Source organism: Suncus etruscus, chromosome 2 (assembly GCF_024139225.1).
Source record: "Suncus etruscus isolate mSunEtr1 chromosome 2, mSunEtr1.pri.cur, whole genome shotgun sequence".
NCBI classification, from domain to species: domain Eukaryota; kingdom Metazoa; phylum Chordata; class Mammalia; order Eulipotyphla; family Soricidae; genus Suncus; species Suncus etruscus.
The window spans coordinates 161149799-161293977 of NC_064849.1; positions in this window are offsets into that span (position 1 = coordinate 161149799).

The window sequence follows — 144179 nt, forward strand, 5'->3', positions numbered from 1 at the left end:
GCTCATCCTCACTCTCATCCATAATTAGATCTGGCTCAACAAAAAATACAAGTCGCACAACTTAGGGATAGGGAAGTAAACAAGAGGAAGTAAGAGATTCTGAAAAACAAAAGTTATGAGGAATATGATGGTATCTTTAATGACACTTTGTTTTTATTTTATATTGTAAATTGACTTCAATAGTCAACTCAACTTTTCTATGTTCCTTTAAAATATAACATAAATGTTAATAATTTAGGTTTATTTACATTATGCTATACTTTATTTTTATTTTATAGTTACAATAGAATTTTTAATAATTTTATTTAAAACATCGTGATCCAGAAAGTTATAGTTTGGCTTTAGACATATAATTTTTTAGGAGAAGTACCATCACCACCCTCAACATTTCTCCACCTATATTCCCAGAAGTGAGCCCATGCCATCACCCCTGTCGCATCCTGACATAATGAGGCACCATTTTTAAGACTTTTGTTTAAGGATGCATCTCATGATTTAATTATTCTTAACTCTGGCCTGAATTAAAATGGGAGTTTGAGTGAGGGAGGACTAAATTAAATCTGAAAAATCAGGAGACTGAGGCTACAGTGTTATTTGGTGGTGCTTAGAATTTTTTCCTTCCTTCCTTCCTTCCTTCCTTCCTTCCTTCCTTCCTTCCTTCCTTCCTTCCTTCCTTCCTTCTTTCCTCCCTCCCTCCCTTCCTTCCTTCCATTTCTTCTCTTTCTCTTTCTTGCTTTCTTTCTCTTTCTTGCTTCTTTCTTTCTCTTTTTCTTTTTTCTTTCTTTCTTTCCTTTCTCTTTCTTTCTTTCTTTCTTTCTTTCTTTCTTTCTTTCTTTCTTTCTCTCTTTCTTTCTTTCTTTCTTTCTTTCTTTCTTTCTTTCTTTCTTCCTTCCTTCCTTCCTTTCTTTCTTTCTCTCTTTTAATTTTCTTTACCTCCCTCCCTCCCTTTCTCCCTCATTCCCTCCCTCCCTTCCCTCCTTCCCTCCCACCCTCCCCCTCCCCTCCTCCTTTCCCTTCCTCCCTTTCTTCCTTCCTTTGTTCTACTTTCCTTCCTTCCTTCATTTCTTCTCTTTCTCTCTTTCTTCTTTCTTTCTCTTACTTTCTTTTTCTTTCTTCTGTCTTGCTTTATTTCAATTTTTCTTTTCCTCCCTCCCTCTTTTCTCCCTCCCTCCCTTCTTCTTACCTCCCTCCCTCCCTTTTTCCCTCTCTTCCACCCTCCCCCTCCCTCCTTCCCACTTCCCCTCCCCTCCCTCCCTCCCTCCCTCCCTCCCTTCCTCCCTTCCTCCCTTCCTCCCTTCCTCCCTTCCTCCCTTCCTCCCTTCCTCCCTTCCTCCCTTCCTCCCTTCCTTCCTTCCTCCCTTCCTTCCTTCCTTCCTTCCTTCCTTCCTTCCTTCCTTCCTTCCTTCCTTCCTTCCAGCAAACCTGGTGATGCTGAGGGGTTACTCCTGGCTATACACTCAGAATTGCTCCTGGCTTGGGGAATGCTGGGGGATTGAACTGTAGTCTGTCCTAGGCTAGCACAGAAAGGATGCCTTACTGCTTGTCCAACCGTTTCAACACCTTTTTTTTTTTAGTTTTTTTACTGTATCTTTGATCTATTCATTTTTATTTTAAAGTGATTTTTTCATTTAAGCACCATGGTTAGGAACATATTTGTAATTGCTTTTTTTCCATAAAATTCACACCCACATCAACTTTTCCACCACCAATGTCCTCCATTTCCCTCCTCTGCTATTTCAGTACAGACATTGTATCTCTCTCTCTTTTATTGCCATGGTAGTTGCTAGTGTATTTATTTCACTAACTGCACTTTCCACTATGAGTATAGGAGTGCAGAGGTACATCTACTCAATTGATTACTACACAACTATTAATAAAATAACATTGGTGGTATAATTGCTGTTGCACCTTACATAATTTGAACTCTACTATAGAAAACTTGGAAAACCATGGTGCCTTAAAACTTTTAAAATAATTAAACTTTGGGCAATATCATTATAATATGCTAAAATGCATAGTGTTTATTTGTGGTAATAAATTCGATAGTAATGTACAAAACCTAAGTCCTCATGACATATTGTTTTTCTTATGTCAAATCTGGTCCAGTATGGAAATGCAATGCAAAGGGTTGCCATTGATAGCTATAGAATAGATAAATAGATACATAGATATAGAAAATATAACTATTTCTTTATTTTGGTTCTCTCTATGTAACAGAGAGATAAATGTTGGTATCAGATTATATACTTCTGATTAATACACCAATAAGACCCTAAATATATTCACATGAAATTTTAAAAAATGATAAAACAGTACAGAAAATTAATGCATTGAGGGGCCAGAAGGATAGCACAGCAGTAAGGCATTTGCCTTACATGCAGCCAACACAGTAGACCCCAGTTCGAATCCCAGCATCTGATATGGTCCCCCCAAGCCTGTCAGGAGCGATTTCTGAGCACAGAGCCAGGAGTAACCCCTGAGCGCCGCTGAGTATGACCCAAAAACCAAAACAAAAAAAATGAAAATTATTGTATTGTAAAAATCAACAGACAAATTCATGTTGCATTGTAGACTAAGGTAGGTACTACCAGAATTAAAGCATTTATGTTTCACGCTGCTCACTCTTGTTTGATACAAACACTATATATGACCCCCTGAGCACTATCAAAAATGATCCCTGAACATAAATGTAGAAGTAATCTCTAAACAAAGTCAAGTGTAACCCTCCAAATCAAAACAAAAACAACAAGAAACTGTTGCATTTCAATAATAGATAAAGACATAGGAGTGAAATAAACAAGAGACTACCTCATTTAAAATAATGTCCAAGAATATCAAATACATAGAAATCAATTTAACAATGGATATAATATACATATATTGAGATTAAAGATTTTTCAGATTTTATTTTTAATCAAAAACTCAATGGCATTATTCAAGGATTTAATATAGTCTACCAAATTTATAATGAATCACAAAATTGTTCGATATACAAAAAGACTGAAAAATAAATTATAAGTGGTATTAATATCATGATGTTAAACTCTATATTAAAACTATAGTCACAAAAACAGTATTTTACTGAGATATATATAATCTAGAGATATCCAAATATCTAATGGATCACTAAGCTATGACAATGTTGCTGAGATATATGGGGAGAAAGAAAAGTCTCTTCAAAAAATGGTGCTGAAAGAAAAAACAGATAAATACATGTAAAATGAACAAACAATAACAAAACTAAAGAAACAAAAATAGAAATAATACTGCATATGTATCATATGTCATCACAAAAGTAATTAAAAGTTGAAAAATGACCTAGAATTGATCAAAATATTGAAAAAAAAGATACAAAATACAAATCAGTGGTGATTTGACACCAATGAAGAAGAAATGCACAACTTAGACAAATCTATGAGCATCTTTAGTAATTTAGTTTTCTTGTTTATTTTGTTCACATCTGACTGAATGCTTTACTCTATTTTTCAATTACCTAATCTTTTATTATATTACATTGTTCTGCAGTTAAAATGATGTCGTTTACTTTGAGTTAAGATAATTTTCTTTGTGACTATTTTTTTTTGTGGGAAAAAGAAATTATCACTTTATTGGGAATTTATTCAAAGGCCCAAATTTCAGCCATAATCCACTTTTTTTTTCTTCTTCTTTTTTTTAATCTTTATTTAAACACCGTGATTACAAACATGATTATAGTTGTATGATTACAGTCATGTAAAGAACACCACCCTTCACTGATGCCTTGTGATAAAATCTCCATCATTTTTTCTTTTTGTTTTTTTCAAGCCTTAATGATATTTTTATTGATATTGATATGATATTGTAGTGATATAATTTGTAGTTGCATTGATAACTTATTTGGGTTTATTTGGGTTTCCCCTCATTCTGTTATCTCTATTATAGTAATATTTCAAGATCATCAACCTTTTCTCTCTTTACGCATTTGTTTTACACTTTAATTCTTAATTTTATGAAAACTTGTGGAGATAAGTTTGGTATTATTTTCCACGAGGGAAGTTTTATATCTGAATGAGAAAATAATTACAAAGGAGAATAAAGTTAAGAAAATAACTGCTTATACTTCTTGGAAACAAATCTATTGTGATCAACATGTCGCTATATGATGCATTTTCTTTAAATAAATTTTATATTTTTAAATAAGAGGTTAAATAAAATTTAAAAAATTATAGATTTCTGCATAGTACAGTGAGATTTAGCATTGTATACTCATTTGGCAAAAATGGTTTTGGGAAATAATTATAAATATTTTGATTTATACTGTACAATATAAAGATTGAATAAAAATGCATATGCATAAAGTCAGGTTTTCAAAAATGTTAAATAGAAAATAACTTATCAAATATAATTGTCAGTACACAAAGTATTTTAATTATCAATATTCAGCCCTTAACCTACTACTAGATCTTTATCATGTTCAATCGAGTTAAATAAACTAGCATCAATTACTTAAAATATGGGACAACAGGGGAACCCAGCCCCAGCCCTACCTCTGGGACAGACACTTGAACACTCACTTAGTCAGCCGGTGACACCCTCTGCTCCAACAATGGTTATTGCCTTTATGAGGTAAGATATATATAATAGCCTCTATCTCTTAAAATTAATGAAAATTAAGTAAGATTAAATTAGAACAATATTTTTGTTAAAAATAGAGTCTATGTATTATTTTTGTTTTTTGTTGTGATCACAAGGTTTACATTATTAAAGTTTTAGGCACATCATGTTACTATATCACATTTTTGCAAGAATATCAATTTTCCTTGACCATCCTCAAGTTCTTTCTCATCTTTCCTCCTCTGTCCTATTACCCCTGTTGGCAGATTCAATTCAGCATCCGTCTGTATTAATCATTCCTATCCTTATTTTCTTATACCGCAGAAATAACTGAAAACATAGGATATTTATCCTTCTAACTCCCTTCACTTAGCATGATAAGTTTCTCCAAGTTTCAGTGAACTACAGAATTTCATATTATGTTTTCACCAAGTAGTATTCAAAATCTCTTTATATACCACACCTATTCATCTGCAGGTGGCTACTAGTATTTTCCCTAGAATCTGGCTATTTTTAAGTAACACTGTAATGAGTGTTGGTGTGCAATTCTTTTTTGAATTGATATTCTTGGGCTATATACAGGGGAAATTTGGTGGAAGTTCTATTTTTGGAAAATATGAGATTTTTCATTATGAGAATTCTATTTTCCAGAGAGACTGAATCAAAGACATCCACTTACAATGAATTAGACCTTCTTTATCACTACTTAAAAGCTAGCATTGGTTGTCTTTGAACTTTTTTAGGTAGATTATTCTAACTAGTATGAATTAACTCACTGTCTTTTTGTATCACATTTCCTTGATAATTGGGGACATTCAATGCACTTTCTCATGTGTCCTCTCAGAGAAAATGTCTGGCTATCATCTTCTTTTGTCATTCTGGATAGGTATTGTTGTTTTTGTTGTTGTTAAACTTTCTGTGTACTTTATAAATAGTGGAGTTTCTTTTTTTATGAGATAGTGTGTAATAAGCATTTTCTCCAGTTCAAGCAGATGAATTGATGTTATTTGTGTGCTATCACTGCAAAGCATTTTAATTTAATTCCAAAATACAAAAAGATCTACAAATGGTAAATTGGACTCTGCAAATGATTTCATATTTTGTAAAAGATTTCTAAGAAAATTTTATCTATCCAGATGGTCACAGTTTTCTATTTTATAAGTATTAGTAATTGATAACAAGACAAACTTTGACAAAAAATATATTCACTGGCAGTTTTAGATTTCATAATTAATAAATGGCTCATGTTAAGTGGTTAGTTGTTAAATATATCTGAATTTTTGCAAATTGAAAAAAAATTATTAATATTAGATGTCTGGTATACACAGAGAAAAATAATTTAACTTATTTTCCAAACTAGGTTCCCCCTAAATATGCCTAATTATTATGCAAAAAATTCCAGTATCATATTAATGAAAATGGTAAGAGTGGGGAAGACTATATTGTGCCTCATCTTCACAGGTATATTTTCATTTCTTTAAGGATGAGTACAGTGTTCACTGTGGAATTATAGGAAGTAGCTTTAACTATATTGGAGAAAGCTTCGTTATCACAATGTTATTGATATTTTTATAATAGGTGGGTCAATTACCTATTATATGCCCTTAATAATTAATGTGATTTTTATTCTCCTTGTCTTGCATCTATTATACCATCATTGCATACCTGTATAAATCTGACTTGGTGACACTATATGATTATTATGATGTATTTCTGAATTAATGTTGCTAACTTTTTGTTATAAGGAATGCATCACCTGTGTCACTTATCATCAATAAAATACAAATTAAAACAGCAATAAGATGTCACCACATCCTATTGAATTTTGGGAAAAGGGAATCTTCATTTACTGCTGATGGGAATATCAACTGACTCAACTTTGGTGAAAAGAGTATGAACACTTCTCAGAATACTAAGAATTTAGCTTCTATAATAGCAAAGTCATAAAAGCAGATAAAAGAGGCTGGAAAGATAATACAGCAAGTAAGATTTTTACCTTGCAAGCAGATGACAAGGATCCCATTCTTTGTCCTTTCTATATTCTTTTCACATAGCACCTGGAGTGATCCTTGAGCATAGAGTTAAGGTGAGCCCTGAGAATTTCTCGTTTTGTTCAAACATTTTATCCAAAAAATTGCAAAAACAAATGTTGCTGAACATATGGGGAATATGGAGATATGAAAGACATGGAGGATTTAGAGAAAGGCAAACATATTTAGAATTTGGGGGATGTAGGTTCTTGTGGTCATTACTGAATACATAGAACATTTTTGGACTACAAACAGTGACACTTAGTGGTTACTCCTGGCTATGCACTCAGAAATCGCTCCTGGCTTTGGGGACCATATGGGAGCTGGGAAATCGAACCACGATCCTTCTTAGGTTAGTGCATGCAAGAAAAATGCCCCGCCACTTGCAACACCACTCCAACCACAGAACATATTTTTCTTAAATTAGGGATATGTATGATTTCACATCCAGGTATTTATTTGAGAGCTAAAAAAGAAAAAACAAAATCTAAATATAAGTTGACCCATATGTTCATTGTTGTATCATGATTCAACAATGATCTACATGCCCAGCAACAGATGATAAAATAAAGACTGTGTCTATAACCATCTACATCTATACAGATGATGAAATAATACTCAGCTATTGTGACATGTATATATTAAAGGTTTTATTATTTATATACTAACATGACTGTCCTTGATATCAGACCTAAAACCATAAGGTATATAGAACAATATGTAGGTAAAACACTTCATGACAATGAGTCTAACGGCACCTTAAAGAAGGAAACTGTACTCTCCAAACAAGTGGAAGCAGAGATAAAGAGATGGGCATATATTACCTCAAAGTAAATAGTGCCCAGAATACAAGAGCCACCCACTGAGTGGGAGAAACTATTTACCCACTACCCATAAGATAAGAGGTTAATATCTAAAATATGCAAGGCACTGACAGAACTTTACAAAAAATGTCTAAAAATTCCACTTAAAAAATAGGGAGAAGTGGCCGAAGAGATAGCATTTGCCTTGCATGTAGAAGGATGGTGTTTCAAATCCCAGCATCCCATATGGTCCCCTGAGCCTAACAGGAGTGATTTCTGAGCATAGAACTATGAGTAACTTCTGAGCGCTGTTGGGTGTGACCCAAAAACCAAACCAAACCGAAACAAAACAAAACAATGGGAGAAGTAATGAAGAAATACAAATGACCAAAAGACACATAAAAAATGTTCCACATCACTAATAATCAGGGAGATGCAAATCAAAACAACTATGAGATACCATCTCATGCCATAGAGAATGGCACACATAACAAAGAACAAGAACAAGCAGTGCTGACAGGGATGAAGAGAGAAAGGAAATCTCATTCAGTGCTGGTGGTAATGCTATCTAGTCCAGTCTCTATGGAAAACGATATAGAGATCCCTCAAAAAACTGGAAATTCAGCTCCCATATAATTTAGGTATACTCCTAAGGGTATATCCTAGAAACACAAAAATACAATTCAAAAATCCCATCCTCACACCTGTATTCATTGCAACGCTATAATAGCCAGACTCTGGAAACAACCAAGATGCCCTTCAACAGAGGAAAGGCTAAATAAACTGGTACATATATACAATGGAGTAATGTGCAGTCATCAGGAGAGATGAAGTCATGTAATATTCTTATACATGGATGTACAAGGAATCTACTATGCTGAGTGAAATAAGTCAGAGGGAGAGAGATAGACACAGGATAGTCTCACTCATCTATTATTTTAAAGTAAAGGCATTATTTTAATAATCCCAGAAACCATAGTATTGAATTCGTAAAGGATGGCTCACAATATGAAGCTCACCACCAAGAGTGGTGAATGCTGTTAGGGAAATAACTACACTAACAACTAGCATGATAATGTTAATGAATTAGAGAAGTAGAATGCCCTTCTGGAATACAGTCAGGGGTGGGGGAGGTTGGAGTGGGGCATTGGTGGTGGGACTGTTGCACTGGTGGGAGTGAAGGGGGGTATTCTGTTTATGAATGAAACACAACTACAATAATGCTTGTAATTTTGGTGCTTAAATAAAGATTTTATTAATAAAAAGAATTAAAGATGTCAATGATGTGAAGTTGGTGAATGGTGGATAGAAACTAATTGATAAAACTTGCAGTAAATACAGATATACTTAAATTTTAATCTTGTACAGTGACAAATTACATTTTACAAGACAAATATGCCTCTGTAAAATTATAGAAATAATCACATTTTCTTATTATATAAAATTAAATAATCCCATTCTAAAGAAATAACACATTGAAAAGTCCAATTTTTAGTTTTCTTCTTTCTCACATTTCCTTGTATCCTGGTTTAAATCAAGACCGCCTTCCCTTTTTTACTGCTTTTCTTTTCTTTCTCCTCTTCTCTTAGCTTTCTTATCCACTGGCCTCATACGATGTAAAGTCATACACTTTCTTATGGAAATTAAGGATATGAATTTTATTAATTTTAACCTATCAAGCGTGTGAATTATCTTTCTTTGTGCTTCAATTTGAACGTGAATTAGTATGTTCAATTAGAAATAATAATTAGACTATAAATATTATTTGTAAAATAAACAGCTCCAATTTATTGACTCTTTCTTTATTGGTGTCATACATAATTTTCTCATATTCAAATTTCTGTTGTGGTCAGTTATCCATTCTTTCTCTAAGTGTTAAATACTAGCCAATGGACAATATATGAAATCGTTTTCGAAGCACATGTCTAAATGGTTCTTGATGTAGGGAATCCTATTTTTAATTCTTTGAACATCAGAATATACAATATTTTGCACACATACACAAAAGATAAATGAAACTTTTTTGAAACTTAATACTATATATTTGCATAGAACTTTGCAATCAGTTTTGGATGTTAGTTTTTCAAAGATAGCCTCTATTGCAAAAATAGTCTGGGAAGAATTAGCATAGCAAGGAGTTATGCTTGATTCTCATATTTGCATGCTAATGCCCAGGATACTCTTCAAATTTAGTCAGGGTAGCTACTTTATAGCAGTAATGCCTTCTGAAAAAATAAAATAGACTGGAGGATCTGTGAGCCCACTGAATTTATTTTTATAAATGTAAGTGATCATAAAAAGCTCAGAATCTCCAAGGAAAGAAAAAAACAGATCCCCTTTTAATATGCAAATACAGGAACTTAATATCAAAATTGTGTTAACTCCTAAGTTTTTCTTCACAAATCTTTAATTTTGTGATCCCAATTCTCTGCCAGAATGCATTAGATTCACTGTTCATAGAACAGCCTTAGTTCTCCAAGGCAAAAACACCAGGCATTGAGTTTAATATGGGCTTATTTCTTCTGTCTTGAATATCTGTTATTTTATAGAAGGGTGAGGGAAAAGTCAAACTCTAGTGTGTGGTTAATAATATGGGAATGATAAAAAAATTTGGAGGACAAATTGCTCTTTTATTTTCTTGGTTTGTTCAGGTGGCTTTGACATAAGCAGCTCAATTGTGGAGGAAAAATGATCCATTTTGAAAAGAAAAAAAGGCAAATAGAAAAGTATGTATTGTATCTTGAGATATTCAAAACCTTTAAAGTTCCAGGACCTTCCAGCCAACCATCATGTTTTTCATCAGTTAATAACTTGTTCCAAGTACAATCATCATGGTTGACTGCACCCTATCACACCTTTGGATTAAGAAAGTGGAACTTAGAAGTTTTTGAAGTATTACTTGATTATTCACTAGCTGACTTTTGATTGAAATACACCACAGCAAGCTCAGGTCACCTCAGCAAGTTCAAGCCACCTCAGCATACAGTCACAACACTGAACTTGGTTCAAAAAACTGACTTTAAGATAACTTTCTGACCTTCAAATTGTCACTAAGATCAGTGATGCATTATTGTTCTTGTTTTTTATCATAAATCTTGGAAGTATAAAATATAATAAGTTTGTATAATTTCTGAAAATATAGTGAGACATTATAATTTTAGATATCCTAGTAAAAATTTTATTCCATGCCAATGCTAATTTTTATTTAAAAAACATATGGTTGAATTTTTTATGGTTGAATTTTTAATACAAAATTTAACTGGAAAGATTAGCTCACTGCTATGTTAAACAAAAGTATAATATTATTTTGGAAATCATTCTATATGTGGAACATTTTATGATAGCTTAATATGCAATAACTTTAAATTTTTGTATCACACATTAGGCAATATTGACTTCTGAAAAATTTAAACACCTTATAGTACAAACAACGATTTTGTCACTAAACACTGGTACTAAACTCACATTCTTCAGATTTACACTTGAACGTGAAATCTAGTTGCAAAGAATGACAATCATAGCCAAAATTTCTTGCATTTTTCTCTAATAAAAGAGACAAGTGGCCAGTTTTGACACTTCAGGTTGTTCGACACACAAACAAAATATTTAGGGGTCTGAAGAAGGAGGATATTTGCCTTGCAAGTGATTTGATCCCCTATATCCCACATGCCCCTGAGCCTGCCAAGAGTATAATTTCTTAGTGCAAATCTAGGAATAAACCCTGATCCCCTCCACAACAAGCAAAAATAAATAAATAAATAAATAAATAAATAAATAAATACCATGTCTATTCTAACATTTAAGTGCATATTTAGATGGAATATAGTTAAATGTGAAACAAATAAATGAAGACTGGGTGATAGTAATTATTTAAATAAATGGATATGCTTTTGATAGTGGTGTTGTGATAGGGTATCCAAAGGCGACATAATCTGAGAGAAGTACCAGTCCCCAGAAGAGAATCTGCCATCTTCTCTTTTCCTACCTCCACCACCCTGAAAAGGCTGGAGAGATCTAAGACTATGGACCTTTCTTTGTCAAGGAAAGCAAAATCAGTCTTATATCTTGTCCAGGTGTTTGAGGTTCCTCAACTTCCCTCACAGAAAAGATTTTTAGGAGGAAGCAGAAAAATGAAATAAAAAAAGGCTTTATTTAGAAGTACTGATGAAGTGGAAGAAGAGGAAAAGAAAGATAAAAAGTTCAGGTGAATTGTCCCAGAGAAAAGTTTTAAATTCCATGCTTCAAGAGGGGAGATGTGGGCAACATGTGAGAGCTGACATTACTCACATGTGTGCACTGGCAGTACACATGTGTGCTGCTCATTTAGTTCAAGTCAATTTTTGTTTTGTTTTGTTTTGGGGCCACACCCGGCGTGCTCAGGGGTTACTCCTGGCTGTCTGCTCAGAAATAGCTCCTGGCAGGCACGGGGGACCATATGGGACACCGGGATTCACACCAACCACCTTTGGTCCTGGATCGGCTGCTTGCAAGGCAAACACCGCTGTGCTATCTCTCTGGGCCCTCAAGTCAATTTTTAAAGGGTTATGCCTAACTTTCCCCTCTGGGGATTTCTACCTAGGCAAGAATCTGTTGTTAGGGGAGTTGATGGTCTTCTTTGAAATTACTTTCCTGGCTTTGTTCTTACAGGGCATAACACAATTATATGTGCATAAATATACATAAATAAAATTTACTTAGGAAAACCTAAAGCCTTATAAGACTTCAAGCTACATATACTTATTAAAGTCTGACCAAACCACTAATAAAAAATCAAAATAAAGCAATGCATAAATCTAACTTTCCATTTTGAAACTACTAATACTTCAGACAAATCAATAAAACTTTATATATATAAATTCTTAGCCATGGTTACCTAATAGTGAAGTTATTCCAGCTGCAATAACCCCAAACTCCTTTGTATTGGCATGCAACTGAAATTGGAATACTGCCTTTAGATAGGCATATTCTCAGATCTTATATCTTATATATTTAGAAAGATACATTTTAGCTGAACAAATAAAAATTAAATCTGTTCAAATTTCTAAAATTTGTAGATGAAAATATTTTGCCTAATTGGCTCATATATTTTACACTAATATATTTGCTTCATAGAATTTTTATGAAAAAGATAGCACTAGTTTTTGTCTGCTGGTGTGGTTTAATAATTAAAGCAAGGCACTAAAGATGTCTAGATGAATTTACTCATTTAATAAACATCTAGGTTTAGTCACAGCCTTTCATTATTTTTTAATAAAATTATACATACACGTATCTAGATCCCAGTGAGAACATCCTTTAAATCATTAATGATTAAAAGAAACCACCATTCACTCATTCTTAAGTGGTTGATAACACCTATATAAGGATATTCCTAAAGGAAGTTGAAGTGATAAAAATCAAGCTATTAAAAAAAGTTTGACTAAGTTGTATAAATTCTTTAGATCTGAGAAGTTTGTGCTATACACATGGCTCTGAGATTAATCTAAAATAATAAAATTACAGGGTAAATTATACCAAATATATTTTATAATAAAGCTAAATTTGAATAGACTGTAAAGCAGAAGTTAAATTAAATTAATACTGAAGTGATTATTATATCTTATTACTAAATGGAAATATTCCGCCAAGTTTTGCTCTAAACATATATATTTATGTAAGCTTATATATAAATAAATATATATATATATATATATACTCACAGACCACAAAAACACTCAGATTTATAGTAGAAATAAGCAAACTACAAGGTGTTATCAGTGCTTTAGAAGGAACACTAGATTTTGACTTTTTTCTCACTGTCCTCTTATCAAATGAAAGATATTCCTGATAAAAAATAAATTTTATTATATATTTTATAAATAAATAATTCATTAAATTTTATATAAATTCTGTGTTATTTAATATCAGTGAATATTTTTTATTTATTTAAGTTGACTCTAATGAAGTGTTCTCTATAATCCTTATGTTTTGACAAAATTCAAAGTACTTTCTAATCTAACCTTAATTGTGTATAATATTTTTATGCCTAAGACACTGGGCCTAGAGGAAAGAGATTGTATAATACACACAGGGCTCAGGAGCAAAAGGCAGACATTAAAGGTAAGGTGCTTGCCCTTGTACACATGGGCACAGGAAAGACAATCATTTCCTTAGAGTCAAACAAGAGTAACTCATAAGCACAGCTTTGAGAAAAGTGCTTGATCACTGCTGAATGTACACACACACACACACACATACACACAAAACACACACATACTCAATACCTCCAATCTCTTTCCTACCCCAAATGAGAAGCAAACTGAGAAGACAAAAATAAATATAAATAAAGGAAATAACCTGAAAAAATACATTGTAGTAAGAAAAAATTGAGCAGGATAGCTTTTTAGTTCTTATGTATCACAGCCAGTGATGTTCAAGGCTTACTCCTGGCTCTGCAATCAAGGATCAAACCTGACAGGGTCTGTCTGGGGTAACATATGGAGTACTGCATATTGAACTCAGTTGAATCATATGCAAGACAAGTATCCTCGCTGCTGTATTATCTCTACAGCAATAAGTGTAAGATATCTTAAAAATAGAAAATAAAAAAACACCTAATGTCTATCATAGGAGGCAGTGGGGGCACATACCAGGAGGATAAACACTACTTGTATAGAGAGCACGCAAAAGAATTTCAGTAATAAACCAAATGGAGTAAATAGGACATGAATGGAGGCATGGAGAATTTTGGAAAAGGAGATTCTACTTTCCAAAACCCGTAAGAGATGGCTCTGAAAGTTGATCCTGAGCTCGTTGTGTCCCTAAAACTATGCATGTAAATATCTTCATTAGATAGAGTGGAATCAGCAGCTCAGTGTCTGCAGACTGGGATTCCGAATCCATGCCATTACAAATTACACTATTCATAAAAGAACCCAGTGGTTCCTGCTTCTGAGAAATTCAATGCGGAAGCTTTAGTTTAGAAAGAAAAGCCATAATAAAAATTTGTTTTCATGCATATGGATAAGTTTTGGTTATGATACATATTTTAAAAAGCTCATAGTGGAAGCTAATAGAAATGTTCACACGATATTGTTTTCACATGCATAATTCATAAAAAGAAATTAGCAGGAAGCAGGCAGACATCAGACACTTCCTTGAATTTTTGTTTTAGTTGTTTTTTTCTGACTTTTTTATCTTTGGGAAGGGGAGAACTTCTCATGCTCTACTATATTGCTTTCAAATAAGATTCAACCTGTCACGTAGGTTTTTGTGCTAAATCTAAAATCATATTTTACATGTAAATTTTACCCTTTATTGTTTGTTATATGATTTGTTTTTAATCATCATATTTTAGAGAATTTCATTTAGGACACAAGAACTATTATCCTTCTGTGATTCTACAGTATAATGAAGCATTTTTTGCAGCACAATATTTTGTTAAATCCATGAATATTATCATCATATGCATTTTCAAACTCTCCTAGAAGAGTTCATTTAATTAAATTAAAGAGTTTAATTAAATTAAAAATTCAATTACTCATTACTAGTAATATCTTTAAGCTTTAAAATGCATTTGAATTGAAATAGAATTTGAATACCTGGATTAACTGCTCTACTTGGTGTGAAATTAATTTACATTACACATATCTTACCTCTTTTCAATAAAGCATAAATGGAAGACAATGAAAAAGATAAGACGGAGAAAACCACTTTTAGAATTTATTAATTAAAAATGCATTTTCCATGAAAGCAGCTGAATGGAAACATGGTTACTCATTGAAGAAAAGATGTTCACTTATAAAATAGCATTAGGAAATGCACCATGAAATACATCTAAAAACATTTTCATATTAGTTAAATTTTTCTTAAAACCTAATAAAAGCAATTGACCATTGTTGCTAATTCTAATAAATTAATTTTGAGAGCATATTGATTAACAGGAGAAAGGGAATGACATGTAATAAAGTAAAAACATATAGCTTCAATGTTGATCCATTTCACCAGCAAATATTTTATACTGTGAAGTTTTTTTTCTGTTTTAAACACTATCATTTTCATTTTTTTTACTTAAGCACAATGCTTTACAAAATTATTCATCATTGAGTTTCAGGCATACAGCTTTCAAGCTCCTACAAGTTACCAGTAGCAGTTTCCTTCCATCAAGACACTCCTTTTCTCTCTTACCTCCCAGCCTGACTCGACAAGAACATTTTGTTTGGTTGTTGTAGCTTAGATCTCTTGCTTTCAGTTTTATTGTTCTATGGTTCAGTTATATTGTGACATAACACATGTTTTCCAGCAGTGTGTTTGTGATCACTGCCCCTGTCCTTATTATCCTCAACTAGGGTGTATGGGACCTCTACCCTCTCCTTATTACTCTACTGCTTCTTAGTTTACCCACTTTAGTTTCTTTACTTCTCTATTCTTAGTTTTATAGTCCAGGTTTCAAGTTAATCTATGTATCTCCATTTTGTTTTCTTTATTTTTCTTGTTTTGATATTCTACCACAGAGAAGTGAGCTCATCCCATACGTCTTTTTCCTTCTGATTCATTTCAGTCAATATAATATTGTTCCATAAAGGTTGTGGCAAATTACATAATGTTATCATCTTGTGACTGCATAATATTCCTCCATGTATATATACATACATGTACATACAGATATGTATATAAATACAGTAAATTTAATTACCCACTCATTTGTTGCAAAACACCTGGGTTGATTTTTTCTAACTATAGTGCTGAGTACTACAGTAAATGTGCATGTGAATAATATTGTGCATATTGAACAAATGCACATATTGAGTATTAAGCATATTTCATTTACTTTGAACTTTTTTGTTTCTCAACAATATATATACATATGAATGTATGTATATATATGTGTGTGTATGTGTATATATATATATATATATATATATATATATATATATTTACATATCACCACGCTGTGTCTCACAGGGAATGAACCAGACAATATATTCACCAGCTGTGACTAAGAGTTCCTGTTTCTTCATAAACCCACACAGATTTTTTGGGGGGTTCACACCCATTTCATTCTCAGGGTTTACTCCATGCTAAGCACTAAGAAATTACTCCTGGCTTGGGGGGACCATATGGGATGTCGGGGAATCTAACCACAGTCCTTCCTTGGCTAGTGCTTGCAAGGCAGACACCTTACCTCTAGTGCCAACTCGCTGGCCCCAAAAACACACAGATTTTCTTTAAGATTTTTTGATATGACATTCTCACCATTGTAAAATTATATTGTACGGCATCTTCAGTTGAATTTCCCTGATAATAAGTGATGATGAGCAAATTTTCTTGTGTCTATTTGCCATTTACTATTTTCTTCAGAAAAGTGTCTATTCATTTATTCTCTTCATTTTTGGAGAGGGTTTTGGGGATTTATATGGTTCATATTGTGAGTATTTTACATATCTTGAATATTAAACTTATATCTCATAAATGATAATAATTTGTCCTATTCAGATAGGTGTCTTAATTGTAGCCAATTTTGTTTTACCATGCGGAAGCTATTACATTTGATATATTCTCATTTGCTTATTTTTGGTTTTGTTTACTTTGTCAATAATACTGTGCCATTCTGTGATCCAAATTTTAGAGTGTTCTTCCAATGATTTTCTCAATGTATTTTATGTATTGTGGTTTGATGATCCCAAGATCTTTGATCCTTTTTAAAGTGATTTTTGTATGTTGTGTGAGACATGGTTCCAGCTTCATTCTACATGTAATTATTCAGTTTTCCAAACACTAGTGAATTTCATACACCAATATTTCTTTTTAGTTTATAGATAAGGCAATGGAATTGGCCCAGAAATTATTAAGAAAAGTTATAATTCTTTCTAGAATATATCTAAGATATGTAAATTACATGGAAAGAATCTTGATTTAAATAATATTGGTATTATTATAATTGTATAATATGGTAGTGGTAATGTAGAAATTTTCTCTCTATTGCTTGGAAACATAATTTCTAAATATGGAATCTAAGTAAGTCGATGTGGCTTAGAAAAAATTTAATGCTAATTGATCAGTTCAAAACATCAGTAAATTATGTCTATAAACTGAAAAAATTAATGAATAAAAAGATAATGACTAATCATGATGCTTACAGAAATTATTTCAGGAAAAAGTTATTTAAAAGGCTCTGGGATAGAATATGGTAATGTGATTAATAAAGAGACAAATTGAAACTTCTTAATAAAAGAAGGAAAGAATCAAAACTCATATGCATCCACACAATTTCCAAATATAAATTAAATTGAAAAGAAAAAAAACATATAAAAAAAGGATCTGGTTGCTTAACATATTTTAAAAGAAATGTTTCCCAATATCAGTACATGAGAAAACATTGAATATTGAAATTGAATATTGAAAACTGTTTCTCCTAAACTAAGAAACACTAAATCACTAAGACACACTAAATTAATTTATGAGATTACCCCTTAGAGGTGTTATTTCATTATTAAATATGATTTAGGTATAAAAATGCAAATTTGAAATATGTTATATCTCTGATAAATTTTCCATATAGTTTCTGTCACAAAATGTTTGAGGAAGTGATTTTTTTCTTTTTATTTTATTTTTTTTTTTTTTTTGTGGTTTTTGGGTCACACCCGGCAGTGCTCAGGGGAAACTCCTGGCTCCATGCTCAGAAGTTGCTCCTGGCAGGCATGGGGGACCATATGGGACGCTGGGATTCGAACTGATGACCTTCTGCATGAAAGGCAAATGCCTTACCTCCATGCTATCTCTCCAGCCCCGTGATTTTATTTAACTTTCATCTTACTTTCTGATAGAAATCTTAATTTCTGATAGAAATTTCTGATTGGTTTTATTTTGTTTTTTATTTTGATGTTGGGGAAGACATTGGGCCCCACATGTAGTATTAAGTGTTACTCCTGGTTTTGTGCTCAAGAATTACTTCTGGTAGTTCTTGGAGCATCATTTAGGTCACAGGGTACAAACATGGATTGTCCACATGCAAAGCACACAAGCATATCTTATCTATCCAGTTCCTTATTCTTATTTCTTAGTTGAAGTAAAATTGTATACATTTGATACTGGTGTGGTCCTAAAGTGATATGAAATAAAAAGGAGAGAGATAGCAGTCCTATGAAGGTAATTTGCTTCATTCTCATTACCTTCCAGAAGTGGCTAGGACATCTAGAACTGTGACTAGATAGAATTCTTAGTTGAATTCTGCTCAGTAGAGACACCAAGTTAACAAATGCCACAGGCAGCAGTCAAGCCACACCTTACTAATCCCCACCAACCAAAATTCTCTTGGGGAGACATGGATTCAGGCTAAATGGAGCAATTTGCTCTGTGCAGGAAAAGGAAAGATAGTCCTACGCCTTACCACAGTCTTTCAGGTATGTCACCTTCCCTTGTAGAAAATTTATTTAAGGAGGAGATAAGTAGTAAAGTAAAAATAGGTTTATTTGGAGGGAAGGAAGAAGAGGAGAGAGAAGATAAGGAGACACAGTAATGCGCTCAAGGAAGAATGCAGACTTCTTCAAAAGCAGAGAGAGGCCTGGTAAGTCCCAGGGTTAAAGCATGAAAGTAACATTTCAGGAGTGGAAATGCAGGCAATATATGGGTGCAGATACTCTGTGATGTGCTACCAATACCTGATGTGCCCTTACTTTTTTCTGCATCGATTTTCATAGAGTTTCTCACAACATGTTCCTTGTGGGTCTTTCTACTCAGGTAAAAATCTTATTATTGATGATGGAGTGGGAGCACAGTGGTAGGACGATTGCCTAGCTCATGGTTGACCCAGGACATCTCATATGGTCCTCTGAGCCTGCCAAGAACTATTTCTGAGTGCAGAGCCAGGACTAACCCCTGAGAACCAACCAAAGTGGCCCAAAATAAATAAATAAAATAAAGAACTTAAATAAAAATAGATTTGTATTGTTAGGGTGATTGCCAAGGGTAATTTGATGGTCTCTTTGATATTCCTTTTTCTCCTGTTCCACAGAACTCAGTAATTAGTGGATACATGAGGGTGTCCCAGCCTAAAAAATGAGAGAGAAACAGGACCCAAGACAAAGAGTGTTCTGATCAAGGGCCAAATTTATTGAAGCAGACGACTGGCTTATATACTCCGGCAGAGCAGGGGGAAGAGAGGGGAAATACAAGAACAGCCTTTGTATTACAGATGACTTCATGTATATAATTTTACAAGGTACAATTTGATATTTTCTCAAGAACGTTTTGAGGTCAACTTAGACAGGTCAAACCTGGAACATTTCTGTACATCCTATTCATACATTCTGTAGCCAACATCTGTTTCTCATAACTTTTGACAGGACAATGGGCTGTTTCCATACTTAATTTCTATGATGCATTCAACTGTCACAAGTTCTCAGAACATAATCTACAACAGGATCTGTGCTGTTTCCTGTGACTTTGGGACTGGGCAAGTGCCTATGCGAAAGGTTAGGCACATATGCATGCCACACAAAAGAAAAGTTTATGCTGTGGTGAACAAAAGCAAGCCATAGAGACTCCATCTTGAGTCTGCCCCTGGAAGGTCCCCCTTTTGTATATAGAAAGGAAAGGTGGGTGGAGTGCCTGTCTTAGGCTACCTGATGGGCTCCCAGGGTTGGCATTGTAAGATAGGGTCCGAATTTTTCTGGCCAGAAAACAATTTAGCAGACAGTGTGCTTCCAACACCTGGCATTAGGCTAATCCTGTCCTGAGCACTTCCACAGTTAACAGATAGCAATCTCTTAGCAATCTTTCTAAATTCCTCAAAGTGCAACATTTCTACTTGATTCTCCTTCAGAGTCTCTTTATCTGGAGGATTGGAGAAGTCAGGGTTGGCGAGCTCTAGACGCTGGTAATGTACAGCAATGGTTTTCTTGGTGGAGCATCGACCTGACACTTAACAAAATCTGTTAATTTCTGAAAAGCCCAAGGGCCAAAGGAAATCAGGCACAGAAACCCTAAAAATGGGCCTAATATACTAGGCAATAGAGTGGACAGACACGGTGAAGTTGAGAACCAATTTTGATACCAAGATTCACTTTTCTCTCTCTCCTTCTGTCGTTCCTCTAAGTTGTCTCCCAGTCTCCTAATACTATCTCTAACCAAGCCCAATTTGTCTTTAAAGAAACAACATTCTTCCTTTAGGGCAGCACAAACTCCTCCCTCTTTTTTAAGAAGGCTAAATCTAAACCACTACGATTTTGTTGAACCATCTCCACGAGGGAGCCAAGGGATTCCTGTAAGTAATCTAAGCTTTGTTTAATTTCTCTAATAACTCTGTCAATGGTGCAGGAAAGCTGATTATAATGACTCTGGGAGGTAATAAGAGAAGCAATTCCAGTGCCGGTGCCAGCAGCCCCGAGGCCTAGGATAACAGCCAAGGAAAGGGCAGTGATGGGCTCACGTTTGGGACGGGAAAGGGAACTCTGTTTATGCCAAAGGAGATTCTTGGGGGGGGGGCTAATAGTAAGCCTGGCATTAAAATCACAAGTACACAATAGTCTTTGGTTTTCAGGAACAATTCCGTAACAACATGAGGGGTTAGTAGAGCAGGCAAAATAAAAGGAGGTGGGGGCAAGGAGAATAGCAGCAACATCGGTAACCACCAGGGACTGATTGCAAATATCCATAAGGGGTGGAGGGGTTAGCATATCAGGGCCCAGAAGACAAAGTCCAACACCTACAACTTGGCCCACAGTAATACTGTGGTGAAGGTCGATTTTCCAGGAGAGAAGATCAGAATTATTGGTGAATACAGGATTTCCAAAGGCTGCAATGCTTTCATAGAAAGGGGGTTTGGCAGAATAACAAATCCAACATTGTTCATAGGCCTGGTTGACAAGGGCTGCAGCGGAGGCATTAACCATGTCCAAAATCAACTGGGCAAAAGAAACAGGTCCGGGAAGAATTGTAGGCTGGAAAAGGGTTGGGGATGGAGGATGGTCAGGCGGCAGTGGGTAAGCAGGAGCAGGTTTGGCCAGCGGGGTGATTAGTAAGGCATCCAAGATTGTTGCTGACGAGGAATCTGTCAAGGGCATGGCTTGAGGATTGGGTCAGGGGAGGTACTAGGGCAAAGGTGGGGTTCGGTCAGAGTCGGGGAGGAGGTGGCCGAGGAGGTGCCACTGGGGGACGCAGTCTGTTATCTGCAGGATGAAGCATACGATTTAGACCAACAGTGACAGGGTGAGAACTGGGGGGCTCGCAAAGCAGTTTGATGGTAAAGAGAAGATTTAGATCCATGCTTAAAATATACAAACAGAGTCCCCAAGTAAGCCCACTTAAAAATTTCTGCCAATTAGGTGTTTTTTGTCCTGGACCAGTAAAAGAAATAATGGGGGGATTGCAGCAAGTGCGTGCACATTGTTCCATGGGCTGGGATCCCAAAAATTTCTTCTTTACTGTTATATAATCCCATGAGGAAGTTGGATCTCAATATCCATCACCCGTGGTTTCACAGCCCCAAGAAGCACAAAAATATTTAGAAGCATCATCACAATTGTAGTTCCATGCATGATCATGATGGAGACCAGAGCAAACATAAAGGGCAGTTTTGCTAATATCTTGTGGCCCTTAGCATTGCCGCAACCCGTGGCGTGGTGAAAAAGGGTAAACTGGGGATAACCTCATATGTATTCACAGGTCAGGATTGGGGCCAAAAGTGCACAGGCACACCCCACCAAGAGTCAGCACCTAAGGCTAGGGCACAGAGATCCACTTCAAGAATGGGAAAAAAGGGAGCAACACCCATGTGGGATGTGGAATTAACAGTATAACCAGCTTCATTAATCATAAGCCAAGTATAATTAGTCTTGATACCTAGCTGGGTTGAGTTGAAATCCCTCAGTCCAGAGAATCCTCAGCAGCAGGACTAGTGCAAGAAGCATCATTTTCAGAAGGAGGACTCTCTGAAATAGAACAAAGAGAAGGGTCCTCAGGTAGATTTTCCCTGGGGGGATTAAAAAATTTTACCAGCCTTTTGGGCAGCCATCGGGCATTACCCATGGAATTATCATAAACACAAGCATGGGTCTGATCCTTGCCATAGTTTAGTTAAGGGGTCTTGCCAGAGGACCTTTTTATAGTCATCTCTGGTAGAAGGGTGCCAGAACCTGCAGTGTAGCCCCACTGGTCACAAGTAAAAAAATTTAGCACAAAGAGCACATTGTTGAGCAGCAGCCTGTGCTTTCCTTTTCAGGTGTACAAGGTTTAATTTTCAGTGGACAGCTTAAAGAGCATATTTTTAAGAGTCTGATGTGCTCTTTCCACAATACCTTGTCCTTGGGGATTCAGGGGAATTCCGGTTAAATGCTTGATAGACATTTTACAGCAAAAATATGCAAACTTAGAGCTGGTATAGCCAGGGCCATTATCAGTTTTAATTATTTTAGGTACAGGGAGGATAGTTAAGCAATGCATCACATGAGATATAACATCTTTAATGGCTTCACAGGTTTGCAGTGAGGCACAGAAAAATCCACTAAAGGTATCAAGAGTAACATGAATATATTTAAGGCGCACAAAGGCAGCATAATGAGTAACATCCATTTGCCAAAGCTCTCTGGGTATAAGTCCCTGGGGATTGACTCCGATATGCAGTTCAGGCAAGAGAGAAAGGCAGGCTTTACAGGATTTGACGATATGCCTTGCCTGTTCTTTGGTGATTTTAAACTTGCACCGAAGCATTTGGGCATTCAGATAATGCAAATCATGGGCCTGCTGAGCAGCAGACAAAGGGGAAAGATTTACTAAGGTGGGGAAAAGCCGAGTGGCCTTATCTACAAGGCTATTGCCTTCAACTAACAGGCAGGGAGCACCGTATGGCCACGAATATGAGTAATGTAAAAAGGGGAGGATCTTTGTAAAATTAGAGCTTGAAGCTTGTAAAACAGGAAAGAAGCATTAGAATCAGGTTTAATAAAAGAAACAGTCTTCAATAATGGCACCGCCGTGGCAAGATACAGACTGTCTGTATAGATGTTAACAGGATCTTAAACTGTATTAAAAACTTCTATAAGAGTGGAAAGTTCCACCAGTTGTGCAGATGTATATTCAGTGACAATCTTGACAATAACCCCATCAATATTATAAGCAGCATGCCATTAGAGGAACCATCAGTAAAGACCAATCTTGCATCAGTAATGGAGGATTAACATGTGATCTTGGGAAAGACCACGGGTTTTTTTTTTTTTTGAAAAAAATTGTATAAGTTTATCAGGTAGATAGTGATTATCTATCTGTCCATCAAAGATGCAGCAAAAAATAACCCAATCATCCTGATTTTAAATAAGCCATTTCAATTGGGAGATATTATAGGGACAACTACTTTATCTAGATGTTTTCCAAAAAGTTTAAGGGCTTGTTCACATCCTGGCTGTAACAAAGAAACTATTATAAAGGGATAAGTGGAAAGTACCTTGGGTGGTCTTGCAGGTAAATGAATCGAAAATAAAGGGCCTTGTTGCCAAAGAAGGCCAGTGGGTGCAAAAAAAGTGGAGAAAATCAACAGGCAAAGTTCTTGATCAGGGGTATAATAAGTCACAAATTGTTGGGCGATCTCCTGATGGACCAGTCTGAGGGCTTGTTGAGCTTCAGTTGTCAAGCTGTGAGGAGAATTGGGATGAGGATCCCCTTTTAAGAAACAAAGGTTTCAAATCCCCCGTAGACAATTTCAAATAGAGATGAAGCCAATTGATGTCTCCTAAAAGTTTCTGAAAATCATTGAGTTTTTAGGGAATGTACACAACTGCACCTTTTGAGTCACAACTTTATTAGAAAAGAGCTCAAAACCCAAAAACAATTGTGGCAGATGCATCTGAACTTTGTCTGGGGAGATCTGAAATCCCCTTTTTGTCAAGGCAGCTATTAACAGACAACATGCCAGGTGGAGTAGATTCTCTTGTGGCCCTGCAATCAAAATTTTATCCATATAGTGAATGATATATGTTGCAAGTCAGCCCCTGAAGAGGTTGACTGATGGAGGGGTGGAGGATGAGGTCAGCCGGTGGTTCTGAGGTGATGCGACCGGTAAATAGCTCACAGACATTCAGGCTTGTGGAAATATTAGCTTTATTCGGTGGACAAGACTGAAGTTCAAAGCCTCAGCATCAGTTCCAGCCAAAAAGCCCCTTGCCTTCCACAAACCCTTGCTTTTATCCCCCAGAATCAGGTACCACCCATTGGTGGGATCAGATACCACCCAATGGTGGAAGCAGAATCAGTTACCACCCTAGGGTGGAGACAGAATGCCATGTCACACCCTAGAGTAGGGCACAATCACAGATCAGGGTAGGGTCAGTAACATAAGAATCCCATAAAATGTTTACATACACAACAATTTCCCCATTTGTTTTTAGTAAACAAACAATATTGTCTATAATTATTAAAGGAAAAACTAGTCAATAATAATAAAGCTGCTGTTTGCATAATTGCATCACAGGAAAATGTAAAGAAAAACTTGTAACCTAAAAACCGGGTTTCTAAAACCAGAGACATGTATCAAGGAATCAACTACAAACTCCTGAGAAGATAAACCTAAGACATACATAGATCCTTCGAAGAGACACCAGAAAGGTTGTGTAACAGGCGAGAAGAAGCACCTTTTCTTTATTTGTTGTTGTTGTTGTTGGTTTTTGGTATTAGGTTTTTGGGTCACACCTGGCAGTGCTCAGGAGTTACTCCTGACTCTATGCTCAGAAATCACTACTGGCAGAAACCGAGATTCGAACCAATGATCTTCTGCATGAAAGGCAAACGCCTTATCTTCATGCTATCTCTCCAGACACATTTTCATTTATCCAGGTAGACCAGAAAGCCCATATTTGAGGGCATTGAATTAGGCCCTTATTTTGGAGGAAGAAGCATATACCCCCTGCACAGTGGGGGGGTCACTGCAATGACGATCAATAGGTTTCTGAACTTAATCCAAGTTCTTAATCCAGGCTGAAGTCCATATGATGTCTGAAATTGATGTACCAATATGGTCGATTATTTAGAGATGGGAGCTTAAGTCTCAAACCAAAACAAAATGTTTAAGGCAGAAACCCTCCCTGTGTAAATAAACAATTTGAGGATCCATCCAAAATGGGTGGAACCTTCTATAAACCTAGTATTTTGCCTATGATGCGCCCATGCAAAAAACTCTGAGAACAGACAAAAATATCATTTAGGAAATTATAGACAACAATATCTAACCCACTAACATAAAGTTAACAAAGCAAAACCCTAATGTAATACAACATCAATTCCTAAGATTAAAAACTAAAATAGAAAAACACTAATTACAATAGTCAAAAGAAGTGTAGTACCAAATATAAATTCAAAGGATTACAATTATAAGAAAAATACAAAAGGTGAAATTTCTACAGAGTCCAATACCAATCTGTAAAGATGAGGGGTCTGGAACTCTGAAAAGACTGGCAAAAGACACTTGATGGGTCTGGAAAAGCGGGTTGAAGCCTGGTACAGAAGATAATATCAAGCTGAATGAAGAAGGAAGGCCAGTACAGTCATCTATGTGTTGGGGCATCCCCAAGCATTACATCATTACCATCATGAGTTGGTTGGGCTTCTGCATTTCCTTTGGGATCACTGCAATCTTGGGGTAGCCATTGTAGAAATGGTCAACAATAGCACTGTGTATGTGGATGAAAAACCAGAAATTTAGATAGCACAGTTTAACTGGGATCCAGAGACTATGAGTCTTATCCATGGATCGTTTCTCTGGGGTTATATTGTGACACAAATTTCAGGTGGCTTTATTTCCAACAAGTTTGCAGCAAACATGGTACAAAACTCCAACAGCATGGATTTCTTCCTAAGGCCTAGATCAGGAGGCTTATAATTGTGGGTGAAGGAGATGAGTTGCACATGTAAAGAGAATCCAGAAAATTAAATGTTAAGGACTAAGAAGAGAGAAAGAAGGATAAGGAAGACTAAAATGGGGAAGATAAAGTTAGGAAAAAGGGAACTATATAAAATATGCAAAACAGACAAACACTGAACAAGACATACACATACAGACTTTACAAAAAATATGGCCATAACACCCACTCATACCAAAAAATATTTGTTGGAAAGGATCCATATCCTTTCCATATCCAACATAGAGCAACATATCCAAAATAGAGCAAAATAAAAAAGAATTCAGCTGAATCAACTAAAAGCGCTTTAAAATGTAATAGCCAGCAACTGTTTAGATGAATCATTTCAAATTAAAAAAAAATCAATGGCAGAGCAGATCAGATCTAAAAGAGAATTTTATGCATAATACAAACATGGAAAACTCCACTATAAGTGTATACCAGTATATATACAAAGTTATTGTATAACAGTAACTCTATGATAGTCAATCAATAGGCAAGAAGTATTGTGAAGAAAGTCCACCTAAAAAATTATCATTATGTCAGCGTCTTAAAACCTAAATTGAGGAAAATAAAGCAATGATGTTAAAATAAAAAGAGAGAAAGTCGTTAAATGAGTATATCTAGGAAAAAAAACCAACATTAATATGATGATAAGTTTTCTTCAGGTGAACCCTTGACAAAAATTAAATTGTAAGATTTCATGACTAGCTGAGACCTAGAGCAATAATAAAATTAAGACATAAATCCACCATACAAGTAAACACATTGGGGGTCCATGATTTTTAATCCTATTCATTGATCATGCTTGTGGAAAGAATCATAGTGCATTAATAGCAACCAATAAGGAAGTGAAATGATTATTTGGTGTTCATTGTAGATCTTTAAGAAGTATAAAACAGGATGTATGCTGCTGTGGATTTCACCCATGTATTAGGGACTTTTTTGATCTTCTTGTTATCAAAATGGATCCAGTGTTGTTTTGCAGCAATTTTACAGTATGAAGTAGTGTCCATAGTGAACTTTACCATAATGTATTGACATTGATGATAAGTTGTATTTCTTAATCTTGCCTTTTTTCTCTGAAGTAAATTCTACTAAATTGAGGTCTTCTGAAGGAAAATCCACATGAGTGTGTAATTTTTTTTTATTTGTTTGCCATCAAAAGGAAAAGTTAAAGTGTATTATAAGTACTGGTAGCAGTTTCCATAAGTATGCTTTCTTTGAAAAATTTCTTCTAATTTTGCAGCTGTTGCACTGAACTTTGTTGTCATCCCTTAACTCTTCTTCTTTAAAAAATTCAGAGAGGCATTCCTGTAATGTACATTTATCTGTAGATGTAACAGCCAGAGACAAATGAACAAATGTATCATAAACCTCAGACTTTTGGTGGCATGTGAGACACTGTAGTATAGATTTGAATTGTCCTTGAAAGAGATCATAAATAATAGATTTATGAGTCTTTTGGTGTTCTGGACTAATTTGTTCATAATTTTCATTTTCCATAAGATGTGTAGTTTTGTTTGTCATTAGATATACAGTAAGCAAGTCCTGATGTTGTTCCTCTATTAGAAACATCAGTAATTCGTGTGGATCCTGCTGATTGTGTCCAGCAAACTGGTCAGTAAGTAAACCAATTGTTACTTTGAAGCTTTCAGGGTTAATATATGTATGAAATCCATTTACCATGGTTTTGATGAGCCAACCAAATTCTTCGGATAATTTACCTTCATGCCCCATTGAATTTTTCTTGTCAATATCCTTTTTATAATGATCTTGATAAAAAATACTGAGTCAAATCTCAAATATTATACAAGCATTGCAATATTGAGTTCATGTAGCAAGAGTTTCTTATATTTTGTAGCCCAGTTAGAGACAGGTTCCTGCCTTTCCTTTTGCATCTCAGAGTGTAAGGGTTTATCACTATCGTCAGTCTCACTCAATGTATGGTGTGTGACAGCTAAATCCTTGTTCCCTGCCCCAGAGACCTCAGCAATATTACTGCTGTTAGTGTCTGGAGTATTCTGTTTTTGCTCTGAAGGGGAGTTTATAGTCTGAACCTGATCAATTGTTCTAGCCCAATTTCTAACAAGGTGTAATGAAACCCAAAATTTCTTGGAAGGGTTGTCATTTGTAGAAACATAGGCATAACACCTTCCTCTCAGGAGAAGATATCCAGCTATCCATTTTTCATCCTCCTTGATTCAAATAGGTTTATGGTTGTTTCTTGTCTCTGAATATCTTCTTTAAAATGTCTTTTTGCTGCAGTGTAACTTTCCCCTTGGGGTAAGTTTAAGTAATTTAGTGTGATAAGAGTCAAAGATAGCAAATCCTTTGGTGGTAAACCTCTTTTTCTATTTTTTTGTAATTGAGTTTTTAAGGTTCTATGAGTCCTTTCTACAATGGTCTGTCCCATAAAAGTGTAAGAAATTTTTTTCAGATGTCTTATCTGCCATTCTTTACAAAAAATTCAAAAGTTTTGCTAACATAGGCTGGCCCATTATCAGTTTTTATAGAATATGGTATACCCATCACAGAAAAACATTGTAAAAGAAAACCACAAACAACTTTAGATTTTTGAGAAGACATAGAAATTGCCCACATAAACCGAGAATAAGTGTCCACCACAATATGAAGATAAGGTTTCCTTGGAAATAAATCTGTTTGAGTTATATCTATTTGCCAAAGTTCGTTAGACTGTAATTCTCTTGGGTTTGCTCCTGCTATGTGAGTCTTTTTTGTTTTGTTATGTTGCAGTTTTCTAAAATTTCTCTAGCTTGCCTCCATGAAATTTGGTAATTCACATGTAAACAGCAAGCATTCATGTGTAGGGCTGAATGTTCCTCTACAGGTGATTTAAATATAGGCATTGCTAGCAAGTCAGCATTTTTATTTCCTTGAGACATCGGTCCTGGAAGACCTGAGTGGGCACTAATATGCTTGATGAATATGGGCTCAGTTCATTTTTAAAGAAGCTGCTGTAATTGTTTAAGTAAGTTCTGTATGATCGGGTTATTATCATTAAGGGAAGCAGTGGCTATCACATGACATAAATTAACACCATACAAAGAATCAGAAACTATATTCATGGCTTCAGATACATTTTAATATGTAAATTAATGTTGCTAATTCAACTTTCTGTGCAGATTTATATATATGGTATCTATGGTCATATTAATGTTGTCTCCAGTTATTCCTCCTTTTCCATTTTGGCATCCCCTCATGTAAAAACCTTAGCGTTGGGAATAGGGGAATCCTGAACAATTGAGAGAAGTAAGAAACTGAGTTTTCTTTAAAAAGTCCCAAAATTTTTCACTGCTGAATAATAGGAGGATATTTCTCCTGTGAAATCTGAGAGGACCCTTTGTAGAGATTCATTAAGAGGCAATATTGACTCAATTTCCTTTTTTGGTATTGGCAAAACTATTACATCTCGGTCAAAGTCTAGTAAAGATATAGATCTGAGTCTTGCCTTGATAATAATTTCTGAAATCAGTTCCAAGTAGGGGACAACTGAACAAGGCTGTTTGTTATGTAAATACACCCATTCCAAAGGTCCTGACTGTTGCATCAAGGCCTCGGTGGGGGTTTCCATAGTAGAGAAGATTAACAGAAATACCTTTTTCCCTGGGATGAATCTTAAGAGAAGCGATTTTTGTAATCTGGCAGATAGCTGCTCAGTTATACTCAGGCTGTCACTGGCAATTTCATACCAGTCTACATGTTGCAAACCACACGAACATATACTCCTCTCAACCATCAGTACCCCAGATTTACCCTTCTTTACTTCAGTAACACACAGTTCTAATCTCAGACCAAAGACATACAGTGGATCTAACAATCCCAGAACTATTTAGAAGGACATAAATTGAACACATATTGAACACATATATCTTTTGAATATTTTATGTGTATTTTCTTTTCTATACACTTTTCATCTTGTCTTTTCTTTGTAAGCTGTTCAGTAAGGATTGTTGGTGGAACTGTCCCTCAGTTTGATGCCTATGTTTGAACTATGTCATGGAAATTGCTGGTCTTGTTCCTATTGCCTCCAGATGCACCAATAACGCTTCATGGCATTGATCCTTGTTTGCATAGACACATTAAAATGGGAAAACACTATACCTACAGATAAGTTCTTATCTAATAAATCTCAGTACAATGTACCTTACACCCTGAACATTGATATAATGACCTGGCACAGGCCTCAGAAGAATGGGCATCCTCCATTCACGCTGGAACCAGGCAAGCTATCTACGAAACATCCAAGGTCTTTTATAGCAACAGCTGGAAGCAGTCCTCTACCAGGAAAGACACTACCAAGGGTCTGACATCGACCTCCTAAAAAGAGACTTCCGTTTACACTGAGAAGACTTGAAAACAACAATGACCTGATCTACAGGACATGGTTCTCTCTAGTGCCCCTTAAGTGTGAGGTGAAACGAGAGGATGCTCTGCACCGTCCTGACTGCATATGGGATATGCAGACTCCAGGATCTTTAATATAGAAGCATGATACCAACAACAGAGACTATGTGAGGAATGGAGGTGTATTGCCACTACAGACGATGACTTGGAATGGACAAACTAGTTTGCCTGGAGCCTAGAGTCAGTCCTGTGCCAGGAAACTTCAGGGGTAGGGTTTCCTTGTATTTAGACCATAATTTTTCTTTCCATGTCCCTTATATTTTGGTGGGCCTATGCAAACAAATGCCACTCTAACACCATTTTTTACTATGTTCCCTTGACTCCAATCCTTAAGAAAAACAACCCACTAGAACTTTTGAGGTTAACTTAAACTAGTAAGCATGTGCATGGAACTAGATAAATGTACTTTGCCCTCAATGTTTAAGGAGTTACATAAGTCTAATGTCTTTAGATTATATTGTGTGCTGCTAAGAAATAGTATGTACTACAACTGGGGATTTGAGGGACAAAGTAATTGTATTGTACATGGGTTCAGTTTTGTTTTTCTTAATGTTCTTTGGCTGAAAGTTCAAGGCTGGAATATCATCGAAGGGACTACCGAGAATTCTGTTTATGGGTGATTGTGCTTCCACTGTAACTTTACCCTGTCCTCTTTCTTTGCATCTTTGTTGTCATAATTAAAATTAAAAAAAACTAAACCAAAAATATATATAATGGTTGTTATATATTTTCTTATGTAAATATTACAATTATCTGATTTATGATATATGTCACTATATATTATAATGTTATAGCAATAAAACATAAAAATATTATTTTTATGCTAAATTTCTAAATTTGTTCTTGGAATTATATTAGGTAACTCTAATAATTTTTTAAAAAATTTTAAAAACATGTCTTCCAAAATTTTTTTATTCAAGGTCAATTCACCTGTTCCTTAGATACATAACTTTCATATAATTTGTTCAAATAATCATTGGCTTTTTTCTGTAAATGAGTAAAATTTTGTCAATTTTAGGTATTCTTTAAATCTAGAATGTTAATTATATAGGAGTTAGTTTCAAATTATTAGAGTATATAAGTGCATAAGAAAATCTATCTCTAACATGAAAAAAAGCTGATTCTCTGTGGGGGAAGCCTAGTAACAGTCTTGATTCTGGAGAATTCTGTTTTCTGTACCCCCTTTTCCAAAGTTATATTACCTCTCCCTAATATGTCTGTGTCTTACACACTTTTTAGGCCCTAGCCCACATGTTCCCATCTTTAGCTGAAAAAGATGACTCCGACATAAATTTAATCCTAATAGACTCTAATAGACACAGTCTTCCTGGGCCCAAGCCAATGCTGAATAAGTTGGGTTTTTCTCTTATTCTTCCAAGTGTATTTTGGGGGTGAGTACACTCGGAGACTCTCAGGGGTACATCTGGATATGCGCTCAGAAATTGTTTCTGGCTTGGGAATCATATGGGACACTGGGGGATCGAACCACTGTCTGTCCTAGGTTATCAAGTGCAAGCCAGACACCCTACTGCTTGCTCCACTGCTCCTACCCCTACCAAGTGTATTTTTGTCTCATACTTTAGCTGGGCTCTTCCACTACATTATAATCAGCATTTTAAATTATATGTGTAAATATATCATATAGGCTTTATGATCATATACTGTCTTTCAAGTATTATAACATATATTATAGAATTATATAATGTCATAACTAATTTGTGTGATATATATCATTCACATAATTCATAAATTACACTTCAGCATTTTAAGGCATATTTATAATATATTTGAATAAATATGTTTACTTTAGAGTTTTAAACATATATAAATATATAAAACTCAGAAACCACTTCAGTTATTTAATTTGCACATACTTTCATGTAGATCCCAAAGGTGTACTATATAAATATTACTATTAAATCATCTAAGCAATAAACAACTTTATATTTGTTATTGCCTCTTGGTTTTGAAATAATTCATTCAGCTTAAATTATTTATTTCCAAAGCATGTAATAATGTTGGAAATTAAAGTCAACACAGCCCATTGTAACAAGTAGATATCCTGAGGCATCTAGATTCTTGGTGGAAACAATAGGAGAAGACAGATATCAGCATTCGTAACCCAAAATAAATGAAGCAATGACTGATCCTATCTATTTCTGAAGAATAATTGTGTACAATATTGTTTTCTGGACAGCAGCAGAAGCCCAGAGAAAATGAACTGAAAATAGGGAGAGTAAAGTGGCCTCTAAAAAATGATACTATGCTTCATCAAATAAGCTTATGAACAGAAAAAAAACAGGATTTTTATATTAAATTAAATTTTATAGAAAGTAGACGTAGCTAACAAATATTTTAGTTGAAATAATGGTATAGCTATAAAGGACATTGGGGGAAAAAACATAGAAACACAGTCACCAGGTCTGCTCCTGGCCAGCTCTATAGACTCACCGTGTTCTCAAAAGAGACATAAACCAAGCTGTAAAAAATCAAGGGTACCCTGGCCTTTCAGCTAAAAGCTGGCTATCAGGATGAGAGGGCAGGAAGCTTCCTCATTGCCAAAGCCACAACTGTTGAATTTATCATCCCTAACCATCACTTAGTCTAAGGATTTGATCCAATACACCTCAAGAATTATCTGCAGAAATACCAATCAGACCAAATTCCAAGTGTGTCAGTGTTTAGGCTTATAGCAAAAGAACATTTTAAAAATTAGTATGAACACCCTACCCCCACCTTCATGTACATGCTGTTGACCTGAGAGCTGAAAACACAACCCACAAAAGCACAAAATCAATAATAGCATTTTGAATTCCTGGGACACATGGACCTGTTCATTGCTGCTGTACAACTTCAATGTTTTTCAGATATAATCCCCATAGAAACACACCAATTTAGATATCAATGAGTAGCTGAAGTTACCAAATGCTCAGAAACAAATGAAAGAATAGAATTACTAGCTGTAAACCAGAGCTTATGAAACCTTCTGCAATGACTTATTGACTTAATTGGAGATAAAATGTTTTTCACAGATTTACATGTTTTGCTATACTTACTTTATTTCTTTCTTATCTTTCTTTTTCCTTCCAGTCTTTTTTTGTATGACTCTTACTCTCATTTAGCTGGAAACAAATGTATTACAATCAGCTATGATTATTATTATTACATGATACATGTAAATTAAAATAATAAACCCATAGTTTAAGAAAGGCAGCTTTGTGACAAAATAACTATGTTATCATTGCGTTTTAATAAATTTTGATTAATTAACTCTTTTAACTAATGTATTAACTTTGGATTGTTTGAATTTTTTGTTTGTTTTTCTTTGTGCCACACCCAGCGGTGCTCAGGGGTTACTCCTGGCTATCTGCTCAGAAGTAGCTCCTGGCAGGCACGGGAACCATATGGGATGCCAGGATTCGAATCAACCATCTTAGGTCTTGGGTAGGCTGCTTGCAAGGCAAAAGCTGCTGTGCTAAATCTCTGGCCCTGGATTGTTTGAATTTTTAAATGAGACATGAATATGCTAGTTAGAGTATACATAACAATCATAACTGTTAGACTTGTATTATTTAATACATTTTATTCCTGTATTATTTTATTCAAAGTATTATTGAATATTATTAAAGTATATTAAATACTACAGTGATGAAAGGTGAGAATCTTATCAATGACAAGTAACTCCTCCAAATCCTATATTTTGTTAACGTTTTTTTAATCTCAAGAATTAGCTGACTTGCCCCTTTATCAAAGATTAATTGATTATATATCTGGGGCACATTCTCAGAATACTCAAGCTTATTCCACTGATCTGAGGGCTTGTCTTTATTTCAGTACCATGCTACTTTAATAACTATAGTTTTGTAATACAATTTGAATTGGGAAAGTGATGCCCCCCATATTCCTCTTCCCAAGGGTTTTTTCTAGCTATTTGTGGGTGTCTAATATGTCAAATGAATTTCAAGAGTGTTTGATCCACTTCTTTGATGAATGGCATGGGTATCTTTAGAAAGATTGCATTAAATATGTACAATGCTTTGGGGAGTATTGTCATTTTAATGGTGTTAATCCTGCCAGTCCATGAGTAGGGTATGTGTCTCCATTTCCTTTTATCCTCTTTTATTTCTTGAAGCAGGTTTTTGTAGTTTTCTTTGTATAGGTCCTTCACATCTTTAGTTAAGTTGATTCCAAGACATTTGAGTTTGTTTGACACCAATGTGAATAGTGTTGTTTTTTAAGGTCAATTCCTTCTTTATCATTATTAGTATATTATAAGACCATTTATTTTTGTGTGTTAATTGCCTGCCACCTTGCTATGTGAATCTATTGTTTCTGGAAGCTTTTTGGTAGATTTTTTAGGGTTGTCTAAATATAGTATTATGTTATCTGCAAACAGTGAGAGCTTCATTTCTTCCTTTCATATCTGGTGTCCTTGATATCTTTTTCTTGCTTAATCACTATGGCAAGAACTTCAAGCACTATATTGAATATCAGTGGTGGATTTTAAGAGAAAGTCGTTTGATTTATCACCATTGAGAATAATATTTGCCATTGGCTTGTGGTATATGGCCTTGACCATATAGAGAAAAGTTCCTTCCATTTCCATCTTGAAGAGAGTTTTTTCAAGAATGGGTATTGGACCTTATCAAATGCTTTCTCTTCATCTATTGATAGAACCATATGGTTTTTATTTTTATTGATATGGTGTGTTATGCTGATTGAGTTATGTATGTTAAAACAACCTTGCATTCTTGGAATGAATCCTACTTGGTCATAGTGTATGATCTTCTTGATGAGGTATCAGATCCTATTTGCCAAAATTTTGTTGAGGATCTTTGCATCTGTGTTCATCAATGATATTTGTTTGTAGTTTTATTTTCTTGCAACATCTCTAATCTTGTTATCAGTGTGAGTTTGGCTTCATAAAAACTATTTGGGAGTGTTCCTGATTTTTTGATTTCATGAAAGAGCCTGAAAAGGGTGAGATACCTAGGGGCTAATATCAAAGGTATACCAGTTACTGACAGACTTAACAAGAAAAAGAACATGTATCCCCATCAAAAAATGGGCCGAAGAAATGAACAATTTCTCAAAGAACAAATACAAATGGCCAAAAGGCACATGACAAAATGCTTACATCACTAATCATCGGGGAGATGAAAATCAAAACAACAATGAGGAATCATCTCACACCATAGACACTGGCACATATCACAAAGAACAAGAACAATTGGTGCTGGAAGAGATGTAGAGAGAAAGGAACTCTCATTCAATGCTGATGAGAATGCCATTTAGTCCAATCTTTATGAAAAACAATATGGAGATTCCTCAAAAAAAATGGAAATTGAGCTCTCATATGATCCAACTATACCACTCCTAAGAATATACCATAGGGAAATTTCATGACTTCATCTCTTCTGATGGCTGCGTAATATTCCATTGTGTATATGTACCACAGTTTTTTAACCATTCATCTAGTGGGGGGCATCTAGGCTGTTTCCAGAGTCTGGCTATTGTAAACAATGCTGCAATGAATATAAGTGAGAAAGGAAATTTTGTATTGTATTTTTGTGTTCCTAGGATATATCCCTAGGAGTGGGATAGCTGAATCGTAAAGGAGCTTAACTTCCAGCTTTTGGAGAAATCTCTATATTGCTTTCCACAAAGGTTGGACCAGACAGTATTCCCACCAGCAGTGAATAAGAGTTTCTTTCTCTCCACATCCTCGCCAGCACTGCTTGTTCTCATTCTTTCTGATGTGTGCCAATCTCTGTGGCGTGAGATGGTACCTCATAGTTGTTTTGATTTGCCTCTCCCTGATGATTAGTGATATGGAGCATTTTTTCATGTGCCTTTTAACCATTTGTTGTCAAAGTGTCTGTTCATTTCTTCTCCCCATTTTTTGATGGGATTAGATGTTTTTTTCTTGTAAAGTTCTGCCTTGTATATTTTGGATATTAACCTCTTATCTGATGGGTATTCGGTGAATAGTTTCTCCCACTCAGTGGGTGGCTCTTGTATTCTGGGCAGAAGCTTCTCAGCTTAATATAGTTCCATCTATTTATTTCTGCTTTCATTTGTTTGGAGAGTACTGGAGTGTTTTTCCTACAAATTGTTCTATATACCTTACGGTATCAGGTCTGATATCAAGGTCTTTAATCCACTTTGATTTTACCTTTTTACATGCTATGGCAACCCCTGCCTCCATCTCAACATCACACTGCTAAAGTCAATTTATAACTTTTGTTTTTTTTGTTTGTTTGTTTTGGGTCCATCCTTGGAGGCATTCAGAGGTTAGGGCTAGCAATACTCTACATGAGGCTTTGGAGATCCCAAAGAACACATGGGTGTAAGCATGGTATCTTTGAATTATAGCACTTATTTATGGTTCTCTTTGCCCCTCTGGACTATGTAGGAACCCCAATTGAAAATTTCTGATTGGATGACTTCCCCAGTGAATGCTATCACTCTGAGGAAAAAAAAAACAACAGCAACAACAACAACAACAAAACCAGAATTTCTTCTCTAGATAATGCAAATAACTGGAAAAAAAGAAAGCTTCAAAAAATTTATAAAGCAAATACTATCTTGAGTTTTATATTCAATAAGGCAATAAGGATGGAGAAAATTAAGTTAGAGGCCATTATGCTTGATTCATATTGCTATAAATATCCTCAATAAAATGCTAACAAGCTGATTATCCCAAAAGATTAAAACAATCATACACCAAAATGAGGAATTTATCCCAGACATTCCAAGCATAGTTCAAAACAAACAAGTCAATAAATATTATGTATACTACATAAACAAAAAAATATAGTTTCCATATGAAAATCTATGTCTATGCAAAAACCCCCACAATTGACAAGATTTTTCTATCTACTTATTATAAATACCTCAGCAAAATAAATATAAAATGAATCTTAATTCAAGATAATTAAAACCAATTGGAAAAAAACAGAAAATATTCATTACTCATCACGATTATTAAATATAATTTTGACTGGCTAGTTAAAATGAACAGACTATAAAAAGATGTAGTAAAAAATTGAAGGGAATAAAGGCCGAAGTGAAATCACAGAGGTAGGAGGCTTGCCTTGCATATGGCTGACCCAGGATGGAAATAGACTCGATTCCCCAGGTTTCATATAGACGCCCAAGCCAGGAGCAATTTCTGAGCACATAGCCAGGAGTAACTACTGAAGGTCCCTGAGTGAGGCCCAAAAACCACACAAAAAAGTGAAGGGAAGAAGTAAAATTATTTATAAATAACATAAATGCATAAAATACATTTTTCATAAAAAGCTATTAGAAATTACATTATAATTATTGTAGCTTTACATTTCTATAAAAATTTTTATAAAATTTTAGAAAAATTAATCTGCAATTCAATTTTCAATAACTGAAGAATAAATTAGCCAAAGATTATATATATATATATATATATATATTGGTTTTTAGGTCACACCCGGAATTGTTCAGGGGTTACTCCTGGCTGTCTGCTCAGAAATAGCTCCTGGCAGGCACGGGGGACCATATGGGATTTGAACCAACCACCTTTGGTCCTGGATCGGCCGTTTGCAAGGGAAACGCCACTGTGCTATCTCTCCAGGCCCAAAATATATTTATGCTCATGGATTAGAACCCTAAATATCTACCATTAAAATGATTATTTGGATTAATTGTGATGCCCCAAATCATAATGTTAAATAAGAAAAATAGTCCTAAAGTCAATCAGGGTGAATTAGGAGCCAAGAAATAAAGCCACTCAAACTATGTTTTTTTGGGGGGGAGGGTGGAGGAGGGTTACACCCGTTTGACGCTTACCCGTTTGACGCTTAGCGGTTACTCCTCTATATGTACTCAGAAATTGGTCCTGTATTGTGGGACCATATGGGACATCATTGGATTGGACCTCAGTTCTTCCTAGGCTAGAGCTTGCAAGGCAGATGCTTTACCTCTGGTGCCACCGCTCTGGCCCCTCAAACTATGTTTTGACCAACTCAAAGCAATTCAAAAACTTAACCACATGCAATGAAATAAGTCGTCAACACACTTTCTTAAAAAATGCAATAATGTGGTCTCATCTTCTGTCTCCTGAAGCTCTCCATGGAGGGCCAGCAAGGGCATAGCAAAAGCTCTCTACTGGAAGTGCACAGGCCAAAAGGCTAAGAAAGAATGAGTGGGTGAGTGAAAACCAGCTACCAGAGCACCCAGCTGAACAGTGGCTCCTTTGTCTGTGAAAGCTCAAGAAGTCTGCCCTGCTGGGAGATTGGTGACTGGGAGAGATTGAGGGGACCTGTTGGCTTTGTGTGTTTCTCATGTCTCATCTTCTGTCTCCTGAAGTTCTCCTGAGAAGGCCAGCAAGAGCCCAGCAAAAACTCTCTTCTAGAGGCTCCAGAAGAGCGTGGCTGACCGCTTTGCTCAGCGGCCTTGCACTCTTTCTAACTAATAAACCCCATCAGAACACGCAGAATAAATCAAACTACAAGTGTGACAATGGGGAAACCTCGCAGGCAAACACCATACACAGAAAATGATGATAATAGCTCTGATGAACCAAAAATTACCAACCATCAATTAATCTCTCAGATAAGGAGTTTAGAATAGAAATATGGAGGATCCTCATGGAAATCAAAAAAACACAGCTCTAGCTGAACAGAACATAAAGCTAGAAATAAGAAAACTCCAAGCTGAAATATCAGAACTGAAAAACATGGTACCTGAACTGAAAATCTCAATGACTGAACCCAAATACAATCATATTTGAAATCAAGATGTTTAAATAAATATATTAATAAAAAACAACAGAAACAAAAACAACAACAAAGAGGGGGAAAAAAGGAAAACTCAGTGGAAAACCTCTCCAACAGGGAAACAGCAGCTAAGGACAGAATCAGTGAACTGGAAGATGAAATAAAGAGCAACTTTATACAGCAGAAGAGATTGGAAAAGAATCAAGGCAAATGACCAGACAATGGAAAAAGTAATCAAGGAATGTGAAGAAATGAAAATAGAAGTCCTTCAAATAAACTCAACAGAAAAAAACATAAGAATTATTGGAGTCCCAAAGACCCAGGAAGGAGATCCCCAGGAAGAAACAACAGTCAAAGACATCATTACAGGGAAACTCTCAGAGGTAAAGACTGCATGCAATAAAATTTTACATGCCCGAAGAGTACCAGCTAAAAGACACCCAAAGGAAAAAAAATCCCCCAAGACACATCCTAGTCACAATGACGAAACCCACAGATGGATATTGAATACTGAATTCAACAAGATCAAAAAGGGAAATTACATTCAAAGGAGCAACCATAAGATTTACAGAACATGTCACAAGAAACTCTCAAGTCCAGAAGACAGTGCTGGAATATTGAGACAAGACTGAATGAGATGGAGGCTTTACCTAAAATACTGGACCCAGCTCAACTCATGTTCAGGTTTGAAGGATGGATATATAGTTTCACGGATAAGCAACAGCTCAGAAACTTCACAGATGCAAAACCAGCCTTAAAGGAAAAACTGAAATGTCTATTATAAGACAAGACAGACAAACAGACATGCCAAATTTATATACAAAGATAACATTAAATCCCATGACAATCATCTCCTTCAATGTCAATGAACTAAATGCACCTGTTAAGAGACACAGAGTGGCTAAATGGATCAAAAAGATGACTCCAACCTTCTGCTGCCTACAAGAAATACACCTGAATAGTCAGAACAAACATAGACTCAAAATCAAAGGTTGGAAGAAAATCATCCAATAATACAATTATTGAAAAATTTGAAAGTGGACATCAATGATACCACAATAATTGTGGGAGACTTCAACACAGCCCTGTCAACACTTGATAGGTCAACCAGACTGAAACCTAACAAGTATAGACTAGCCCTGAAAAGAGAAATGGAAGAAAGAGGCCTAGTGTATATATATAGGATATGCTATCCCCAGAAACCTGGATACATATTCTTTTCTAATGTACATGGTCATTCTCCAGAATAGACCACAAGCTGGCACATAAAACATACTGCCATAAAATCAAGAGTATAGAAATTTTGCATGCTACATTCACTGACCACAAGGCTCTGAATTTAGATTGAATTACAAAGGGACACAAAAGAAAAACTTCGACACCTGTAAATTAAACTGCCTACTACTGAACAACCAGTGGGTCTGAGATGAAACTAAAGAGGAAATCAAAACTCTCCTGTAAACAAATGACAATGAATACATAAGCTATCAGAATTTATGGGACACAGCAAAAGCGATACTGAGAGGAACCACTTTGCAAGCACACATCAGGAAGGAAGAAGGGGCATACCTCAATACCTTATTGACACAGATTATAAAATTAGAAAATGATCAATATAAGGAACCAAAAATAGGGAGACAGAAGGAAATAGCAAAGCTTAGAGCAGAAATCAATGAAGTAGAAACCCAAATGATACGATCAGAAAGATCAATGAAAGCAGAAGTTGATTCTTTGAAAAAATAAACAAGATTGATATACCATTGGCAAAATTAACAAAGAAAGAGAGAGAAACTTGATAACCCATATTAGAAATGAAAAGGGGAGATTACTACAGATACTACAGAAATTCATAGGGTAATCAGAGACTACTTTGAGAAACTCTGTGCCACTAAACATAAGAATCTGAAGAAATGGATATATTTCTAGACTCATAACCTTCCACCATTGAATAAGGAGGATGTAGCAAACCTAAACATCCCCATCACTATTGAGGAAATTAAAACGGTAAAAAAAATGTCTGCCCCAAAACAAAACCCAGTTCCAGATGGACTCACTAATGAATTCTCTCAAACCTTTCAAGAGGAACTACTATCAATCCTGGCCAGGCTCTTCCATGAAATTGAAAAAACAGGAATACTTACAAATGGCTTTTATGAAGTCAACATCACCCCGATACCAAAACCAGAGAGAGATGCTGACAAAAAAGAAAATTACAGACCAATATCCCTGATAAACACAGATGCAAAGATCCTCGACAAAATCCTGGCAAATAGGATCCAATGCCTCATCAATAAGTTTATTCATACGATCTTGTAAGTTTCATCCCTGGAATGCAAGATTTGTTTAACATCCTTAAATCTACCAACATTATACACAACATCAACAACAAGAACAATAAAAATCACATGATTATATCAATAGACACAGAGAAAACATTTGAAAACGTCCAACACCCATTCTTGATAAAAAAAAAAAAAACTCTCAGCAAGATGGTATTGAAAGGAACCTTTCTGAATAGAGGTAAGTCCATCTACCACATGCCAATAGAAAATATTATCCTCAATGAAGAAAAACTAAAATCCTTCCCTTTAAATTCTGGTACAAGACAGGCTGTCCTCTCTCACCACAATAGCCAGACTCTGGAAACAACAAAGATGCCTGTCAATAGATGAATGGCTAAAGAAACTGTGGTACTTATACACAGTGGAATATTATGCAGCCGTCAGGAGAGATGAAGTCATGAAATTTTCCTATACATGGAATCTATCATGTTGAGTGAAATAAGTTAGAGAGTGAGAGATAGACGCAGAATAGTCTCACTCATATATGGGTTTTAAGAAAAATGAAAGACATTTTTGCAATAATTCTTAGAGACAAAGAGAAGAGGGCTGGAATGTCCAGCTCATGACATGAAGTTCACCACAAAGAGTGATGAGTGCAGTTAGAGAAATAAGTATACTGAGAACTATTATAACAATGCAAATGAATGAGGGAAGTAGAAAGCCTGTCTTGAATACAGGCAGGGGGGTGGGGTGGGGAGGAGAGAAATTTGGGACATTGGTGATGGGAATGTTGCATTGGTGAATGGGGGTATTCTCTATAGGACTGAATCCCAACTACAATCATATTTGTAATCAAGGTGTTTAAATAAAATATTAATTAAAAATGCAATAACATAAAAAATTAGACCCTTTGTATAATTAACAGTAATTCTCCTACCATATCAATAAAATTAATATAAAATGTAATGACTACCATGCAATTACTAAAATCATAGTATATGTAGAAACAAATTAGTGATACTGCCCTAACATAAATTTTATATTAATTATTAGGTTTAAAAGCAAGAGGAATAAAAGCAAATTCTAACATACCAAAAATCATTTGTAATTGATAAAATATATGCATATAAAACAATATTACATTGAGCTTCAAAATATATATGTACATCATATTTCCTAAGGAATTCATATTAAAATATGCAAAGGACATATAAAATCTTTCCTGTCTTCCTTCTCTTTTTTTCTTTCTCTTTCACTTTTCTTTCTTCCTTTCTTGCTTCCTTCCTGTCTTTCTTTTTCTTTCTATTTTCTCCTTCCTTCCTTCCTTCCTTCCTTCCTTCCTTCTCTTTCTTTCTTCCTTCCTTCCTTCTCTTTCTTTCTTTCTTTCTTTCTTTCTTTCTTTCTTTCTTCTCTTTCTTCTCTTTCTTTCTTCTCTTTCTTTCTTTCTTTCTTTCTTTCTTTCTTCTTTATTTTGTTTCTCTCTCGCTTTCATTCTTTCTCTCTTCCTTTCTTTTCCCCTTTCCCTTTCTTTAATTCAAATGATTACACATTCATGTGGATAGTTACTGTAATACTGAAGACAAAGTTACATTTAGAATTTGTATATTAATATTTTTGAGATTTGATTTTTTGTAGTAGTTTTAAATAATTATTCAGTTCTTTCATCCTTATGCTTATCAGTTCTTGAAGCAATTTTGTCTTGATTTATTTATGAATGGAAATGGAAAATAATTAGTAATCATTTAAGCTCAAAATTCTATTACAGTTATATTTTTATTCAATAAATGCAAAAGCGATTTCTGAGCGTAGAGCTAGGAGTAACCTCTAAGTGCTTCCAGTGTGACCAAATGTAACGGGTCCAAATATATTTACATATTTTAAATTTAGGGGCTGGAGAGATAGCATGGAGCTGAGGCATTTGCCTTGCATGTAGAAGAATTGAGGTCCAAATCTCGGCATTTCATATGGTCCCTGAGCCTGCCAGGAGCGATTTCTGAGCGTAGAGCTAGGAGTAACCTCTGAGTGCTGCCAGTGTGACCCAAAAACCAAAAAAAAAAAAAAAAAAAAAAAATTATTTTCCGTGTAAGCTAATTTTAATTCAGTTCTAGTACTGCTTCTCTGAAACTTTCACTAAGTCCTCAGTTTTACTCAAATAGAAAATATATTTTTGTATATTAAATATTATTGATATTCTTAATTAATTGTTTAAGGAACGAAGGATAAAATATAGGATTATCAATATATGACATGCTCTTAATTTTAAATAATGACTAAAGGAAATATTAATAAAATTAGGAGTTACTATAACTATGATTTTTAATTTAAAAACTGTGGTTACAGGTAGTTCATAATATAGTTTTATTTTGTACAGGTAATGTTCTTGATAGAGATTAGTAATACAATATACAACCTTCACCTGAGTGCATTTCTTGCCACTGATGCCTCCATTTTCTCTCTCAACGACCCTAATGCCCCCTTCCCCAAACTATTTACCCAATACATAGATTTTTTCCATATATCATTATAATATAATTCATTACTATATATTCAATACTATATATAACTTAGTAAATTATTTCTATATTTCTTAAATATTTAATTGTATAGTAAAGGTAATTTAATTACCTTTATAAATAATTCATTAAAGAACTTTAGATATTTATTTCTGTTATATATACTTTTATAGTAATAAAGAGCATCCTTGCAATGTTCCTCAGAAATAAGAGTTGCTGTGTGTGGGGCTGGAGAGATAGCATGGAGATAATGCATGTGCCTTGCCTACAGAAGGACAGTGGTTTGAGTCCCAGAATCCCATATGGTCCCCCGAGCCTGCCAGGAGCGATTTCTGACCATAGAGCCAGGAGTCACCCCTGAGTGCTGGCTGTGACACAAAAACAAAAACAAAAGAGTTGCTGTGAGCATTTTTTATTTTCATTTAAATTATACAGTATATTACTTACAGAAAGATTACTTGAATAAAAGTGAGTTAAGATCACAGGTAGTTTGAGCACACGAGTTCAATTTGAAATAAAAGTTAGAAATTCTATTTTTTATTCCATAACCCTTTATGTAAAATGTTACAAGTCCTTGGATTATCTTCCTTCACTTTTTTCCAAATTTGTTTTATTTTTACTATTACTTCTCTAACATAAAAATAGGATATATAGGGAATGCCATCTAGTCCAACCTTTATGGGGAACAACATGGCGATTCCTCAAAAAACTGGAAATTGAGCTCCCATGTGATTCAGCTATACCACTCCCATTATGCTATGTGAAATAAGTAAGAGGGAGAGAGATAGACACAGAATAGTCTCACTACCTATGGGTTTTGAGAAAAATTAAAGACATTATTGTAATAATGCTGAGAGACAATAGAGTTGAGGGCTTGAAGGACCGGCTCACAATATGAAGATCACCATAAAGAGTAGTGAGTGTAGTTAGGAAAATAACTACACTAACAATTATCATGACTACCTTAAGGAATGAGAGAAGTAAAATGCCTGTCTCAAATACAGGAAGGGATCAAGAAGGAGGGAGGAAAGGTATTGGGTGGTGTTAACATTGCACCGGTGAAGGGGGTATTCTGTTTATGATTGAAATCCAACTACAATCATATTTGTAATTATGGTGCTTAAAGATTTTATATAAAAATAGAAAATATAAAATAGATGATAATAATTGATTTATTTCTTTGATCTTTGGATCTGGCAAAATAATTTCTAGCAGAGATTTTGTTGAAAATCCTATCAATTTCTAGTTATTTTTAATAATATGTATGCAATACATTACACACATTACTTTCTTCTCCAAAACAGATGACAGAAAGAGAAAAAAGAGAAAATGAAAAAGTGATTTGTTCAGGCTACCTGGCTATGTCCTCATTCTCTAAGATATACATCTGTGGTGTCATTAACTGAGTCTATCCCACACTATACACTCATGTTAAACCAAGCCTTTTTAAGCATAGCATTTTTATTAGAAGTTTAGAGTCATTTGCAAACATTTACTCAATAAAATATAAATCCTATACATGGCTTTTAATATTTATTTTTCACATTTTACTGCCAACCTTTTTCCATTTCCATTTTAAATAATTCCCTAATACCCCTCAGAATGTCAGGCTAGAATGTCTTTGCTGTCTTACAAACAAAACACATGACTGCCAATTTCTCATCTTGTTTTATCTCCTCCACACCACACAGTTTTACTTTCTGTGTCTCCCATAGTCGAATTGTGTGTTCGATCACTCAAATTGTAAATAGAGGTCTCTATCTTCCATTGGGCTATTGGAAACCAGATTCTCAGACTGATTTGTGAGCTAGAATTGTACTGATATTTACTCTGAACTAAACAAAATAAGGGAAGCATTCTAAGAGAATGAAGATATTAATAATGACTATTTAAAATACAGTGAACAACTCTTTACTGGGAATCATTTAGAGATGCTTGTAGTTGAGTCAAAGCTGATAAAAGTTTATACTCACAAGACTTCCAGATGTAAATTTGAAAACAACACATCAGTTTGCAGGTTTTTATGAATAATAATTTCAGGAGAGGAATTTAATGGGCTTTTGCTAAAAACATCCCTGCAACTGGATGAAACAATACACAGTATTGTAGTAAAGCATACAATGAATTCACCGGAAGTTTAGAATACAGATTTTCAGCAGGATTGGAAAATTGTAGAAGGTGAATTGTTCATACACACCTCTATATAAATTTTCTTCCTTTTCTAGTTCTTGAAAATTATGTTGTAATATTTATTTTATTATGCATTTTAATTTATTTAGTTACCTCATGCATAGAAGCTCAAATTGCTCAAGAAAAGTCTCTAGTCTCTAGAGCTAGCCTGCATCCTAATGGATATTTTAAGGACTGGAATTAGTACTAGATATGTTTTGCCTAAATCTGCAACAGCTATATGTAATAATTCAATAAAGTACACTTATCAAAAATAAATGTATATTTAAAGACTATCACAACTAGTTAATAATAACACATTTACTCACTATTATATATTTATATCCAGGTAACACATTATTAAATGTATTGTTAAATATATTAAAGTATTGGCATAGGATGCCAGCAGGTCTGGAATATTAATAGTTATTAACAAATTATATTTTGTTGTGAAGTAAAAATGCTAAAATGTTTATTTTTCACCAGAAAATTGCAGTTGCCTGGGTAGGGTGAGGCCTTTTGTAATCAGGTCAAGGAGTTTTTCTCCATTCTCCCATTTTTCTGGACCTATGCAAACAATGGAGATTCCCACTATCACACCTTTACTATATATTTTTACTCTTATCCTTTAAGGAAAAAAAATACAACTTACTGAACTTAAAAACAAATAACTGTAGTAGAATGCCTGTCTCGAATACAGGCAGGGGATGGGAAGGGGGAGGGGGTAATGTTACACTGGTGAAGGGGGGTATTCTGGTTATGACTATAACCCAAATATGATCATGTTACTTAAATAAAAATATATTTAAAAAAAGAAAAAAGAAAATTGCAGTTGCAAGAGAAAAATAAAAAAACTGGCTTGGTATTATTTCTCCACCACTAGCTTGGTTCATCAGACAAGTCCGACTAAGGGGTTAGAAACACAGAGTGTGGAGTGAAATCACAACTTGTGGATTTTTAGTTTACACTAAATTTTAGTTTGTCAGAAAAAATGAAGTGATGATATTAAGTGGTATCAATGTCAACGTCTGCTACAAATTTCTTATATATACTTATTTTTCTGTGATAAATTTTCAATACTCATTTTGGCTATTATTTAGATAATCATTTTACATTTAATTTTTAGACAAGTGTATCAAAATGGCAGTACTATTGCGATGTAAGTAAGAATAAAGGCATTAAATGAGACTAACAGAAAAATAAATTTAAAAATGCCAGGTTGCATTACAAAATTGTTTCGATAAAATTCTTTAACATACCCTTTATCTCTAGATTATACCTTCTTTTAGGACCTGAAGCATGTGACCAGCCAGACTTCTGAAGCAGCAACTGTGACCTACAGACTTATACTACGGGGCATACTCAAATCGAACATATTCAAGCAAAATAACATGCCCGCACTCTTCTCTCCTCTCTTCTCACTACTACTTTTTTTTCTTTTTCTTTTTCTATTTAATCTTATTTTCTCCTTTCTTCCTTTCTGCCCCTTCCATATACTTTCCCCTTTCCCCCTTCTAGGAATCCGACTATCCCTTCACCCCTCAATCCCATCCAGATTTTCCACCTTATTAAAACTCTTCACCCTCAGTTCTTAATCTATTAGGCATCAAGACTGACCTCCTACCCCAACGAACCAGTACCCAGCACTCAAGCGAAGGGACATTTACTCAAACCCACACCTTGTCCTGGGCAGGAAAAGACAACCAACACCCCTGCTGACTCATGCTGTGTGACCTTCCCTACCAACTCTTCCTAACATGGACTGTTGCTGGATACCGGACTTAGCCCTGAAAGGACTCCCAATGCAAGAACTCTACCCAAGACCCCCCCTGCCTTAAATATTTTACCAATTTCAAGAAGGGCAGGGTGTGCAATGAAAAGGCGCCTGGGAACCCACACCCTACAATAAAATTTCTAAAGACAATGGGGTAACCTATACTTCCATCATAAGTATAAGACCTGTATAACACTACCTCTTTATTTCATTTTACTTAAAATCATTTTTCACTATACATATGTGAGCAAATATATTTTTTATTTCCATTTTTTTCTTTTCTGGGTGTGTGACTTGTTTCTCTGTTCTTCTCTTTTCACCCCCAAATGCACCAGCAATATAATGAAACACCATTTCTTCCTGCAAAGGCACACTAAAAAGGGGGAAATCTCACACATATAAACAAGCTCTTATCTACTAGGGATAAGAACTAATACTTATTTACAATACAGGGGAATCTCCCACCTTGAAAATATGTCACGTGGACCCATCTTAGACTCCAGGAGATTAGACACCAACCTCCACACTTGAACCCTGAACCCCAGACATAGAAATGACACAGTTCTTCACAACAGCTACAGGAACCAAATCCCATCTGGGACATCCTGAATACTGCTCGAACACCAACATGTGCCAGTTCTAATATGATATCCTGACAACGAGGAAATTGGGAGCAAATGGACATAAGAACAGGTTATCCTACCTCACCAACTAATGATAAAACAAAATCAGAAGACTTGTCACACTGTGGGCTGTGCAAAAGCCAAGAATGTGATCTACAGATGACTGGTTGATAGATCCATGACCAGGCAGTATGTATTCTGGAACCAACAAGAAAGCCCTAGTCTAGGGTTTGTCCTACGACCTCCACAACAACCATGACCGCTAATTCCAGAGACCTGAATGAGGCAGTTGCAACTGAATGGGTCTTCTGGAAACATAACGAAAGACCATATCCCAGGCTCCATCCGAGGTTCACGCAAGGGCCAACACCACCAACCACAGAAGACAGATTAAAATGACACTGAGGAAACAAAACTTCTATAATCACAAAGAAAGACTTCAAAAGACTTTCAAAAGAAGTCAAAAGACTTCATCAAAAGACCTGTGCACAGACTGAGATTTCCAGATATAGAGGTCTGTTTTTATCACCCAGTTCGTAGCAGAAGTCTTCCACACACCACAAAAGCACCAAGGGGAGAGTGAATGAACTTGAAAGGAGTCTATAGATAATCCCATGACAATATATTCCAAGGGTGGAGAATTCCTGTATCTCTTAGGCCAAGGGGATTCCCGTTTTCCCGTTTCGAATGACCCCAATATTTACTCTGCCTATGCAGGAGGGGGAAAAAAAGACAAAAAGCACAAAATAATCTTTTTTTTTTCCTCTTATCTAGTTTTTTTTCGATTTCTTTGTTTTGGAGTGAATAATGTAGGAGTTGTCCATTTTTTTATTTATATATTTACTTTTTCTTTCTTCTCTTCTCTTCTTCCTTTTTGCACTCTGCATGTTTTCTATCCCATGACCATGGCAATTATGTGGTGAATATCTTTATTGCTGCAGTGCTTACTGGATATCTTATTTGATACTTCTTTTTGAACTGTTGTGGTGTTTCACCTTTTTTTTCTCCTTCGTCTCTCAGACCAAGGAGAGAGCCTCTAGAATGATTCTGCTCATAGTCGGCGTAGTTGATTTTTACCCCATTTTATTACTTTTTTCTTCCTCAAACAAAACCACATAACTTGAACTATCTAGTCCCACCTTCCAATTAGAGGGGGCAGTAATGGAGGTACAAAGACCAAACAGTTATAAGACCACTAAGTAATAAACTAGACACAGAGAGGACCACTCATTCCAGCAGCCCCTGGGGTGAGAGTGGAGGATATGGGAGGAAGGATGGGAGTGGAAGTGGGGGGAGGACAATTCGGTGGTTGGAATTCCCATGATTCAATGTTAATATGTAATGATATGTAAACCACTATGATTAAAATTAAAATTATATTATGTAATAAAATGTTTTATCACGATTAAATTTGTCAATTTATTTTAAATTATTCAAAAATAATTTCAAATTTAATAACAATAAATTTTATTTTACTTTGACATGAAATAGCAAGCCTATATACACTGTACTTTGTAAAATTTATAATTAGGTACATTGAACATAAGTACAAAGTTGTATCTGTGTATTTTTACCTCTATCTGCATCTATTTTTCCATTTGCAACACAGGACATTAACAAGGTTAAAACAAAATTTATCAAATATAGTTTTAAATTATTAAGTTATTCAGGTTAGTTGAAAAGAAACAAAATTGATGTTTTTCTCATTTCTTAATAGTAAAAATAATCTGCTTTGAATTTGAAAAGACTATGAATATTCTTATGAAAATTATATTTTTTCAATATGCTTTTATTCTGACCTTTCCATGCCATTCTTTTACAATAATATATTTCATAACCTTGTTTTTTTCTAATGTGAAATTCTGACATTTTCTATGATTTTGTTATTCATTAAAATGTTCAGCTTTTAGATAGTCACTCAAAGCAATGTCACAAATGTCTGAGTTATTTTCATGAAGACTCAATTATATGCCTTAGTTTTCTTTCACTTTGATATATTCAACCATCAAAGACAAAAATAATATTATCATGGACAAAAATATCTTATTGGCTCTTGGATTTTCCAGAAAACAGAATATGGTGAAAAATTTAAAAATAAATAATAACTGTAATGTTTTGCGATATTGAAATCTATCCTTAAAAATCTGTAACTGAATTCCATTTCTGAATTATACCATAAAATAGCATGTCTAATACTTCAATAAAAAGATAACTTCTCTTTTTATAATGTTTTATCAAGGATATTTTTAAAATGCCAGGCAGACCAGAAGTCTGTTTTTCTTAAGCATTTCAGTGTTTGCAGGATAATAAGCTAGTGATCCTCTTTCTGAACATTGATATGTTAGGAATGTTTAGCATTCCCTCAAAAAAAATCTCAAAAAAAGATACTTTTGAGAGTTCAAATTTAGGACTTTTCATTTGCCTTTACTTTTTCCATTTTCATTTTCTTCCCATTTCTGTTATCTTTTTTTCAGTTTCTTCTCATTTAGATTTCCTTTTACCTTCTTTCTCTTCCTCTTTATTCCCCATTTTTAAAAGGTCTGCCTCATTTAGTATTGCTATAATTTCTTTCTAGTAACAGTCTTAACTTGTTTGAAGTCTTTGTTAATTAAAATATTTAAGTAAACAATAAGTTCAAAAAAAAAAAAAAGAGAGAAGAAATGAGGAAGATAGTCCCCAAACTAGGCCTCTTCTGCAGTAACTAAATGGCTATTTTTTGGCATTTTCAACAGTGCGCAATTTTTTCTACAAATTTTATTAACAAATCATTGATTGCTCATTTTTCAGCTCTCAAAAACAATTTAACATAGTCTCTTTCATTCTGAGGATAACGTATTCATATTATTTGATTTTTGATGAAACCAAATGACCCTTTAAATTTGCAATAGAGTTCTTTAATTTTGTATGAGTTTCTTTACTGCTGTTCATTTAATTTTCTGTTTCCATTAACCATCTGCAAGCATTTGACTCTATGACAATTATTCAGCTGTGCTACATCATGACTGTCATATTTTATAAATGAAAAAAAAAGAAAATGAAGGGGGGTTAGAGATCAGAAGAGAAAGGAGGAGAAAGCAATCGAACACAAATGTCATGGTTTAGAATCATGTATTTTCCATTCAGCTGAAACATCTGAGTGATAATTACTGGTCCAACTGTACATCTAGCCTAATTGCATTTTGTCTTCATTTTTGATAAGTACTTCACGATGATGATGATTACTCCTGTTAAATTCATTTGTTCCATGAATGTTTTCCCACACTGATGGCCGGGGACTTGCAGATAAAAAAAAGACTGCAGACAAAATGGTTCGATTCTGCTACAACTAAATCAGTATTGATTTTATTTCCCATGTATGAGTGGGACCCATATACGCCTTTCATTTCTCTGTCTTAGATGGGTTTGGTCAGTATATGTATATATAAGAATGTAGTTTAATTAACTGACATAACTGAGAAGCCAATCCCGGGCAATTAGCACTGATTAACTGTGTCATTTGTCTGACAAATAAAGAACATTACATCTTGCCCGTTTCCTTAAAGGACTCAATTGAAAAGAACCCCACTGTTTGATTTAATTTTTCTTTGTACCATAGAAACCTTTTGCCATGTTGATTTAAATGTAATTTTTGCCTCTTTATACTTATGCTTTTTTCCCCTTCCTATTATTGAATACCCAGTGAGCCTTTTCAATGATGGCACAGGGACAGGCTGTTAGCGTCTTTTCATAAATCTCTGTATTTCATAGCAGGGCAATTAAGCTAAACATTTAGATTTCTGCTACAAATTTAAATGCACAAGTGGAAGCAAATGGCTGTAGATTTGAAAGCCATTATATGGCTTCATCATTGTAGTTGAGCTTTTAAAACTGTGCATATTAGGACAAAGACATTCTTAAAAATTGTATTTCTGAGGTCTTTCTTAGAAAATGTCAGTAATGCACCATCAGTAAAATCAACTCTAACCAAAAAACATATTTAACTATTCAATTGGCTGATTTAGACATTTAATCCGACTTTATAAAACATTTATGAGCAAAACTTGAACGTACCTTTAACAATTGAATAAGGAAGGAAGACTGTCAGAAAGTCCCAGAAACAGTCTTTAAAGAATGCATATTATTATAACCCAGAGCTAAACACCTGCAAGCAGTGGATAATTGTCAAAAATGTAAATGCAAACATAGAAAGATGTATGAAGAATTCAGTTATACACAGGGGAAAGGGCTTCCATTAGATGAGAATGCTTGGCATGATCAGATATAAACAAATCCTGCTGGAATAAAACTTCCACAATACACATATTCAGTGAACATTTATTTGCTTTGGCCGCATCCTTTTTGAAAGTCTCTGATTTTCATTTGGGGTTCTTTCCCCATTCTCAGCTGTATAGTCTGAAATAGCTCCTTTGCTCCAAGTATAGAGCATTAAAGCTAGGCCTAGTCTTGCATAAAATCTCATAAACAAACTATTTATTTATGGGTCAAGACAAAATCTAAACTAATCCTCAAATTGACTCCCAAGATTTTATAAAGTTATTCTATGGGAAAGAATCAGTAGACATTTACAGAATCCACAGATCATGCCAAACAAAGTCAACAAATCAACAATGGTGGAAGAAACCAGGAGTCATCATTATTATTTGTGTATGTATATTTATGAGCAAATACATTTCCTTGTTGTTCGAGTCTATTTGCATTGATGTTACTGTCACCATATTAGTTAATAATAGCAGCTAGATATACTTGAGTAAAATTATTGAGAATGATAGAAGAGATCTTTAAGATAATGTTGAAACTTGAGTGTACAGTGAGAATTTTATATATATCACAGGCCATTTCAAAGTTTTCATTTAGGGGCCAGAGCCATGGCATAAGCTATAAAGGATCTGCCTTGCAAGCGGTAGCCTAGGACGGACTGCGGTTCAATTCCCCAGCATCTCAAATAGTCCCCCAAGCCAGGAGCAATTTCTGAGCACGTAGCCAGGAGTATTCCATGAACATCAACGGGTGTGGCCCAAAAGCAAACAAAAAATTAAACTATAGTTAAAAAAATGTTTTTATTTAGTGCAAGTGTCACTGACCAGATGAAAATTCTAACAGGAACACCAATTTAATTATGTACCAATAAACTCATAATCAATTAAAAATAACCCTTAGCTTTAGTAATGCAGAAATAAGATCCCAAGTCAGTAGAATGAAAGCTATCAGCATTCCTCCCAATGCATGCTTTATTGACAACCTCAGAACAGAAATCCATACAAGAAAGGACATTATTTAACTGCATTATGTGTGCGTATTTTTTAGCCCTTATTAACTGTGAATTTCAAATAAAATGGTTCAAGGAACAAAGCTTAAATGGGTTCTTTTAGGATGACAAAGTGGGGAATTCAGGTGCTTATTTGCTACTTATGAAGAAGACAAACATGGAAAAGACAGGGAAACATTTTAACTGATTCAGAGGAGTGAGTCTAGAATCCAATAGCTATTGCTCTATTTTCTTGGCTAAGATTTCATGACAAGTGACTAAGCTTTAGCCTTTGCATTTTAAGTTGAAACCTTACCAATTAGAGTTACTATAACATATGAAAGTTCAATGTACCCAATAGACTTATCTCATCTTAGTATTTCAAAGTCATTTGGGATATCTTATCAGCAGAGAACTGAAGGCAATAAATCACATCAATTTCCAAGTCACTCAGAGCAGAAGCATAGGAAAGATGGTAAATTCATTTGGAGTGGTATGATTTTCCACAATATGAAAACATATTCTAGACTTTTTCTATTTATAAATCTTTCCTGGAAAATGTGTGCTGAGTCAATACTTCTGAGTAAATAAATGCTGGCCTCAATTCTCTTTAGCTTTCTCCAAGTGCATAGTGACACACTATAAAGAGTGATTTGAAAATAGTACTCATAGTTCTCTATGAATAACTCTTGGCCAAATCATTACATGCAAATGTGATTAATATCAGATACAATAACATACTTCGATATTTTACAGCTAATGTCTAGCATTTACAGTGTCTCATTTATAAAACAAAGTGAAATAAAACATCTCAGAAATTATTTCTTTCATCAAATAATGATTCTTACATTTGTAGCTGCATAAGTGTTGATTACACTATTTATTTTGTATAAAATAGGGATGGTGCATATATTACAAAACATTTACTTTCCAATTCTGGGAAAATTTATGGTTTCATAACGAAACATAAGTTTTATGACTCAAATATTAATTAATTGGGTTGAATTGAGAGTTAAAAAGTAGAAACTCATTCACATTTTACCTGTGACTATAAAAAGAATTGTACTTCTGGGAGCAGAAGTGATAGTGCAGAGGGTAGGAAGTTTCCTGGCATGCAGCTGACCTGCATTCTATCACCTGTATCCCATATAATCCCCCAAGCCTACCAGGAGTGATTTCTGAGCACAAAGCCAGAAGTAATTCCTGAATGCCACCTGGTATGGCTCAAAAACAAAACAAAAATATGTTTTTTATAGAAAAGATCATATATGATCTTGCATTATGCATTTTTTTTATAAATACAGAATCTACTTCTGGGGATGTGGGCCTGGTTTTTCAGAGGTCAGGCCTTCCTGGTAAATCTTGGGATTATGTATGTTATGGCTATAATTCAGTCTTGCATGTACTAAGTATTAAATTTACCACTTACTACTTGAGCTTTTTCCCCATTCACTCAAATATATTAACTATAAAACATATAATTTGTTTTAAAAAGTGAAATAATTTAGTTGCAATAAGAATTAAGACTAAGCATAAAATTTTTTATACATGGATAGATATGGAACGTATAATGCTGAAGGATAGACATAGAATAATCACAATCATTTATGAGACATTAAAAATAGTATGGGAATGATATAGAGAGACAAGTAGTGATGAAGCCCAGAAAGACCAGTCCATGATGTTTGTCCAACATCAGGTGGAGAGAGGGTGGGAGGAAACCTGGGGACACTGGTGGCAGAACATGTGAACTGTTGTATGACTAAACATCAATAATGAAAAACTTTGTATATGCAAAAAATCACAGTGTATTATGCACTACTTTGTATCCAAGGTTTTTAAATAAAATATATATTAAATTATATATAGTAATAAATGAAATAATGAAAATAAAATAAAAAGAAAGTTAAGCTACTTTTGGAGGCAAAACAGGATTATTTTATTCTTAAGATTTGAGTCTGTGTTTATTCTTATAAATTATTATTTATAAATATAAATATATTATGTATTCATTATTATTATATACATATTATAATATGTATTGCATAATATGTATGCATATGTATTGCATAATATGTATGCAATATAATATGTATGCAATATATTATCCACAATGAACAGTAGGAAATGACCTGTTGTCCATCTAGTTTTTATGCTTCAAGAATCAGGGCAGAGCTTCATGGGGACTCCACTCAGCATCTCATCAGGATGAAATTGAGGGGTGTTCATGCTGTGCTCCTTTGTGATGTTGGTGCCCCCTTTCTAACACAGAGCAAAAGAGACAGGCTTGATTTCCTTGTGGTTCTATGATTTAGACATAATTTTCTAGCAAGCTGGTAGTTGGAAACTAACCTCAGTTTCTAGGTTGATCTTAATTCTTGTATCTTTACCCTTTGCTTAAGGACTCTTGAATAACAACAGCCTGCATCTCCAAGGCCAGCGAAGAACAGGCAGTTTCTGTCTATGATTGCCCCTTTCTTTACCTAGGCCACGTCTTCCTGAAATAATCTTCCTTTTAATCAAGTCAAATACAGTTGTTGGAAGATTTACTCATATCTTAAAATAAATTTATAGATTACAGTACACAGTATAATTACTAATTCTTAATACTTTTAGAATTACTGCAAGGTGGACAGTTGGTGGTGACATTAGTGTCAAAATATTCTCTAGTTAAAACCAACTACTGATCAATTTATATTTACAGATATTTAATTACATAATTTTAAAAATTAATTTTAAATTTAAACAGTTAAGAAGGCACAAAAGTTATACATACAAGTTTTTGGTTAGCTTCTGATAATTATCATTTTTCTCTAGTGTTCTTCCATTTAATAACAGTCATCAGATTCCTATAATTAATTTACTGAGATACGTTAGCTCTTTGTGTTCTGAAAAAATTCCAACATGTTATCAGGTATATTAGCTGTTAAATAATCATATAATAATTAAATTACAAAGTTTACAATGAATAAAATGTATATTTTGGGCTACTGTGAATACATTTATTTATGCAATTTCCTCCAGTTTCTATCACTATGTCCTTCCATTTATCACACTAGTCAATGAGAAGCTCAATCCAAAGACAATAGTCATATATATTTCAGAAAACAAATCACTATTGCACATTTCCTTCATATTATAAAAATCTTAAGTTTTGTTTTTTGATTTATCAGATTTTTTGATTTATTCTTTTGTAATTTTATTTTTTTTCATCTAATAAAAGTATCCCTCTACTTTAATTGTAGTGGAGAATGTATTTAATTTCATTAGACTATACACAGAATTAAATACTGCTACTACATGAACTTTGAATATTTCTTGAATTTTATTAATTTTTTCAATCATTGTAAAATATCTTATCATTGTTACTATTGATTTGTCAACAAATTTTGATTTTAAGAATACTCAGGTATGATTTTTCCTATAATCATTTATTAAATTTCAGATGAAGATTTTTATGCTATGACTTGAAGATTAACACCGAGACATTACTGAAATTTCTAATTTTTCTTCAAATATTATTCACATATATAATTTATGACAACCTACTTGACAGATTTATTAAAAGAATAAGTCCTCAACAAAATGGATTAAAATTTCCTACTTCATAACCAATGTCAGAATGTACAACTAGCATCCCTCTCTGTTCATAGTTTTGCAATACAAATCCAGCTTCAAACATCACTTTCTCATTCTTAAATGCCGAAAACTTGAATAGTTTATTATATAGTTAGTTATTCTTGTTGCCTTCATCTTTGCCTCTCTCTGGGATACAGACTTTACAAATAGAAACAATTTCCTGACTGTAAATTCTATTATTTTTCATTTTATGAAGGTAGATGTATGAATTTAAGCCAGGATAGTACAGCAACTCCTGGAACTGTCCATGCAAGATCCTACTGGAATGATAGAAATAGCTTTTCTAGTATAGGGTGATTTTAGGCAGATGGGCCAATGTTAGGATTCACCACCTCCCATAAACTGGTTCCCAAGAAGAGCATTGTGCTCTTGGAAATAAAGCCAGGAACCAGAGCTGATACAAGAGCACAGTTTCTGATCCAGCTTCCTATAAGGTCCCAGTTGCTGTTAACACCTAGTTAGCACCTGGTAGTTGCTGACACATAGTTTCATGTCCTCATATCACAGGTTCTTCTGACTATTTTTGGAGGAAAGTAGTAGGAAGCAGGTTATCACATTCATTCTGTCACCACTATCCATCTGTTTTTAGAACACCAATTTTGTTTAAAAACAATAATGGAAGAATAGTAATATCAGAATTGGCTTTGATTATATAGAATACTAGCCTTTCTTTTTTATCAAGCTAATGATTCTTCAGATATTCTCAAATAATCACACTTAAATTTTTCATGCTTTACTATAATATGTATAGAAAATTGTAGAACTCAACATAAAACTAAGTAACAATAAATTAGTGCTGCAGAGTATCAAGTTAAAATTATTATAAAATCTAGCATTTTGATGTGCAATTAATGAGCTGGAAGAGAAATAATTCAAAAACCCACTTTCAAATTGTATCTTAAAAATATAAAATGCTTAGGAGTGAGCTTAATTAAAGGTTAATAAGGTCTATAGAGAGTCCTTTAGAAAAAATAGAAGTGGATCAAAAAATAGAAAAATATTCCACATTCTTTTGGAATAAAAACACTGTAATTTCCTAATCATTATATATATTCAAAATTTCCATTACAATTTTGAAATTTCAAATACTTAGAAAAATGTGTATGAAATTATAAAACCTACAAAATAGCCAGAATAATTCTAAGACATAAAACATGGACGGATTGCATTCTTGAACTTTAAATTATATTATACATCTATCATAATTAAACCTGTGTGGTACTGGAATGAGAATAAACATCCAAAGCAATAATGTAATGCTCAATTTTATTTATATTTATTTATTCATTTATTTATTTTGGTTTTCAGGCTACACCAGGCTGTGCACAGGATACTCCTGGCTCTACTTTCAGAAATTACTCCTGGCTTTCAAACCCAGGTCTGTCCAGGATTTGCCTCATGCAAGGCAAATGTCCTACCTCTGTGCTATCTATTTGGCCCAGTTTAGCTACAACAGAACAAAATAAACATAGTGCAAGAGAATATTTAAAAAATATATTTCTAGGGCCCGGAGAGATAGCATGGAGGTAAGGTGTTTGCCTTTCATGCAGAAGGTCATTGGTTTGAATCCTGGTGTCCCATATGGTCCCCGAGCGTGCCAGGAGCAATTTCTGAGCATGGAGCCAGGAGTAACCCCTGAGCACTGCCATGTGTGACCCAAAAAAACAAAAATAATATATATATATATATATTTCTAAAAATGTTGTACAATCAAATGTTAAAAAGACAACTGAATATAGAACTCCTTTTCACACTTTTCACTAATGGCAACTCAAAATACACTAAAGATCTCTGGGTTTAGACCAGAATCCACCAACTATAAGAAGTAAACACAGAAATATCAAAGATATATTTCTTTTGTTTGGGTTTTTTTTTATTGGGGGGGGGCATGGCCGGTGACGCTTAGGGGCTACTCCTGGCTATGTGCTCAGAAATTTCTATTGGCTTGAGGGACCATATGGGACACCGGGGGATCGAACCACAGTTCGTCCTAGGCTAGCACAGGCAAAGCAGATGCCTTACCTCTAGAGCCACTGTGCCGGCCCCAAAGATATAGTTCTTTTTTTTTTAAATTTTATTAAAACAACTTTATTACATACATGATTGTGTTTGGGTTTCAGTCATGTAAAAACACCACCCATCACCAATGTCCCAAATCTCCCTCCTCCCCACCCAACCCCCGCCTGTACTCTAGACAGGCTTTCTATTTCCCTCGTACATTCTCATTATTAGGATAGTTCAAAACGTAGCTATTTCTCTAACTAAACTCATCCCTGTTTGCGGTGAGCTTTATGAGGTGAGTTGTAACTTCCAGCTCTATTCTCTTCTGTGTCTGAAAGTTATTATTGCAAGAATGTCTTTCATTTTTCTTAAAACCCATAGATGAGTGAGACCATTCTGCGTCTTTCTCTCTCTCTCTGACTTATTTCACTCAGCATAATAGATTCCATGTACAAGTTCTTAAAGTCTTCTACAATAGTTTTACTTCAGTGGCAATACAAACAACAATATAACTTAAATGGGATACACAAATTAAAAGCTGTTGCATAAAAAGAAGCTCAAGTTAGAATAAAAAGCAAATTTAATGAATGAGAAAAAACATTTACACATAACATCAGAAAATTATGAATATCCAAAATTTATAAAGCACTCCCAAATATAAATAAAAATTTTATAACCCCATCCAAGAGTGGGGATATAAATTGAAGAGAATTTTTCTCAAAGGTGGCTGATAGGCATATGAAAAAATGTTCATAATTGTGTTTATAAAAATGTTAGATCAAAACCACAATGATATTTATCTCTTCACATAGTGAGAATTAAATATATGTGTTTATAAGATATATATGTACGTATATAAAATTGGAAAATGTAGTATTGGCAATAAAATGGTGAGAAAATATAATTCATTAAGTAATGGAAATTACTTAACATATATTGACCAAATGAAGGGAGATACCCAATAAATTCTAATCTATCTAAACATTATTTTAGATCTATAATATATTGATACTCAATTATTTTAAAATACCTTTGAACAAAAAATAAATAATTTTTAAGAGAAACCAATGGAAATATGAAAAACTTACACACTGATAAAAGTAAAAGTATTAAAGAATATAATAATAATCTTTGTAATAGATGAATAAAGCTGTAAATTAAATCTGTGGACAAACCTTCAACAAAAAGAAGAATCAATAGAAAATAGAGTAAAGAATTTGAAGAATCTATAAGTGATAATATTGACAATAGCAAAATAAACAATCACAGAAAAATTGGAATTTTAGAAGGAGAAGGAGGGAAGGAGAGAAGTATTAGTTGAATAGGTAAAGCTGATAATTTACCCAATCCAAAAAATATAGGAGCACAGATAAAATAGACTCTAGATATGCCAATAAAATTAAGCCCAAACAAAGCAACTTTGTCAAAATAAAAAGCAATGAAAAGCTCATCTGAATGACTAAAACTTACAGTTTGATGACATCAAAGAAAAAAAGCAAGTGGGGCCAGAACAATAGCACAACCAATAAGGCATTTGCTTTGCACCCTGCTGACTCGGTTTGATTCCTGGCATTCCATGTGGTCACCTGAGCCTACCAGGAGAGATTCCTGATTGCAGAGCTAGAACTAATGCCTGAGTATCTATAGCTGTGGCCCAAACTCCTAAAAACAAACAAACTAAAAACAAAAAACAAACCAACAACAAATAACCACAACAAATAATCAATCAAACTAAGTAGAAATAAATAGGGGCCAGAGCAATACCATAGCAGTGAGGACTCTTGCCTTGGACGTGGCAGAACCCAGGTGGTTCAATTCCAAGCATCAAATATGATCTCCTGAACCTGCCAGGAGTGATTTCTGAGCGCGGAGCCAGGAGTAACCCCTGAGCACTGCTGGGTTTGACCCAAAACCCCTATCAAAAATAAAAAAAAAAAAAAAACAGAAAAAAGAAAAGAAAGAAATTATATATCCTAGGAACACAAAAACAATACAGAAATGCCTCCTCACACTTACATTCATTGCTGTGTTATTTAAAATAGCCAGAATCTGAGAGGCCCCAATCAGTGCCAGCATGTTTCTTCAAGTGAAGATGTGCAAGCCTTTGTGGGGGAGCTAGATGACAGACCCCCAGAACTGGGCCTTCCAACAGCCCCCACACTTCAGCCCAGCCTAGGCAGATTGGTGAGTGGGAGTATAGGGTGGGGGAAGGAGCTTCTAGCCAGTCTCTTCCCCCCACCCCCATCATCTCAATCGACCTTTCACAGAGTCCCCCAACCTCAGAGCCAGCACCAAATCTTCTCTCAACTGAGGTTGGGAAGCCTCTGAGGGGTGAGCTAGGTGACAGAACCCTGGAACTGGGCCTTCCAATAGCACCACCCTTCCCACTTCAGCCCAGCTTAAGCAGACTGGTCCCATTTCACCTGGGTCAGCTTTTCAATGATAGCCTGTGGATCTATCCATAGAGTCTGTTGCTATATAAGCATGAGTCTATATGTTCACCAAACCAGGACTGTTTAATGTTTGTCTGTAATAGATAGAATATCAATTTTATAGTATAGTCTCCCCATACAGTACACATTACCATATCACTTAGTTTTATAGACTTGAAAACTGATTGTTTTTAAGAAACCTCTATAAAACTTAATATATGAAGTCTTTCTCAGTTGAGCTCATCCTCACCAATCAACCATGATTGGCCTAAGGAAAGAAAAAAGGAAAACTTTACATTAGACTTGCCAGCTTTACTTTGTTTTACTCTTTTTTTCTTTTTTCCCCCGTTAAGTATTCTGTCCCATATCACCTGGGTCAGCTTTTCAAATGTAATCCATGGTTCAATCTTCTATGGATGCTGAAGTATGCATGTGTTAGCCATACCAATGTCAGTTTAATGTCTGTTTATAATAGATATAATTTCTTTGTTGAATAGTGTTCTCCCCTCAATCATACATAACCCAACCTTCTCCCTTTTGCTCACCACCGTTACAATAAATTTTCTAGCCCTCCATGTTATTTCTTCACATTTAACCTTTTTTTAATTTTAGTACCTACCTCCTCAAGAACCAGAACATTCTCCCCACCCCAGCCAGATGCCAACCAGCTCCCAACATGAAAAGATAGAGACTCAACATAAAAAGAAACCAACATTCAGCTACTATTGACTTACTCTTGATGTCACTTCTACCTTCACCTCACTTCAAGGTGAGCTTTTGTTTGCTACCAGAATCTGGGGCTGAGAAGTCCCCTGCTAGAGGATACTTTCTAATATGTGACTGCTGTGAGCCATCTTCACGAGACTCCACAAAACCAAATCACAGGCTGAAGCTGTTCTCTGGATCTTACCCCTTCCTTGCCTACTTCAAAAGACTTAAAGAGGACATAAAAATCTCCTTTGAGTGTCTCTTTAGATACATTACTTTAATAGGCATAACTGTTATTGAATATCTTCTGATACAGAGGCAATTTTTACCCATGTCTTTGTTTAGAGGTCATAAAGATCATAAAAATGTATGGCAAAGACAGCCGGATGGGTGGCACAGCAGTAAGGTGTCTCTAGGCCTTGCCCATGTTAGCATAGGATGGACTGCTGTTCGATCCCCCCAGGTATCATATAGTCCCCTGTTGTGTATGTAAACATTTTAATGAGATTATTATGTTACTGACCCTACCCTAATCAGTGATTGTGCTCTACCCTAGGGTGTGACCTGGCATTCTGATTCCATCCTAGGGTGGTACCTGATTCTGCTCCCACCATTGGGTGGTATCTGATCCCACCATTGGGTGGTACCTGATTCTGGGGGATAAAAGCAAGGGTCTGTGGAAGGTGGGACTTGTTTCCTGGGGCCTAGTCTTAGGCCTTTTGGCTACGGCATCTTGACGGAATAAAGAGCTGTTTTCTTCGGAAACCTGACTGCCTGTTGGCTTTCTTCCCACCGCATTCACCTCAGAACTGCCGACTGAACAGGGTAACGGACGTGTGGTCCGAGCTGAAGGAGAAAGGACTCATCCTCTATCCCTCCATCAGTCAACCTCTACAGGGGCTGACTTGCAACAGTCCCCCAAGCCAGGAGTGATTTCTGAATGCATAGCCAAGAGTAACTCCTGAGCATCATAGGGTGTGGCCCAAAAACCAAATAAATAAATAAATAAATAAATAAATAAATAAATAAATAAATAAATAAATGTACAGCAAACAACTCTATGTCACAAAATCAGAGACTCTAAATTAAATTGATATCTTTTAGAGTTATATAATATCAAAAAGTGAAATTAGCATAATAAAGTAGAAACTACAGACCAGTAATTGTGAGCATAAAAACTAAAACTATAATTAAAATCTCCCCAAGAACAAAACATCTTGATCTAGAGATCTAACAAAATTTCAAAATTTTACTACATATACTGATTAATCTTTTCCAATAAACAGTTATTAATAGTTTGTGTGCAACTATATATAAATAACAAAAGTATAAAAAGATATTACAAAAAAGGAAATTATAGACTAATATTCATAAAAACATTGAAGAAAGATTCTCAATAAAAACCTAATGAACTGAATATAATAGTATATCATGGACCGTTTCCATGTTCAAGTGTGTTTCATCTCAGGGATGCAATGGTTTGCAATACACATGAATCAATTATTGTAATACACCATTTCAATAAAGAAAAGATAATGTCAGTATGGAAAGTCACGTCCACATAAAGACAAGACATTAAGGGTCTAAACCATAAACAGTTCATCTATATATTGTATATAGTCCCTATATATTGCCTCTCCCCCCACTCCTGTGTCTCTTCTCCCTCCTCATCTCCCAACCCTGATTTATTATCTTCCCCTTATTTAACCCTCTTTACCCTCAGTTCCTAACTGGGAAGATACCAAGACTGACCTTCTGCCCCAACAGACCACCATCCAGCTCCTCAGTGAAAGACACCCTCCAGACCCTATCTCATGCCTCGACAAAGAAAACCAACCAACAAGCCTGCAGACTCATGCTTGGTGGTCCCCCTCGACCTATCAAACCGTGGACTATTGCATGATATCGGAATCAGCTTCAGCAAAACCCCCAGTTCAAGGACAATATAGGATTCTGTAATGCAGCAAAACATGTCTTAAACTCAACTATAACTTGCTTTCTTCAATAACATTTTTTAAAACCAGTTTTATTTATCTGTTCTATTTTAAAGTATACATATTTTTGCTATTCTTAACCATTTTCAGTGCTCCTTGGTACAAAAAGCCTTGCCTGGGATAAAAGGGCAGATCTAAAACAGACCACAGAGACTATGAGCATAACCTGTCATCCTTACCCAGAAGAGCACCAGCAATCCAATATGAAACCATACGTTTTTGTATGGGCACAGTAAATAAGGGGAAACCATAGGCACAGAAATAAGATCTTATCCTCTAGGGATAAGTCCTCACACTTTTTATAACACAAGGGTGCCTCCCCTCCTGGACATGTGTCATGTGGATACAACCCAGTCTCCAGGAGATTGGACAGTGTTAGTTCAACCCCAAACCCCAGATCCCAGATGTAGAAATGATACAGCTCTAGGCAACAACACTAGGAATCAACTCCATTGGGAGAATTATGACACCACACTGGCACCAACTTTTACCAGTTATGATATAACAACAGGAAATTACAACTTGACCCAAGACCAGTTGTTCTATCACCTCACCTAACACTAAATGGAAATCAGAAGATGTACTCTCCTTTGAGCTGCGAAAAATAAGAGCACCATCTACAGAAAACTGACTTTGACAACCCCGACTGGGCAGAACTTTCCTTGGGACCAATAAGGAAAACCCTACCCTAGACTGTAGGCCAGGAATCTTATATTATTATTTTAAAAAAGGGGGACTTCTTATTACAGAGGACAACAGAGACTTTAGATTCATAATATCCCATACTTTGGCTTAGGGATTGAATGAAAACAGGGAGCATCTGTTACAAAAGACTGAACACAACAATAGTGATGGAACAGAACTTCTAGAACTGTAAAGACTCTAACCTAGACCCTGTCCTAGGACCTACGCAAATACCAAGACTGCTAGCTAGAGTGCCTCATTTTCTCACCCACAACTGAGAGGAAAGTTTCCTGACACCACAAAAAATGCCCTTGGGATGAGGTAATGAGTATCTATGGAGCCAGTGGTTGATTCCATAATGGTATGTTTCAAGGATGGAGAAGTCCTGAATCTCTTAGGCCATGGGAATTCCCATTTCCCCCCAATGCTTACTGTGCCTATGCAAAAAAAAAAAAAAAAAAAAAAAAAGTGGAGGGAATGCCAAACCTTGCTACCCCAGCACCCCTTTTTCTCTTGTTTAGTTTTGATTTGTTAGTTTTTGACTTTATTTTCTTCTCTTTTTGCTTCCACTTTTCTCTTCCCTTTTCACTCCTGTGATTATTAATTGGTAATTTTTTTCTCTTCTTATTAACCGGGTGCATTTTTTCTTTTTCTCTTTCTTTTTGCTAGTTGCTACCAATTTTTTCTTTCTTTTTTATCCTTTTTATCTCAAATGACAACAGAATAGATAATCTACAACAAGCTGTAAAGTAGAGACCAATTACACTAGTACTCTGGGGGGGGGGGGGAAGCAAGGAGATATGGGATGCATGCTGGGAATGGGGGTGGAGGGAGAACAACACTGGTGGTGGGAATGCCCCTCATTCATTGTCACTATGTACCATAAATAATTCTGTGAAGAAAAAATAAAATAAAAAAAGAAAAGATAATGTCTTATAAGATTATTAACTAATGCAAAGAAAACTAACTTTTTAAAAATATTCAACACCTATTCACTATTATGACAATCAAAAATAGAGACAGAAGAAAGATAGAAGATAGCATCAGATGTCTACAATAAAGTGACTACCAATATCGTATTTCTAATGGAAGAAAATTGAAAAGTTTCCCCTCTGAGTTCAAGCAGAAAGCAAGAATGTCCACATTCAGCACTTTTAATCAATATACTATTGTAATTCTTTGCATACAAATCAGGCAGGAGAAAGATTATAAAAAATATACAAATTGTAAAAAAAAGTAAAATTGTCATTTGAAAATTACATGATAATACACATAATAAAACCTCAAAGACTCAATTTAAAAGTTAATATAAAGCAATCATTCAATATTTTACAAAAATTTTGACATTTATGCATGCAAATAATTAGCTACAATAGTCAATAAAAGACATCCAATTCAAAAGTATCCCACAACTCATTTAGGAATCAATTTTGATGTGTAAGACTCAAAAAGCAAAACTTCGAGCAAATATTAAAAACATCATAAAAGATACCACAAAATAAAATAATACTCTTGTTTTAAGAACTAAAGTCAAAGTGTCCAAAATAGTATCTAGGTTCAATTATTTCTCTAGTCTATTAACAGGGGTTGGAGATACAGTACAACAGCCTGTAGGGTAATTGCCTTGCATGAGGCTAACTCCCAGAACCCCATATGGTTCCCAGATCCCTCCTGGTGTGATTTCAAAGCACAGTAAAAAATAAGACTGGAACTGTTCCACTTATCTTCTCTCTCCCCACAAGGAAAAAAATGTAAATATCTTATTTCTTGACATTAAATTATATTATAATGTTCTAGTGCAAATTTAAAACAATGTTACCTAAATAAAGATAAACATATATTTCAATAGAAAAGATTTTCACAATCCCAAAATAAAATATCATATTCTAAATATCTAAATTCTGACTAAGGTGTTAAGTACGTAGAGTGGAACAAAGGAAATTTCTTGAAAAGTGGACTGTCATTTGTGATTAATCAAGCTGAAATCTTACAATCACACTATTCACTTGTTGCATTAAATAAATAATGACGGGGCTGGATGGCGATGGATGGAGGCCTTTGTGCTTAGGCCCCAGCCACGTGGCTTCATCCCCATCCAGCTGGCGGATACCAGGCCCAGGTGATCGGGGTAAAATCACTCACTCACACGCAGGCTTCAGGAAGCATCATCTTTATTCACACCCTATTCACCACATGTGTGTGGCCTATCTCATAACCTTATAAGCACTAGTTATTCTTGGCCCTGCATCTAAACTTCTTTCAGCCATCTTCCTCAGAGCGCCCAGCAGCGCAGAAAGGGCCAAGAGCCAAAAGGGCCGAATTCCCTTGGTCCAAGCCTTATCTACCTTTTCCCAGACCCCTCCCAGGAATGGGAGCGGCTCGCAGGTAAAGTTACACCTACTATCCGGTTCCCAAGACCCCTCTCAGAAAAGGGTGGGTCTAGGGTCTTAAATAGGTACACCCACATTCACTAAATTTAATTATTAGTGGAATAAAAACCTCAGGATTGCACTAAACTCCATACAGTATTTTGAGGAGAAAATAACCAAACTATCCAAGAAATGGACCTCAGTGTTGTAATTAATTAACTCTCTAAACAAAGAGACCAAAAATAAAAGTAAACAAATGACATTATAAAAAATAATAAAATACAACAATCCTAAAATAAAATAAAAAGAAACTTGGACTTAGAATAAAAGACTCTATGTTGAATTGTCAAATTATATTATAATTTTATAAATTTTATAAATAAGATAAAGGGCTATTATACAAGATTTATAAGCAATTATAAACTTCTAAATTCAAAAACTAAAAAAGAAAATTTAATAACCTCATCCAAAAATTGGCAGATTAGATGAACAGACACTTTCCCAAAGAAGACATTGGGATGTCAAGAAGGCTTAAGAAAAACTTTTCACTGTCAATTCTTATCAGGGAAAAGAAAATCATTTTAAGGATTTGGCAATCATTATAAGGACTTAGGCAAAGACCCAAAAAAGACTAGAAACAACTCATATTTATGGAGATTCAGAGAAAAAGTAATCTTCACTTTGGTGAAATATTATCTGGTTTAACCCCCACAAAATGTATATGCAAAGTTCTCAACAAGAAAAAAGATAACAACTCTCATGTGGCCTAGCACCTCAGTTCATATTATCAGTCCTCAATATGCAATAACATTTGAAATGACAAATCCATGCCTATGTTCATTAAAATATTTTGTACAATGGCATTTTATTAAAAATGCAAAATGTCCCATTAGAATAATACATCAATAAGTTGTGGCATACTACACAGATGTAAAAAAAAATATGAATGCATGGAGTTCTATGCAACATGGATGGATATGAAGCGTACCGTATTAATCAACATAAGACAGAGGGAGGGCAGATACTAGATGATTTCTCTCATTTTGGAATATAGAGATACAACATTAGAGAACAGATGGTATTGATTGATGACAACCCCTTGGCATTGAAGTGCAATGCCAGCCAATTACTCTGTGTGTGGAGATGTGGGTAAGAGGACAAACCAGAAGGTGATTGAGGGACAGTGGTGAAGGATAATGGGCTCTTTTGTGGTGTTCAGGTGGAGTGAGTTTGTATACTGACAATGATTCTGTAAATGTTAGCATTGTTGCAATGACTTAAACTATAATATGTAAGTTTAAAAAAGAAGAAAGTCTTCAAATCTTAATTTAAAGTTTAAACAAAAATCATTTCTTTCTTACTAGATTATATTTTTAATGTGCATTGTACTTAAAATTTAAGTTGATGAGATGTGACATAATGAAACTCATTACAATGAACTTAAATGGGTTTACATACAAATCATATTATCTCACATCACCAATCCCTTCCTGGATAATGCTACAGATGCAAAGTGCTAGAGTGTATTTCTGATGAGACCAACCGTTCACTGATCAACACCAATTTTAAAAAGAAAAACATCGATCAAAACTATGCCTGATTCTCAATGCAGAGAACATGATGAGATACATTGATATTCTAATAATTCTGACTTTTCAAAAAATGAGTAATTTGAAAACAAGAAACACAGTCTATATTAAAGCAGACACAAATTTCTGAGAATACTGCTAAACAGAACACAGCCCTGTATAGATAATGATCTGGCTATATGTAGAGGCCAAATTTAAAGCCAACAATTAGCTATAAAATTACAGTAGACATTTTTGAAAGCAGTACAATTATAAGTGACAAAATAAGTCAGTCTAAGAAACTTTTAGAATCAGTGGCTATATGTTTTCAAACCCCCCAAATTTAGAGGCATGTGTTTTATTATTTTTCTCATAATTTTTTTCAAGAACATTAGTTGTTGAACTCAGATACATGTGTCATTAGTTTATCTGTTTTCTAAAGTAAGCATTTTATTCAATAACATAAGTCAGAAATTGGTACTATGTTAAACTCATTCATTACTAAGTAAATTACCATTACCTCAGGGCATTCATTTCCTAACATGAATATTGGGATGAGGCTAGTTTTCATCCTTAATAATCATCGGTATTCATTCAAAAGAGAAGGGTAAAATATAATAACTTAAAGTAAATTCACAAAGCCTTTGATTAACATTGTGCTTTTTTTGTGATTTACAAAACATAGCTAAAATTAAAAATAAAAGTAAGGGGGCACTATAAGGTAGACATATTAGGCATTGTAGACTACAGGAAAGACATAAAATAAAAAACCAGTTTTTAAATGATAGAAAGTAAATAAATATAAAATGAACAAATTCCAAGACAAGAAGACTGTTAATTGTTTACAGAGGCAATGAGTCCAAATAATAAATTTGCTAAGGGTGAGTCACACCCAGCAGTAATCAGAGCTTACGTTTTACCTTAAATCTAGTATTTCTGATATCAGTGCTGGGATATGTATTGCCCCATAGAAAACTAAGCTTGGTTGAGGGCAAAGCAAGCATCTTAACCCCTGATCTATCTCTTCAACCTTAATATTTTTTAATTTTTAACAAATATGATAAGACATATAAAGTATGTGCTGACTTGGTTAAACCCTCTGTACTCATTGGTTGTTACCCAATGTATAAACATTGGATTATGCCCCCTAAAATTTTAAAGCAGCCACTATATAAATTGGAATTTGTTTTGTTTTATAAACATATTGCTAGAGAGCAACTGTCTAAATATTAGATTTAATTTTCCTTAATGAGTAATTAGCTATTGTCAAATCACCTTCCTTTATATATACAATTAACTTTTCTAATCCCATATAACTTTTTGTGTTGAAGAAATAATTTGACTTTTGTCATCAAGTATTGCACTTCCTTTTCAAAATAGACCTAAGTGAAATAAATTGCTTATTTTACTCCAGAAAATTTTACATGCAAATGTAGAACAAAAGGGAAAAACTAAACTATTTTTAATACAAGATTTTTTGTTTACAATGGCATTTTAGAGCTGAATTTATATGTTGAACCTTCTTTTGAGTTAATGAAATTGCTACCTGATATATGAGAGTGAGAATATGTGCCATATGTGTCTGCTCAACTGTACATTGTGCTTTCAGGTCAGCCTGAGCATAGATTATATATATATATATATATATATATATATATATATATATATATATATATATATATATATATATATATATATATGAACTCAATACTGGCTCATTGCCTATCATTCTGGGAAAGAACTCAGGTTTGTGTGCGTATGTGTGAGCATACATGCATAGCAAAAATGTAATTACTTAAGAAATGAAATTAGCTACATTACTTAATTTAGCAGCATACAAATTTTTAAAAGGTAATTGTGTATTTGGCAAAAGAACACATCTAATTTGTAGTGAAGTATGGTATTGAGACAAATTTAATTAATGCCTATGTCTACATTAACTATATAATCACTCTCAAGTGGTGATGGTTTGTTGTGAATGTGTTTATTGACCATTTAGCCTCAAATAATTATTTAAAATATTATATGGCTTGCTGTACTTGTACTTGGTTTAGAGGAAAAAGTGAGGGAGGATATATCTTTTTGAAAGATGTATTCAGAACCAGAGAAAATATATAGGTGCTAAGCTGCTACCCTATTATATAGTTGACCACAGTTATGATCTTCAAAGCCTGATATTGCCTGAGTATTGTCAGCTATCACTCTTGAAAACAGAGACAAGTATATGCCCTAGGTGATTCCAGATATTCTTCATCGACACTTGGTTTTTCATAGGAACCTGATGAACATGTAAGTATGGACCCTGTCATATCCACTAAATTCTATCTAGAGAGAAAGAGCTGCAACTACCTCTCTCATTGCTAGGACACTAGGTGAGAACAAGGAAGATTTGCCGCATATTTGCTGAACCCCTGTTCCTTCTCTACTCATGAGAGAGAGAGAGAAAAGAGAGAGAGAAGAAAACATAGGCAACATTTCCTTCCATGTGAACCCATCAAGAGATACTCAAATGTATGTATACCAGATACCAGAAGTCATAGAGTCATAACTTATAGCTTTCTGTAGCAAACAGGAGGAAATGATAGCTATTCAGATCACCTGGATCTCAGAACTCCACTCTTTATACCAATAAGGTACTAGAGAGTAATGTTTTTCCATAATTATTATTGTGACCAAAGTGAATAACAAATTTTTCACAGTAATATTTAAGGTAAATAGTGACAATGAATCAGGACCATTTCCACCACCAGGGTTGTCCTCCTTCCACCCCTTTTCCCAGCATGTATCCCATATCTTTCTCCTTTGTCCCAAGGAGTACTAATGTAACAGTTCCTCTCTGTGTATAGCTTGTTGTAGATAACGTATCGACTTTGTTGTTGATTTTAGGTTTGACGTTTAAGTTTGATCATTTTTATTTCCACTCAATGTTCATACAGAAGTTTGGCCCTGGTACCATTTAATTTTATTTTCCCCCTCAATTCATGAGGCAGAAAGAGATGATTCAAGTTGTGTGCTTCTATTGGAAGAAGACAAAAAAAAAAAAGAAAAACATAACAAAAAATAACAAACAACAATAAAAAAAATTAACAAGTAAAAGCAGTAACTACCAAAAAAGCAAAAAATAAAACACCTAACACCAAGAAATCACTAAACAATAACCACAGAGTAAAAAAGAAAAAAGGAAGGTGTAGATTAGACAACTCCATGAGAGAGCATGAAAACCGGCTAAGCTTTGCAAAAGCCGGCTCCCTGTGTGTGACACCAGGCGGGGAAAGTACACCGCGAAAGTACACCGGCCCAGTGGGGCCCAACTGTGAAAAACTGTGAGTGTGACCTGTCTATGTCTGTCTACTGTCCTCTTGCGTGAAACTCTTGCGAGTGGGGCAAAAAGAGGTTCCAGAAACCTCACTCGCCCAGACGCCATTTTCAGGGAGGGACTACAGAGCATGAAAACCGGCTAAGCCTTGCAAAAGCCGGCTCCCTGTGTGTGACACCAGGCGGGGAAAATCCGCGAAAGTACACCGGCCCAGTGGGGCCCAACTGTGAAAAACTGTGAGTGTGACCTGTCTATGTCTGTCTACTGTCCTCTTGCGTGAAACTCTTGCGAGTGGGGCAAAAAGAGGTTCCAGAAACCTCACTTGCCCAGACGCCATTTACAGGGAGGGACTACAGAGCATGAAAAACGGCTAAGCCTTGCAAAAGCCGGCTCCCTGTGTGTGACACCAGGCGGGGAAAATCCTCAAAAGTACACCGGCCCAGTGGGGCCCAACTGTGAAAAACTGTGAGTGTGACCTGTCTATGTCTGTCTACTGTCCTCTTGCGTGAAACTCTTGCGAGTGGGGCAAAAAGAGGCTCCAGCGGAGCACGGCCACTCTGCTTCGCTACGCGGCCGTGCACTCTTTCTAAGGAAAGAACACCATTGCAACAAGAAGGAAAAATTACACTAAGAACGGTGCTATATCATAGAAGCAAATATTTCTCTCTGGACTGTCTTCTCTGTTGCATGCTAGGGCCTAAAATTTGACCCAGTGTGAGGCTTCATCCACGGAGGACTCCCCTCCCTTAGAGGCAAGTCAGCCCATCCAGAAAGGGAGGAGCCAGAGGAGAGTGCTGCCTGCATCATATAGACAATGAATACCACCACAACACGTAGAAAAACCCACAATACAAGTGTGACAATGGGGAAACAACGCAGGCCAGCATCAGACATAGAGAATGAAGATGACAATTCTGAGGACCAGATAATGACCAACCAAATAATCAACCTCTAAGATAAGGAATTTAGACTAGCAATATGGAAGATGCTCAACGGACTCCAAGAAACCATGGATCGAGTTGAACAGAACACTAATAAGAACCAAGAAAATATGAAGACAGAAATCACAAAACTCCAAACTGAAATAACATGTCAACTAACAGACCTGAAAAACTCAGTAAACGAAGTGAATGACAAAATGGATAAGCTCTGGGACAGGGTATCAGAAGCTGAGAATAGACTTGGTGCTGTGGAAGATGAGATACATAACAATTCCATACAGCAGGAGAGATTGGACAAAAAACTTAAAGCAAATGAGCAGACAATGGAAAAATTAGTCAAAGAATGGGAACAGATGAAAATAGAAGTCTATGATAAGCTCAACAGAAACAACTTAAGAATCATTGGAGTCCCAGAGACCCAGGAAGAAAATTTCCAGGAAGAATCAACGGTCAAGAACATCATTAAAGAGAAACTTCCAGAGCTAAAGAATATATGTGATCAAATCCTGCATGCCCGAAGAGTACCAACCAAAAGAGACCCCAGAAAAACCACCCAAGACACATCCTAGTCACAATGACAAATCCCACAGATAGAGACAGGATTCTGAAAACAGCTGATCAAAAGGGGAAATCACATTCAAGCAAGCTTCCCTGAGATTTACAGCAGACCTGTCACCAGAAACACTCAATGCCTGAAAGCAGTGGTGGGATATTGTGACAAGACTGAATAAAATGTATGCTTCACCCAGAATACTATACCCAGCAAAACTCACTTTCCAGTTTGACGAAAGAATACATGGCTTCACAGACAAAAAAACAGCTCTGAAACTTCACAGACACAAAACTAGTCTTAAGAGAAAAACTGAAAGACCTAATCTAAGACAAGACTACCCAAAAGACACACCAAATTTTGAAATAAAGATGGCGTTAAATCCCAGGACAATTCTTTCTCTCAACGTCAATGGACTAAATGCACCATTTAAGAGACACAGAGTGGCTAAATGGATCAAAAAACTCAATCCAACCTTCTGCCGCCTACAAGAAACGCACCTGAATAGTCAGAACAAACATAGACTCAAAATAAAAGGCTGGAGAAAAATTATCCAAGAAAACAACACACATATAAAAGCTGGAGTGGCCATACTAATATCAGATAATGCAAACTTTATACTCAGGAAGGTTGTAAGGGACAAAGATGGACATTTTATATTAATCAAGGGGTACGTAGAGCAGGAAGAATTCACTCTCCTAAACATATATGCACCGAATGAGGGGCCAGCAAAATGTTTAATACAACTGTTGACAAATCTGAAAAATAATATCAACAACAACACAATAATTGTGGGGGACCTTAACACGGCTTTGTCAACACTGGACAGGTCAACCAGACTGAAACCCAACAAGAATATACTAGACCTGAGGAGAGAAATGGAAGAAAGAGGCCTAGTGGATATATATAGGACACTCCATCCCCAGAAACCTGGATACACATTCTTCTCCAATGTACATGGGACATTCTCCAGGATAGACTACATGCTGGCACATAAAACATACCTCCATAAGATCAAGAGGATAGAAATTTTACAGACAACCTTCGCTGACCACAAGGCTCTAAAATTATTTGTGAACTCCAAAGGGACTCAGAAGAAACACTTTAACACCTGGAAGTTAAACAGCCTCATGCACAATAACCAGTGGGTCCGAGATGAAATCAAGGAGGATATCAAAAGGTTCCTGGAAACAAACGACAATAAAGACACAAACTATCAGAACTTATGGGAAACAGCAAAAGCAGTACTGAGAGGAAAATTTATAGCTTTGCAAGCACACATCAGGAAGAAAGAAGGAGCTTACCTGAGTAGCTTAATGACACAGCTAATAGAACTAGAAAATGCTCAACAAAAGGACCCAAGAATAGGAAGACAGAAGGAAATAACAAAGCTGAGAGCAGAAATCAATGAAGTGGAAACTCAAAAAACAATCCGAAAGATCAACGAAAGCAGAAGTTGGTTCTTTGAAAAAATAAACAAGATTGATAGACCACTGGCAAACCTAACAAAGAAAGAGAGAGAGAGAAACTTGATAACTCGTATCAGGAATGAAAAAGGAGAGATCACTACTGATATGACAGAGATCCAAAGGGTAATCAGAAACTACTTTGAAAAACTCTACGCCACTAAAAATGAGAACCTGGAAGAAATGGATAAATTCTTGGACTCTTATAATCTTCCACGGTTGAAGGAAGAGGATGTAGCATATCTAAACACCCCCATCACCATTGATGAAATTAAAACAGTAATCAAATGTCTGCCCAAAAACAAAAGCCCAGGTCCAGATGGATTCACTAATAAATTCTATCAAACTTTCCAAGAGGAACTACTGCCAATCTTGGCAAGACTCTTTCATGAAATTGAACAAACAGAAACACTCCCAAATAGCTTTTATGAAGCCAACATCACCTTGATAGCTAAACCAGACAGAGACGCTACCAAAAAATAAAATTACAGACCAATATCACTGATGAATGCAGATGCAAAGATCCTCAACAAAATCCTGGCAAATAGGATTCAATGCCTCGTTAAAAAGATCATCCACTACGATCAAGTAGGTTTCATCCCAGGAATGCAAGGCTGGTTTAACATCTGTAAATCTATCAACATAATACACAACATCAATAACAAGAAAAATAAAAACCACATGATCATATCAATAGATGCAGAGAAAGCATTTGATAAGGTCCAACACCCATTCTTGATCAAAACTCTCAGCAAGATGGGAATGGAGGGAACCTTTCTCAATATAGTGAAGGCCATCTACCACAAGCCAGTGGCAAATATTATCCTCAATGGAGAAAACTGAAAGCCTTCCCTCTAAATTCTGGCACAAGACAAGGCTGTCCTCTCTCACCACTCCTATTCAACATAGCACTGGAAGTACTTGCTATAGCGATTAGGCAAGAAAAGGATATCAAGGGAATCCAGATAGGAAAGGAAGAAGTCAAGCTCTCACTGTTTGCAGATGACATGATACTCTACTTAGAAAACCCTAAAGACTCTATCAAAAAGCTTCTAGAAACAATAGACTCATATAGCAAGGTGGCAGGCTACAAAATTAACACACAAAAATCAATGGCCTTTCTATACACCAATAGTAATAAGGATGAAATGGACATTAAGAAAACAACCCCATTCACAATAGTGCCACACAAACTCAAATATCTTGGAATCAACTTGACTAAATATGTGAAGGACCTATACAAAGAAAACTATAAAACTCTGCTCCAAGAAATAAGAGAGGACACAAGGAAATGGAAACGCATACCCTGCTCATGGATTGGCAGGATTAACATCATCAAAATGGCAATATTCCCCAAGGCATTATACATATTTAATGCAATACCTCTAAAGATACCCATGACATTCTTCAAAGAAGTTGATCAGACACTTTTGAAATTCATTTGGAACAATAAACACCCTCGAATAGCTAAAGCAATCATTGGGAAAAAGTATATGGTAGGAATTACTTTCCCCAACTTTAAACTGTACTACAAAGGAACAGTTATCAAAACAGCATGGTATTGGAATAAGGATAGGTCCTCAGATAAGTGGAATAGGCTTGAATACTCAGAAAATGTTCCCCAGACATACAACTACCTAATTTTTGATAAAGGTGCAGGAAATCCTAAATGGAGCAGGGAAAGCCTCTTCAACAAGTGGTGTTGGCACAATTGGATAGCCACTTGCAAAAAATTGAACTTAGACCCCCAGCTAACATCATGTACGAAGGTAAAATCCAAATGGATTAAAGATCTCGATATCAGCCCCAAAACCATAAGTTATATAGAACAGCACATAGGCAAAATACTCCAGGATATTACAGGCATCTTCAAGGAGGAAACTGCACTCTCAAGCAAGTGAAAGCAGAGATTAACAGATGGGAATATATTAAGCTGAGAAGCTTCTGCACCTCAAAGGAAATAGTGCCCAGGATACAAGAGCCACCCACTGAGTGGGAGAAACTATTCACCAAATACCTATCAGATAAGGGGCTAATCTCCAAAATATACAAGGCACTGACAGAAATTTACAAGAAAAAAACATCTAACCCCATCAAAAAATGGGGAGAAGAAATGAACAGACACTTTGACAAAGAAGAAATACACATGGCCAAAAGACACATGAAAAAATGTTCCACATCACTAATCATCAGGGAGATGCAAATCAAAACAACGATGAGATACCACCTCACACCCCAGAGAATGGCACACATCACAAAGAATGAGAATAAACAGTGTTGGCAGGGATGTGGAGAGAAAGGAACTCTTATCCACTGCTGGTGGGAATGCCGTCTAGTTCAACCTTTATGGAAAGCGATATGGAGATTCCTCCAAAAACTGGAAATCGAGCTCCCATATGATCCAGCTATACCACTCCTAGGAATATACCCTAGGAACACAAAAATACAATACAAAAACCCCTTTCTTACACTTATATTCATTGCAGCACTATTTGCCATAGCAATACTCTGGAAACAACCAAGATGCCCTTCAACAGACAAATGGCTAAAGAAACGCTGGTACATATACACAATGGAATATTATGCAGCTGTCAGGAGAGATGAAGTCATGAAATTTTCCTATACATGGATGTACACGGAATCTATTATGCTGAGTGAAATAAGTCAGAGAGAGAGAGAAAAACGCAGAATGGTCTCACTCATCTATGGGTTTTAAGAAAAATGAAAGACACCCTTGTAATAATAATTTTCAGACACAAAAGAGAAAAGAGCTGGAAGTTCCAGCTCACCTCAGGAAGCTCACCACAAAGAGTGATGTGTTTAGTTAGGGAAATAACTACTTTTGAACTGTCCTAATAATGAGAATGTATGAGGAAAATGTAGAGCCTGTCTAGAGTACAGGCGGGGGTCGGGTGGGGCGAAGGGAGACTTGGGACATTGGTGATGGGAATGTTGCACTGGTGATGGGTGGTGTTCTTTACATGACTGAAACCCAAACACAATTATGTATGTAATTAAGGTGTTTAAATAAATTAAAAAAAAAAGAAAAAAGGAAGGAGTGCTGGTGTGGCAACTTTTATGCTTCCTTTTTTTTTTTTTTTGCATATGCACAGTAAGTATTGGGGAAGTAAGAAAGGGAATTATTCCTTTGGCCTAACAGATTCAGGGTTTCTCTGCCCTTGAAGCATACTGCCCTGGGAACAACTACTGCTCATTCTCACACCCCAAGGTCATTTTATGGTGCCAGGAGACTTTCCACTTAGTTGTAGATGATAAAATAGGCCTCTGTAGCTAGAGATCTTGGTGTTTTCACAGGTCATAGGAAAAGTATAGGATAGTCTTTTTTTATGGTTCTAGAAGATCTGTTCCATCATTGTTGTTGTAATCAGTCTTCTGTAATAAGTGGTCTTGGTTTTTTCTCATATCCTAGGCTGAAGCTTAGCATAGTGTCTTTTATTATGGTTCCAGAAGTTCAGCTCAGTCTCAGTAGTCAGACAAGGACCTCTAGAAATAGAGATCTTGACTTTTGTACAATTCCTAGACTGAACCTAGGCTAAGGTATTTCTTATTGCTCCCAGGATAAGTTCTGCCTAGACATAGTTGTCAAAGTCAGTCTTCTGTGTTAGTGCTCTTGGTTTTCTTCTGATTTCATCTTACCATTAGATGATGAGATATAACAATCTGCTCTTAGATCAAGTTGTTGCTGTTTCCTCGTTGTCACTATGTCATATCAAAACTGGTGCAAGTTGATGCCAGAGCAGTATTAGGAATTTCCCAGGGGGAGTTTGGTTCTAGGTGTTGTTGCAGGAAACTATATCAGTTCTATGTCTGGGATCTGGGGGTTTGGGGTTGGATGATCACTGTCCAATCTCATGGAGTCTAAGTTGGGTCCACATGACACATGTTCAGGATGGGAGGCACACCTGTATTATAAATATATAGGTTCTTATCCCTAGAAGATAAGATCTTGTTTCTGTGCATAAGGTTTCCTCTTTTGAGTGTGTCTATAGAAAAGCAAATAGTGTTATATTATATTGCTGGTGCATTTGGGGAAAAGAATTATAGACTACATAATCTCTGTGCCCTAGTTTTTAACTGACCTTTGATCCCAGGCAAGACTTTTTCTTCTAGGTTTCCATACCAAGCAGAACAAGCAGGTGAATTATAGAAAATATTTATCTGTATAAAATAGAAAAGATAAAAATGAATTTAAAAAACAATTAAAGAAAAATGTGAATGGAGGAGGCTACCTTTATGTTTGGGAAAAAACACCCTCAGAAGCATTAAAATAGAGATATTAAACATACAAAGAAAATATAGTCTTTTGAGATATTAAGTCTTTTGAGATATTCTTGTGGAGTGGTTAAAATTCAAGACACTTTTTCATCACACAACGTGGTCTTGTTGAGTTTGAGAAATAATTTGAAACATTTAAGGGATCAGGAAGTGTCCTTTAGCTGGGGTCATTCTGAAGCTGAATTCAGTTCCATGGAACAGTCCACATTGGGGGGAGGGTGAGAAGAAGGGCCACATAGCACGAGTTAGCAGACGTATTATTTGTAGTTTCTTGCCAGGGCATGAGATTTGGTACTGAGAGGACTTTTTAATGTAAAAAATTATATATATCAATGCATTGAGAAATAAGTTTAAGAAAATTATCAAATACATCAGATAATTTCAAAATACATCAGACGATTTAAAAATTGTCCAAGTATATTGCACAATATATATTGAACTTAAAATATCATTGGAAAAGAGTGACAAACTGAAGAAAACTTAATAGAAAATAAGTGTTGGAATATATTTGAAAAGAATATGAAGGTTCTCTCAAAAATACATGATTGTTAGCGAACAATATAAACATATTCATAAAAATATGAAATTTATTTATTATAATAATTTATTTCTTAGTTGCACTTCAATTGCAATTTTATATACTTTTATTCATTTTCTTTAATGCAGATAAATTAAAATTACCACTGAATATACATATATACATATATATTATCAACTATAATTTTTATTTCTATTTTAGATATATTTAAAGTAAAATATTTTGATTTCAGGTTTTTTAAAGTTAAGATTCCAGTATGTATGTTTTAACTATATTAGATGTGATAAAATATACTTAAATTTTTTTCTGCAGTATTATTGCATGCTGCTAATAAGAAAAATTTTGTTGTTTAACAATTTATTTTAATGTATCTTTCATTTACATTAGTGCATTAATAAAGTTGACTTTTACTAGTGTTAAAATAATAATATATATTAGAAAGTGAAATATTTTAAACCTGTATTGATTTTATAAGTAAGAAAAAGCTAAATAAAACTTCATGTGATTACTCAGTGAAAGTCCTAGTTCTTTAAAAGCATAATTTTCAGGATGCAATATTGTCATTTAAATTACTTAACTTTCTTAATCTAGTTTTCTGATCCACTTACTGACATTTACTGACAATGCCTATATTTTTCCAAAGCCAGTTACAGGAATTAAATCTTGTGTAACTGTGAATTATAATAGAATTTTAATAATTTGTCCATGATATATTCCAAAATTTTTTACAATGTATAAAAGTGTCAGAGAAAAGACAAAGTAAAAATTGTACTCTTCATTCTTTGGACCTCAAATATGGGACAAAATGATGTACTTTCAACTGTTTTGTCTAGAAAAGGATTTTAAATTTACTAATTAATGACCATCTTGAAGTACCCCAATAGTTGGAAGTTTAAATAATACATTTATGGAGAGAGACTGAAAGGATCTGTTGCCTTCACCAATCCCTCTTCTGTCTCCTGAAACTCTCTTAAGAAGGCCAAGAAAGACATAGCAAAAACTGTCATCAAGAGGCACCCCAGCAGAAAGGTACACTTCTCTGTGAAAGTGTGAGAGGTATTTGTCCCCTGCTGTGTGCATACAAACAGGGAGAGAGACTGAAAGAATCTGTCGCCTTCACCTACCCCTCTTCTCTTCTGTCTCCTGAAACTCTAAGAAGGCAAAGACTTCGCTTTGCAACTGCATGCTCTTTCTAACTAATGAACCCACCATAACATGTAGAAAAAAAAGCACACTCCAATTGTGACAATGGGGAAACCTCGTTGGCAAACACCATGCACAGAGAATGAAGATGATAGCTCTGATGACCGCAAAAATATCAATCATCTGATTAATATCTCAGATAAGAAGTTTAGAATAGAAATATGGAGGATCCTCAGAGAAATCAAAGAAAGCATAAATCAATCTGAGCAAAACACAGAGATAGAAAACAGAAAACTCCGAACTGAAAAAACAGATCTGAAAACCACAGTAGCTAAACTGAAAACCTCAAAGGAAAGCCTCTCCAACAGAGTAACAGCAGCCAAGGACAGAATTAGTGAACTGGAATATCAAATGCAGAACAACTCCATACACCAGAAGAGGTTGGGAAAGAACCTTAAGGCAAATGATCAGACAATGGAAAATGTACTCAAAAAATGTGAACAGATGAAAATAGAAATCTTTGATAAACTCAACAGAAACAACATAAGAATCATTGGAGTCCCAGAGGCCCAGGAAGTCAAGAGTCAAAGACATCATCACAGAGAAAATCCCAGAGCTAAAGACTGCATGCAACCAAATTCTGCATGCCCAAAGAATACCAGCTAAAAGCGACCCGAAGAAATGGACACCAAGACACATCCTAGTCACAATGACAAATCCAAAAGATAAAGATAGAATACTAAAAGCAGCAAGATCAAAAAGGGAAATTACATTCAAAGGAGCATCCATTAGATTTAGAGCAGACCTGTCACAAGAAATCCTCAAGGCCAGAAGTCAGTGGTGGGATATTGTGATAAGACTAAATCAAATGGATGGTTCACCTAGAACACTGCACCCAGCCCGACTCACGTTCAGGTTTGAAGGAAGGATACAGAACAGCTCAGAAACTTTAAAGATGCAAAACCAGGGCTGGTGAGGTGGCGTTAGAGGTAAGGTATCTGCCTTGCAAGCCCTAGCCGAGGAAGGACTGCGGTTCGATCCCCTGGTGTCCCATATGGTCCCCTCAAGCCAGGGGCAATTTCTGAGCACTTAGCCAGGAGTAACCCCTGGGCATCAAATGGGTGTGGCCTGAAAAACCAAAAAAAAAAAAAGATGCAAAACGAACCTTAAAAGAAAATCTGAATCTGAAAGGTCTACTTTAAGACAAGACAGACCAACAGACACACAAAACTTATAAACAAAAATGACATTAAATTCCATAACACTTATCTCCCTCAATGTCAATGGACTAAAGCAATCAAAAGTGGAAAAATGGATCAAAAATATGAATCCAACCTCCTGCTGCCTACAAGAAATGCACCTAAATAATCAGAACGAATATAGATTCAAAATAAAAGCTTGAGTAAAATCATCCAAGCAAACAACGCCCTTATAAAAGCTGGAGTGGCCATATTAATATCAGACGACACAAATTGTAGACTCAAAAAAGTTATAAGGAACAAAATGGACACTTTGTACTAATCAAGGGATGTGTGCAACAGGAAGAAACCCCATTACTAAACATATATGCACCCAATGAGAGACCAGCAAAATATCTAATTCAATTATTGACAATTTTGAAAGAGATATCAATAATAAAGCAATAATGTGGGAAACCTCAACACAGGTCTTTCACCTCTTGATAGGTTAACCAGACTGAAGCTCAACAAACTATACTAGCCCTGAAAAGAGAAATGGAAGAAAGAGGTCTACACTATACACACACACACACACACATATGTTTATATATATGTAAAGTTAATTTGTGCTTCCCACTTTTGCTGTTACATAATACTATATGAGAAAAACCTAATGGCTCTACCAAAAAGCTTCTAGAAACAATAAATTCATTTAGCAATGTTGCAGGCTACAAAATTAACATACAAATATCAATGGTCTTTTATATACACCAATCACTACAGGGAAGAAATGGACATTAAGAAAGCAATACCATTCAAATCAGTGTTACATAAATTCAAATATCTTGGAGTCAACTTGACTAAAGACGTGAAGGATCTATACAAAGAAAACTATAAAACCCTGATCCAAGAAATAAGATAGGACACACAGAAATGGAATCACATATCCTACTTATGGATTGACATGATTAAAATAATTAAAATGGCAATAATCCCCAAAGCATTGTACAAATGTAATGCTACCCCTCTAGGATACCCATGACATTATTCAAAGAAAAGTATCAAACACTTTAGAAATCCATTTGGAACAATAAATACCCTCAAATAGCTAAAGCAATCCTGGGAAAAGGAATATGGAAGGCCTTACTTTCCCCAACTTTAAACTGTAGTACAAACAATAGTTATCAAAATAGCATAATATTGGAATAAAGACGGACCCTCAGAACAGTGGAATAGGATTGAGTACTCAGAGACTGTTCCCCAGACATACACTCAAATGATCTTTGATAAAGAGCAAGAAATCCTAAATGAAACAAGAAAAGCCTCATCTACAAGTGGTGTTGGTACAACTGGTTAACTACTTGTAGAAAAGCAAACTCAGACCCCCAACTAGCACCATGTACGAAAGTAAAATCCAAATGGATTAAAGAACTTGATATCAGACCTGAAGCCATAAGGTATATAGAACAACACATAGCTAAAACACTCCATGACATTGAGACTAAAGGCATCTTTAAGGAGGAAATAGCACTCTCCAAATAAGTGGAAGCAGAGATAAACTGATGGGAATATATTAGGCTGAGAGGCTTCTGCACCTCAAAGGAAATATTTCCCAGTGTACATGAGCCACCCACTGAATGGGAAAAATTATTCACCCAATATCCATCAGATAAGGAGTTAATATCTAAAATATACAAGGCACTGACAAAAATTACAATAAATAAGCATCTAATCCCATCAAAAAAATGGAGAGAAGATTCTTTGAGCAGATTCTTTGTTAAAGAAAAAATACAAATGGCCAAAAGACACATGAAAATTACTCCACATCACCTATCATCAGGGAGATGCAAATCAACTATGAGATACTATGTCATGCCCAGAGATTGGTGCACATCACAAGGAATGACAACATGCTGGCTGGGATGTGGAGAGAAAAAAACTCTTATTCACTGCTGGTGGGAAAACCATCTAGTACAACCTTTATGGAAAATGATATGGACATTCCTCAAAAAATCTGAAATTGAGCTCTCATACAATCGAACTATTCAACTCCCAGGGATATCCCTTAGGAACACAAAAATACAATTCAAAAATCCCTTCCTCACACCTATATTCATTGCAGCGCTATTTACAATAGCCAGACTATGGAAACAACCAAGATGCCCTTTAACAGGGCATTCAAACTGGCTAAAGAAACTGTGATACATATACAAAATAAAATATTATGCAGTCTTCAGGGTAGATAAAGTCATAAAATTTTTCTATACATGGATATACATGGAATATATTAAGCTGAGAGAAATAAGTCAGAGGGAGAGTGATAGACTAAGAATAGTCTCACTCATCTATGGGTTTTTAGAAAAATAAAAGACATTTTTGCAATACTTTTTAGAGACAAAAATGTTAAGGGCTGGAAGGTCCAGCTCCAATATCAAACTCATCATAAAGCGTGGTGAGTGCAGTTAGAGAAATAACTACACTGACAACTATCATAAGAATATGAATGAATGATGGAAATAGAAAGCCTGTCTAGAGTACAGGTGGGGTTGGGGGTGGAGAGGAAGGAGACTTGGGACATTGGTGATGGGAATGTTGCACTGGTGAAAGGGGTGCTCTTTATATGACTGAAACCCATCATATTTGTAATCAAAGTTTTTAAATAAAGGTATTAAAATATATAGAGATACGTATATAGGTATTGCATCAAATATATTTTGTGATAAATTGAAATATTCGAAAAAATAATACATTTATATTTCTGATATAGAGGAATGATGGACTTTATTGTGGATATAATATCACAAAATAAAATTGGTATAAAGTTATGGATGCTTATTATTTGAAGAATGAATGTTACATTAGTCAAATTAATTTTAAAGTAATAATAATAGACCATTTGGGTGTTTGCCTAGCACGTGATCAACACAATTTTAATCCCTGTCTTCCCGTATTGTCCCCTGAGCTAGAAGCCATTTCTGAATGGAGAGCCAGAAGTAACCCCTGAGCACCTCTGAGTGTGGGCACCAAAACGAAAACAAAAATATAAGAATAAAACAACTATGTGAAGTTAAGAAGCAACTTAGGTAAAATCTGTGTTATGTGAGATTTTTAAGGTTGAAAAATAAATTTTTTAGGTTTAAAAAGATAAGAGCACTTAAAGAAAATGTAATTTATATAACTGCATTACACAATAAGTTTAAGAATTCAGGATTTAGGGGCCGGGTAGGTGGCGCTGGAGGTAAGGTGTCTGCCTGCCTTGCAAGCGCTAGCCAAGGAAGGACCGCGGTTCGATCCCCCGGCGTCCCATATGGTCCCCCCAAGCCAGGGGCGATTTCTGAGCACATAGCCAGGAGTAACCCCTGAGCGTCAAACGGGTGTGGCCCAAAAACCAAAAAAAAAAAAAAAAAAAAAGAATTCAGGATTTAGTAGATCATATTCTTCTCCCATGAAAGGAGGACTTTATTGGGAAAAAAACTTTGATAAATTTCAGCCACTCTCAAAAGATGAATCCACTCATGCTGCTAAAAAGCATGATCCCTTCTTTTCTTTTACCTGTATTTATGTGTGTATATGTGTGTGAATGTGTGTGAATGAATGTTTATTCATTAAAAGAATAAACTTACTGAAAGTTTGACTTACTTCCAGATTTTGGCTAGTTTAAATAGTCTTAGAATAAACAAGCATGCTTATATTTTTATAAATTAATATTTGAAGTATATACTTAAGAAAAGTATATTGCATCATATGGTAGATAATTTTAAAATTTTTATTAATATTAATATTGTTTTCTGCAAGGACATATTACCTTGTTAGTAAAAATATATAAATAGTTTCTTTTTCTTATTGCTCACTAGCACTTCTACCTTCCAATATTGTCTCTATAACTCCTCAAATATGAATGGCAGGTACTTAATTTCTGAATAACAATCGTGGCATTCCTCAACATTTTCATCTGCCTGTAGCCAACTGAATGTTTTATCTGGAAAAGTTTATGGTTATTTATTTGTATTTTTTGGAAGGGGACACACTTCCTTTGCTCAGGGATTAACTCTTGATCTGCACTCAGGGATCACTCTTGACAGGTTTTGGGAACCATACTGGGTACAGGGAGTAGAAATCTGAGTCTGCTATGTAAAGTAAGAAGTTTTCAGGGACCAAGCTAGGATTGTTAAAACTGAACTTTGTTATTTCTTTATATACCTTGGATATTACTTCATTGTTAGTTGTAAAATATATTTCTTCCTATTTGGTAGGATATGCTTTGTTTCATTTTATTTATCAATGCTTACCCTTTTAGAGTCCCATTTTTATTCATTTATTTTTTCAGATTCACCATTGGAATCTCAATGTCATAAATGAATCTGAATCATCAATTATATAGAATATTTGACTTATATTTTTCAGAGTTTATCTATGGCTTTGGTTCTAACATTCATATCTTCATCAGGTTTGAATTAATTGTATACATGCTGTGAGAGATTGATCTACTTTTGCTATCAAACTATTATCAAACTGGTCATACAGTTTTCTAAAGTCCTTTATTTCCTAATGCAAGAACTGTTCAACATATAAAAACTATTAATGCTGTTTGCCATATGAAGCAAAAAACAACATATACTTTTATCTATAGACATAGATGCTCACCACAGAGAGTGGTGAGTGCAATTAGAGAAATAACTACATCAACAACTATGGTGACAATGTTAATGAGTGAGAGAAATAGAATGCCTCTCTTGAATACAGGGAGAAGGTGGGGAAAGAGGGAAATGTGGGGACATTGATGAAGGGAATGTTGTACTGATGAAGAAGGCATTTCCTTTTTATGACTAAAACCCACTACAGACATGTTTGTAATCATGGTGCTTAGATAAAGATATCATTTAAAAATATATATGTGAAGTAATTATGACATGGTTGAATATTTGTGATGAAAACACTAATTTAATAGTATATATAATTACAGTACTGTTTTCAATATCCAAAATTTAGAAGCAACCCAACATTTTAAGATCATCTGAGTAGGTAAATATATTGCTTATTTATTTAAATAAAATACTACTGAGCTATAAGAATATATGAATTGATGTTCTTTACTACTACATGGATGGAGCTGGAGGCTATTATACTGAGTAAATTTTCAAGATGAAAGGAACAGATACAAAATTATTGCTTTTATATGTGTAATATAAAGAGATATTGTTAAAGAGACATTGTAAGGGAACAAAAATGGCAAATATTTAAAGGTAACAATATTTGAATGTTTGTCTATACAACTAGATGTCTAGATGTTTGTCTATACAACTAGATACAGCTAGAGTCCTTGATGGAGGGAGGCAGACATTGTGGTGGTGGATGTGATGTTGATGAAATATTCCATGTCCAAAAAGATATCATGAATAGTATTCTGAATCAAAATTCTTCAGAGTATATAAATAAAAGGATTGATCATTGTATAAATTATATAGATTTTGAATGCACTTATGATTTTGGATATTTTGAGAAAACTCATTTCCAGATCATCAAGTGAAGAGAATTTAGAAAATAAGTTTGCATGCTCCAAGAAGGTAAACAAAATTACTTCTGTCCTAAATTTGTCCTCAAGTTATATACTTTTAACACACAATCACACATACACATAATCATATATACACAAGCCAATATTTTTGTTATTACTGTCAGGCATCTGCAAAAAATTAAGTTAACATTCTCAAGTTATTTTGATTTGACTCTGTAAACTTTAGGAACATTTATAAAATAAAATTGTATAAAATGATGATATTTTATCAAATTAATCTTTATTTGTATTAATTTTTATAGGATACATTGGTTTTACATTGTAGTCTATAATCAAGCTAGTCACGGTTCATTTTAGTTTAATCTTTCAAACATGAACTTTACTATTTATACAATGAGCCAGTCATGGTGCCCATTGTTTCCCATTAGTAAATTTATTTAATTCTCATAGAAATTCTGTGATTCTGATTTACAAATGAGGTGATTAAGACAGAGAGACCAGTAACTAATTTCTTTTGACACTAGGACATTAACTCATATATGATTGAGTTTATGTATTTATCTTTCTCTTGCCAGTGACTAACACAGTGTTACTAAGTGTTGGTTGATTAAATTCATAATCAATGATGAAGAATGTACAGGCAATTACACTAAGTTTATAAAAGTCAGCATTGTATTAAATAATGCTATTCTTAAATAGCATGAAATCAAGTAAAGATATTCAAGTTAAAATATAATTATTAGAGAAAACTTACAGCCTTATAAAAATCAAGATTAACATAATGTCACATTAAGAATTTCATCTTTAACATTTTACACTTTAGTAAAATACATTATTACCCAAATCTTAATTTGTAATAAGGTTTCTGAATGTGTGTGAGGAAAGTTCTAATTGGCCTGAGCACCTCTGGTTGCAGCCACGGTGTCTTCAGAGAACTACAATGGTAGTCCTGATGGTAGCAGTGCTGAGCTTTCAAAATGTGTCATCACTGATTTTTCAGGTCATACATTTGGGTTAAATGTTATTGTCTATCCCATATACTACAAGAAAGCCCCATATATTTTTAAACATACATTTGTTTAAATTTTAAAAGAAGTAGAATTATTATTACAGTTGACATAATTTACATAATAGTTTTATAAACTACAATAAACAAATCTAAGATCAATTAATTTAATTCAGAGTCCAGAGTAAAACCATCATATATAAATATTTAATTTATGATAAAGGAGTCTAAAGAAAAATTAAGTCAAAAATTTCTCTCTACTGGGGCCAGAGTGATGGCTCCAGGGGTAAGCCTTAATCCTGCTAGCCTAGGACCAGACTGTAGTTCAATCCTCCAGTGTCTCATATGGTCCACCAAGCCAGTAGCAATTTCTGAATGCATAGCCAGGAGTAACCCCTGAGCATTACCAGGTGTGGCTCAAAAAACAAACAAACAAACATTTTCTCGGGAGCTGGAGAGATAGCATGGAGGTAAGGTGTTTGCCTTGCATGCAGAAGGTCGGTGGTTCAAATCCTGGCATCCCATATCATCCCCCGAGCCTGCCAGGAGCTATTTCTGAGCATAAAGCCACGAGTAACCCCTGAGCGCTGCTAGGTGTGATCCAAAAACTAAAAAAAAAATTATCTCAATTAATATGCAAAATAATAATTAAATCATCCATTATATCAGATCTTGCACAAAAGTGAACTATAGACTGTTATGATATCCAGTTCATAAAATTCACCTAAGGAATCACATATATTTATATTTCAAAGGTGTCTTCAGTTATCAACTCCATAGGAAAGCATAAATTCAAAGTTTATTACATGATTTATTACACATTAAAATATGTACAACAAAATGAATTATTCCTGCAGCTAAAAAGGCAAACTATAGATTTAAGGAAAATATTGTACACAAGTACAATAGGCTTTTATTCAAATAAATTAAGGACTCACAAAACTTAAGAACAAAAATCCTAGTCAAAAAATGGGAAAATCTGGAGGGTGCAGGGGCAATAGCACAGCAGGTAGGATGTTTGCCTTGCATGCAACCAACACTGGTTTAGAACTCAGCTTCCCACATGTTTCCCCAAGCCTGCCTCGATTTCTGAGCACAGAGCAAGGAATAACCACCAAGCACTTCCAGATTGGCCCAATATAGAAAAACAAGAAGGAACTAGTACAATAGTAAATTGGGTAGGGAGTTTGCTTTTCATGAGTTTAATTTTATCCCCAACACCCTAATGTGTTCCTACAAACCCCCCATGAGTAATTGCTATATGCAGAGCCATAAGTTATCTGAGAACAGTACTAGATGAGCCTTCCCAAATATATTGCGAGGAAAATATCCACAACATCTCAAAAAGATACCTACAGAGCCATAAATAACCAAGCAAAAAAAATCTAATATCACTGATTAGCATACAAATAAAAATAAAAGAGATTATAAACTATCACCTAATACTTGAAAGATGTACATTAAATATTTTAGAAATGACGAATGTCAGTGAGAATGTATAGAATAAAATCAATTTATTCAACCTTAGTGATAATACAATTTGGTTCAGATTTTATAAAAATAACTATCAAATCCCTCTATAATATCCCCAATAGTTACTGTGCCTATGCAGGGGGGAAAAAGAAAGAAAAAGCACAAAATAATTATTTTATCCACATATTTATTTTTTTATTTATTTTGGTGTAGACATTGAAGTTGATGTCTCCAATTTTATTTTATTTTATTTTATTTATCTTTTTCTTTTTGCACTCCGGCATGGTTTGATTTTAGGACCGAGACGATTTTTTTTTTTTTTTTTTTTGGTTTTTGGTCCACACCCGGCGATGCTCAGGGGTTCCTCCTGGCTGTCTGCTCAGAAATAGCTCCTGGCAGGCACGGGGGACTATATGGGACACCGGGATTCGAGCCAACCACCTTTGGTCCTGGATCGGCTGCTTGCAAGGCAAACGCCGCTGTGCTCTCTCTCCGGGCCCAGGACCCAGACTATTGTGTGGTGCTTGTTTTTATTGCTGTAGTGCTCACTGGATATTTAATTTGAGATTTCTTTCTGTATTGTGGTGTTTCAATTATGTTACCTTTTTCATATCCTCTCTCAAACTGATGTTGAAAGCCTCTAGAAGGACTCCGCCCATTTTCAGCTTATTTGATTTTTTAATTAATTAATTAATTAATTTTTTACCTCATTCTATTGCTTTTCTTTCCTTCAAACAAAACCACATAACTCAAATTATTTCGCTCCGCCTCTCAAATAGAGGGGGAAACAAGGGAGGGTACCAGGACCAAACAGATATATGATCACTAAAGCTAAACAAAGAGGGGACCACCTACTCTAGCAGCCCGGGGGTGAAGGTGGGGGATATGGGTTGCAGGAAGGGAACAGGGGTGAAGGGAGGACAAATTTGGTGATGGGTATTCCCCTGATTCAATGTTAATAGTACCTAATTACTACTGTGAAAGATATGTAAGCCAATATAATCAAAATAAAAATTAAAAAATGACTATCAAAATATGAAAATATACCATCATCATTAGGAAATGCTCACTGGTGAAGGTTGTTTTTCATTATACAACTGTAAAAATAAAAAGAAAAGAAAAGAAAAGAAACAATTATGACCAATTTTGTAACTATCATTATTAAAATAAAAAACAAAAAAGAATAAATACTATGACCTCAAGACGGATAATTAAAATAATTGTGACATGATGACAAAGAGCACAGGTTTTTCCAAAGTTGGAGAGAGACTACGTACACAAGCAATCATAAAAGCATAAAAGTATACATCTCAAGAGGGGAGATGTGGGCCTCAGGTGCTCAGACACTATGTGTTTGCACCAGCAATACACTCGTGCACAGCATCAACACATGGTTTCAGGGAGCAAATGTGCCTAAATAATTTAATTTTTAGCCAAAATCGTAAAAATGGTAGGTGTTTTACTGCAGTAAATTTCAGGGAGCACAAAACAAATAAATAATTTGAAGAGACAAATATTATAAATCAAATGCCAGGGTCAAGCCCTGCATAAATGGGCCTAAAGCAGGGGCCCATTGAGGGAGGAAAACATGGGGTCAACGGGCTCCCAGCTTCATTGACCCAGAGCCCTGAGTCTCATCTATGTAGGATATTTAATGTTCAGGAACAACCAACATGGGATGATAAGCAAATAATGGGCAAATTCCTATCTAATGCTAACCATGCCTGAAGAGGAGTTATCTGCAGGGTCACAGAAAATAGCTCTGGGGATAGAGGAGGCCTTAGGTAGAAGTTCAGTATGAACAGTGTTTCTATTGCCCTGGAGTAAGGCAATATTGATTATTATAAACAGATATCTCTGTAATGAATGATGTCAAGTCCCATTAGGAATCAATAATTGTGTGTGGGGGTGGGGTGCCCCTCTTTGTGGTCTCTATCCCCAACTCTGGAAAGATAGTTTGGGAACAGTATCACAGTGGTCATCCAACAACCTAAAACTATATTTTGGGGAATATATATTTGTAAACTACATCTTAAAAAACAAGACGTAGTTCAGAAAGGAAATGTCTTCTTCCTTCCTAAGATCATAGAGAGAACTAATAGTTAAATGGGATTAAGTGAAAAGCCCGAGGCAATGAAAAGACTTTCAGAAATAAATTTTCTCCTTGAGAATAGCACTACCTTACTAGCAGTAACTCACAGTCGAGGATGAGATAGCTTTAAAGAGACTATACATGACCAGTCAGTTACCTAAAGCAACTTATGACATTTCATCTGGGAGATATCAGTGACCCTGCTCTTACTTTGTGATTATTTTCTTTTTTTGAATACTTGTTTTCTCTTGAACATGTTCTTTCCAATAAAAATTTTTTTTTTGATTTTGGGCCACACCAAGGGGTTACTCCTGGCTATGCACTCAGAAATTGCTCCTGGCTTGGAGGACTGTATGAGACTCCGGGGATCAAACCACAGTCCATCCTAGGTTAGCATATCTTACGCCTCCATTCCAGCCCCTAAAAAAAATCTTTTTTTAAATTTATTGTTGTATTTTCCTAACATCCTTTTCTATCATGAAACACAGGAGCTTAATCTATGAGTAGATGTTGGAACAAACCTCATTTTCCTGCATGAAACTACCTCACATTAACATGAGAATAACAGATCCTAGGAATTTGAGTTGTAGGAATAAACTCAGACCAGGCACATTAAGTGTGTCTCAAATACAGCATGGTGATATACTTGTACAGTAGGAAGTATCCTAGATTTCAAGTTGTGCAGGAGGACAATTTACAGACTTTATATATAGTCTTGTCTGAGACAAGAAATCCCAGTGAAAACAACTAGATGGAAAACATGTTAAAAAGACAAGTCTTAGAAAAACATTTAATTTCCATTCCACCATCTGTCATGCATTCTTTCTTATAACTATTGGAGAAGCATAATGAATGTGTAACACAGGCAACTTTAGAGGAAAAACAGAAGGATCCAATTCATAGTAAGATTAGGCTGTTTCAAGGCAGGGAATTAGGTTTCATATTTTTATTTTACCTTAAGGTTTACACTATATGCTTCTTATTGTATTGATCACATGTACAAATGAATATTCAAGAAGAATTTATGCACTTGAACTATTAATTTGCTTTTTTATAAGTTTTAAAGCATGGCTCTTAAAACACACTTTTTATTAGACTAAACTTTTCACTATTTTCAACATTTCACATGAAGCCAAATCAGAACCACTATTTACTTATAAGTATTCTGTGGCAATAAATAATTAATGTTAGTTCACAATGAGGAGGAAATATTTATTTCAAAACTAGAAACCATATAACAACAGTATAAGTAATATATGACCTTATATTTTAATTATGTGTATAAATCCATGAATTAAATGCATTTAAACCTTAAATAACTAAACCATTAAATTTCATATGATAATTGAACATATGATATATGATACAGAATGAAACAAACACATTGGTATTTGTAATCACCCCTTTTTTTTCATCTAAGGAATGATAGATTTTAGGAACTATATTGAGTAAAGTAGTAAGTCTTAGGGAGAACTGAAGTCTAGGAAAGGCTAAATGGTGCCAAATAGATATTGATTAGAACAAGCCCTAAGTATGTGAGCAATACGAACAGTAAATCAGGAACTAGATCAAAGATGTTGAGAAGCGCAGACATACAAGATTTTCAATTGAGTAGAACTTAAAAAAAAAGAAAAATATTGAAAGAGGTTAATTTGATTAGTTTTATTTTGATTACTGCAATATACAACCTAGCCCGGCAATTACTTTAGCTTGGTCTTATTTTTAGATATTTTTATGATGGGGTGTGAATATTCCTCCGTAGTTCTTTGTTAATGATTATGTTAATATTAAACTAAATTAAATACATAAACATAAATAGATACAACAGATAGAAAATTAGAAAAATATATAAATATAAAATTTATTATTACAAATTATTATAAATTTATAGATACTATATTAAATGTTAAACTCCAGCTAAAATCCTAATATTGTGTTTTCTGAAAGTAAAAGTGGATAATTGTGAATTGATCTCCTAATAAAGATTAAGGTAGATTTTCCCCAAGATTAAAAAAAAGGGGACTTTTATAATACATATTAGCTTGCATAAGTAACTAAGGTCATACAATGCCATGGGAGTTTAAGAATATATTACCATGGCTTAAAATATTAATTCATTAAAATTTGTGCAATATTTCCAGAAATGAACTACTTATTAAATAAACCTGTCTTGAAGCAGCACAAATATCTAGAAGTAAGGTTTTGTTAACAAGAAGTAATCTTCCCTTTAATATATGAACCTATATTTTCTCTCCTTAGAATGTCAATGCTCCTTTGTATAGGATATAAACTCCTTCTATTTGTCACATTATTTTAGAGTTTATGATAATGTAAATTTTGCACCTGTGTTTTCTTAATTTGGCTTTTATTGCCTACAAATATGCATGATATTTCTTTATCAGTTTAATGTCAGAAGAACCCAGCAGAGAATAGAAATGTTCTTCTGTTCCCCATATCTCAATTTCTGCCCCAAACTCAGGATTATTTGGGTTTATTTTAAAATGAATGCATTGGTTAAAAAACCAAATTGAGGGGCCGGGCGGTGGCGCTAAAGGTAAGGTGCCTGCCTTGCCTGCGCTAGCCTTGGACGGACCGAGGTTCGATCCCCCGGTGTCCCATATGGTCCCCCAAGCCAGGAGCAACTTCTGAGCACATAGCCAGGAGTAACCCCTGAGCGTTACCGGGTGTGGCCCAAAAACCAAAAAAAAAAAAAAAAAAAACCCAAATTGATTTCAGTACATTTTACTCATAAAGGATTGCTACATGGTTATGTTTCTCTGTCTGTATTTTTCCTTCACATATTTCCAGTAATTGGACACAACAGATATATCATATATAACTAATAAGACAAATGGTTCTCTCATGACAGTCCAAAATATTTTATGACAGTATTCTGAAATTATTAAGTAAGGATGTCATAGGAAATATTGATAGCTATTTAAGTTTCTATTGCAGTATCTTTAACTATAGCAAGAGACATACATATTTGCATTTGGAGGATTAGTTTAGGCCAGCTCTGTCCAGGACTTACTCTAGTTGATATGCTCAGGTGGGACTATGTTGACTAAATATGGTGCCAGAGATGAAACTTGAGTTCCATCTGTATGTCTGCATTCAGTGAGCAGTACCTATCCTCTCTACCACTACTCTGGTTGCCATACTTAAAAAAAAAAAACATATACATGTTTTATTTATGGCTCAGAAAAGAGGAAAATATTAGCTGTCTCAGTTCTCTAAATTAGATAAATGTTTGTGTATGTGAGTGTATTTAATTCTTCCATTCAATAAAATTATATTTGTTTTATGTTACAGGTTTTGCACAGTAAAATTCTTTAAAGATTTTGGGTTATTAACAAATTTTGAGTATTAAAAATAATCAGCATTTCATTCTCATATTAAACTTTGGTTGAAGTTAGTTTCAGAAACATCTAAAATATTTTTCAGAATAAATATTAGAATACTTGGTTAAAATTTAAAACAAATAAAAATCAATAAGCTTTGGTAATAAATAAGCTTACCATACAAACACGTATTTCCAGGCTAAATGATTGTTCTATTAATTATTATATAATTTATAATTTTTCCTCTTTTTATTTAACTGGAGTAGGCTTTCAATTTGAATCTAAACAAGCAATGCAGTATCTTGGTATTAATGAATTTTGCATAAAGTTAAAATAAAGTTAATTCTACATGATAATTAGTAATTTTACAAAAAATCATTTGAGTGACGTGCTGAGGTATACGTTGAAAAAATGTTTGTAAATTTATTTTGTTATCTTAAGTATATTTTTATTTTCTCAGGGAGTATTTTCAAGATGAATTGTGGACATGGACAATCTTTATGTGTTTTTATGTTTTATCGAATCCTTTATATTAATCCTAATTAAATACCAGCAAGTATATAGAATTTACTAGTACACTATGTACATTTATTTTTAAATAGTTAATTACATTTATTTTTTAGTATTAAAGTAATGATGCTGAATATTAAAACAATAAATTGGAGACCAATATCTTACACAGTGTTGATTATTCATTATCTGCATTGAGTGCTTCTGACATTGACTACATGTGTTACACATAGGTTCAAAGGGAACAGTTTAAAAATATTTTAAAATATTTCAATCAAAATGTGAAAATCAGTTTAAAATATTTCAATCAAAAATATTAATCCTTTTCCATACATTTAGTGCACAGGCTTGATATAGGAAAAAAGTCTGCATTGATTACCTTCCCAAATTCTGATAATATGTGTGATATGAATCCTACATGTGATATCCTTGATAAATAATCATGAAATGAAAAGGAAGAAGGGAAATGTACTTGAACTTATTTTAGTTTAGATTGGTGACTAGAAAAGCAAAAATGGTACAAAAACACACAGTTCTATTGCTTGATTTCTGAAGCACACTTTGCAGCCTTCAATCAAAGAAACAGGAACTTAGAGACCATTCAGAGCTACTCTGACAGATGCATACTTGCCCCTTTCTAGCAGAACTGCACATATTGTCTGCAATACACAACTAGATGGATAATGGCTTTCTTGCAACCTTGGATTGTTCTCCAGGCCCTATCCACCTACACTGAGCAATAAGAGGACAAAATTGAAGAAGCTTTTTAGTTTTTATAGCTTATTGATTTTTATATTTTCTGCTGTATTAGAGCAATTTTTCAAACGTATCCTCCTTACCTTGATATCTTGTGTGGAGAAATGCTTTCACATTTATTAGCTTTGTTTGGGCAAAAAATTATATATATACACACACACACACACACATATATATATATAGTCCAATGTTGTCTCACAGATATAAATGGTTTATTTAGTATAAAAGAAATCAGTTCTCAGAGTAAAATTCAAAGACTGTATAAAAGTGCTACAAAAAAGGCAAACACAAATAGACTCTTTCCAGAGTGATAACAAAGATGATTTTAAAAAGTACAGTTTCTGGACTGTGCTTAAATCCAGAGAATGCTCAATACTTTTCAAAAAACATTATCACAATGGAGAGCATATAATATGGTAAATCCTTTTATTTTTATTATCTCTTTTCATTCATGACAGCATTAAAGAAAGAATCACAGCAGAAATGTCTTCTCCAATAGAGCAGGTTTTAAGCAGAACTGAGAGACAAGGAGTGAAGCATTTCATGGTAAAGGTTCTTTGAAGTTTTGCATTATCAAATAATAGGCATAAATATTATTTTGTGATCTCTTAGTTCACAGTAACATACAAAAGAATCAATAATTTTCATGCATTTCAGATAGCTTATTACTTTATAGTAAAGAATTTAACTTGGATATTTTCATTCTATAAAAAGACAGCATAAATTGAACTTCCAATTTTTTTGGAAGATAATCCATGACATTTAGGAATCAAAAAATGTAATCCCATTTTATTTTGATAAAAGTAAAATTAAAATAATTTTGGAAATTTTAGAATTTTAGAAATTGTAGAAACTACTATATTTTTCCTCCAAATTGATTTCCTATTGTGTAATAATAATTAAATTTATTTAATTTAATTTTTCGCATTTTATTTTACAATTATGAAACAGCAATATAGAGAACAACTTAAGTTAAACATGTTACTAATTTAAAACAAATTACAGCTTTAGTCTTATTTCTTATATATGACTTTAGGTGCATGCAAAAATAATTGCCATATCCAAAATTGTCTTTGATTTGAAAACAGATTGACTTCATAAGAATGCTTCTTGAAAGTGGTCTGGAAGTTGCCTTTACGAGTTATTTACAGGCATAAGTGAAGAGTTCTTCCTAAGGTTATTTTTTTTTTTTTTGGATCCCTGTCAAAATAAAGACCTAAGCTTTATATCTCTTCCCAATGGCAAAATTTAAACCTACATAATTTTACTTTATTAACATTGCCTTATCCATAATCTCTTATCTGATATCTTTTCTTATTTTACTTTTTGGTCCACACCTGGCTCTTTACTTATTCAGGAATCATCATTGGAAAGAGCCTGGGGTGCCAGGAATTCAACCTCATTATCAGGTCAGCCAAGTGCAAGGTCAAATGCAAGGCAAAGAGTACTTTGCCTAATGTATCCAGAGATAAAATGAAAAACAAAAATGAGCTTTATTGACAAACAGCAATTCATCAGATTGGAAAATGGTAGACTCAAGACTCAAACTCTTTATATTGTCAAAAAATGTTTTTTATATAAAAAATTATGGAAGGGTGATTTTCAGACCAGTTGGCACTTTGATTTTTAATTTTAAAAAACATTAAAATTCCTAAGGTACCTTTATCTAATTTGAGAAATTCACAATATAATCTCTACCTCTTTTCCTATATTAATGATATCTTTATGAAAAAAAGCAACTGACAAGCAATACTTTCAATTCTATTGGAAACACAGAACAGAGATAATCTCACAACTCATTTTGTGATAGGCTCTCAGCTGCAACAAAATGAAGACATATTTATTTTGCATCACAATTTCCACAGATAACCTACTTACAACTTAATAGCCTCAATTTATTAAGGTTATTACTTTTCTTTCAAATTATCACTAAGTTGAGATTTTATTTTTTTGCTTGTTTGTTTGCTTTTGGACCAAACTCCTGCAGTGCTAAGGGCTTACTCCTGGCTCTGTGCTCAGAAATTACTCCTGTATGTGCTCGAGGTACCATATGGCATAACAGAGATAGAAATCTAGCCAGCTGCTTGCAGAGCAAATGCCCTGCCTGCTATGCTATCGCTTCAACTTTTGAATTGAGAAATTTTGCCTTTTTGTTTTATTGGTGTATATATATACATGTATATATTGGGAGAAGAGTTGGGTCATAGTCGTATGACATATGACATACATGACTATGTTCAAAGTTTATGTCTATTTTGATTTTAGAGATTTTTTAAGGTGACATGTGTTATATAATACAAATGAACATATATTTTTGAAATTACCAAACAAAGTTAACCAGGTATAAGATATTGCCTTACCCACATTATTATCTCTTTGCCCTTCACCTTTTTGTTAAAAAATAAAGTAGTATATCATTTTAATGTTTCTTATTGGCTCAACCAAATTTCTTGAAGATACTTTTATGGGCACATGTTTTATTGTGGAATATTTATCACTTGAACACAAACTACCATCGTGATACCATGACAGAAGAACTGTTAACTAAAAGAATATTAAATGACTAGAGGAAGATAATATATACTAATTTCCAATACATAGGACCAAAGGAAGATTCACATCTTGACATAAAGGAGCAGGAAGCATAAGTTTGTTTGTTTTTAATTTCAGGTTCCATATGAAAGTGCCTTGTAGACTGAGGGAACTTTTGGACTGCTAGAGATCATTTTGTGATTTGCTATATATGATGCCATTTCCAGACAACAAAATCTCTCTGACTCCAGGAAGCATAGTATTTCTCTTGGAATTAAGTATGATTTTAAATTTGCTACTTACATATACTATATTTCTTCAAATTCCTATTTGATATTTTGTACCTCTACTAAACTTTGATAGCAAACAGTGGAAAACAAGATCACATGGTAACTGGAAACAACTATTTGATTACCTATAATTGGGAATGACTAAGAATTAAATACAGCGTTACTATTTCATTGTAGCAGACTTGGGTAACAACAAAAATTGTTCAGGAATGACTTCTAATGGTGCTCAGAAGACAATATGAAGTGCTGGAGATTTAACTAGTCTTGATAACACCCAAGTAAACTGACTAAGCTCTGTAATGGCTCTTCACTTTTGTATTATGTGAAGTCAAATATAATCTGCTGAAGTGCCAATCTCCCTATTATAAATGTACTGTGCATTGAAAAATAATATATAGTACATTTCTTGATTGTTCTATTTTGTTCATGATTAAGGTATTTGATTCATAGATCATCACATTTGAAGATGCAATATGATATTGTGTAAATAGAGGAATAGAGGAGGTAAGAGCTCCAAACACCCTATTAACATGTTAGGATGTATAAAAGAGAAATAGAAAAACAGCATATGTTAGTACACTGAATACTAACTGGAGATGAATTATTTATCTTTCATTTGAGATTTACCTACAGCTTTCCTAGTATATGCAAAAAATAAACAGCAGCCTTCATAGAGCATGAAAAATCTGGGACTTTTAGGCTAACAGCATTTATTTCAATCATAATGCAATTTTGACCATTTTTAGGTTTTTATTATCAATAAAATATTTGATATTATTTTCTACTTTGTGAAGTTCTTTAATGATTTCCATTTCATTTGACACTTCTATCATCCTCAGACCAAAAATAATATGACAGTTAGGAATAGGCATCCCTATGTTCACTTCAATGATTTCAAGTAGAGGCCATATATGGGTACAGAAAGTCTAACCTGCAGCAGTATAAATGAGTTAGGTGTAGGGTATAGGGTTGCCACCCCTAGCTTCTTCTACGAGGCAAGAAGACATTCTCAATACAACCTCTATCTTTTCTTTTATATTCATTTTAATTTTGAAAAGCAACTACCAGGCAGTGCCTTTAGTTCTGTTTTAGGCAAAAAGAAGAGAAATAACTTCCCAACCATTTTGTGATAATATACATCAGCTAAATAAAAAATATTTCTGAGGTTCTACAGTGACAAAATACCCTTTTCCTGACCCTGATGAAGTGTATCAATTTTCTGGCAAGTAAGTTTGTTTAGAAAAAACTTCTGGGAGAAGAGGATAGGCTTTGTTATATATCAATTGTGAGCAATCTGGGCTTGAGTAAACATTGACTTACAATGCCATTCATATCTTCACCTGAATGGATTGTTGCCAAATGAATGTAGTTGTGTCCATTTTCACAATCATTCAACTTCTTTCCTACAAAGTCTTCTAAATAGACTCCATTTTTTTCTTCTACTTACTTAAACATCATCACATCACTGACCTTTAATAGTGTCCTCATCCATTTCCACCCAGCAAATAATTCTCTGTTTAATATTTGGTAACATACAATTTATGACTCAAACATAACACTTAGAATTAAAATAAGAAGGACACATACTATTAAATTTAGGAGATATATCTTTGCCAATTTTTCTAGGACAAGTAAATCAAGCAAAAACACAACCTAAAGCAAATGTAGCAATCATTATCCTTATATATTTTTATTTAATTTCTTAGAAAAGCTTAAGAAATGGAGAGATTGTGCTTGAAGCAAACTATTAAAAATAATTTTATATAAAGGATTATCTGTTGTGGTGAGTTGGAGAAAGAACGTCAACTCAGATATGTGACTCTGATCTTAATTTTATATGATTCGTGCTTGATCGCATTTTAATTAATGTGTTATGAAAACCAAAAATATTATCATTTTTGTAATAATTTATGATAGTATTAACATTTTTGAAAATATGTAATTATAAATGAAGTAATATAATATGTTGTGTCAGTATTTTATCATGGGGTGCTCAGGGCTTACTGCTGGCTTTGTGTTAAGGAAACAACCCTGGACACTTTGGGTAATTATATATGATTCTGGGAATTGAATCAGTAGGTTAGTCATGTGTAAGACAAGTGCCCTACTCTCTGTATTATCACTCTGTCTTGAACATTACATTTTAAAATTAAAATGATTTATTTCATACACTGTGGTTTACAGTTATTTTTGGTATTGAATATCCCAACACCAAAATTGCCTCCAATGTAGAATTCCTCCCAACACCAAATATGTCACCAATGTAGCATTCCTCCCACAATGTTCATCAATTTCCCAACATCTCCAAAGCCTGTCTCATGGCAGGTGTGAATGATTTGCTTAATGTTGTTTGGTACAATTAAATGATAATAGAATAATAGGAAGAAAATTGTATTAGAGCCTGGGGCAATATCACCTTGGCTAAGTTATTTGCCTTGCATGTGGCCAACTTGTGTTCAATATTCAGCATCCCTTTTTATCCCTCAAGCCTGCTAGAAGTGATTTCTGAGTGCAGAGCCAGGATGCTGCTGAGTGTGGCTCAAAACAAAACAGAACAAAACAAAACAAAAAACCCTGCATTTAAAGAAAATTTGTAAACTTTGCTATATCTAAGAGTGGCATCTTACATCATCATATTAAGGTCTACTTAGCTGTATATTGCTGGTTGAGCATTCTGTTTTCTTTTCTTTTCTTTCTTTTTTTTTTTTTTTTGAGGTCATGTGGCTTCTATGAAAACATTGCATTCAAGTTGGTGAAATCTCACTGGGACACCATTATTAAAATTATGAGGTTGTTACATGGCCACATAAGTTGTCCTTTAGTCATAAAGTTGAGACTCTGTAAAGTGGGGCTGATATGGTGACAATGTTGTTCATATGAACCCTCCAAAGAGCCCTGGTGAGATCAGGTGATAGATTGGTATGTATATGAGTTTTTCTTGCTTGTTTGTCTTCTCATTTAAACATTACATGAGTCTATGGCTTTGGTCACTTGTGCAGACATGACTGAAGATACTGGATTGGCTGCAGGGACTTCTGGAAGTATAGAGGCTCTATTGGAGATGCTCAGCCTAGCTCCAAACTACCAAAGATGTCAGCCACAACAGTGGCATAACCGAAGTGTTTAGAGCTTAGGAGTCTCCCTGACATGACATTATTATTTGATGATTCAACACCACAATTTATTAGCATATGTGGCAGACAGGTGCAATATCTACAGCGTAGGACAAAGTCTTTGGTTATGGTCTTTTTGTAATATCTGTCTATATCCTCTTAGCTCAATCACTTCTACTTAAGGAAGTTCCAGGAGACAATACAATTATTATATCCTAGGTCATTTATATATAATTGTGATTATATATTTAAATATTAGGTGACATTAGAAGGTTAACCTAGATGTTTTAAAAATTATTATATTCTAGGTCATTTCTTTATACATTGCCAACCTCATGACATTCTATTCACCTTGGCTGCTGGGTAAATGTCTGGCATGGACTCGAATTGGTAAATTTGGCTACAAATATGTAGATGATATGTACACTATGAACCCATGAGGCAGCTGTCAAACCTCACCTAAATTCACCTTGGTCTGTTCAATAGTACAGTAAGTAGGGTGCTTGCCATGCATGTGGCAATTTGGTTTTGATCCCAGAACCCCATATGTTTCTGAGGTCCACAAGGAGTTATACCTGAGAACAGAGCCAGAAGTAAGTCCTGAGCACTGTTGGATGTAGGACTAAAACATCAATATAATAAATAAAGTTCACTTGGACTCAAGCTTGAGTGGGCAATTGCTCTTTGCAATAAACTTAAAGTTACTCTTACTTCAACACAAGTTCTTGAAATGTCACCTTCCTTTGCAGAATAAAACTTCAGGAAGAAACGTGAAGCAAAGAGATTTATTGAAAGAATTTTAATTGCGGCGATTTGAGAGGAGAAATAAAAAACAAGAGAAATACACATTCAAAAGGCTTATCCAGAGGAGTAGGAGTAGAGAATGGATTATAGCAGAAAGTTATATACAATTGCTCCTACTTGTCTTTGCCTAGAAATCTCTCCATAATCTCTGTGTATATATTGGCATAGTGAATAGTTGGATCAAATTCCAGCATATCTTCAAATTTATGATTTCAATTAAGGTAAATAATTTTGTTTGGAATCTCATCAAAAAACAAACAATGCTACTCTTCATTATTTAAATTCTATATGTTCATTATACTAACAAGTGGACTATTTTTTAGACAATTAAAATAATGCAGTGGTAGGCCATTTGACTTGCATGCAGCCGACCTGGGACAGACCTGGGTTCAATCCCCAGCATCCCATATGATTGTCTGAGCTTTCTCTGAGCCTTCTTTCTGAGTTCAAATAAAGGAATTACCACTGAGTGCCACAGGGTGTGGCCCCAAAATCATAAAATGTGACTGATATACACAAAAGAAGCAAATTGTATATCTTGGTTTTTAAGTTATGTTCACAGTCATTATATATAGCAGGTTTCAGAAATAAACACACTTTAAATGGGGCATAGAAAGAACAAATCTTGTATATATTAGCTGTTAATTTGTCATATTTTTAATTAATAGATAATAACAAAATGGCGATGCATATCAATTTAGCCAAGTTTATATGTAACACATGGGAAAGTCATTAAAATATATTTAGTGAAAAGTAATTTAATATATTCAATGTAATCATAAATATATTTAATATCATAGCAATACATGACAATACTTTTAATTGTTTATTATTTAAATCAAAGTTAAGCATCTATACTTGTTACACATCTTCAATAACTATCTATGATATATAAGTCACATTCTAGGAATTGTGGTTTTTTACTGCACATAATTTAAAGTCATAATGTTGAGGAAGTACTAATTTAAGTTGCAATATGAAGTAATTTATATTAAAGATATGTTACTTCTTAAAAATCATACACTTTATCCTAAAATATTAAAGATGTCATTTTAAATGTATTTAAGAAACCACTTAATTTTTACATAAAATATCATTGTAGTGCATTACAAGTTTGTAAAAGTGGCAAAACTATGAAACAAAAATTTTTATGGGGGGCCATACCTGATGATGCTCAGGGATTACTCCTAGCTATGTGCTTATATATCGCTCCTGGCTTGGGGGACCATATGGGACGCTGAAGTATCGAACCGTGGTTCGACCTAGGCTAGTGTAGGCAACACCTTACAGCTTGCACCACCCCTCTGGCCCCAAGAACAATTATTTTATAAATCCAATGGTTTTCCATAATTTTGTTTTTAAAGTACTATTAACTTACACAAGCTGGTGGCATAGATATGAACGTACAATGTGTAAGGTCCTAGTATGTAAGTGAAGCCGGTGAAGTTCAATCCCAGATGAGTAGAGAGATTACAGAATCAAAATCCATCCACAAGCCAATTCTTGAGAATAACTACAGCAACCTTTTACCTTAGGTGATGAAGGGATATTTATAATGTGTTTCAGCTAATCAGGTTAGGAGGAAAATAGGAAAAGTAGAAAGACAGGATCCAATCAGGTAAGGACAGTTTAGGTGTTCTTCCCATTAAAAGGGAAAACAAGATGTATACTTTGTATAAAGGCAAAACAGGACATGGGCTCTATCTAGAGTAAAAAAAAAAAAAGATGTTTTGCTTCATTAGTCTCTTAGAGTTTAACTACACTATTTCATCTTTTGTTATAATGAGCTTCAGATTTCAGATTATATTTGAATATCTTCACTATGGGAATTGAGGTTCTAGCACTTACACTTGAGACACGGTTTCATTTTTTTTTATTTTAAACACCGTGATTACAAATATGATTGTAGTTGTATGATTTCAGTCATGTAAAGAACACTCCCCTCACCAGTGCAACATTACCACCAACAATTTCTGTTTGCCTGGTGTGATTGGTGCTTCAGGAAACATATGGTGTGCCCCTAACTGACCAATTTTGTTGTTGGTCCTGGAAAATTTTTTTTTTTTTTTTTGGTTTTTGGGTCACACCCGGCAGTGCTCAGGGGTTACTCCTGGCTGTCTGCTCAGAAATAGCTCCTGGCAGGCACGAGGGACCATATGGGACACCGGGATTCGAACCTACCACCTTTGGTCCTGGATCGGCTGCTTGCAAGGCAAACGCCGCTGTGCTATCTCTCCGGGCCCGGTCCTGGAAAATTTTTAACTTACACAGTTTATTGATAAGAGATGAACTTATATTTTCTTTTTTTGAACTTGGGATTCTAGCTGGTGATGCTCAAGGCTTACTCCTGGTTCTGCATTCAGGGATATTATTGAAATGTTTGGGGACTACATGTGGTATCAGTGATCAAATCCTGCTCAGCTAACACAAGATAAATGCCTTGCCCACTGTATTATTGATTTGTTCTCTGTTACAGAGGCCAAATAGGCATACTCTGAAAAGAAAAGTATTTTCAGGAGAACAAGTTTAATAGTGGAACAGGCAAGGCAGGAATGCCAAAAGAATTACAACCACCAACCCCTTGGCTAAGAAAGGGAGAGATAGCTTAGGTGAGGGGTCAGAGAAAGTACTAGAGTCAAGGAAAATGCAGGAAAAGCAGCAAGGTAAGGGAAATAGCGAACTCAGCAACAGTTTGGCCAGTAGTCTAGCAGTAACCTTTCATCAGTCATTTCATCAGTCAAGAAAAGCAGCCAAATCAGGCACTCAAGCCTGGGTTTTATACACTCCCTAGGCAACTGGCCCTAAATAACAGTTAAAAGAGGTCCCTCTTGATTTCTCATTTTTTAAAGGGACATCCCCTTTTTGGCTGTCAGGGGATCATAGATGTCTGTGTACCCTAAGACTGATTTTAGAGGGCTACAACAAATGGTGCTTGGTGACATACTGCCTGTCATACTCTGGGGCCCATGCAGTGCTGGGGATCAAAGTCTGTGTGAAGTCATTCAGATTTCTTAAAGAGAAGAAGCCCCGTTTCTCACATCATGATTCACATCTTCATTGTTTAGAACATTTTAAATTACTTAGCCCTTAATATTTGAATCAAATTTTTATTGTTATAGTTATTATTTTTGTTATTGTTGCTATGTGTTTTTGTCTAAAGTAATCAAAATAACAATGAAATGAACATTTGTTATCCTTTGCATTAAACATTTTGTGGAATGCTAAAGTATTAGCTGTTGGCAGGTACTCTTTCTCTTATATTAAAATGTTCTCATTTTGTAAAAAATGTTATGTATTCCAAATATTCATTTTCAAAATTAAGTGGTTTTAAACTCTTACATTTTTAAAATTGTAAAGTCCTTCTTAAAGTGTAAGAGGCAACACAATAAATAAAAATAACAGTATATAGATAGCACATTAGAGTTGAAATAGTTCTTTACACCTTTTCTAAACCATTGTATTAACTAACTTCCTTCTCTAACTTAAAAAAATTAGTCTATTGATAGAATTGTTGACATTTTATCTTTAATCCAGAATCGAAATGAAAACCGAGTGCTTGATGATTATGCCACTAATCCTGCATTATTACCAATGATCAAAACTTTAGCCTTTTGCTAGACAAAGCAATTGAGCAAGTCAACTCTGTGGTTTCCTAAAGGATACTTAATGAAACTAAATTAATAATTAATTCATAGAAAAAATGAAAAAAAATACAAGTTTTCTCAAATTTATGCACAAATTATAAAATCAGAAAGTATTAAATTTCTTTAAAATCATGTATGGTTTGAGCAACAGAGCTGAATTTGATATCTTTGAGTTCTAGCTCCTTCTAAGTCATGATTCTTAGTAAGTAGTGGGACTTTTAATAACTACTTCCAAAACAATAATCATCCTATTAAATGAAAGTTAAACAATGAGGAAAGAAAAATTCTTAACAATAAGACATGAGTTAGAGCATTTGTGTCTCTAGGGTATGACTTATTTGTATTTTTTATTTATTTTTCATAAAGGTTGTAAATATGAGAAATTAAGGTTAAGCACTATGATGGAGAACAGTAGAGCATAAATTAACAATGGGAAACTGATTAACACTATGGTGGATAAAATAGGTGTTACAGGAGTTTGGACCCAAGGTCAACTCAATTTTACTGTTTTATTTTGGACTTAAAATCTAGGCCAAGTGATCTACTCTCTGAGACATAAACTTTTTTTTAATAATTTTTTTATTTTTAATTATGAGAACAAAGATGCAAAGAAAGAGGACAAGGTAAAGTTACAGTGGAAGGACAATCACCCATAACATAATTCTCAGAAGAAGTCCCCTTGCTGATATCTTAACTTTGAACTTTCAGCCAAAGAACATTAAGACAAACAAAATGGAATCCATGTACAATTACTTTGTCCCTCAAGTCCCCAGATTGTAACACATTATAATATTTCTTAACAACACACAAGGAAATCTAAAGCCTTGAAACTTATGTAACTCCTTAAACATTAGAGGCATAGTATTTTTTACATTTCCCTGTACATGCATATTTGCTTAAGTTAACCTCAAATTTTAAGTGTTTTTTTTTTAAGGATTAGAGTCAAAGGAGCAAAAATGGTGCTAGAGTGGCAATTGTTTGCATAGGCCCACCAAAATATGAGAGGCATGGAAAGGAATAACCTTGGCCTAAATACAAAGAGACCCTAACCCTGAAGTGTCCTGGCATAAGACCAACTCTAGGCTCTAGGCAAGTTAGATCGTCCAATCCAAGACATTGTTCGTAGTGCCATCTGAGACATAAACTTATCATTATATATATCAATAGAAAGAGAGGTGACCAAAAGTTATATGAGTTATAATTTTATAATATATTACACTGTAAGTTATATCTTAAGAGTTATAATGTTTCTTTCTCTCCCACTAATCTTGTGTGTATATGTGTGTTTGAAGTATATAGCAATCTCTGCACTCAGGAATAGCTCTTGGAGTTGATCACAGGATCACATATGGGATCAAATCCATATCAATTACATGCAAGGCAATCACTCCCTTGGTTCCCTTGTAATCACTTGGTTCATTCTTCTCTCTCTTTTATGATTCTTTATATGTTACTAAATCGTTTACATAATTATTACATTCTACCTGCCCTGTGAAAACTACAGCTTTCTAATCAGAAATTAATACATAAATATAAATACTTTATTTTTTTTTTATTTTTTTTTTTTTTTTGGTTTTTGGGCCACACCCGGTAACGCTCAGGGGTTACTCCTGGCTATGCGCTCAGAAGTCGCTCCTGGCTTGGGGGACCATGTGGGACGCCGGGGGATCGAACCGCGGTCCGTCTCCTAGGCTAGCGCAGGTAAGGCAGGCACCTTACCTCCAGCACCACCGCCCAGCCCCTAAATACTTTATTTGTTTAATACTTCAAATACTTTATTTGAACAATTGTATAACAATCACTTGAATGCACATTTAATAGTTTAATAATGCACCTGTAATAATGTCTTTTAATACTTTCTTAAACATATACTCTTTACCGAACTGTCAATTTATCAACCTAACATATAAAGACCCAATCTATGGATCACTTGCTTGCAACCATATGTTTTGGATTAAATGTAGATCTGAGTAAATAAGAGAGCATTTTTTTCTAAGATCATCTTTAATTTGAGTAATTTATTGGACAAATTCTAGATCAAAATTTATAGATATTAAAAAACAGGGCTCTACAGATATTACAATAGGATGGTACATGTTTACTTTGAAAGTGGACAACTTAGATTCCTGAGAATTTTCAGGAGTGTTTCCTTAGCACAGAGCCAGGAGTAATCTGCATAGTACTGCGTAGTAAGGACATATTCTACTTCCTCCACTGAAGAAAAAGGGACCCTGGAAGATTCGATATTTAGTGTAATTCTATTTGAATCTTTTTCAATAGTGGAAAATAATATAAATGATTCTGGAACTTTCTGGTCAGACTAATGAGGTAAGTTGTATGATATGAAATCCCTAACACATCTCCTCTTACTGTAAAATGGTAGAAGGTATCTATGCCTGAAATAATCAATTATTTTGTTAATATCTCTGTTCCACTTTCTTACCCATAAAACCTATTTTATAATGTTTCTTGCAGCATCATTTTACTTGCTACAAGGGATGTAAATTCATTTAAGTGAAGTCTATTAGACCAATAAAATTGACTAGATTTATTTTTATTATTCATATACATATAGATATTGATAATTTGGTACATGAATCTGGACAGCATAATAATTGTGTCTTATTAGATATTTAAACTTTTATACAATATTAATAATGCAAACAAATTCTCATAGTTCCCTCTATTAACTCACACAACTTAAATATCAGCTTAAATATCCTTTCCATATTAATTGAAGACTTTATACTTTCAAAAGCATTTCATTTATCTCTGATACATAGACAAAAATAAAACTACTGCAACAAATCCAGATTAATAGGCTAGAATATTTCTGTTAGAGTAAATCTTTTTCATCTCAATACTGACAATAAAAATATAACAGTACTACTTTTTTCCAAATATGAAATACATGATTTCCACAAAATAAGTCTATGAGAGAAATATTAGCACTGCTATTAAAGAAGAGATTTGATATTTATGAGTTTATTTCTTATATTCTGAATGTTTGTATACCTCAAAATAGATATTCTGTTTAAGATACTCATCAGAACTTCTCGAAGTTTCTCACCAGAAATCTCCTCTGACATGTGAATTTTTTTGAGCTGAGGTCAATTAAGACACTAGACAGACTAAGTAGATGCTCTTTTTCTTCCTTACAACAAAGAGACATTTCAACTCCATTAAATTGCCAAGAGGAAAGAAACACTGGGGTATTATCTAGCTGTAAGATTATCTTTTATAATTAGAAGTCATTATATAAATAACTGTTCCATCTAAAAATCTATCTACATTTGAAAATTGAACATGAGACACTTCTTCCTTGCTAATAACTTCCTTTCTTCTTGATAACGATGACCCTCACCCCATTTATTAGTTTAGCATTAAAAATTTTAAACCAAACACCCTTATTCTAGATTTCTAGAATTGTCATATAATTTCTCCAAATGTCTATCTGTAAATACGTACTTTCTTCTGAATCATTCTGATGTTTATTCTAGTAGTTTAAGAGAACCTCAAGAGGTCAAGAGGAATTTCCCTGTATCATTATAATTTATATTATATATATATGCATATATTTGGGATTTTCAATCTTTAGCATAGAAAGCATATAAATAGCTTAGACGTGGAACCCTTATTAATATGTTCTTCATATATAGCTCACAGATTCTTCTCTCATTCTACTAAACCCAATGGGTAAAAATAAGGAGGCACTACTCATAAAAAATAAAACTTACAAAAGCAAAGTCATAGCGGTGTCTTAATCTTAACTTCTTAGGTTTCAGAATGGTGGGGAACTCATTCCTGTTGTGTATAATTCCAGTTACAAGCATAATATTGTGATAGCAACTCAAAGAATTTAAGAAAGGACATTTTAGTTGTGAATATAAATGTATTGGTTATTAAATTTATAAATAATCATTAATAAATTATTATTGATTTTAAGAATAAAATCTCTTGGGCCCGGAGAGATAGCACAGCGGTGTTTGCCTTGCAAGCAGCCGATCCAGGACCAAAGGTGGTTGGTTCGAATCCCGGTGTCCCATATGTTCCACCGTGCCTGCCAGGAGCTATTTCTGAGCAGACAGCCAGGAGTAACCCCTGAGCACTGCCGGGTGTGGCCCAAAAACCAAAAACTAAAAAAAAAAAAAAAAAGAATAAAATCTCTTCTGCCTTCTAACTTTATAAAAAACATATAACTTTTTGACAACAAGAGATACCAATACTATTGGCATAAATAAAAGCGGATTCTTTTTATAGTCCCTCACAACAATCAAGCCCAACAAAACAGACTAAAGATTTAGATCGCATGCTCCCATGATGCTTACCCCAGTTCTTGTAGTACTTCGCATCACATCTTCCCCGGAATATCACTGGGTGTAGTTGTGTAGACTTTGGAAAATTACTGTGTATGGATCACAAAGGCCTGAGCAATCTTGATCCTTTATTTGAAGCCTCTGCCTCTGCCCTCTGGCCAAGAACCTGGAACAAATCGCAGACATTCTGGAAATAGTGTTTGATATAAAACATCTTATTCTCCTCAAGACAATAACAAAATATTCTTACATTGATTTTTATAGAATTTTCTTTATCTTTTCTGTTCTACTCAATTAGGAGTGGAAACATACATATTTTTTCTTCTGCTTTCTAAAATGTTATTATTGCAATTTTAGTAATTTCTCATTAAATACGCTTTTGAGGTTGGATGTCTATTAGTTGTATAAATAGGGAAAGCTAGTAATGAGTGACCAACTATCTCACGACTCACATATTTTTTATAACTACATAAGAAGAATAAAGTGGTTACTTACTGTAGTAGCCACTTTGTAAGAACTGAATTTAATCAAGTAAATTTAACTTGAGAATGTAAATATGTTTGTTAAGAAAAAATAACTGAAGAAAATCAAAATAGGCAGTGCATGTAAAAAGGCATGCATTTACAATTTACATTTGACAATATGAAAGAATAAAAAGGACAAAATGTAATAAAATGGTTTGGCATATCCAGACCCTTTATATACTTGAGAAGCTTTATAAAACCTACTAGCTAAGTCAGAGACCTCTTACTTGAAATATTAATTGAAAACTAATCAGAATATTGCACAAAAATTATTAATTGCAGACTGACTGTATACTTCAACTGTAAATCCTTTTAACTTCCTAATAAAATAAATATGTATATGCCCAATCATCGTAGTTTAACATAAAAGAGTCATGCACAAGGACTCAGGGATGAACAAATTATCATGAACGCAACCATTCTTAGTACACAGAAATAGAGCTAAAATAAAATCACATTTTAAAATATGAAGGGCCTTCTAATGTAAGTCATTTATTTTCCATGACCATGGTGCCAAAATAAAAATACTGAAAACATCTTGACCTATACCAGGCCTTTGTACTCTATGCCTATGTATGAGTTCCTATCAGAGAACTGGGTATTTGCCAAGCCTCATGTAAAACTACAATGACTTTTAAGGCCACCTGGGCCATTCTATCAACTCAATAAATAAAATTAAGATTCTTTTTATAGACCTGAAGCCACTTAATTTGATCTCGACCTTGCACCTATTTACCCATCAAAATTATCAATACTAAGAGTAAAGGGTATAAAGTTTGAAGTCAGTCACCAGCACAGATCATGTAAGGTCTTTTATCAAGGTTTCTCAAATAATGTACATTTGCAAATGCATGTACAGCAAATAATTAACTTTGAGGGTCACACAGGGTAAATAGTATATTTCAGCAATATAAAAGTTTCTTTTTCTGTAAACATTTTCCCCCCACTTCAGTTTATTTATATATGGAGGGATGTTCTTTTATAAAATAAATAGACCATTATTCTGTAAAAGCAATTAATTGATATTAATGTTTATTTCATGTTAAAAATAATAGCAGTGTATTTGAAACAGATTCTCTAAATAGAAATAGACATAATAATAATCTTTGGAATTTCATCTTTCTGAATTTTGAAGCATATGCATAGCATTGTGTTTGTTTCTTCTCTTTCTTTTTGTTTTTGTTTTTAATTGAAATAAGTCCCAGTGTGAAACTAGAGGCTATACCAATGAACGACCAAGGGCAGATCTAGTAGATCTTTTTCTTCCTGAGCAGAAGTTGGTTCTCTCATATTGTCAGGAGAACTGAGGAAACTTTCAGGATCAGCTCTGTCACACTCTTTTTCATGATTTTACTGCTCCTTTAAGATTAGGATAATCATCTTTTACATAAAAGAACTCTAAACTAAATCTGAACTGGCAATTCATGTGAGGAAAGACTTTAAAAGGTGCATTACTTTCTGAGCAAGTCAATATATCATCATGGTTCTATCAATACCATACCAGGTAACATAAATAAAAACTGTAATGTTATTTTGTATAAGGCACTGAAACATATTTATTACAATGTATACTGATAATAGAATAAAACTAATTGCATTATTTGAAATAGAAATTAGAAATTATCTAGATAATGTGCTTGTTGTATATATTTATATGTTGAATATATTTTTTTACATTTGTATAGAGATAGAGGTATAAATCTTTGATCACCATTAATAAAGAATTTTGAAATTTATACTTTTTCCTGGGATTGCAATTATATTTTTGATAATGAAATGTATATATTTTCTAACTTTTTAAAAGTAATTTGATCTTCTGATACTATTTTGATTTTTGTTGTATCCAATCTAAACCTCTGCACCAAGTCAAAAAGACATTTAAAAAAGATAGCTTAGATAAATATTAATATGTTTACCATCAGTAATTTTCTATGATTTGCAGTGGCAGCCATAACACCTTACCTATCAGTAGCATATAGTAGATTAAAATAGGTATTCATTGTAAGTCATTATAAATACATCATCAAACATGAGTCTATGTCTATGTCTATGTCTATATACTTATATAACTATATATATATAGATATATATTTAAATATAATCGTATTTTATATTTTGGGGGGTGTAAAACTAGTTGTGTTCAAGACTCAATTCTGGCTCTTGCTAAGGATCACTCAAAATAGGGCTTGAGAACTATATGAGGTTCCAAGGATTAAACTGAGGTTGATTGTGGTCAAGGCATGTACCATACATATCTATCTATCCATCCATCTATCTATCTATCTATCTATCTATCTATCTATCTATCTATCTATCTATCTATCTATCTATCTATCTATCTATATCTACCTATCCATCTATCACCCATCTATCTATGTAAATCTAAGCCTCTATTTTAATAAAGGGCAACAAAGAGAAAAATTATTATTAAATTCATGCTTTTTTTTGTTTGTTTTTCGGCCACAACCTATGATGCTCAGGGGTTACTCCTGGCTATGTGGTCAGGAATCGCTTCTGGCTTGGGTGACCATATAGGACGCCGGAATCCAACCAGGTCTGTCCTGGTCAGCCACATGCAAGGCCCTACCACTGTGCTGTCACTACAGCCTCTAAATTCATGTCATTTTTTAAGAATATCTGACACAGAGATCCACAATGACTGTGTGATTTTCACATAGGTTTCAATATTTTTTGTCTTTTACAGATAGCAGGAACTACTTTGAGTATACTACAAATATCATATTTGTTTCTAATTTTAATAAGTGATGGTCAAGCTAAAAACTGATGATGATAATAATAATAATTATAAATAATTTAAAAAGAGTAACTGTGTCTTAAGAAATCCAAGTATTTCAAAAGCCTGGAAAATTAGTTTATGGGTATTTAGTATATCACTTCCTTGCATGTGTATGACCCGAGTCTTATCCCTCGCATTCCAATGGATCCTTGAGCATGATAGAAATGATCAATGAGTACATTTCCAAGAATAAGTTTTTTGATCAGCTTGGGTATAGGCCCAAATTGTAACAATAACAAAAACAAAAAAATGACTGGAGAAATAGTACAGCAAATAGAATGGTCATGAGTACTATCCATTATGTCTACCATGGTTCCCTGAGTACCACCAGAAGTAATTCCTGAGTGAAGAGCCAGGATTTATCCCTGAGCAATGTTGGATATGGTCCCAAAGCAAAACAAAACAAAGAAAGAAAGCCAAGTAACTCAAACTCACAGAAAATAAATTTAAAATATACATGCTGACTATAATATTTAACCATATTAAAAAAGTGTAATTTTCTTCCAGTGCTTTGTGTATTTTGGATATAAAATCTATTAGATGAGTTTTGGGCAAGTAATTTCTCTTATCTGTGGACCTTCTTTGTACTATAATTAATGTTTCCTTGAAGGTGCAGAAGGTTTTTTTAATTTAATATACTCCCATTTATTTATTTTTGCTACCAATTGTTTTGTCAGTAGTGCTTTATCCTTAAAGATGTCACAAGCTTCAGAATCAAGGACACATGACTCAACCACAACTAAAAAGTGAAAAACTCATAAATATTTCTAATTCTATACACTTAAATTTAAATTAAAAATCCTGATTTATTTCTTTGCTTGTAAAAGTCTCCTTTGTGGTAATACATTTTCAAGTTATTTTTATATTTTAAGGATTAATGTGTCTTCAAGTAGTTCATCTTAAAACATCTGCTGGATATCTAACATATGTATTCAGGAAAATATTAGATGAGTGTGATAACTTAAAGGAAGAGAAAAATAAATATACAAATGTGTAAGCATAATGATTTCTTCACATCCTGGATGATATGAGTATATATATGGATATATATATTAAGTATATATATATACACTTAATCTAGTTGTCAGAATACTGAAAAATTTCCAAGAAAAGCATTAAAGAACTGCAAGCACAGTAACATATTGAACAATTAAATAGATCTTGAAATTGTTAAAAGAGGTAAGTGTGCTGAGAGATGAAGTTAGAAAGGTAGGAATGGACTTATTTTATGAATGGTCCTACATTTAAAAGTAAGGGATTTGGTATTTGTCCAAAGTGTTTTTGGAGACATTGAAAGGTTTTATGCATGGAAAAGTGTTACGTTTTACATAAATTGATTTATTATGTCATTGGAAACCTGATATTGGAAAGAGGTTGATTTGGATATGATTCAAGTATGATCAGTTCAAAAATGCATAAAAATCTGTAAAGTAAACCAATCTGAATGCTTATAAGAAGTAAAGAAAGACACTTGGGTATATGAGTCTAAAGTTTGGAGAGTGGTATATAGTGATGATAAAAACCAAGGTGTGTGTTACATATACAAATGGAAAGATATACTTGAAAAGGGTTTAATGCATGTTTATGAATGATACTTTGACTCTAGTGTAAGTAGCATATAATGTAAGTATACTTTAGAAAGCATCTCATATATTCAATGCATCTAAAAATGCAAGCTCTGCAATAGGACAATCTTTGATGCCTTTATTACTATCAAATAAAAGATCAAACCACATAGCCTATAAAAATATCTGTATATCTTTCTTTAAAATTAATTCAATTGAATAAATGGGTATAAACTTGCTTTAAATAAAAATATATAAATTATTATAATATAAGCTTACTTTAGATTTATAAAATACTTCCTTCTTGGTGTATGGCTCTCTTCTGATCTGAAAATACAGTAAAAAGTTGTGATATTTTATTGTGAAAATTAGGCCATGTTAGAAGCTTTATACAGTGGCAGTATTTTGTTTACTATGTCTGCTTAAGCTATGGTGGGGTTGAGGCATAAAAATCATATCATCTTATACTACAGGGGCTTACACATTACAGAAGGAACAAGAACACACAATATTTATGTGAATTTAGGAAGAGGAGACTCTTTCACTGCTAGTGGCAATGTAGTCTAGGTCTTTTGGAAAACAATATAGATACTCCTCAAAAGATTAGAAGTTGAGCTTCCATATGATTCATCAATATCATTCCTACAGGTCTATCTTAGGGACCTAAAAACACAATGCAGAAAATCTCTCTGTATTTCTATTCTGTATTCCTGTTTTCATTGTAGAACTATTTAAAATAGCCAGAACCGATATATGATCACTAATAGTAAGCTAGACAAAGAGGGGACCACCTACTCTAGCAGCCTGGGGGGTGATGGTGGGGGATATGGTTGCAGGAAGGGAACGGGGATGGAGGGAGGACAAATTTGGTGATGGGTATTCCCCTGATTCAATGTTAATATGTACCTAAAATACTACTGTGAAAGATATGTAAGCCAATATGATCAAAATAAAAATTTTAAAAAAGTTAAAAAAAATAAAATAGCCAGAACCTGGAAACAATCCAGGTATCAACAACAAATGAGGGGATAAAGAAATAGTGGTGTATCAACATATTGTAATACTATGAAGCTGTTAAGAAGAACCACATCATGACATATGCTTATAATGGATATATATGACACATATTATGCTGAGTAATGTGAGTCATAGCAGAGGAATAAACATAGGAAAATCTCATTTATTTGTGGTATATAAGAACAATAAGATAGTAAGGTAATAATATCTAGAGACAATAAAGATGAGGGCAAAGACGACGAGCCATGACAGAAAGTTTGCCACAATAGTGGAGCAGTGCAGTTAGGGTAGAGAAAGAACTTCAATGACATGATAGTTGAAACTAATAACTCTGGACAAGAACTAGGTGCTGAGAAGAGATAAACTGATATGTATGGCTCACTTCATTTAAGAGTGTAAACCACAGTTTCTAAAAGAAAAAAAAAAGAGAAATAGAGAGAGAAAAATCTCTGCTTTTGAAGTAGGCAAGGAAAAAGGTGAGAGCAAAATTGGGGACATTTATGCACTTCTGGAGGGTGGTGTACATTTTATGACTGGAACTCAAACATAAACAATCTGCAATTTGTTGATTAAATAAACTATTTAAAAATAAAACATGATATGTTAATAATAAACATATTTTAAATAAAAAATAACGTTCTTTTTTGGTTGGGGGTATTTGGGGCCACACCTTGTGACGTTCAGGGGTTACTCCTGACTAGGAGCTAAGAAATCCCTCTTGGGGGATCATATAAGGAATCGAACTGTGGTCCATCACAGGTTAGACATGTGCAAGGCAAACGCCTTACCACTGTGCCACCACTCAGGCTCCAATAACATTCTTTTTAAGCAAATTCAAGTTATCTGACAAAAGAGTTAGAGATTACATTTTTCTTTCCATTTACTTTAGCTAATTTTAAGTAATTGAGCTAGAATTAAATATTCTTTTATATTAAAATCTACATTGATTTCCATGAGAATTTTAATCTGAGGCTCAATTATGTTTTATTAAATAATCTAATTACAAATATTTATTAATTAACTGTAGACATCTATAAATCATTATGAAATTATACTTGTAGTTGTGTATATAGTACCTTACCTGATTTTATGTTTAATACATTAATTTCTTTAAATCATATTTTTCTCAATGGGAAGTTTATACATTATAAATTTTTTTCACAAAGGCTTTTAATAAAGTAGAAATATTTAAATATATTCAGCTATAGAACTAGGCAACTTTATACACTTAAAAATCTCTAAACAGAAATAGTTTAAAAAACATGGAATTTGTCATTTATACTGTATTTAATTAAGCTTTAGTCTCATATAATAACAAATAAACATTTAATTCTAGCCACATCCTGTCTTCATACGTGCTATAAATAACCATATATTTAAGAAAGAGTGCTATTAATTGTTTTATTCAATTTCTCCATCTCTGAATCCAATGAACTACCCCCTCAGAATTAGTGATAAGAATTGCTGATGAAAGCTTTACACATGAAAGTTTACTTTGGAGAGTGTAGAAAATGTTATGTCACCTATTATCAAATTCTTGTGTATTGACTAATATTACTATCTTTAACCATTAAATATAAATGAAACAATGCTTTGTTTATTGCATTTTATTGCATATACCAGGACCATTATGTGCATCTAGCTTAAATATTTAATATCAATGCAAGTGAAAATGTGAAATTCAGCCTCCAGAAATAACTTATGACATTGTAAATTAATCAGAATTATTGCTTTCCAAAAATCAACTAGAACATTAGATAAAATATGGGGGAAAGGAGAATATTTTTTTATTTTTCTAATTTAAATTGTATAATGGGATAAAACTATATTTCAAAAGAAAGAACATGATTGATATGAAACTTATTATTTTGCAGTGTAACAGCTAAGGCTGTTTCTGAGCCTTATACAGTAAAAGGTAGTACAGATAGTACCTGGTGATCTTTTAAAGTTAAAAAGGTTTTTGATATTGAGCCTAAAAGTTAGTAGAGAGGATAAAGTGTTTGGCTTGCAGGTACCTTAGCCTGGTTCAATCCCCAGCACTCCATAAGGATCCATGGGAACTTTCAATAATGATCCCACATGCCTGGAGATGAGTGTTGCCAAAACAAACAAGATAACAAAGATGTGAATTGTAATTCAGAAAGGCAAGTAGTCTTAGTTTTTATTTAATATCTTTATTTAAGCACTATGTTTACAAACATGAATGTAGTTGAATTTCTGTCACAAAAAGAACACCCCCCTTCATTAGTGCAAATTCCCAAGACCAAAACACCCCAAATCATTCCACCCGCACCTGCTGCCTGTATTTAAGACAGGCATTCTATTTCTCTCATTCATTAACATTATTTTGGTAGTTGTTAGATTTCTAAATGCATTCCTCGTCCTCGAAGTGAGCATCATATCGAGATCGGCATTTTCAGGCCCACATCTCTGGGCATTATAACAATAATGCCTTTTGGACATTTGTATTTCTTCTTTGAGAAATTGTTCTTTGATAAATCTGTTCATTTCTTCTCCCAATTTTTGATGGGTTAGATGTTGTTTCTTGTTAAGTTCTGTCAGTGACTTGTATATCTTAGTTATTAGCCCCTTGTCTGATGGGTATTGGGTGAATAGTTTCTCCCATTCTCTGGGTTGCTTTTGTATCCTAGGTACTATTTCCTTAGAGATGCAGAAGCTTCTCAGCTTAATATATAGTCCCATCAGTTTATCTCTGTTTTCAATTGTATGGAGAATGTTATTTCTGCCTTAAACATGCCTTTAATCTCAATGTTATGGAGGATTTTACCTATGCGTTGTTCAATATACCTGTGATTTCAGATCTGATATCCAGGTCTTTAATCAATTTGGATTTTACCTTTGTGCATAGTGTTAGATTGAGATCTGAGATTGCTTTTTTGCAGATGGCTGACCAGTTGCTCCAATACCACTTGTTGAAGAGGCTTTCCTTGCTCTGTTTTGCATTTTTGACCCTTAATCAAAGATTTATTGATTGTATATCAGGGGCACATTCTCTGAATATACAATTCTATTCCACTGATCTGAAGATATGTCTTTATTCTAGTACCTTGCTATTTTAATGATTATAGCTTTGTAATACAATTTAAATTTTGGGAAAAATGATACCTCCCATACTCCTTTTCCCAAGCTATTTGTGGATGTCTATTGTTCCAAATGAATTTTAGGAGTGTTTGATCCATTTCTTTTAACAATGTCATGGGTATCCTTAGAGGATTGCAGTAAATCTGTACAATGCTTTGGGGAATATTGCCATTTTAATTATGTTAATCCTGCCTATCCATGAGCAGGTTATGAGTTTCCATTTCTGCTTGTCCTTTCTTATTTCTTGAAACAGGCTTTTGTAGTTTTCTTTGTATAGGACCTTCACGTCTTTAGTTAAGTTGATTCCAAGATATTTGAGTTTGTGTGACAATATGAATGAGGTTGTTTTTTAAATGTTCATTTCTTCTCTATCATTATTGGTGCATAAGAAGGTCATTGCTTTTTAAGTGTTAATTTTGTAGCCTGCCACAATTGTGTCTAGAAGCTTTTTGTAGAGTCTTTAGAGTTTCTAAATATATTATCATGTCATCTGCAAACAATGAGAGCTTGACTTCTTCCTGTCCTATCTGGATGCTCTTGATATCTTTTTCTTGCCTAATCACTATAGCAAGAACTTCTAGGACTGTGTTGAATTGGACTGCTGAGAGATGGCATCCTTGTCCTTTTACAGATTATAGAGGACAGACTTAATTTGTCACCATTGAGAATAATATTTGCTATTGGCTTGTGGTAGATGGTCTCTACCTTGACTATATTGAGAAAATTTCCTTCCATTTTCATATTGGTGAGAGGTTTTTTCTTTCTTTTTTTGTTTTTGTTTTTTGACCACACTCAGTGATGCTCAGGGATTACTCTTTGTATGAGCTCAGAAATCACTCCTGGCTTTGGGTACCACATGAGACATTGGAGGATTGAACCATGGTCTGTCCTAGGCTAACATGGGCTAGGTTTGTCAACAGTTGTATGACGTATTTTGCTGGTCCATCATTATTGAGTATATGTTTAGGAGATTGATTTCTTTCTGCTGTACATATTCTTTGATTAGTACGAAATGACCATCTTTGTCTTTTATAATTTTTCTGAGTCTAAAGTTTGTGTCATCTGATATTAATATGTCCACTCCAGCTTTTTTTTTATTTTAATTATGACAACAAAGATGCAAAGAAAGAGGACAGGGTAAAGTTACAGTGGAAGCCCAATCACCCATAAGCAGAATTCTCAGTAGTCCCATTGATGATATCCCAGCCTTGATCTTTCAACCAAAGAAAATTAAGAAAAACAAAACTGAACCCATGTACAATAATTTGTCCCTCAAATCCCCAGTTGTATTAAATACTATTTCTTAGCAGCACACAATATAATCCAAAGAGATTAGACTTATGTAACTCCTTAAACATTGAGGGCAAAGTACATTTATCTAGTTCCATGCACATGCTTACTAGTTTAAGTTAACCTCAAAAGTTTTAGTGGGTTGTTTTTCTTAAGGATTGGAGTCAAGGGAAAATAGTAAAAAATGGTGTTAGAGTGGCATTTGTTTGCATAGGCCCACCAAAATATAAGGGACATGGAAAGAAAAATTATGGTCTAAATACAAGGAGACCCTACCCCTGAAGTTTCCTGGCACAGGACTGACTCTAGGCTCCAGGCAAACTAGTTTGTCCAATTCAAGTCATCGTCTGTAGTGGCAATACACCTTCATTCCTCACATAGTCTCTGTTGTTGGTATCGTGCTTCTGTATTAAAGGTCCTGGAGTCTGCATATCCCATATTGCAGTCAGGATGGTGCAGAGTATCCTCTCGTTTCACCTCACACTTAAGGGGCACTAGAGAGAACCATGTCCTGTAGAGCAGGTCATTGTTGCTGTCAAGTCTTCTCAGTGTAAACGGAAGTCTCTTTTTAGGAGGTCGATGTCAGACCCTTGGTAGTGTCTTTCCTGGTAGAGGACTGCTTCCAGCTGTTGCTATAAAAGACCTTGGATGTTTCGTAGATAGCTTGCCTGGTTCTGGCGTGAATGGAGGGTGCCCATTCTTCTGACTTCTGTGCCAGGTCATTATATCAATGTTCAGGGTGTAAGGTACATTGTACTGAGATTTATTAGATCAGAATTTATCTGTAGGTATAGTGTTTTCCTATTTTAATGTGTCTATGCAAAGAAGGATCAATGCCATGAAACGTTATTGGTGCATCTGGAGGCAATAGGAACAAGACCAGCAATTTCCATGACATAGTTCAATCATAGGCATTAAACTGAGGGACAGTTCCACCAACAATCCTTATAGAACAGCTTACAAAGAAAAGACAAGATGAAAAGTGGATAGAAACATCATGGTAGAAGAATATAGAGAGAGTTACAGCCGTTAAAGAAAATATACATAAAATATTCAAAAGATATATGTGTTCAATTTATGTCCTTCTAAATAGTTCTGGGATTGTTAGATCCACTGTATGTCTTTGGTCTGAGATTAGAACTGCGTATTATTGAAGTTAAGAAGGGTAAATCAGGGGTACTGATGGTTGGGAGGAGTATACGTTTGCATAATGTAGACTAGTATGAAATTGCCAGTGACAGCCTGAGTGTAACTGACCAGCTATCTGCCACCCCACAGATCAAACACCACCCCCAAAGCCAATCTCAGGAGCTCAAGCCCCACCCTAGGGCAATCTCCACAGCTGGCTTGGGAGTGGGGAAAACCCAGGGTGCCCCATCAGGTCCTCCCAGAAACCCACATGGAGATACGGAGGAAAGGGGGAGAGGGGGGTCGGGTGACCCAGGTCCGGGCCCCCCTACCCTAGGCCGGGCCAAGTGGCCCCTGGCACATACGGAGGTCTGCCAGGAACCAGCCCGTGCCGGCTGAAAATCCTGCCCCAAAAAGGGAGGAAGGCCCTCCCAGGCCCAAAGGACCAGAGCTCAAGACCCATCCTAGGCCAATCTCCTCAGCTGGCCTGGGAGTGGGGAAAACCCAGGGTGCCCCATCAGGTCCTCCCAGAAACCCACCTGGAAATCTGGAGGAAAGGGGGAGAGGGCGGTCGGGTGACCCAGGTCCGGGCCCCCCTACCCTAGGTCTGGCCAAGTGGCCCCTGGCACATAAGGAGGTCTGCCAGGAACCAGCCCGTGCCGGCTGAAAATCCTGCCCCAAAAAGGGAGGAAGGCCCTCCCAGGCCCAAAGGACCAGAGCTCAACACCCACCCTAGGCCAATCTCCGCAACTGGCCTGGGAGTGGGAAAAACCCAGGGTGCCCCAACAGGTCCTCCCAGAAACCCACCTGGAGATCTGGAGGAAAGGGGGAGAGGGGGGTCGAGTGACCCAGGTCCGGGCTCCCCTACCCTAGGCCGGGCCAAGTGGCCCCTGGCACATACGGAGGTCTGCCAGGAGCCAGCCCGTGCCGGCTGAAAATCCTGCCCCAGGAAGGGAGGAAGGCCCTCCCAGGCCCAATGGACCAGAGCTCAACACCCACCCTAGGCCAATCTCCTCAGCTGGCCTGGGAGTGGGGAAAACCCAGGATGCCCCATCAAGTCCTCCCAGAAACCCACCTGGAGATCCAGAGGAAAGGGGGAGAGGGGGGTCGGGTGACCCAGGTCCGGGCCCCCCTACCCTTGGCCGGGCCAAGTGGCCCCTGGCACATACGGAGGTCTGCCAGGAGCCAGCCTGTGCCGGCTGAAAATCTTGCCCCAGGAAGGGAGGAAGCCCTCCCAGGACCAAAGGACCAGAGCTCAAGACCCACCCTAGGCCAATCTCTGCAGCTGCCCTGGAAGTGGGAAAAACCCAGGGTGCCCCATCAGGTCCTCCCAGAAACCAACCTGGCCACTCCAGCTTTTTTAAGGGAAGTGTTTGCTTGGATGATTTTCCTTCAGCCTTTTCCTTTAGTATGTTTCTTCTGTCTTTTTAGATGTGCTTCTTGTAGGCAACAAAATTTTGGATTTAGCATTTTGATCCATTTTGCCAGTTTGAGTCTCTTAACTGGTGCATTTAGTTCATTGACATTGAAAGAAATAAATGTCATGGGATTTAGTGCCACCTTTGTGTAGTTTTGTTCTGTCTTTTTGTATGTCTTGTCAAAGTTGACCTTTGAATTTTTCTTTTAAGGCTAGTTTTGCATCTGTAAAGTTTCTGAGCTGCTATTTATCCATAAAGCTATGTATAAGTCCTTCAAACCTGAAAAGTGAGTCTGGCTGGGTGCAGTATTCTAGGCCAAGAATTCCTTTCATTAATTTTTTGTCACTATATCCCACCACTGTCTTCTGGCCTTGAGAGTTTCTTGTGACGGATCTGCTCTAAATCTTAAGGCTGCTCCTTTGAATGCAATTTCCCTTTTTGATCTTGCTGCTTTCAGTATTTTGTCCCTATCTGTGGGATTAGTCATTGCGACTAGGATATGTCTCTGCATGCTTTTTTTTTTCAGGTTTCTTTTAGCTGGTACTCTTCAGGCATGCAGGATTTGTTTGCATGCTGTCTTTAGCTCTGAGATTTTTCTGTAATGATGTCCTTGACTGTTGATTCTTCATGAGCATATTCTTCCTGGGTCTCCGGGACTCCAATGATTCTTATGTTGTTTCTCTTGAATTTATCAAGGACTTCCATTTTCATCTGTTCACATCCTGTAAGTATACTTTCTATTGTGTAATCATTTGCTTTAAGGTTCTTTTCCAGTCTCTTCTGCTGTATGGAGTTGTTCTGCATCTCATCTTCCAGCTCACTGATTCTGTCCTCGGCTGCTGTTATTCTGAGAGATTTTCCATTGAGTTTTTAATTTCATCTACTGAGTTTTTCAGTCCTCTTATTTTAGTTTGGAGGTTTCTGATTGTTTTCTCTTCACATTGATCTATTCTATTTTTGAGTTTTATGACCATCCTCCACTTTACTACTCTAAACTCTTTGTCTGAGAGGTTGACTATATAGTTGGTACTTTCTGGATCATCAGAGCTGCCATCTTCATTCTTTATACATGCTGTTATCCTGAGTTGTTTCACTTTGATGCATTAAAACATTGATACACTTGTATCAGAACTTTTACTGCTTGCTGTGGTGGAATCATGGGCTAGGAGATGTGTACAGCCATGGAGCAAAGCAGAGCGGCAGTGGTCCTCCGTTTCCTGGTTGCTGAACCTTGATGGGATTAACTTCACTGGGGTCTTGCTCGACAGTCTCCTGCAGGGATCAGAAAGCCAAAATTGGAGGGATGCAGAGGCTTTTAAAGGCCCCAGGCAGGAGATGATACCTGCCTTTTGGGCTGGGACCTCCTACCTGGCCGGGCAAACCTTGATGAGCTTAAGTTAGCTAGGGTCTTCCTTAGTAGTCTCCAGCAGGGATCAGGAAGCCTCAACTTAGATTTTTAAAAAAATTCTGTCCATACCTAAAATTTGGAAGCTTATGTTCCTATGACTTGGGAAGAGTATTGATTTACATATGTGTTAAGCAAAACTCAAAAGATTAGTAAAGATTAGATTAAAAACCAGATATTTAAAATACACACTTATACATTTAATTATACATTTAATCACCCCAAAATAAGATGAAAACATCAGTCACTATTAATATCTGATACAGAAAACTTGCAGGATAATATTCAATGTTTGTTTATGATAAAATATACAAGCTAATTATAATGATTACAAATTTTCTTAGCCTCCAAAGATATCTTTGAAAAACTCAACACCCATATTGACTTTCTAATAGAAAACATTGTTTTATACAGTTTGAAACATCAGTATAATTTATCGGTCTACATTTGAAATTGATGCTAATGTACAACAAATTCCATATATTAAAAAATAGAGTAGGAATTTTTTCTTATTTTAAGATTTCTCAAATATATCTTTTACTTCATGAACATTAATGCTTTCTCCATTTGTTTCCTGGTCCTTACAATTGAGGAACAATTTATGAAGCATTTCAATCAGGATAAGCTATGCTGTTCTGCAATAGTAACTAATCCCAGACTTTCATTGACTTATATTTACAACCCTCTATATTTCTTATTAAACTTACATATCTGTCTGAGGCTTTAGGCAAGTCAAATTCTTAGTTTATAAGATCCCAATTTCTTGGAGGTTCTTTAACTTTCTGACAGAAAGGCTTCCCTGAAGGGGCTGAGGCTGTGAAAACACCTTTATTTCTCCAAGCCAAAGCTAAAGCTTTCAAAACCTGATCCAGAGAAAAGCAATATAAATTCTCAAAGTCACAATGCAGAAATTGTGATGGTATGAGGTTTCCTGGTTTCCTGGTTCCAGGGAAGGTTTCAGCTGACATGGATCCCATTTTGGCACCTTTCTTAGACAAAGAAACAGTGAGACTTGGAAAAGCTTGGATTTTGCAAAGCTTTTTTACGCCATGTGGTCCCTCCGTATCTCATGCCATCTGGTATTGCATATTAGAAGAACACCTCCCTCGAAAAAAGATTTTTGCTCTATCTAGGCATAACTGACATGGGATATCTAAACATAATAATCACACTAAAAATTCCCTTGCAAGAATAACCGTAACTGATTACAATAAATGGTTACATTTATGCAGGGAACACAATTCATCCTCCACTGTACATTTTACATATTACCCACAGTCAATTCGAAACATAAGCAAACACACCACCAAAAACACATTGCAGAGTCTTTATATCTACAGTCGAATTGAAGGTCTATAGGTTGATATATGCCACTTCTATCAATAGCTCTTAATTGAAGAATATGGGCCAACTCAGAAGTTCAGAAAACCAGCCTTTGAAAATAAAGTATTAAGTAAATAATTCACTAGGTATATAATTTGGCATCTACAAATAATTAGCTAAATACTTTCAGATTATAGTAAAAACAACTTTATATATAAAAATATATTTAGTAAATATATTATTATCAATTAGTTAATGCATAAGGAGCACATAATTTTTACTCAGTTATTCTCATTAATTTTAAATATTTTTAATATTCTGTTTAACATATAATTGTAGGCAATATTTTCTCTGTAACAAAAGCCAAGTTCATGATAAATATAAATTTTCATATGGCATTGTGATGTCATATATCGCATGATAGCATGTTAGTATAGGTAAATATAAATCAACAGTACTAATATATTTAAGTTGTGTTGAACATAAAAATTTATATAAATGTGCATGTATAATGTATATATGGAAAATGCTAATGGAGAAAGCATTATCTATTTTTCTACGATTTATTTTATTCAATTATGTTATCAGAGTAACTTTTATTATACAATGAAGTTGGGAAATATATAGTCTTCACTTATAATAATTTTATATTTTATTATATATGAAAGTATTCACTAACAAATTCTAGTTTATTAAAACAAGTTATGTTGAATATGATTAGATTGTTATGTCGCTGAATTGTTTGTGGACTTAAATTGTTTGTGGAATTAAATATATTTGATGCTTCACATACCTAGTACATTCCTTTCTCTCCCTTTTTCTTTTTCTACCAGTAGCTGTAATTATTGTTTTTATACAGTGATTTAAATTTTTTAAGATAATTAGTCTGTCTTCATGTGTGTGTATGTGTTTGCTTGTGTGGTTGGGGTATTTATATACAAATTAAAAAATTATATATTTTTGCATATTGAAAAATTTCAAAGAGGTTTTTGTCCTCAAATTTTAATGAGTAATTCAGATGGAGATGTTGAAATCAGTAATGTTTGAGCAGCAAAATGACTACATGCCAAAAAGTAATATAGACGTTGAGGGAATTATTTTATATATAGCTGGTCCTACTCTGATCCCTTGACCCTCAGATGATCTCCCCCAAAATGCTAGTTTTTATCTCTGAGCACAAAGCCCAAAATTAAACCATGTGGGGCCTAAAACAAATAAGTGGACAGAAGAACAGACTGAGACAGAAATCTGAGTGGAAAACAAAAGAAGCTTTGAACAGTAAAATTATTCTTCAGTGACTGGAAATTGTTCAGTGTGTATTACCCTAAAGCCCACCATATGTGATGAGAATATCTATTCTTGCTTCCCTACATTAAATCAAAATACTTTTTCTATACATGATGTTTAAAAAATGGACAGTGCCAATATGATTTCTTAGTATTTTCATGCTAGAAACCAAGTGAGCAGGTCAATTGAAGATTTTTACCCTATGGATAATCTGTATAAACAGTTTATAAAAGTAATCTTCACTATATATCTGATTTGACATTAAAAGAGAATGGACATTGAGTATTGTCATAAAAACTACCTGGGAAAACTATTTTATTAAGTAAAACCATTGGTCAATACTTTTTTTATTTTTCACAATTTAGAGGTATTCAGATTTTAACATAGGCAATTATGTCTAAAAGTTTAGACTAGTAACTAAAAAATATATATAGCTCTATGAATCCAGTTTTCTTATTGCCCTTATTGTTGTACTAATACACAATAAATAAATAAATAAGTAATAGTACAACAATAAATGTTATATGACTTACTTTCAGGAGTGACACAATTTAAAGGGTAATCTTTTCATTTCATAGTAAAAATCTAGCCCACAATATATTTATGTATGCCTAAAACATATACCTTCACTTTTATTATTCTTTTTTATTTTTGTTTGTTTGTTTGTTTTTGGGTCACACCTGGCAGTTCTCAGGAGTTACTCCTGGTTCTGTGCTCAGAAATCGCTCCTGGCAGACTTAGGGGACCCTATGGTATGCTGGGGTTTGAACTAATGACCTTCTGCATGAAAGGCAAACGTCTTACCTCCATGCTATCTCTCCAAATCCTACTTTTTTATTCTTATTGTAAAATATCTTTGAACAACTGGTAACACCATCAAGCTCATGAGAAAAAATGCATGACAATAAAGTCAAAATAGATTTTGTTCATTTAGTCTGACAAGTGTAGCAATATAAAATATTTATAGTTTAACTCAGAATGGGTTTAGTAAATGCCCCACAGTGCACTTTATATATTTATTGCAGCCTTAGTAACTTCATTATTAATTACTTTTATATTTTACATTAAAACTTACAAATGTCCCAGAGAAAGTAATTAATAAGTTAACTTAATTATTTACAACGAAGAAGATATTGCATTTCATATATAGACAAATTTAACTTAAAATATAAACTTACAGCCTTTTCATGAAAAATAATCCATTAGTGTTCCAAAAAGAAAGCATTATTCAATTACTCCCAATTGTAGTGGAAGTTACTTATGTAGTAGAAGTTAGTTATTATATAGTAGTTGTTAGTTATTCATTCCTTTACATATTTCAATTATAACTCCTGGTCATAACTATCATAAATTTATGATAATTGTATTACTTTGTCAATATCTGAGATTAAATTGTGATGCCTAATAGATTGTTTCAGATTGCTGTGTCATTAATTAATGATCAATTATATTTACTGGAATGTACACAAGCAATTCAAATCATATAAGTAGTATTGGTGTGGGATTCCACCAAATTTGGGACGCTGAGATTATTTTAATAAAATGTTTCTCCCAAAGAAATCTTACTGGGGCCAGAGTGATAGCGCAGTGGGAGGGAGTTTGCCTTGCACGTGGCTGACCCAGAATGGACTGAGGGTCTCTCTCCCGGCGTCCCATTTGGTCCCCCAAGCCAGGAGTGATTTCTGAGCACATAGCCAAAGTAACCCCTGAGGGTCACTGAGTGCCCCCCAAAAACAAACAACAATAACAAAATGATGTTTTTATCTGTACAAACCTAAGTCAAATATCAAATGATAAAATAAAAAAGTGCAAAAAATTAAAGAATACTTTCTGAATAGCATATGTATTATTTGATTTTTGTTTCTACTCCTCTTAGTATCATTCATGATAAATTTGATAAAAAAAACACTGTAACTCTAAAAAATGCAAAAGCACTGAGGAAAAACATTAGTAAGGAATGCAATACCTCTATATATCAAATCTGTTGTAGATTATACTGAGGTGAAGAAATGACAGGGTCCTTGTATCCAAGATTCTATGACTACTAAGAAATCATTTTCAGATAAATAAAAGTCACAAGCTATATTTTGAAAGAAATAATTACAATACTTAATCACAAATAGTCAAGCAATAAAGATAATGAACAATTCTGACCTCATTTACATTTAATGAGCTCTGGAAAGAAATTCTCACTTTAACTTGGGATTTAAGGAAGAAATCTTGAAAATTCAATAAAAATTAGAATTATGGCTGGAATATATGCACTGATTTTCTTTCAGAAGTACAGAAAAAGTGTTATTTTTTTCACACAACTCTATGATTATCAAAAAGTTAGACAAAACATCTTTAAAAATTAAAGAGCACTATTTTCTTAAGAAGCTATACTTTCCACGATGTTGAAAATATGTAAAATGGTTAGAAAATGTTTTAAGATATGTTTCAAATAAGGAAATTCTATGTGAGGTCTAAATGAAGATTGTACAAGGTGATTGTTTTGGAGTCAAATAGTTATGGATTAAAAATACTCTCTGACTCTAACTCAGTTCTTAAATAAGATATTTAATTGCCTAAGCCTAATTTTTCTGAATTACAAAGTATGGGCCATATATTTTCTGCAGATATTTGACTATTGCTAAGATAAAAACAGAGTAACAGTAAGAGTATAATTAAAACATGTTTTAATAAATGTTTGGATAAATGAAGCCAAATTTGCTTATACGTGGATGTATATGGAGAGTATTATGCTGAGAAAATAAGGGGGAGATAAGCTGGAATATATTGGATATTGTGGAATATAAGATAAATAAAAGTCAGTATGCAAATATTAGATAAAAACAATAGAGAGCTGGGCCAGGAGGACCAGTTCATGGTAGAAAGCTTGCCACAAATATGGAGCTGTGATATTAATGAAGTTAGGACAGAGAAGGATGATCACTCTGACAATGATAATTGGAAATGATAACCCAATAACTATATGTTAGATGGAGGTAAAGTTATATACACTGTATCTCTTCATTAACATAATTCAAACCACAGTGTCTAAAAAGGATAAAAACTAAAGAGGTGGCAGGACTCTTCCAGTGGGATGGGAGAAAACCTGATATATTGATGGTGAGAAACGTTCATGGGAGAAAGATAGTGTATATTATAAAGACTGAAACTCAATCATGAAAAATTTTGTGATTATGGTGTATAAATTAAAAAAAATGTGACAAAACATTTTTAGTGTAAATGTATGATTATGATTTTACATGATCGTATAATGTTGGTTGATTTTTGCAAGAGCTCTTTCTGCCTCTCATATATACTATGACACTCATCAAATAAGAATATAAAATTATACGCTCAGAAATCATATTAGTGTTTACTAACAATTAGTATTGCTGAGCTAGAGCAGGAAGTCTATTTAGAAACTGTGCCTTTCTGGATCATATGGGAGGTCGTTTTCCAGTTTTTGGAGGAATCTCCATATTGCTTTCCATAAAGCGATTTGGACTAGAAGGCATTCCCACCTGCAAGGAAATAAGAGTTCCTTACTCTCCACATCCCCGCCAGCACTGCTTGTTCTCTTTCTTTGTGATGTGCGCCAATCTCTGTGGTGTGAGATGGTACTTCATCGTTGTTTACATTTGCATCTCTCTGATAATAATTACGTGGAGCATTTTTTCATGTGCCTTTTTGCCATTTGTATTTCTTCTTTTACAAAGTGTCTGTTCACTTCTCCCCATTTTTTGATGAGGCTAGCTGTTCTTTTTCCTTGTAAAGTTCTGTCAATGTATATTTTGGAGATTAGCCCCTTATCTGATGGGTATTGGGTGAATAGTTTCGTCCACTCAGTGGGTGGCTCTTGTATCCTGGGTACTATTTCCTTTGAGGTGCAGAAGCTTCTCAGCTTAATATATTTCCATCTGTTTATCTGTGCTTCCACTTGTTTGGAGAGTGCTGTTTCCTCCCTAGGAACACAAAAATACATTACAAAAATCCCTTCCTCACACCTATATTCATTGCAGCACTGTTTATGATAGCCAGACTCTGGTAACAACCAAGATGCCCTTCAACGGATAAATGGCTAAAGAAACTGTGGTACATATACACAATGGAATATTATGCAGATGACAGGATAGAAGAAGTCATGAAATTTTTCTATACATGGATATGCATGAAATCTATTATGCTGAGTGAAATAAGTCAGAGAGAGAGATAGATGCAGAATGATCTCACTCATCTATGGGTTGTAAGAAAAATAAAAGACATTTTTGCAATAATTCACAGAGACAAAAGAGAGGAAAGCTGGAAAGTTCAGCTCACGACATGAAGCTCACCACAAAGAGTGATGAGTGTAGTTAGATAAATAACTACACTGAGAACTATCATAACAAAGTGAATAAATGAGGGAAGTAGAAATCCTGTCTAGAGTACAGGCGGGGCATGGGGAGGAGGGAGATTTGGGACATTGGTGATGGGAATGTTGTACTAGTAAAGGGAGGTGTTTTTTTACATGACTGAAACCCAACTACAATCATGTTTGTAATCAAGGTGTTTGAATAAAGATAGTAATTAAAAAAGAATATAAATTATATATGGTTTAGTATATAGGTTATACACTATAGGCCTGGGAATAGGAAGTATATTTAGGTTACCATGCACATTATAGTTTACTAATATAGAAAATAGACTATATAATAAATTATTTGTATTTAATTAAATTTCTGTTAGTACACAGATAGTATGTGTTATCTATTATGTATATTCAGATGTATAGATTTTGGCACTAACTTTGTTAACCTGTGAAGCTAACAAACATATTAATATATGAGCATATAAAACATTATTTCATGCTTAGATATCTAAAGAATAAAAGAAAAAACACCTCTTCCACAAATGATGTTGGGAAAATTGGTCAAATATATGCAAAAAAATGAACTCAGAACTCTCCTTATCACCATTCACAAAGATCAAGTCAAAATGGATTAAAGACCTGATATCATAGCTTAAACGATAGGTGTAGAGGAAAATATAGGCAGAACACTTCATGACATTGAAGCTAAAGGAGGAAACACCACCATCAAGCAAGTGGAAACAGATAAACAAATGGGACTACACTGAGCACCTCAAGGAAACAGTGACTAGGAAAAAAAGGCTCCCAGGAATAGGAGAAACTATTCACCCATTACCCATCAGATAGGGGGTTAATATATACTAAATACAATGCACTGATAAAACTTAGCAACTTAAATATAATGAACCACATTCAAAAATGGGTAGAAGTGAGCAAAAATTTCCTCAAAGATAAAATATAGATAGTCAAAAGTCATAGAAAGAATGTTTCACATCACTAATAATCTGGGAAATGCAAATCAAAGCAACAAGGAAATATCTTTTCACCCCAAAGAGACTGACACATCAAAAAACCATGAGCAACCAGTGCTGGCACAATGCAAAGAGAAAGAGGCTTTCATTCACTAGTGGTGGGATGCTGGTTGGTCTGGCCCTTTTGGAAAACAGTATCAATATTCTTCAAGAAGCTAAAAAATGAATTTCCATATGATCTGCAATACTATTCTTAGAGTTATACCCTAAGAACACAAAAATACTATGCAGAAGAGCCCTCTGTAATTCTGTGTTCTTCACAGAACAACTTCTAGTAGCCAAAATATGAAGCAAACCAAGTACCTGAGAACAGATGGGTGGAAAAAGAAATTGGTACATCTATACAATGGAATACTTTGTAGCCTTAGAAAAAATGAAGGTATGGCATTTGCCTATACATGAATAGATATGGAAATTACTATCTTGAGTAAAATAGTCATAGGAATAAACATAGAATAATCTCATTTATTTTGAGATATAATATAAATGAAAGAAAGCATGACAACATTAGCCAGATACAATTGAGATGAAGGCCAAGAGGAACATTCCATGGTAGGAAGCTTGATACAAAGAGCACGGATTTTATTTAGGATAGAGAAAGATCCACTATGAGAATGTTAGTTGGAACTGTCACTCTGAACATGAACTGCTTGCTGAAAGGGAATAAAATGAAATGCATGGTACTTCTTTTATTAACAATAGTGCAAACCACAATATCAAAATAAGAGAAAAATAAAGAAAGACAAGAACTTAAATATCTGCCCCAGACAGGAATGGGATAGAGAAAGCGAGAGAGACAGAGAGAGAGAGAGAGATAGAGAGAGAGGAGAGAGAGAAGGTGACAGAAAGAAAAGAATAATATCTGTGCTAGAGAGGGTGGAAGGGAAAAACTTGGCACATTAGTGTAATGGTGGAATGGTTTACATTATGGCTGAAATTCAATCATAAAAATTTTATATCAAGGTGCTTAAATAAAAATCAAATAGAAATTATGAATATTCATGAGTTCCATTTGTTGTTTCTCTTTTATAAGCATTTAAACATATTTTATTAGACTTAAAGATTACATAAAGAATTATTAACATTTTTTGATACTTCACCTTGTTCAAATCAAAAATGAGACTGAATGCCAGCACAGAATGTCTCCTACTTATAAAGTAGCTAATTAGCTTAACATGTAAAGGATTTTAGACTGAACCCAGTTAGGGCAAAAAAGTTAATCACCAATTATAAAAATATTGTTAGTTATTTTAAATGCATATACATTGTAATTGCAGCTTTCCAAAGGAAAGCTTTTGCTCTTGTGATTGCCATATTCCTTCTATATGAAGAGTGTAAGAACTATTTTTTGACACATATTAAGCCTATATAAAGAGAAAATGTTTTGAATAGTTTATAGTCTGGCTACAAGAAGGAATGAACTCTTTTCTTTGCTTGGCAGACACTTGGGGGCCTCCCCAGGCATCCCCTGACGGCTTGCCTCGGCTGAGGTGAGTGTTTGGGGGCCGGAGTTGCAGATCAGGCTGACTGCTGGACCCCTAGGCCCGGCAGACATTTTGGGACCTCCCCCAGCCTGCATCAACCTGGGAACTTTGACCTGATTCAGCATTAATCTCTTCAAGGCGTGTCTCGCTGGGGCTGTGAGTTTTCTGTTGGAGTTGTGGATTGTGCTGGTTTCTTTGCTTGGCAGACACTTGGGGGCCTCCCCAGGCATCCCCTGACGGCTTGCCTCGGCTGAGGTGAGTGTTTGGGGGCCGGAGTTGCAGATCAGGCTGACTGCTGGACCCCTAGGCCCGGCAGACATTTTGGGACCTCCCCCAGCCTGCATCAACCTGGGAACTTTGACCTGATTCAGCATTAATCTCTTCAAGGCGTGTCTCGCTGGGGCTGTGAGTTTTCTGTTGGAGTTGTGGATTGTGCTGGTTTCTTTGCTTGGCAGACACTTGGGGGCCTCCCCAGGCATCCCCTGACGGCTTGCCTCGGCTGAGGTGAGTGTTTGGGGGCCGGAGCGCGGCCGCTCCGCTGCGCTTCGCGGCCGCGCACTCCACCTCGCCAATGAGTACCACCACAACACGTAGAAAAAACCCACAGCGTAAGCGAGACAATGGGGAGACTACGCAGACCAACTTCAACCATAGAGAATGAAGATGGAAACTCTGATGACCCAACAACGACCAACTACCTAAGCAGTCTTTCAGAAATGGAGTTTAGAGACGAAATATGGAGGTTGCTATCAGATATCAAAGAAAGTATAAATCAGAGCACTAATAAAAATCAAGAGAATATGAAGACAGAAATCAGAAAACTCCAAACTGAAATATCAGATCAGATAACAGGTCTGAAAAACTCAATAGACGAATTGAAGAACATAATGGATGAGTTTTCCAACAGGTTAACAGCAGCTGAGGATAGAATTAGTGCTTTAGAAGATGAGATGCATAACAACTTTACACAGCAGAAGAGATTAGAAAAAAACCTCAAATCAAATGATCAGACAATGGAAAATTTACTCAAAGAATATGAGAAGATGAAAATAGAAGTCTTTGATAAGCTCAACAGAAACAACTTCAGAATCATTGGAGTTCCAGAGACCCAAGAAGAAAATCTTCAGGAAGAATCAATGGTTAAGAACATCATCACAGAGAAACTACCAGAGCTAAAGAAAACATGTGACCAAATCCTGCATGCCCGAAGAGTACCAGCTAAAAAAGACCCCAGTAGAAACACCCCAAGACACATCCTAGTCACCATGATGAAACCCACCGATAGAGATAGAATACTGCAAGCAGCAAGATCGAAAAGGGAAATTACATTCCACGGAGCATCCTTGAAATTTACAGCAGACCTGTCACCAGAAACACTCAAGGCCAGAAGGCAGTGGTGGGACGTAGTGGCAAAACTCAATGAAATAAATGCTTCGCCAAGAATATTGCACCCAGCAAAACTAAGTTTCAGGTTTGACGGATGTATACACGGCTTCACAGATAAACAACAGCTCAAAATCTTTGCAGACTCAAAACCAGCCTTAAAAGAAAAACTGAAAGATCTACTCTAAAAACAAGACAGAACAAAAAACACACCAAACTTCTACACAAAGATGGCAATAAATCCCATGACAATTATTTCTCTCAATGTCAATGGACTAAATGCACCAGTTAAGAGGCACAGAGTGGCGAAATGGATCAAAAAACTGAAGCCAACCTTCTGCTGTCTACAAGAAACACACCTGAATAGTCAGAATAAACATAGACTCAAAATCAAAGGCTGGAGGAAAATCATTCAAGCAAACAACACCCTTAAAAAAGCGGGGGTGGCCATACTAATATCAGATGACACAAACTTTATACTCAGAAAAATTGTAAGGGACAAAGATGGATATTATGTACTAATCAAGGGATTTGTACAGCAAGAAGAAATCACTCTCCTAAACATATACGCACCGAATGAGGGTCCAGCAAAGTATTTAATACAATTGTTGACAAATCTGAAGAAGGATATCAATAATAACACAATAATTGTGGGAGACCTCAACACAGGCTTGTCAACACTTGATAGGTCAACCAAATGGAAACCCAACAAAAATATACTAGACCTGCAAAAAGAAATGGATGAAAGAGGCCTAGTAGATATATATAGGGCACTCTATCCTCAGAAACCTGGATACACATTCTTTTCCAATGTACATGGATCATTCTCCAGGATAGATCATGTGCTGGCACATAAAACATACCTCCATAAAATAAAAAAGATAGACATTTTGCAGGCTGCCTTTGCTGACCACAAGGCTCTGAAGTTAGATGTGAACTGCAAAGGGACACAGAAGAAAAAATTTAACACCTGGAAGTTAAACAGCCTCATACTCAATAACCAGTGGGTCCGAGATGAAATCAAGGAGGAAATCAAAAGGTTCCTGGAAACAAATGACAATAAAGACACAAACTATCAGAACTTATGGGACACAGCAAAAGCAGTACTGAGAGGAAAATTTATAGCTTTGCAAGCACACATCAGGAAGGAAGAAGGAGCTTACCTGAGTAGCTTAATGACACAGCTAATAGAACTAGAAAGTGCTCAACAAAAGGACCCAAAAATAGGGAGACAGAAGGAAATAACAAAGCTGAGAGCAGAAATCAACGAAGTGGAAACCCAAAAAACAATCCGAAAGATCAACGAAAGCAGAAGTTGGTTCTTTGAAAAAATAAACAAGATTGATAGACCATTGGCAAAACTCACAAAGCAAAAGAAAGAGAGAAACTTGATAACGCGTATTAGAAATGAGAAGGGGGAGATCACTACAGATACTGCAGAGATTCAAAGGGTATTCAGAGAATACTTTGAGAAACTCTATGCCACTAAATATGAGAACCTGGAAGAAATGGATAAATTTCTGAACTCATATAACCTTCCACGGTTGAATAAAGAAGAGGTAGCATATCTAAACACCCCCATCACTATTGAGGAAATTAAAACTGTAATCAAAAATTTACCCAAAAACAAAAGCCCAGGCCCTGATGGATTCACGAATGAATTCTTTCAAACCTTTCAAGAGGAACTACTACCAATTCTGGCCAGGCTCTTTTATGAAATCGAAAAAACAGGAATACTTCCAAATAGCTTTTATGAAGCCAACATCACCTTAATACCAAAACCTGATAGAGATGCTGCCAAAAAAGAAAATTACAGACCAATATCCCTGATGAACACAGATGCAAAGATCCTCAACAAAATCCTGGCGAACAGGATCCAGTGCCTCATCAAGAAGATCATTCACTTTGATCAAGTAGGTTTCATCCCAGGAATGCAAGGATGGTTTAACATCCGTAAATCTATTAATATAATACACAACATAAACAACAACAAAAATAAAAATCACATGGTCATATCAATAGATGCAGAAAAAGCATTTGATAAGGTTCAACACCCATTCTTGATTAAAACTCTCAGCAAGATAGGAATAAAAGGAACCTTTCTCAATATAGTCAAAGCCATCTACCAGAAGCCAGTGGCAAATATTATCCTCAATGGAGAAAAACTAAAATCCTTTCCTCTAAATTCTGGTACAAGACAAGGCTGTCCTCTCTCACCACTCCTATTCAACATAGCACTGGAAGTACTTGCTATAGCGATTAGGCAAGAAAAAGATATCAAGGGAATTCAGATAGGAAAGGAAGAAGTCAAGCTCTCACTGTTTGCAGATGACATGATACTCTACTTAGAAAACCCTAAAGACTCTACCAAAAAGCTTCTAGAAATAATAGATTTGTATAGCAAAGTGGCAGGATACAAAATTAACACACAAAAATCAATGGCCTTTTTATACACGAATAATGATAGGGAAGAAATGGACATTAAGAGAACAATCCCATTCACATTAGTTCCACACAAACTCAAATATCTTGGAGTCAACCTGACTAAAGATGTGAAGGATCTATACAAAGAAAACTACAAAACACTGCTCCAAGAAATAAGAGAGGACACGCAGAAATGGAAACACATACCATGCTCATGGATTGGCAGGATCAACATCATTAAAATGGCAATACTTCCAAAAGCATTGTACAGATTTAACGCGATTCCTCTAAAGATACCCATGACATTTTTCAAAGAAGTGGATCAAATACTTCTGAAATTCATCTGGAACAACAAACAACCTCGAATAGCTAAAGCACTCCTTGGGAAAAGGAATATGGGAGGCATTACTTTCCCCAATTTTAAGTTGTATTACAAAGCAACAGTTATAAAAACAGCATGGTATTGGAATAAAAACAGACCCTCAGATCAGTGGAATAGGCTTGAGTACTCAGAGAAGGTTCCTCAGACATATAACCACCTTGTTTTTGATAAAGGAGCAAAAAATCCTAAATGGAGCAGGGAAAGCCTATTCAACAAGTGGTGTTGGCACAACTGGTTAACCACTTGCAAAAAAGCGAACTCAGACCCCCAGCTAACACCATATACAAAGGTAAAATCCAAATGGATTAAAGACCTTGATATCAGAACTGAAACTATAAGGTATATAGAACAACATGTAGGTGAAACACTCCAGGACATTGAGACTAAAGGCATCTTCAAGGAGGAGACAGCACTTTCCAAGCAAGTGGAAGCAGAGATAAACAGATGGGACTATATTAAGCTGAAAAGCTTCTGCATCTCAAAGGAAATAGCGCCCAGAATACAAAGGCCACCCACTGAGTGGGAGAAATTATTCACCCAATACACATCAGATAAAGGGCTAATATCCAAAATTTACAAGGTACTGACAGAACTATACAAGAAAAAAACAACTAACCCCATCAAAAAATGGGGAGAAGAAATGAACAGACACTTTGAAAAAGAAGAAAGGCAAATGGCCAAAAGGCACATGAAAAGATGTTCAACATCACTAATCGTCAGGGAGATGCAAATCAAAACTACTATGAGGTACCACCTCACGCCACTGAGATTGGCACACATCACAAGAAAGGAAAACAAGCAGTGCTGGCGGGGATGTGGAGAGAAAGGAACTCTTTTTCACTGCTGGTGGGAATGCCGTCTAGTACAACCTTTATGGAAAGCGATATGGAGATTCCTTCACAAACTGGAAATTGAGCTTCCATACGATCCAGCTATACCACTCCTAGGAATATACCCAAGAAACACAAAAATACAATACAAAAAACCCTTCCTTACTCCTATATTCATTGCAGCGCTATTTACAATAGCCAGACTCTGGAAACAACCAAGATGCCCTTCAACAGATGAGTGGCTGAAGAAACTGTGGTACATATACACAATGGAATACTATGCAGCCATCAGGAGAGATGAAGTCATGAAATTTTCCAATACATGGATGTACATGGAATCTATTATGCTGAGTGAAGTAAGTCAGAGGGAGAGAGAAAGACGCAGAATGGTTTCACTCATCTATGGGCTTTAAGAAAAATGAAGGACATTTTTAACAATATCTCAGAGACAAGAGAGATGAGGGCTGGTAGGTGCAGCTCAGGACATGCAGCTCATCACATAGAGTGATGAGTGCAGTTGCAGAGATGACTACACTGAAAACTATCATAAAATGTGAATGAATGAGGGAAGTAGAAAGCCTGTCTCGAGTACAGGTGTAGGGGGGTGGGGAGGAGGGAGATCTGGGAAATTGGTGGTGGGAATGTTACACCGGTGAAGGGGGGGTGCTCTTTACATGACTGTAATCATACAACTATAATCATGTTTGTAATCACGGTGTTTAAATAAAGATAAAAAATAAAAAATAAAAACCCACTAAAACAGAAAAAAAAAAAAAAAAAAAAAAAAAAGAATTTATAAACAAAAAAAAAAAAAAAAAAAAAAAAAAAAAAAAAAAAAAAGAAGGAATGAACAGACTCAGTTGCCTCTCTCCAATAACCTTAATGTGACATGATCTATAAGCTAATATCTACTTCTATTTCACTATATTATAATTCTTTCCTTTTGACAGTCATTCGATGAAAAATGGAAATAAAACGCGGTGAAATAAGGGGTGTATTCAATAGTTATTCTTAATAGGAAGGGGAGAATTTTGAGGACAAAATTGTTCTTCTCTAGTAAAAGTTTCAGATCATAAACCTGCACCCCACACCACCTCCTTTGACAATAAAGCACTGATTTCATTTGTCTTTCACATAGGCTGCAGCAGGGAACATTGTGCAGCATGCTGGTAGAGAGGTACAAATTTATTTAATGGAAAAATGAGAGATGAGACATGGACAGAGTGAAAATTTGTGCAGGATGTGGAGTCAGAACAGGAGAGAAAGCTGTAGAAATAGAAGTAAAATAAATCTTACCACCTGCAGCTTGGATACTTTCCCCAACACTCCTGAGTCAACAAAGAAAACTCCAACTAAGACTATCAAAAGAGAAACACAAAGAATCCCTACTCAACTTGGAGTTGTTACTTTTAAAGGAAAAATATGATAGTAACTTATAACATTTCCCCTATATAGAGCAAAGTGGCAGTAGGGCTGGATACCTTTGTCAGAAAGAAATGAACTATCGATCCAGTTTTGTGAGCCCTCTAAACAAGAGGATTAGATCATTGTGCAATGATTTCGAGAAGATGGCTTGCCTTGAGAACCAACCTGTGGCACAGATATGAGTGGCAATGTGGAACAGATAATGATGCCTGGGGAAAGAGAGTGAAAGAGAGGAAAGAATGCAGAATGTTCCGGATAGGCTGCTAATGTATATCTTATGTGGAGCCAAAAGTCTGCTCTCTGTTAAAGTGAGTATAAAAACAGGCACATTGGTAAATTTTCTGACTTCAAGGTACAAACTATTGCATCAACTTCCAATGCCTAGTTCATACATATGATTTAACATAGCAGAAGATTAATTTCTAGAGAAAATTCGAAATGAATTTCATTTCTTGGCAGAAAATGAACTCTAAGACAGAAAGCACTAGAAACCTGATATTGGTATCTGCTTATAGTCAGCACATGAAATTGGCATCGCATAATGCACATTTTCAGCTGAGGGTTAGCTTATTTACACTTTGACTGTTTACCTCATCCAGTTCCTGTACAAGCTCTCTGTAAGAAAAAAACTCATACTGTGAGTCATCAGTCATTCTGATTCTTTCCAAAATTACCCACTGGCCTCAAGTAAGAAAAAAATAATTCTTCATATATATACAACAATTTCAAATTCAGATTAGCTGGTATAATTTCTGCACTAATTCAATTTATATGCAATGTACATGAGCTATATTATACTATACTGTTTGAGAAAAAAATTAAACTTATTTCAAACAGATCAAAATAATTTTCAGACATTGTTTTTTGCAATGTCAAATTAAACATTCCATCTAATTTTAGCACCCTGGTCTTATTAATACTATTTTCCATGAAAAGTATATACTTGTGCTTAATTTATTTCATTAAAAATCTAATGAATATTAATTTCTCAAGAAGTAAGTGCTTACTATATAAAAAAAAAACTTAGGGTTTAATAATATGTATGTCTGGAACCTATAGTTATTCCCATGACAGTATGCTTAAAGGGTGAAGAAACCCAATTATCTCTTAGGCCAAGGGAATTCCCTTTCTAATTTCCCAATACTTATTGTGCTATGCAAAAATAAATAGATAAATAAATAAAAACACCTTTTATTTTTGTTGTTGTTGTTTAGTATTGTGTATTTGTTGTTGTTTTTTTCTTTTTTCTTTCCCTCTTCTTTTAAATTGATATTGATAGCTCTTAGATTTTTTTCCCAACAGAACCTCAGAACTTGAATCATCTTGTTCTGCCTCATAAACTGGGGGGTGGGGGAGGTAGGGGGAGTGGATAATACCAGGAGCAAGCAGTCACATGAACATGAGTGGAAATAAATAATTATCATGCCTAAATACTCTCTGAAAGTCAACGACAACAGAGTCAAGATCTACAACAAGTTACATACAAAGGGGACCTGTTAACTAGCACTCCAGAAGACAAAGGAATGGGATGCATGCTGGGAACAGGGGAGAAGGGAGGTCAAAACTGTTAGTGGGAATGGCCCTAATTCACTGTCACTATGTACTTTAAATATAACTGTGAAAGACTTGTAATTCATATTGTTTTCAATAAAAATTATTTAAAATAGAAGTGCTTATATTAAATAATAAACCTGTAATATACATAGAAATCAGCCAGTTTTAGAGCATTTA